This window comes from Camelina sativa, chromosome 10 (assembly GCF_030686135.1).
Source record: "Camelina sativa cultivar CO46 ecotype springtype chromosome 10, ASM3068613v1".
Lineage (NCBI taxonomy): Eukaryota > Viridiplantae > Streptophyta > Magnoliopsida > Brassicales > Brassicaceae > Camelina > Camelina sativa.
In genome coordinates this window covers 16,399,991-16,544,169 of record NC_141889.1, presented here as the reverse complement: position 1 = coordinate 16,544,169, position 144,179 = coordinate 16,399,991, and the positions used below count along the sequence as shown (strand labels likewise).

At 36.5% G+C, this 144,179-nt stretch overlaps 9 protein-coding genes, 3 long non-coding RNA genes, 1 other non-coding gene and 2 pseudogenes across 22 annotated transcripts; 8 read left to right on the top strand and 7 right to left on the bottom strand.

Annotated features, from left to right (window-relative positions):
• Positions 1-11,633: 11,633 nt before the first annotated feature.
• LOC147936245 (uncharacterized) lies at positions 11,634-15,341 on the top strand. Its single transcript, XM_087468647.1, has 6 exons — positions 11,634-11,692; positions 11,756-12,765; positions 12,839-13,132; positions 13,724-14,576; positions 15,098-15,221; positions 15,303-15,341. Exons 1-6 carry the CDS (start codon positions 11,634-11,636, stop codon positions 15,339-15,341), a joined length of 2,379 nt encoding a protein of 792 aa, XP_087324773.1.
• Positions 15,342-63,032: 47,691 nt separating this feature from the next.
• Positions 63,033-64,156, top strand: LOC147936244 (uncharacterized). The gene is made up of 2 exons (XM_087468646.1): positions 63,033-63,656; positions 63,743-64,156. Exons 1-2 carry the CDS (start codon positions 63,033-63,035, stop codon positions 64,154-64,156), a joined length of 1,038 nt encoding a protein of 345 aa, XP_087324772.1.
• A 1,140-nt stretch (positions 64,157-65,296) lies between these two features.
• LOC104719205 (fasciclin-like arabinogalactan protein 2) lies at positions 65,297-66,942 on the top strand. The gene has a single exon (XM_010437069.3). The coding sequence runs from the start codon at positions 65,566-65,568 to the stop codon at positions 66,826-66,828; it is 1,263 nt and encodes a 420-aa protein (XP_010435371.2). The 5' UTR covers positions 65,297-65,565; the 3' UTR covers positions 66,829-66,942.
• Positions 66,943-82,924: 15,982 nt separating this feature from the next.
• Positions 82,925-84,605, bottom strand: LOC104719203 (uncharacterized). 4 transcript variants are annotated; one of them, XR_756553.3, is made up of 6 exons: positions 84,337-84,605; positions 84,142-84,226; positions 83,854-83,980; positions 83,611-83,711; positions 83,344-83,468; positions 82,925-83,225 (listed from the first exon to the last, which is right to left on the bottom strand). It is a non-coding gene; the product is annotated as an uncharacterized LOC104719203 (long non-coding RNA). The 4 variants fall into 4 exon arrangements; XR_002033713.2 differs by having other exon boundaries at positions 82,925-83,222; XR_015568010.1 differs by lacking the exon at positions 84,142-84,226.
• A 9,043-nt stretch (positions 84,606-93,648) lies between these two features.
• LOC104719202 (nudix hydrolase 7) lies at positions 93,649-95,838 on the bottom strand. Its single transcript, XM_010437065.3, is given in 9 exon segments — positions 93,649-93,672; positions 93,674-93,788; positions 93,873-93,907; positions 94,009-94,059; positions 94,584-94,661; positions 94,767-94,907; positions 95,018-95,083; positions 95,245-95,421; positions 95,531-95,838. Coding segments are annotated over 8 exon segments (654 nt in total). The 5' UTR covers positions 95,389-95,421; positions 95,531-95,838.
• Positions 95,839-97,961: 2,123 nt separating this feature from the next.
• On the bottom strand, positions 97,962-100,077 carry LOC147936243 (uncharacterized). Of its 6 annotated transcripts, XR_015568280.1 has the most exons (5): positions 99,612-100,075; positions 99,310-99,408; positions 99,152-99,193; positions 98,850-99,001; positions 97,962-98,445 (listed from the first exon to the last, which is right to left on the bottom strand). It is a non-coding gene; the product is annotated as an uncharacterized LOC147936243 (long non-coding RNA). The 6 variants fall into 6 exon arrangements; XR_015568279.1 differs by lacking the exon at positions 99,152-99,193 and having other exon boundaries at positions 99,310-99,464; positions 99,612-100,069; XR_015568277.1 differs by having other exon boundaries at positions 98,850-99,193; positions 99,612-100,069.
• A 5,983-nt stretch (positions 100,078-106,060) lies between these two features.
• Positions 106,061-106,167, top strand: LOC147936242 (small nucleolar RNA R71). The gene has a single exon (XR_015569772.1). It is a non-coding gene; the product is annotated as a small nucleolar RNA R71 (small nucleolar RNA).
• A 3,669-nt stretch (positions 106,168-109,836) lies between these two features.
• LOC104719200 (uncharacterized) lies at positions 109,837-112,106 on the top strand. The gene is made up of 2 exons (XM_010437064.3): positions 109,837-110,376; positions 111,041-112,106. The coding sequence occupies exons 1-2, from the start codon at positions 110,009-110,011 to the stop codon at positions 111,867-111,869; spliced, it is 1,197 nt and encodes a 398-aa protein (XP_010435366.2). The 5' UTR covers positions 109,837-110,008; the 3' UTR covers positions 111,870-112,106.
• A 4,162-nt stretch (positions 112,107-116,268) lies between these two features.
• On the bottom strand, positions 116,269-118,941 carry LOC147936241 (uncharacterized; annotated as a pseudogene).
• Positions 118,942-118,981: 40 nt separating this feature from the next.
• LOC147936240 (uncharacterized) lies at positions 118,982-121,721 on the bottom strand (annotated as a pseudogene).
• Positions 121,722-125,638: 3,917 nt separating this feature from the next.
• LOC104719199 (uncharacterized) lies at positions 125,639-127,274 on the bottom strand. Its single transcript, XR_756547.3, has 4 exons — positions 126,797-127,274; positions 126,483-126,593; positions 126,104-126,172; positions 125,639-125,942 (listed from the first exon to the last, which is right to left on the bottom strand). It is a non-coding gene; the product is annotated as an uncharacterized LOC104719199 (long non-coding RNA).
• Positions 127,275-128,051: 777 nt separating this feature from the next.
• LOC147936239 (uncharacterized) lies at positions 128,052-129,155 on the top strand. Its single transcript, XM_087467918.1, has 2 exons — positions 128,052-128,330; positions 128,410-129,155. The coding sequence occupies exon 2, from the start codon at positions 128,428-128,430 to the stop codon at positions 129,058-129,060; it is 633 nt and encodes a 210-aa protein (XP_087324044.1). The 5' UTR covers positions 128,052-128,330; positions 128,410-128,427; the 3' UTR covers positions 129,061-129,155.
• Positions 129,156-129,416: 261 nt separating this feature from the next.
• On the top strand, positions 129,417-131,851 carry LOC104719198 (uncharacterized). Of its 2 annotated transcripts, none has more exons than XM_010437059.3 (2): positions 129,417-131,539; positions 131,699-131,851. In XM_010437059.3, the coding sequence occupies exon 1, from the start codon at positions 129,825-129,827 to the stop codon at positions 131,511-131,513; it is 1,689 nt and encodes a 562-aa protein (XP_010435361.2). In that variant the 5' UTR covers positions 129,417-129,824; the 3' UTR covers positions 131,514-131,539; positions 131,699-131,851. The 2 variants fall into 2 exon arrangements, with proteins under 2 accessions (XP_010435361.2, XP_010435362.2); XM_010437060.3 differs by having other exon boundaries at positions 131,696-131,851.
• Positions 131,852-132,517: 666 nt separating this feature from the next.
• On the bottom strand, positions 132,518-134,034 carry LOC104719196 (uncharacterized). Its single transcript, XM_010437058.3, has one exon. It carries the CDS (start codon positions 133,746-133,748, stop codon positions 132,891-132,893), a length of 858 nt encoding a protein of 285 aa, XP_010435360.1. The 5' UTR covers positions 133,749-134,034; the 3' UTR covers positions 132,518-132,890.
• A 1,554-nt stretch (positions 134,035-135,588) lies between these two features.
• LOC104720450 (uncharacterized protein At4g04775-like) lies at positions 135,589-136,105 on the top strand. Its single transcript, XM_010438355.1, has 2 exons — positions 135,589-135,762; positions 135,830-136,105. The coding sequence occupies exons 1-2, from the start codon at positions 135,589-135,591 to the stop codon at positions 136,103-136,105; spliced, it is 450 nt and encodes a 149-aa protein (XP_010436657.1).
• The last annotated feature ends 8,074 nt before the right edge of the window (positions 136,106-144,179 follow it).

The following is a 144,179-nucleotide window of genomic DNA, read 5'->3' as shown; positions in this document are numbered from 1 at the left end:
ACGCCATCATCACGGCATCACCCCAAAACCGTTTGGTGACATTGGTATGGAACATCATCGATCTTGCCACCTCTATGAGATGTTGATTTTTTCTTTCAGCTACACCATTTTGTTGGGGCATGTAGGGACAACTTGTTTGTTGGAGTATGCCATGCTTTGCTAAATGTTCTTTGAGTTTGTGACTTGTGTATTCTCCTCCATTATCTGATCTTAGTACCTTTATTTTAGCATTAAAGTGATTAGTCACATAATTCTGAAAGTTAACAAAGGCATCATAGACTCTATCTTTGAAAGGTAACAATGTAAGCCATGTGTACTTAGATTTTTCATCAATAAAAGTCACAAAATACTTGTTATTATCTCTAGATTGACAAGGAGAAGTCCACACATCAGAATGCACTAAATCATAGCAATGTTCATAGATAGTAGTAGATTTAGGAAAAATAGACTTGCAATGTTTTCCAAGAATACAAGACTCACAACTTGAATTATCAAAGGAAACATTAGGCAACATTAATTCAAATGCTCTAGAGTGAGGATGGCCTAGTCTAGCATGCCACACATCACTAGAATTACTACTAAGACTCGATATAAGCGAAAATAATGTAGGTGAATTTGATGAAGCATTCTCTAGGACATATAGATCTCCTCTAGCATCTCCTTTCCCAAGAATCTTGCCAGTCTCAATATCCTGAAAATGTACACTATTAGGTCCAAAAATAGTATAACAGTTTAAATCAGTAGTTGCTCTTTTAACCGATAAGAGATTAGAGGTAAAATTAGGCATAAAGAAAGCTTTTGAATTCTTATCAAACAGTTTCAAGTCTCCTATTCCTTTAACTGGTATGCAATCCCCATTAGCAATAATAACATTTCCTAGGGTAGGTTTTATGTTGTGTATGAGACTAGGATTACTTATCATATGGTGAGAAGCCCCTGAATCAACAACAAGACATTTACTAGGTTTTGAAGCAAAGAAAGAGGTACCGGATTCCTTTAGTGCGTTGATGGATCTGATAAGAGCCTACAAGTCAGATTTCCTCACAAGATCTCCATAGGAGGCTGCCATGGCCGTAGCTGCTGCGCCTCCTTGGTTCATAGGACCGGTACTGTGACCACTCGCCCCTTCTTGTGAGAGATTTGCCTTGAACTTCGCCGGCTTAAGATGAGGGTGAAGGATCCAACATTTGTCCTTCACATGACCCCTTTTCTTACAGTGGTCGCACACCACAACTTTCCTGTCCTCATGCTTGTAGACTCCTTTGTTGGCGGTGAGTAGCTCCTCCTTGCCGCTGAAGAGACCAAGCGAGCCTTGTTCTTTCTGAACTTGAGAGCACACATCTTCGAGTGTTGGGAGCTTATCACTTCTAAGTATGTGTTTAATGAGGTCGTTAAATGCCCGATTGAGAATTAGTAGGAGGCCAAAGACCTTATCTGCTCTTTTCTCTCATTCAGGATAGCCGGATTAATGGTGCTTGGTTGGAGCATCTCTAGTTCGGCCCATAAGGACCTAAACTTCCCAAAATGCTTCGTGAACTCCAAGTCTTCTTGGTGGAGACCGTTGATAGCCTTCTTGACTTCAAATACTCGAGTCAAGTTGGTAACGTTTCCATAAACGTTCGCAAGTGTCTCCCACAACTCCCTTGCCTTCTCACAATAGGAGTATGCTTCAAGGATAGGAGCGTCCAGCGAGTTTTGAAGAATGGCAAGCACGGTTTGATCTTCTTGGAACCACTTGACTTCCCTCTCAAGATCATCCTCCTTGTCTTCTTCCGTTTCTTCTTTACCGTCTTCCTTCATGGCCTTCTTGGGGAGCTGGTTTGTCTCAACATGGATCCATAGTCCCCGGCCACTAAGTGCGGTCTTTGTGGTTCGTTTCCACAATAAGTAGTTTGAGCCCTTGAGTACTACCGGAGTTACAATAGGCTTTGTGGTGTCCATAGCGAGGAGTATATAAGAGAGTGAGTGTAGAGAGTATATAAGGGAGTGAGTGTAGAGAGTGTAAGGAGTATCTAGAGATAGAGTAGAATAGACTTAAGAAGAGGAAGTTTAGAGTGTCATAGATCGAGAAACTTGCTCTGATACCATGTTAGACTTAAGCGGAAGTAAAGTGATTGACATGAAGAGAGAATCGACAAAGAGAATTGTATTACATAAGTGTTATTGTTACAATGTAGTCTAATGTCTTTAAATATCAAGGGAGACTAGGGTTTTCCCTTCTACACTCGACAACTAGGTGATAGGTGTTGGTTTAAGCGGAATTAGGTTTAGAATTGTAAGAGTGAAGAGAGTTTGATGGGTGAAGGACAAAGAGAATAATGAGAGAAAATGATATATTCATTAGTGTGTGTGTTACAACATGTGACTACAACTAAAATAGGGAGGCCAACTAGGGCGACCTCCTTTACGAAAATAGAAACAAGAGAAAGAGACATTAAGAGAGAGAGGGAAGCGTTCCCAAGCTTGATAGCGACATATCCTAAGTCAACTTGCCCACATGTGATCGGTTCTTCCTCCTTCCTCCTAACGGCTCGATTAGAAGCTTCTTGAACACATGATGGGCCTTGGTGGACCTCATTGCTTCCACTCTCCTTGTGACCTTAAGAGGCTCGGCCTTATTGCAAGGGTACACGGACTGTACGGACATCCGTGCCATACGGCCTAGCCCCAAAGGTTCATGGTCACTAAAGTTCCATGGTCAATACTCCCCCTCAAGCTTAGCCAAGTGAAACGGCTAAGCTTGGAACCCATGAAGGATCACCTCATTAAAAACCTCAACATAGAAAACCACATGGGACAAAACTATGCTAAGGAAAAGAGTGTGATCCCCATGGCTTAGAGGATTTTCTCATGGGTGTGTGGGATCTACTAGTCCAAGCTTGCTGTAGATGTATTCGCAAACTTGAGAACTAGTAGCCTTGGTGAAAATGTCAGCCAACTGATCTTTACTCGGAGTGTGGCATGGCAAGACTACGCCTTCTTCAATCTTTTCTCGCACTTTATGACAATCTACCTCAATGTGCTTAGTCCTCTCATGGAAGACCGGGTTGGTTGCTATATGTATTGCTGCCTTATTGTCACAGTGCATAGTGATTGGTTGATCCGCCTCCACTCCAAGATCCTTAAGGAGGCCTTTGAGCCATGTGAGCTCATTGGTCAGCTTCTTCATAGCCCTATATTCAGACTTAGCACTTGATTGAGATACAACTTTCTGTTTCTTCGACTTCCAGGTTACTAGGTTACCTCCAACAAATGTACAATACCCTGTCGTGGACCTCCTATCAATTGTATCACCCGCGTAGTCCGCATCACAGTAGCCTACAAGTTCCGTATTGTTGTTCTTTCCCATCCAAATGCCTCCCCCCGGGCTCCCCTTGAGATAGCATAGGATCCGCTCAAGCGTTTGCCAGTCAAAGTTAGTTGGAGTTGTCATGTGTTGGCTGACTTGATTCACCGCATAGCATATGTCCGGCCTCGTGATCGTAAGATAGATAAGTTTGCCCACCAGCCTACGGTAGCGTCCCACATCTTCGTATGGCTCGTGCGACTTGTTAACCGGAGCACCGGGTGTTAGCTTCTCCCCCTTTCGCTTGACCTGGTAACCCTCCTCAAGTGGCATGGACACCGGTTTGGCTCCCATCTTACCTGTCTCATGTAAAAGGTTAAGTGTATACTTCCTTTGAGAGAGAAACAATCCCTCCGGAGAGCGAGAGATTTCTATCCCAAGGAAGTATCGAAGTTCCCCCAAATCTTTAATATCAAAAGTAGAGTTAAGAAGGGTCTTAGTAGCAGAGATACCATCCTTATCATCACCGGTAATAATGATGTCGTCGACATATATGAGAACTACGACCCGACCATAGTTGGTGCGGAGGGTGAACAGCGTGTGGTCAGCCTCAGACCGGTGGAAGCCGTTAGTGCGCAGTGTAGAACTTAGCTTGTGGTACCACGCCCTTGGAGATTGTTTGAGGCCATAGATCGCCTTATGGAGCCGGAGAACTTTACCCGGGGCAACAATGTGTTCTAAACCTGGTGGAGGGTGCATGTACACTTCCTCGGTCAGCTCCCCCTGAAGAAAGGCGTTCTTGACGTCCATTTGACATACTTCCCACGAGAGATTAGTGGCCAAGGACAGGACGACCCGGACGGTGTGTAGTTTGGCAACCGGAGCAAATGTGTCCGTATAGTCAAGCCCATAGGTTTGGGTAAAACCGTGGGCCACCAAGCGGGCTTTGTAGCGCTCTACTTCTCTAGTGCTAAGATATTTAATAGTAAAAACCCACTTGGAGCTGACGACCTTTTTACCTTGAGGAAGATCGGCCTCGTCCCAAGTCAGGTTCCTGACCATCGCCTTTGTTTCATCTTCCACCGTATCAAGCCATTCTTTATATTGCTTAGCTTCCTCGTAGGTTTGCGGCACAAAGTGCTCATCAAGCTTACCAAGGAAAGCAGCATGATCCGAGGAAATAAGGTCAAGCGAACACACGGCCTGAATGGGGTGGGCGACAGCCTGATTGTTGTAGTATACCCTCTTATCCTTCCATGTGGACGGGTGAGACTTAATACGGTTGCTCCGTCTAGGTAGTGGCTGGGTAGTAGGCTGGTCTGACTGATCCGGAGGATCTATCCTATCCTCACCATTTGTAAAGTAGTCTTCTGTCAAGGTTGTTGGTCTGGTAGGGGCCACGTTGTTGGCGGTACTATGGGCTCAGGTTCCTGAACAGACGGTGGACTTCCAGCATGTTCGTCATCCGGTTGACTCGATGACACGGGTAATGGATCAACACTTGTGGTATCTTGTTTGTCAAGTGATGTTGGTTTGGTGATGCCCAAATGGTCAAGGAGAAACCGCAAGTTGGCTGCTCGGTCAGAATTGGACTGAGATAGGTCTTTCAAACCTTCCCAGTCCTTCTTGTCGTAATAACCTTGTTGTTCAAGGAACTTTACATCTCTTGAGACGAGAGTGCGGCCGGTGATTGGATCATAACACTTGTATCCTTTTTGACTTGTTGAATAGCCGATGAACATGCTTCTAGTGCTCTTAGCCTCAAGTTTATTCCTTTGTTCTCCAGGTACTAGGACAAAACAGACACACCCAAACACACGTAAGTGATCAAGAGATGGTTTAATTTTGTTCAGTACCTCATAAGGTGATATGTCAATTAAGACTTTTGTTGGTGTCCTATTGATCAAGTAACACGCCGTCATGACCGCATCTCCCCAAAACCTCTTGGTGACATTCGAATGAAACATCATCGAACGGGCCACCTCCATCAAATGTCGATTTTTCCTCTCCGCCACTCCATTTTGTTGAGGCGTGTAGGGACAACTGGTTTTTTGGAGGATTCCATACTTAGTTAGGTGCTCTTTAAGTTTGTGGCTTGTATATTCACCTCCATTATCAGATCTTAGTACCTTTATTTTAGCATTGAATTGATTAGTAACATAATTCTGAAAATTTACAAAGGCATCATAAACTCTATCTTTGGATGGTAACAAGGTGAGCCAAGTATATTTAGATTTTTCATCAATAAATGTCACAAAATAGTTGTTATTATCCCTAGATAGGCAAGGAGATGTCCACACATCAGAATGTACTAAATCAAAGCAATTTTCATAAATAGTACTTGATTTGGGAAAGATGGCCTTGCAATGTTTACCAAGAATACAAGACTCACAAGTAGAGTTATGAAAAGACACATTAGGCAACATTAGTTCAAATGCACGAGAGTGAGGGTGGCCTAATCTAGCATGCCAAACATCACTTAGACTATTATTAAGGTTTGAAATAAACGAAAACGATTTAGGGGGGCTTGCAGCTTTCTCTAGGACATAGAGATCTCCTCTAGCATCTCCTTCTCCCAGAACCTTTCAACTTTCAATATCCTGAAAATGTACACTGTTAGGTCCAAAAATAGCATAACAGTTCAAATCTGTAGTGGGTTTCTTCACCGATAAGAGGTTAGAGGTAAATAAGGGCATAAAGAAGGCTTTAGAACTTTTATCAAACAGTTTTAGTTCACCTGTTCCTTTAACCTGTACTCGGTCCCCATTAGCAATAATAACATTACCTAGAGCCGGTTTTATGTTGTGTATAAGACTAGGATTACTAATCATATGGTGAGAAGCACCCGAGTAAACAACAAGCGAGGTACTAGGTTTTGAAGCAAAGAAAGTGGTACCGGAGTCCTTTAGTGCGGCAATGGACTTGATGAGGGCCTCTAGATCCGACTTTCTCACCAAGTCTCCAAGAGAGGCTGCCATGGCCATGACTGCTGTATCTCCTTGGTTCGCTGCTCCGGTGCCTTGACTGCTTGATCCTCCTTGCGATAGGTTAGCCTTGAACTTAGCCGGCTTGAGGTGTGGGTAGAGAACCCAGCATTTGTCTTTCAGGTGGCCCCTCTTCTTGCAATGGTCGCATACCATCGTTTTCCGGTCTTCATGCTTGTACACTCCCTTGTTAGCCATAGCCAAGTCCTCCTTACCGCTAAACAAGCCTAGCGACCCTTGCTCCTTTTGAACTTGAGAGCATACATCCTCAAGTGTTGGGAGCTTGTCACCACGGAGGATGTGTTTGATAAGGTCGTTGAATGCCGGATTCAGAGTGAGAAGGAGACCAAAGACTTTGTCTTGTTCCTTTCTTTCATTGAGGATGGCCGGATCGATTGTGCTTGGCCGGAGCATTTCTAGTTCGGCCCAAAGGGACCTAAACTTGCTGAAGTGCTTTGTGAACTCCAAGTCTTCTTGGTGGAGGCTGTTGATGGCCTTCTTTACTTCAAACACTCGGGTCAAGTATTAGCGAGAGAGAACGAGAGTCTAATGAGAATAGAGAAAGAGATTGAAGGAAATAAAAGTATAAGGGAGAATCAGAGTAGGTCTAGATAGTTAAAGATCAAAGAACATGCTCTGATACCATGTTGGTTTAAGCGGAATTAGGTTTAGAATTGTAAGAGTGAAGAGAGTTTGATGGGTGAAGGACAAAGAGAATAATGAGAGAAAATGATATATTCATTAGTGTGTGTGTGTTACAACATGTGACTACAACTTAAATAGGGAGGCCAACTAGGGCGACCTCCTTTACGAAAATAGAAACAAGAGAAAGAGACATTAAGAGAGAGAGGGAAGTGTTCCCAAGCTTGATAGCGACATATCCTAAGTCAACTTGCCCACATGTGATCGGTTCTTCCTCCTTCCTCCTAACGGCTCGATTAGAAGCTTCTTGAACACATGATGGGCCTTGGTGGACCTCATTGCTTCCACTCTCCTTGTGACCTTAAGAGGCTCGGCCTTATTGCAAGGGTACACGGACTGTACGGACATCCGTACCGTACGGCCTAGCCCCAATGGTTCATGGTCACTAAAGTTCCATGGTCAATAATAGGGACATAGAGAGAGAGAATAAGCAGATCCCAATGGTGAAAGTGACTTGTCTTGGTCTCCTAACATGAAGCAACCCGTGACCTTATCCATAAACGGTTACAAGGAGACTTCGAGATCCTCTCTTGGGCTTCCACATATGGTAAGGCCTCATCTCTACTCAATACGTTGATGGTAGTCGGCCGTATTGGACACACGTACGGACGACTTTACGGACGGGCCTTATTGGACACACGTACGGACGAATGTACGGACGGCCGTATGGACATAGCTAGAACATGATCAATACTAGAAATATTAACAAAGCTGTTACTGCTTAGAATCAATATTTTCTCGGTTTTAGCCTGTTTCGGGACAAAATGGGTATGAGTGGTGTCTAAACACTCCAAATTCAACCCGAACTGTTACAATTAGTCAAATGCATTGGATTGTTACATTTTTTGACCCTAGAAAGAGTAACGTAGCTGTTTACTGCTTTGAATCAATGTTTTCTCTTGGTTTTAGCCTGTTTTCTTGGTTTAAGCGTGTTTTGGGATAAACCGGGTTTAAGTGTTGTCTAAACACTCCAAATTCATGCCGAACTCTTACAACTAGTAAAATGCATTGGATTTTCACACATTCTGACCCTAGAAACAGTAACAACTCTGTTTACTGCTTAGAATCAATTTTTTCTCGGTTTTAACCTGTTTTGGGACAAAATGGGTAAAAGTGGTGTCTAAACAATCCAAATTCAATCGAACTCTTATAATTAGTCAAATGCACTGGATAGTTACATATTTTGACCCTAGAGAGAGTAACATAGCGTTTTACTGCTTCGAATCAATGTTTACTCTCGGTTTTAGCCTGTTTTGTAAGTTTAAGCTTGTTTTGGGATAAAAGGGGTTTAAGTGTTGTCTAGACACTCCAAATTCATCCTGAACTCTTAAAATTACTCAAATGCATTAAATTATTACATATTTTGACCCTAGAAAGAGTAACATAGCTGTTTACTGCTTTATATCAATATTTTTTCTCCGTTTTAGCCTGTTTTCCCGGTTTAAGCTTGTTTTTGGATAAAATGGGTTTAAGTGTTATCTAAACACTCCAAATTCAACGCGAACTCTTACAATTAGTCAAATATAATTGTCACACATTCTGACCCCTGAAACTGTAACAAATCTGGTTACTGCTTTGAATCTATGTTTTCTCTCGGTTTTAGCCTATTTTCTCGGTTTAAGCCTTTTTGGGATAAAACGGGTTTAAGTGTGGTCTAAACACTCCAAATTCATTGTGAACTCTTACAATTAGTCAAATGCATTGGACTGTCACACATTCTGATCCTAGAAATAGTTTACTGCTCTGAACCAATGTTTTCTCGGTTTTAGATTGTTTTGGGACAAAATGGGTATAACTGGTGTCTAAACACTACAAATTCAACCCGAACTCTTATAATTAGTTAAATGCATTGGATTGTTACATATTATGACCCTAGAAAGAGTAACATAGCTGTTTACTGCTTCGAATCAATGTTTTCTGATGGTTTTAGCCTGTTTTGTCGGATTAAGCATGTTTTGGGATAAAACGGTTTAAGTGTTGTTTAAACACTCAAAATTCATCCTGAGCTCTTACAATTAGTCAAATGAATTGGATTGTTACATATTTTGACCCTTGAAAGAGTAATGTAGCTGTTTAATGCTTCGTATCAATGTTTTCTCTCGCTTGTAGCCTGTTTTCTCAGTTTAACCCTGTTTTGGGATAAAACGGGTTTAACTGTTGTCAAACACTCCAAATTCATCGCAAACTCCTATAATTAGTCAAATGCATTGGATTGTCACACATTCTAGTCCTAGAAACATTAACAAAGCTGTTACTGCGTAGCATCAGTGTTTTCTCGGTTTTAGCCTGTTTCGGGACAAAATGGGTATGAGTGGTGTCTAAACACTCCAAATTCAACCCGAACTGTTACAATTAGTCAAATGCATTGGATTGTTATATATTTTGACCCTATAAAGAGTAACATAGATGTTTACTGTTTCAAATCAATGTTTTCTCTCGGTTTTAGCCTGTTTTCTCGGTTTAAGCCTGTTTTGGGATAAGACGGGTTTAAGTGTTCTCTAAACACTCCAAATTCATTGCGAACTCTTACAATTAGTCAAATGCATTGGATTGCCACACATTCTGACACTATAAACAGTAACAATGCTGTTTACTGCTTTGAATAAATATTTTCTCGGTTTTAGCCTGTTTCGGAACAAAATGGGTAAAAGTGGTGTCTAAACACTCCAAATTCAACGCGAACTCTTATAATTAGTCAAATGCATTGGAATGTTACATATTTTGACCCAAGAAATAGTAACATAGCTGTTTACTGCTTTCAATCAATGTTTTCTCTTGGTTTTAGCCTGTTTTCTTGGTTTAAGCGTGTTTTGGGATAAAACGGGTTTAAGTGTTGTCTAAACACTCCAAATTCATCCCGAACTCTTACAACTAGTCAAATGCATTGGATTGTCACACATTCTGACCCTAGAAACAGTAAAAACTCTGTATACTGCTTAGAATCAATTTTTTCTCGGTTTTAGCTTGTTTCGGGACAAAATGGGTAAAAGTGGTGTCTAAACAATCCAAATTCAACCGAACTCTTATAATTAGTCAAATGCATTGGATAGTTACATATTTTGACCCTAGAAAGAGTAACATAGCTTTTTACTACTTCGAATCAATGTTTTCTCTCGGTTTTAGCCTGTTTTGTAAGTTTAAGCATGTTTTGGGATAAAAGGGGTTTAAGTGTTGTCTAAACAATCCAAATTCATCCTGAACTCTTACAATTAGTCAAATGCATTGGATTGTTACATATTTTGACCCTAGAAAGAGAAATATAGCTGTTTACTGCTTTATATCAATGTTTTTTCTCGGTTTTAGCCTGTTTTCTCGGTTTAAGCTTGTTTTTGGATAAAATAGGTTTAAGTGTTGTCTAAACACTCCAAATTCATCGCGAACTCTTACAATTAGTCAAATATGATTGTTACACATTCTCACCCCAGTAACAGTAACAAAGCTGGTTACTGCTTTGAATCTTCGTTTTCTCTCGGTTTTAGCCTGTTTTCTCGGTTTAAGCCTTTTTGGGATAAAACGGGTTTAAGTGTGGTCTAAACACTCCAAATTCATTGCGAACTCTTAAAAATAGTCAAATGCATTGTACTGTCACACATTCTGACCCTAGAAATAGTAACAGAGCTGTTTACTGCTTTGAACCAATGTTTTCTCGGTTTTAGATTGTTTTGGGACAAAATGGGTATAACTGGTGTCTAAACACTACAAATTCAACCTGAACTCTTATAATTAGTTAAATACATTGAATTGTTACATATTATGACCCTTTAAAGAGTAACATAGCTGTTTACTGCTTCGAATTAATGTTTTCTGACGGTTTTAGCCTGTTTTGTCGGTTTAAGCCTGTTTTGGGATAAAACGGGTTTAAGTGTTGTTTGAACTATCAAAATTCATCATGAGCTCTTACAATTAGTCAAAAGAATTAGATTGTTACATATTTTGACCCTAGAAAGAGTAATGTAGCTGTTTAATGCTGCGTATCAATGTTTTCTCTCGCTTTTAGCCTGTTTTCTCGGTTTAAGCCTGTTTTGGGATAAAACGGGTTTAACTGTTGTCAAATGCATTGGATTTTCACATATTCTGACCCTAGAAACTATGAAGTGGCACACCACCGTCCGTACGACCGTACGGCCGTCCGTACAATCAACCTAGTGGGCCGTCCGTACACTCGTGAGGCTTACCAAGCTCGGTCCATCAAGAAGAGCCTCCAACGGTCATATGCCTTCGAGATCCTTCCTCTTAGAGCCGTTGGACAAGTTGTGCAAGTGGGAAGTCAAAGGGAAGTCACATGTGTGATTAAGGAGATGTCACTATCACTATGTATATTTGTGCACAGCATCCTATGGAGAATATCCCCTTTGTATCTCTCTATATATGGATTGTAAGTATGATCTAAATAAAGTAAGAAAAGAGTTCTATCTCTCTTTCTCCAACACTCTCTCAATCGCTCACTCTCTTCCCATTCTATACGACTTCAAACACTTGGTTATACTCACAAATCTTTCTTCTTTAATTCTTACATGGTATCAGAGCAGATTGTTCCTGTTTCTTGACTCCATTTCCATCAAAATCTTCCGCATCAACTCTCTTTGTCCTTAAAAATCTTTGTTCTTAAAACTCTCTTTTCTTTTAACTGTTGGACAAACACTTAAACCAACAAGTTTACCATGGAAAACACCAAAACCATGATTGTTCTGGTTACTATCAAAGGAGAGAACTACTTACTGTGGGCAAGGACCACAAAGACAGCCCTATGTGGCCGAGGACTTTGGTCCCATGTTGAAACGAGCGAAGATCCAAGTGGTGAGACCACCAAAGACAACAAGGATCTTGTCGCGGATGAGAGAAACAAGTGGTTTCAAGAAGACCAAGGAGTTCTAGCCATTATTCAAAACTCTCTAGATGCTCCTATCCTTGAAGCTTACTCCTATTGCGAAACCGCAAAAGACCTGTGGGACACTCTCAAGAATGTCTTTGGGAATGTTACCAATGTGAACCGAATCTTTGAAATTAAGAGAGCCATCAGCAATCTCAACCAAGAAGACATGGAGTTCACCAAGCACTTTGGGAAGTTTAGGTCTCTTTGGGCTGAACTAGAGATGCTCCGGCCGGTGACGATAGATCCGGCCATCTTGAACGAAAGGCGTGAACAAGATAAGGTGTTTGGCCTACTCTTGACTCTTAATTCTTCCTACAACGACCTTATCAAGCATATCTTGCGATCCGACAAGCTCCCTAGCCTCGACGACGTATGTAACCAAATTCAAAAGGAACATGGTTCCATGGGGCTATTTGGAAGCAAGGGGGAGCTAGTGACCGCCAACAAGGCAGAGGTGGCCTCCGCAAACAGAAGCTTCTACAAGCATGATGACAAGAACACTCCATTTTGCGAGCATTGTAAGAAGGCTGGCCACTTCAAGAGTCGCTGTTGGAATCTCCACCCTCACCTCCGCATAAACCGTGGAGGAGCAAGACGAGATGGACCAAGAGCTCACCAAGCGCACATGATAGGAGAGGAAACTACCTCGACACCAAGTGGCCAAACCCTTGAGGGGAATGGAGCGGCATTAGCAGCGTCTTCGGAGCTGGTGAGGAAGTCGGACCTTGACGCTCTCATCAAAGCCCTCAAAGAGGCGTCCGGTAACTCTAATCTTGCCTCAAACACCTCTAAACCTCTTATTATTGACTCTGGAGCATCACATCACATGATTAGTGACTCTAGGTTGATTAGTGAAATTGAACCCGCAAATGGTAATGTAGTTATTGCTAATGGTGATAAAGTTCCAGTTAAAGGCATTGGTAACTTGAAACTGTTTAGCAAAAACTCTAAAGCCTTTTTCATGCCTACCTTCACTTCAAAATTTATTATCAGTCAAGAGAGCTACCAATGATCTAAATTTTTATGCTATATTCGGTCCTAATGATGTTCATTTTCAGGATATTGACACAAGTAAAGTCTTCGTCCAAGGAACATCGAAAGACGACCTCTATGTGCTTGAGGATTTGAACTTAGCTCCTTCTAGTTCCTCTTGTTTTAGTTCACTTATTGTTAAGGCTAATAGTGCTATTTGGCATGCTAGACTAGGACATCCTCACTCTAGGGCATTAGAACTTATGTTGTCTAATGTGTCTTATAAGAATGAAAATTGTGAGGCTTGTATCCTTGGTAAACATTGCAAATCTGTTTTTCCCAAGTCTATTACTATTTATGAGAATTGTTTTGATTTGGTTCATTCTGATGTTTGGACATCTCCTTGCTTATCTAGAGAAAATCAAAAGTATTTTGTTACCTTTATTGATGAAAAATCAAAGTATACTTGGTTGACTTTGCTTCCTTCTAAGGATAGAGTTCTTGAGGCTTTTACTAATTTTCAAAATTATGTTACTAACCACTATAATGCAAAGATTAAAATTTTGAGATCAGATAATGGTGGAGAGTACACAAGCCATGCCTTCAAACAATATCTAGCCAGACATGGAATCATTCACCAAACTAGTTGTCCATACACACCACAAAAAAATGGAGTGGCTGAGAGGAAGAACAGACATCTCATGGAGGTAGCAAGGTCTATGATGTTTCACACAAGGGTTCCAAAGCATTTTTGGGGAGATGTTGTACTCGCAGCATGTTATCTTATCAACCGCACACCAACAAAGATCCTTAACGACATATCCCCATTTGAGGTATTAAACAAGGAAAAACCTATGTTTGATCATTTAAGGGTGTTTGGTTGTGTCTGCTATGTGTTGCGACCAGGTGAACTAGGAGACAAGCTTGATACCAAGAGCGTTAAAGGCATGTTTATCGGCTATTCCACTACACAAAAAGGGTATAAGTGCTATGAGCCGGAGACGAGGAGTGTCCTAGTATCTCGTGATGTCAAGTTTGTGGAGTCACAAGGGTTCTATGACGAGAAAAACTGGGACAAGCTTCGCAATCTATCAACCTCACCATCCGACCGGACACAAAACCTACGCGTTATCCTTGAGCGACTAGGCATCGAAAATGATCGGGTCACCAACGAACCGGCCGGGTCAACATCACCCATACACCCTAAGCCATCTACTGAACCTGATCTTGATGCATCAGACCCACCAGCTAATGCATCTCCACCCGAAGAATCGCCTACGGACGACACTGCCGAGCCGCCTCTTATAGATGAAGTTCTGGCCGAGGAACCAGTCACACAAGGAAGTGATGACTCTAATGCTGGGACTATAGTCCCTCTTAGACGAAGCCAGCGCATCAATTTTCCTCCCAACAATTGGAAGAACACTCGCGTCTACTACAACAACATGGCCGTTGCACACCCTATTCAAGCCGTGTGTTCCCTTGCACATTTCCCTAAGGACCATCAAGCCTTCCTTGGCCATATTGATGAAAACTGGATTCCAAGGAACTATGATGAGGCTAAGAATCACAAGGTATGGCGAGAAGCGGTCGATGCTGAGAACACGGCCATGGTCCAAAACCACACATGGGACGAAGCCGATCTACCCAAGGTCAAGAAGGCTGTAATGTCACGATATATCTTCACTATCAAGTATAAGACCAATGGGGAGATCAAACGCTATAAAGCGCGTCTTGTAGCTTGGGGATTCACGCAAACGTATGGGGAGGATTATCTTGATACGTTTGCTCCGGTGGCTAAACTTCATACTGTTCGAGTGGTTCTCTCTCTCGCCACAAACCTCGATTGGGAACTTTGGCAAATGGATGTTAAGAACGCCTTCTTGCAAGGAGAGCTTGAAGATGAAGTGTATATGCGGCCACCACCGGGCTTAGAAGACACCATTGGTCCGGGAAAGGTCTTAAAACTCAACAATGCAATCTACGGTTTAAAACAGTCTCCAACGGCATGGTACCATAAGCTAAGCACCACTCTTCTTGACAAAGGATTTCGCAAATCTGAGGCTGACCACACCCTATTCACATTACCAAGCCCAAAGGTATAGTGGTCATTCTAGTGTATGTTGATGATATCATCATCACTGGAAATGACTCGGTAGGTATTCAAGATACTAAAACCTTCTTGAAATCGGTCTTTGATATTAAAGATCTTGGAGAATTGAAATATTTCCTTGGAATAGAAGTTTATAGATCGGATGAGGGATTATTTTTGTCTCAAAGGAAATATGCGCTTGACTTGTTGAGTGAGACAGGAAAATTAGGATCAAAAGCGGTGTCAACGCCTCTTGAAGAGAACTACAAGGCCGGAGGACAGGGGGAGCTCGATACAGCTCCATTTAAGGACGTGAGCCTCTACCGGCGCCTAGTAGGTAAGCTTATCTACTTAATCATCACACGGCCTGACATTTGTTTTGCTGTGAACCAGGCGAGCCAGCATATGAAGAATCCTATTGTTCATCACTGAAACATGGTGACCCGAATCCTCAAGTACATCAAACGCTCGCCGGGACAAGGCATTTGGATGGGGCGCAACAAGAACACCAAACTAGTAGGCTATTGCGACGCTGACTATGCCGGGTATCGTGAAGACCGACGCTCGACTACTGGCTACTGCACATTCCTTGGTGGTAACTTGGTCACGTGGAAAAGCAAGAAGCAAAAGGTCGTATCGCTTTCAAGTGCCGAATCCGAATATAGAGCTATGAGGAAACTTACAACGGAACTGATGTGGCTCAAGGCTCTCCTCAAGGATCTTGGAATTGAGTCAACAAAACCAATCACAATGCATTGTGATAATGAGGCCGCCATTCATATCGCAACCAATTCGGTGTTCCATGAGCGAACCAAGCATATTGAAGTGGATTTTCATAAAGTTCGAGAGCAAATCAAGCTTGGAGTGGTCCTACCGTGTCATACCGAAAGCAAGGAACAGCTTGCTGACATTCTCACCAAAGCAGTAAGTCCACAAGTGTGGGAATACATTCACTCGAAACTTGGTCTCATGGACCTAACTCGGCCATGAGTTCCTTGCTTGGCACCTACACTCTTTTTCCCTTATGTATAGTTTTTCCCAAGAGGTTTTTATACTAAGGTTTTTAATGAGGTGGGTGCCTATGGTGTCAAGATTGATCAATGTCTTAATTCAAGCTTGAGGGGGAGTATGAAGTGGCACACCATTGTCCGTATGACTGTACGGCCGTCCGTACAATCAACCTAGTAGGCCGTCTGTACACTCGTGAGGCTTACCAAGCTCGGTCCATTAAGAAGAGGCTCCAACGGTCATATGCCTTCGAGATCCTTCCTCTTAGAGCCGTTGGACAAGTTGTGCAAGTGGGAAGTCACATGTGTGATTAAGGAGATGTCACTATCACTATGTATATTTTTGCATAGCATCCTAGGGAGACTATCCCCTTTGTATCTCTCTATATATGGATTATAAGTATGATCTAAATAAAGTAAGAAAAGAGTTCTATCTCTCTTTCTCCAACACTCTCTCAATCGCTCACTCTCCTCACTCTCTTCCCATTCTATACGACTTCAAACACTTGGTTATACTCACAAATATTTCTTCTTTAATTCTTACAGAAACATTAACAAAGCTGTTACTGCTTAGAATCAATGTTTTCTCGGTTTTAGCCTGTTTCGGGACAAAATGGGTAAAAGTGGTGTCTAAACACTCCAAATTCAACCCGAACTCTTATAATTAGTCAAATACATTGGATTGTTACCTATTTTGACTCTAGAAAGAGTAACATAGCTGTTTACTGCTTCGAATCAATGTTTTCTCTCGGTTTTAGCCAGTTTTCTTGGTTTAAGCGTGTTTTGGGATAAAACGGGTTTAAGTGTTGTCTAAACACTCCAAATTCATGCCAAACTCTTACAACTAGTCAAATTCATTGGATTGTCACACATTCTGACCCTAGAAACGGTAACAACTCTGTTTACTGCTTAGAATCAATTTTTTCTCGGTTTTAGCCTGTTTCGGGACAAAATGGGTAAAGTGGTGTCTAAACAATCCAAATTCAACCGAACTCTTATAATTAGTCAAATGCATTGGATAGTTACATATTTTGACCCTAGAAAGAGTAACATAGCTTTTTAATGCTTCGAATCAATGTTTTCTCTCGGTTTTAACCTGTTTTGTAAGTTTAAGCTTGTTTTGGAATAAAAGGGGTTTAAGTGTTGTCTAGACACTCCAAATTCATATTGAACTCTTACAATTAGTCAAATGCATTGTATAGTTACATATTTTGACCCTAGAAAGATGAACATAGCTGTTTACTGCTTTATATCAATGTTTTCTCTCGGTTTTAGCCTGTTTTCTCGGTTTAAGCTTGTTTTTGGATAAAATGGGTTTAAGTGTTGTCTAAACACTCCAAATTCATCGCGAACTATTACAATTAGTCAACTATAATTGTCACACATTCTGACCCCAGAAACTGTAACAAATCTGGTTACTGCTTTGAATCAATGTTTTCTCTCGGTTTTAGCCTGTTTTCTCGGTTTAAGCCTTTTTGGGATAAAACGGGTTTAAGTGTGGTCTAAACAGTCCAAATTCATTGTGAACTCTTACAATTAGTAAAATGCATTGGACTGTCACACATTCTGACCCTAGAAATAGTAACAGAGCTGTTTACTGCTTTGAACCAATGTTTTCTCGGTTTTAGATTGTTTTGGGACAAAATGGGTATAATTGGTGTCTAAACACTACAAATTCAACCCGGACTCTTATAATTAGTTAAATGCATTGGATTGTTACATATTATGACCCTAGAAAGAGTAACATAGTTGTTTACTGCTTCGAGTCAATGTTTTGTCGGTTTTAGCCTGTTTCGGGACAAAATGAATTTGGAGTGTTGTCTAAACACTCCAAATTCAACCCGAACTGTTAGAATTAGTCAAATGAATTGGATTGTTATATATTTTGACCCTAGAAAGAGTAACATAGCTGTTTACTGTTTCAAATCAATGCTTTCTCTCGGTTTTAGCCTATTTTCTCGGTTTAAGCCTGTTTTGGGATAAGACGGGTTTAAGTGTTGTCTAAACACTCTAAATTTATTGTGAACTCTTACAATTAGTCAAATGCATTGGACTGTGACACATTCTGACCCCATAAACAGTAACAATGCTGTTTACTGCTTTGAATCAATATTTTCTCGGTTTTAGCCTGTTTCGGGACAAAATGGATAAAAGTGGTGTCTAAACACTCCAAATTCAACCCGAACTCTTATAATTAGTCAAATGCATTGGATTGTTACAAATTTCGACCCTAGAAAGAGTAACATAGCTGTTTACAGCTTCGAATCAATGTTTTCCCTCGGTTTTAGACTGTTTTCTTGGTTTAAGCCTGTTTTGGGATAAAACGGGTTTAAGTGTTGTCTAAACACTCCAAATTCATCCCGAACTCTTACAACTAGTCAAATACATTGGATTGTCACACATTCTGACCCTAGAAACAGTAACAACTCTGTTTACTGCTTAGAATCAATTTTTTCTTGGTTTTAGCCTGTTTCGGGACAAAATGGGTAAAAGTAGTGTCTAAACAATCCAAATTCAACCGAACTCTTATAATTAGTCAAATGCATTGTATAATTACATATTTTTGCCCTAGAAAGAGTAACATAGCTTTTTAATGCTTCGAATCAATGTTTTCTCTCGGTTTTAACCTGTTTTGTAAGTTTAAGCCTGTTTCGGGACAAAATAGGTAAAAGTGGTGTCTAAACAATCCAAATTCAACCGAACTCTTATAATTAGTCAAATGCATTGTATAGTTACATATTTTGACCCTAGAAAGATGAACATAGCTGTTTACTGCTTTATATCAATGTTTTCTCTCGGTTTTAGCCTGTTTTCTCGGTTTAAGCTTGTTTTTGGATAAAATGGGTTTAAGTGTTGTCTAAACACTCCAAATTCATCGCGAACTATTACAATTAGTCAAATATAATTGTCACACATTCTGACCCCAGAAACTGTAACAAATCTGGTTACTGCTTTGAATCAATGTTTTCTCTCGGTTTTAGCCTGTTTTCTCGGTTTAAGCCTTTTTGGGATAAAACGGGTTTAAGTGTGGTCTAAACACTCCAAATTCATTGTGAACTCTTACAATTAGTAAAATGCATTGGACTGTCACACATTCTGACCCTAGAAATAGTAACAGAGCTGTTTACTGCTTTGAACCAATGTTTTCTCGGTTTTAGATTGTTTTGGGACAAAATGGGTATAATTGGTGTCTAAACACTACAAATTCAACCCGAACTCCTATAATTAGTTAAATGCATTGGATTGTTACATATTATGACCCTAGAAAGAGTAACATAGCTGTTTACTGCTTCGATCAATGTTTTCTGACGGTTTTAGCCTGTTTTGTTGGTGTAAGCATGTTTTGGGATAAAACGGTTTAAGTGTTGTTTAAACACTCAAAATTCATCCTGAGCTCTTACAATTAGTCAAATGAATTGGATTGTTACATATTTTGACCCTAGAAAGAGTAATGTAGCTGTTTAATGCTGTGTATCAATGTTTTCTCTCGCTTTTAGCCTGTTTTCTCGGTTTAAGCCTGTTTTGGGATAAAACGGGTTTAACTGTTGTCAAACACTCCAAATTCATCGCAAACTCTTACAATTAGTCAAATGCATTGTATTGTCACACATTCTGACCCTAGAAACAGCAACAAAGCTGTTACTGCTTAGAATCATTGTTTTCTCGGTTTTAGCCTGTTTCGGAACAAAATGGGTATGAGTGTTGTCTAAACACTCCAAATTCAACCCGAACTGTTAGAATTAGTCAAATGCATTGGATTGTTACATATTTTGACCCTATAAAGAGTAACATAGATGTTTACTGTTTCAAATCAACGCTTTCTCTCGGTTTTAGCCTATTTTCTCGGTTTAAGCCTGTTTTGGGATAAGACGGGTTTAAGAGTTGTCTAAACACTCTTAATTTATTGTGAACTCTTAAAATTAGTCAAATTCATTGGACTGTGACACATTCTGACCCCATAAACAGTAACAATGCTGTTTACTGCTTTGAATCAATATTTTCTCGGTTTTAACCTGTTTCGGGACAAAATGGGTAAAAGTGGTGTCTAAACACTCCAAATTCAACCCGAACACTTATAATTAGTCAAATGCATTGGATTGTTACAAATTTTGACCCTAGAAAGAGTAACATAGCTGTTTACTGCTTGGAATCAATGTTTTCTCTCTGTTTTAGCCTGTTTTCTTGGTTTAAGCCTGTTTTGGATAAAACGGGTTTAACTGTTGTCTAAACACTCCAAATTCATCCCAAACTCTTACAACTAGTAAAATGCATTGGATTGTCACACATTCTGACCCTAGAAACAGTAACAACTCTGTTTACTGCTTAGAATCATTTTTTTCTCGGTTTTAGCCTGTTTTGGGACAAAATGGGTAAAAGTGGTGTCTAAACAATCCAAATTCAACCGAACTCGTATAATTAGTCAAATGCATTGCATAGTTACATATTTTGACCCTAGAAAGAGTAACATAGCTTTTTACTGCTTCGAATCAATGTTTTCTCTCGGTTTTAGACTGTTTTGTAAGTTTAAGCTTGTTTTGGGATAAAAGGGGTTTAAGTGTTGTCTAGACACTCCAAATTCATCCTCAACTCTTACAATTAGTCAAATGCGTTGGATTGTTACATATTTTGACCCTAGAAAGAGTAACATAACTGTTTACTGGTTTATATCAAGTTTTTTTCTCGGTTTTAGCCTGTTTTTTCGGTTTAAGATTGTTTTTGGATAAAATGGGTTTAAGTGTTGTCTCAACACTCCAAATTCATCGCGAACTCTTACAATTAGTGAAATATAATTGTCACACATTCTGACCCCAGAAACTGTAACAAATCTGGTTACTGCTTTGAATCAATGTTTTCTCTCGGTTTTAGCCTGTTTTCTCGGTTTAAGCGTTTTTGGGATAAAACGGGTTTAAGTGAGGTCTAAACACTCCAAATCCATTGCGAACTCTTACAATTAGTCAAGTTCATTGGACTGTCACACATTCTGACCCTAGAAATAGTAACAGAGCTGTTTACTGCTTTGAACCAATGTTTTCTCGGTTTTAGATTGTTTTGGGACAAAATGGGTATAATTGGTGTCTAAACACTCCAAATTCAACCCGAACTGTTAGAATTAGTCAAATGCATTGGATTGTTATATATTTTGACCCTATTAAGAGTAACATAGATGTTTACTGTTTCAAATCAATGCTTTCTCTCGGTTTTAGCCTATTTTCTCGGTTTAAGCCTGTTTTGGGATAAGACGGGTTTAAGTGTTGTCCAAACACTCTAAATTTATTGTGAACTCTTACAATTAGTCAAATGCATTGGACTGTGACACATTCTGACCCCATAAACAGTAACAATGTTGTTTACTGCTTTGAATCAATATTTTCTCGGTTTTAGCCTGTTTCGGGACAAAATGGGTAAAAGTGGTGTCTAAACACTCCAAATTCAATCCGAACTCTTATAATTAGTCAAATGCATTGGATTGTTACAAATTTCGACCCTAGAAAGAGTAACATAGCTGTTTACAGCTTCGAATCAATGTTTTCCCTCGGTTTAGCCTGTTTTCTTGGTTTAATCCTGTTTTGGGATAAAACGGGTTTAAGTGTTGTCTAAACACTTACAACTAGTCAAATACATTGGATTGTCACACATTCTGACCCTAGAAACAGTAACAACTCTGTTTACTGCTTAGAATCAACTTTTTCTTGGTTTTAGCCTGTTTCGGGACAAAATGGGTAAAAGTGGTGTCTAAACAATCCAAATTTAACCGAACTCTTATAATTAGTCAAATGCATTGTATAGTTACATATTTTGACCCTAGAAAGATGAAAATAGCTGTTTACTACTTTATATCAATGTTTTCTCTCGGTTTTAGCCTGTTTTCTCGGTTTAAGCTTGTTTTTGGATAAAATAGGTTTAAGTGTTGTCTAAACACTCCAAATTCATCGCGAACTCTTACAATTAGTGAAATATAATTGTCACACATTCTGACCCCAGAAACTGTAACAAATCTGGTTACTGCTTTGAATCAATGTTTTCTCTCGGTTTTAGCCTGTTTTCTCGGTTTAAGCCTTTTTGGGATAAAACGGGTTTAAGTGTGGTCTAAACACTCCAAATTCATTGCGAACTCTTACAATTAGTCAAATGCATTGGACTGTCACACATTCTGACCCTAGAAATATTAACAGAGCTGTTTACTGCTTTGAACCAATGTTTTCTCGGTTTTAGATTGTTTTGGGACAAAATGGGTATAATTGGTGTCTAAACACTACAAATTCAACCCGAACTCTTATAATTAGTTAAATGCATTGGATTGTTACATATTATGAACCTAGAAAGAGTAACATAGCTGTTTACAGCTTCGAATCAATGATTTCTGACGGTTTTAGCCTGTTTTGTCGGTTTAAGCCTGTTTTGGGAAAAAACGGGTTTAAGTGTTGGTTGAACACTCAAAATTCATTCTGAGCTCTTTCAATTAGTCAAATGCATTGAATTGTTACATATTTTGACCCTATAAAGAGTAATGTAGCTGTTTAATGCTTCGTATCAATGTTTTCTCTCGCTTTTAGCCTATTTTCTCGGTTTAAGCCTGTTTTGGAATAAAACGGGTTTAACTGTTGTCAAACACTCCAAATTCATCGCAAACTCTTAAAATTAGTCAAATGCATTGGATTGTCACACATTATAACCCTAGAAACAGTAACAACTCTGTTTACTGTTTAGAATCATTTTTTTCTCGGTTTTAGCCTGTTTTGAGACAAAATGGGTAAAAGTGGTGTCTAAACAATCCAAATTCAACCGAACTCTTATAATTAGTCAAATGCATTGGATAGTTACATATTTTGACCCTAGAAAGAGTAACATAGCTTTTTAATGCTTCAAATCAATGTTTTCTATCGGTTTTAGCCTGTTTTGTAAGTTTAAGCTTGTTTTGGGATAAAAGGGGTTTAAGTGTTGTCTAGACACTCCAAATTCATCATGAATTCTTACAATTAGTCAAATGCGTTGGATTGTTACATATTTTGACCTTAGAAAGAGTAACATAACTGTTTACTGCTTTATATCAATGTTTTTTCTCGGTTTTAGCCTGTTTTCTCGGTTTAAGCTTGTTTTTGGATAAAATGGGTTTAAGTGTTGTCTAAACACTCCAAATTCATCGCGAACTCTTACAATTAGTCAAATATGATTGTCACACATTCCGACCCCAGAAACTGTAACAAATCTGGTTACTGCTTTGAATCTATGTTTTCTCGGTTTTAGCCTGTTTTTTCGGTTTAAGCCTTTTTGGGATAAAACGGGTTTAAGTGTGGTCTAAACACTCCAAATTCATTGCGAACTCTTACAATTAGTCAAATGCATATGACTGTCACACATTGTGACCCTAAAAATAGTAACATAGCTGTTTACTCTTTGAACCAATGTTTTCTCGGTTTTAGATTGTTTTGGGACAAAATGGGTATAACTGGTGTCTAAACACTACAAATTCAACCCGAACTCTTATAATTAGTTAAATGCATTGGATTGTTACATATTATGAACCTAGGAAGATTAACATAGCTGTTTACAGCTTCGAATCAATGTTTTTTGACGGTTTTAGCCTGTTTTGTTGGTTTAAGCCTGTTTTGGGAAAAAACGGGTTTAAGTGTTGGTTGAACACTCAAAATTCGTTCTGAGCTCTTACAATTAGTCAAATGCATTGAATTGTTACATATTTTGACCCTAGAAAGAGTAATGTAGCTGTTTAATGCTTTGTATCAATGTTTTCTCTCGCTTTTAGCCTGTTTTCTCGGTTTAAGCCTGTTTTGGGATAAAACGGGTTTAACTGTTGTCAAACACTCCAAATTCATCGCAAACTCTTACAATTAGTCAAATGCATTGGATTGTCACACATTCTGACCCTAGAAACAGTAACAAAGTTTTTACTGCTTAGAATCAATGTTTTCTCGGTTTTAGCCTGTTTCGGGACAAAATGGGTATGAGTGGTGTCTAAACACTCCAAATTCAACCCGAACTGTTACAATTAGTCAAATGCATTGGATTGTTACATATTTTGACCCTATAAAGAGTAACATAGATGTTTACTGTTTCAAATCAATGTTTTCTCTCGCTTTTAGTGATGTTCATATATTTTACCCTGTTTTCCCTTAATATATTCACATCTTTTGCATCTTTTGCTATCCATTTTGACTATTATTGCATAGCTTTAGGAATCTTCTTGCATTTGAGTTTAGTTGCATTGCATTTACGTCTTTTCATGCATAAACAGGTGATTTTGGAGCTTAAGGAGCATGGAAGCAATGTTGAGGAGAAGTGAAGCAATCATGAGGAGAAAGCAAGAGAGTTAAGGCTGAAGAACCAAGGTCCGGAGTCCCACTCGACCGCCCACTCGACCAGACACTCGACCGTGTGCAGAGAGGGACTCGACCGAGTGGAAGGAGCATAAGAGGAGCCAACTCGACCGGTCACTCGACCGAGCACCGGGTCGAGTTGGCCGAGCCGCCTAGCTATTTTGTCTTTTAGCATTTTTAGGGCTTCTACTACTTTTTCTATTTAAAGGCCTTGTACCAGCAGCCACAAAGGAGTCCAGCTTTTTAGATAGTCAAAAGCGTAATTTTTACTCTCTTTGGGAATTATTCCTTTTGCACTTTTATTTTTAGATCTTGTACCTCCTTGAAGGAGAAAAACATAAGATTCTTGGATTTTGTTGGTTCCATAACTTTCAAGATATTAAGATTTCGTGTTTGATTCCTTCTTCAATATTGTAGATCTTTGCTTTATCTATCTAATCATGCAAGTTTCTTCATTTTCTGGGTTTATGACTTTGATGTTCATCATGTATGCTTGTGAGTAGTTGCTTAGGATCTTGAGGATGGGTTAGGCTGGGTTGTGTTTGAGGTTTGTTTGTGGTCAAGCTTGATTGTTGTAAATCTATTCTAGGCTAGATGTTCTTAATGCTGGTCCTATAACTGAGAGGGTAGGATCTGATCTCAAGCATCTTAGCATCATACCAATGTCTAAGGAGCATAGATAAGGCTAGATCTAGAGACTATCATTAGGCTTGCTAAGAGATTAGAAGTGTTGTTTGATTTTTGACATATTGCTTAATGCCTGCTTGTGTAGATTCTTTACTTTGTGAGAACAAGTCTAGAGATGCATGAGTTTGATTGTTTCTTGCCATGAGAGTGGATTAAACATGTCTTAGAAATATATGTCTAGAGCACTTGTTCGAGTACCCGATCGAGCAGCTTCTGAGGAGAAAATCAATCTAGTTACCTCCAAAGAAAAAGAAGTCCGGTTCATTCCTCCTTCTTACAAGCCTCCACTACCTTTCCCAAGAAGATTTAAGAAACAGATGGTTGAAAAATACAAGGCATTGTTTAACAAACAAGTTAGAGAGATTGAGCTTAGGATGCCTCTAATAGATGCCTTTGTGATGATCCCACCTTACCAAAAATTCTTGAAAGATGCTGTGATGTAAAGGATCAAAGAAGTTCAAGCAATGGTGATTCTCAACCATGAGTGTAGTGCCATAATCCAAAAGCAAGTGAACCCTCAAAAGCTAAGAGATCCTGGTTCCTTTACTCTACCTTGCTCTATAGGGCCCTTAACCTTCAATAGATGCCTTTGTGATTTGGGAGCCTCAGTAAGCCTAATGCCTCTATCAGTTGCTAAGCGCCTAGGGTTGACAAGGTATAAGCCATGCAGCATCTCCCTGATCTTAGCTGATAGATCAATAAGATTACCACATGGTGTTTTGAAAGATCTACCAGTTAGAGTTGGAGCAGTGGAAGTCCCAACAGACTTTGTAGTCTTGGAAATGGATGAAGAACCAAAAGATCCTTTGATCTTGGGGAGACCTTTCCTGGCTACAGCAGGAGCAATAATTGATGTGAGACCAGGGAAGATTGATCTCAACTTGGGAGAGGACCTCAGAATGACATTTGACATTGTAGAGGCTATGAAGAAACCAACAATTGGAGGACAAGTCTTTTGGGTTGAAGAGTTGGACAAATTATCAGGAGAATTGATGGAAGAGCTAGCAGAACAAGATCACCTTAGAACTGTTTTGACCAAAAGTGAAGAGGAAGGGTTCATCCATAAAGAAACCAAGGCCTATGAAGATATATTGGACTCCTGTGGAGAATCACACCATCTAGAGGTTTTGAGGGGTTACCAGCATTAAGAGAGGAAGTCTGGTCAGTTCAAACAGCAAATACAGATAGCTCGACCACCTACTCAAGCATACACTCGACCGAGTGCACTGCCGAGTCCTCCACAGACGACTGGTCTGAACTGAAAGCACCAAAAGTAGAGCTAAAACCTCTCCCATCTGGGCTAAGGTATGTTTTTTTAGGTGAGAACTCTACTTATCCTGTGATAGTAAATGCTAACTTGGGAAGGGAAGAGCTTGATTTGCTAGTTGTTGAGCTAAGGAAGTTTAGAAAAACTATTGGTTATACTTTGGATGACATTAAAGGAATTTCACCTAGTCTCTACATGTATAGGATCCACCTTGAAAATGAATCCTACTCTAGTATTGAACCTCAAAGAAGGCTTAACCCCAACCTAAAGGAAGTAGTCAAAAAAGAGATTCTAAAATTGCTTGGAGCTGGTGTGATCTATCTTATTTCTGATAGTACTTGGGTCTCACCAGTTCACTGTGTCCCTAAAAAAGGAGGAATCACTGTAGTAAAGAATGATCGTGATGAGTTAATTCCCACTAGAACCATAACAGGACATAGAATGTGCATTGATTATAGGAAGCTTAATTCTGCTACTAGGAAAGATCATTTTCCTCTTCCATTTATTGATCAAATGTTGGAAAGATTAGCCAATCATACCCATTACTGTTTTTTGGATGGATATTCTGGATTTTTCCAAATTCCTATTCATCCCAATGATCAAGAGAAGACAACATTCACATGTCCATATGGTACCTTTGCATATAGGAGGATGCCATTTGGATTATGTAATGCTCCAGCTACCTTTCAAAGGTGCATGATGTCAATCTTCTCTAATCTTATTGAGGATGTAGTTGAAGTTTTTATGGATGACTTCTCTGTCTATGGAGATTCCTTTTCTTCTTGTCTTACTAACCTATGCAGGGTTTTAAAGAGATGTGAGGAGACAAATCTAGTCTTGAATTGGGAAAAGTGTCACTTCATGGTTGAAGAAGGGATAGTTCTTGGTCATAAGATTTCAGAGAAGGGTATTGAAGTTGACAAAGCAAAAATTGAAGTCATGGTTCAACTTCAACCACCAAAAACAGTCAAGGACATAAGAAGCTTTCTTGGTCATGCTGGATTTTATAGAAGGTTCATCAAGGATTTCTCAAAGATAGCTAGGCTATTGACAAGGTTGCTTTGCAAGGAGACTGAGTTCAACTTTGATGAAGATTGCTTGAAGGCTTTCAAGGAGATCAAGGCTGCTTTGATATCAGCTCCAATAGTCCAAGCTCCAAACTGTGATCTTCCATTTGAGATTATGTGTGATGCTTCAGACTTTGCAGTAGGAGCAGTTCTGGGACAGAAGAAAGATAAGAAGCTGCATGTTATTCACTATGCAAGTAGGACCTTGGATGAAACTCAAGGAAGATATTCAACAACAGAGAAAGAGCTTCTAGCAGTGGTCTTTGCCTTTGAAAAATTCAGAAGTTACTTAGTAGGGTCCAAGGTAATTGTGTACACTGATCATGCTGCTTTGAGGCACATCTACTCAAAGAAGGACACAAAACCAAGGTTGTTGAGATGGATTTTGCTTCTCCAAGAGTTTGACATGGAAATAGTTGATAAGAAAGGGATAGAGAATGGAGTAGCTGATCATTTGTCCAGAATGAGGATAGAGGAGGAGATTCCAATCGATGATTCAATGCCTGAGGAGAAACTGATGCAAATTGGGACAACTCGGCCTCCAACTCGACCGCCTACTCGAACAAGCACTCGGCCGAGTATGTTTGGGCACTCGATCGAGCAGGATGAGATGGAGGAGTGGATGGCACTTGAAAGTGAAGATCTACCTTGGTATGCTGACATAGTCAATTACAAGGTGTGTGAAGAAATCCCAGCAGATATGGACCCTTATAAGAAGAAAAAGCTCCTCAAGGACATCAATGGATACTATTGGGATGAACCTTACTTACACAAAAAGGGATTAGATGGGTTGTTTAGGAGATGTATAGCAGAAAATGAAGTTGAAGGAGTGCTAGGGCATTGTCATGGTTCTACTTATGGAGGCCATTTTGCAACTTTCAAGACAGCCCAGAAAGTCCTACAAGCTGGTTTATGGTGGCCTACATTATTCAAGGACACTCCCAAGTTCATCACAAAGTGTGATGCTTGCCAAAGAATGGGGAATATCACAAGAAGGAATGAGATGCCCCAAAATCCAATTCTTGAAGTTGAGATATTTGATGTGTGGGGAATTGATTTCATGGGACCTTTTAATCCTCCTTCAAATGGGAATGTCTACATATTAGTGGCAGTGGACTATGTCTCCAAATGGGTAGAGGCTATTGCCAGCCCTACTAATGATCACAAAGTGGAATTCCAAGGGATGTGATTAGTGATGGAAGAACACACTTCATCAACAAGATCTTTGAAGGAATGCTAAGGAAGTATGGAGTTAAACACAAGGTGTCTACAGCCTACCACCCTAAAACAAGTGGGCAAGTTGAAGTGTCAAACAAACAAATCAAGGCCATTCTATCAAGAATAGTAAGAGCAACAAGAAAGGATTGGTCTAGTAAACTTGATGAAACACTTTGGGCCTATAGAACAGCTTTCAAGACACCTATAGGAAGAACCCCATTCCAACTAGTCTATGGCAAGTCTTGCCATCTCCCAGTTGAAGTTGAGTACAAAGCCTTATGGGCAATCAAACTTTTGAACTTGGATCTAGAGACAGCACAAGCTAAGAGAAGCCTTGAATTGCATGAGCTTGAGGAAATCAGATTGGAAGCCTATGAAAACTCCAAAATCTACAAGGAAAGAACTAAAGCCTTCCATGATAAGAAGATTCTCATCAAAGACCTACAGGCTGGAGACCAAGCTTTGCTTTACAATTCAAGACTCAAGTTATTCCCTGGGAAGTTGAAAAGTAGATGGGGAGGCCCTTTTGAGATAAAGGAGATCCTACCATTTGGAGCTGTCACACTTCTCAACAAGGATGGTAGTGAGTTCACAGTCAACGGTCAGAGAGTTAAGAAGTATTTGGGAGAAAAGGAAACACCTGAGAAGTGCACAATGCTTCTCCAGGATGCTCCTCAAGCCTAAAAAGGCATTAAAAGTCAAGCTTAGTGACTTTAAACAAGCTCACTAGGGCGGAAGTCCCTAAGGTATCCCTGTACATAATGATTAGGATTTTGTTATTTTGATATTTGTTTTGGTGTTTTCATGGTCAGGGAAGCAAGGGAGGTTAATTAGAAGAAGAAAAGGAGACTCACGGTCCAGCTCGACCCCCCACTCGAGCACGTACTCGACCGAGTCCCAGTCGGTTGGCATCGTCGAGCTGCCCCAATCACCTTCTCCAAGTCACCAACCAGACCCCAACTACACATTTGACATCATGAATGAGGATGTGTACAGCTTCTTTTCCAATCCTTGAGGTACCACTATCACCTTCACTTGTAAATATCATAGCATTTGATGTTGTGTTTTGTTTTTGGTCTTGAATCCTCTTACAAATTTCTTTCACACAGAGGACTGTGTGATTTAAGTTTGGGGGAGGGTTTGAGATAGCATTTGATGTTGTGTTTTGTTTTCTTATTTAAATTTTTAGCATCGTCATGTTAGTATTTGCATAGCATCTAAGGCATAGAAAACCCCTAAAAATTTGAAAAATTTTGCAAAAATCTTTATATAAAAAAAAGAGTGTTCATGTAGTTTGCATTGCATATTAATATCTTGTTTAGCATGTTTCATGTAGGACTGTTAGATATTTGCATTGGGGATCTATGATGAGTTTTGCCTTGTTAGCTTGCTAGATTTACCAATCTAGGATCAATGCCCAAGTTAATAGTACTTTGATGCTAGTATAGTGGTTAGAAGCATAAGATTGAACCAAGCCTTGAATTCCTGCATTGCATTTGGTCTAAATTGAAGCATGTTGTGATTTGATGTCATTTCCTACTTATAAGAACTTAATATTGACTGTTAAATATCAATGTGTGCGTTGCTTTAAACTCATGGATATCATATACATATTTGGATCATCTTTCTCCTTTTTACCACTCTTGTTGATCCAAGTAGCTGATTGAATCATTAAAATCAGTTTCCAATACCCTTAACCAACCCTTCTTTCAAGCCATGTTTATTCTTGAGTGTGTAAGGCCTATTTTGGGATTGAGTTTGGTAGAAAGTGTTAGGTTTGAACTGACAAGAATAATGCCTTGTGTAGTTCTAGTTTGCATTTTCCAAACTAGATAGGACTAGGTGATTTCATTGTTGGGTTTGGGATTTGGTTGTTTGAAAAAGAAAGAAAGGAAAAGAGGAAAAGAGAAAGAAAAGGTTAGAGTCTTTAGGAGGGGAATGTGTTTAAGTAAAATCAAAATCTAGTGAAAGGATGGGAAGTAAAAAAATTGTTGTTGAAGATGGTTCTAGTTAAAGAAAAGAAAAGAAAGAAAAGAAAAGTCCAGCAAAATGCTTATATGTCTTAAGAATAAGAAGAAAAGAGAACCATAGCAAATAAGTAAGAATCCCCCATCCCACTAGAAAGATCATATAAGAAACATCTCCTAAGAGTTTAAAACCAAAAGAGAAAAGGGTGAAAGAGAAGAGAAGAAGTTAAAGGGTAGCACTAGGATCAATTGGGTTTAGATTGATAGGATAAACACTTTGGTTGCCTTTGGGTAGACAAGGTTTTGTTCTTGTATGTGTCTACGTGTTCTTACCTTTAGCATTCTTCTAAAGCTCAATCCATTTTTATGAGAGAACCTTGATATTGATAAGCCCCACTCTAAAGAGAGACCATCATTGTCTCTAAACCTTTTACTACCAAGCCAAATGAGTTTAAGCATTGCATAGAATTGATTCATGTTCTTGATTAATGAATGTTAAAGGAAATGGTTGATTTGAATGCATGTGGACATCTAAGGCTCAAATCAGTAAAGGTTGTGATATGCTTGTCTAAAATCTTTAAGTACAGCTCATTCAACTTGCATCATAGTACTAGTAACTTGGACATTGATTCTAGATGGTCTATTTGCAAGCTTTAGGAGCTGAGATCCCACTTTCAAACCTCACCTACCTTCTTATGTTTTGTTCATTTGCTTGAGGGCAAGCAAAGACTAAGTTTGGGGGTGTTGATGTTCATATATTTTACCCTGTTTTCCCTTAATATATTCACATCTTTTGCATCTTTTGCTATCCATTTTGACCATTATTGCATAGCTTTAGGACTGTTCTTGCATTAGAGTTTAGTTGCATTGCATTTGCATCTTTTCATGCATAAACAAGTGATTTTGGAGCTTAAGGAGCATGGAAGCAATGCTGAGGAGAAGTGAAGCAATCATGAGGAGAAAGCAAGAGAGTTAAGGCTGAAGAACCAAGGTCCGGAGTCCCACTCGACCGCCCACTCGACCAGACACTCGACCGCGTGCAGAGAGGGGCTCGACCGAGTGGATGGAGCATAAGAGGAGCCAACTCGACCGGTCACTCGACCGAGCACCGGGTCGAGTTGGCCGAGCCGCCTAGCTATTTTGTCTTTTAGCATTTTTAGGGCTTCCATTACTTTTTCTACTTAAAGGCCTTGTACCAGCAGCCACAAAGGAGTCCAGCTTTTTGATAGTCAAAAACCTAGTTTTTACTCTTTTTGGGAATATTTCCTTTTGCACTTTTATTTTTAGATCTTGTACCTCCTTGAAGGAGAAAAACATAAGATTCTTGGATTTTGTTGGTTCCATAACTTTCAAGATATTAAGAATTCGTGTTTGATTCCTTCTTCAATATTGTAGATCTTTGCTTTATCTATCTAATCATGCAAGTTTCATCATTTTCTAGGTTTATGACTTTGATGTTCATCATGTATGCTTGTGAGTACTTGCTTAGGATCTTGAGGATGGGTTAGGCTGGGTTGTGTTTGAGGTTTGTTTGATTTGGTCAAGCTTGATAGTTGTAGATCTCTTCTAGGCTAGATGTTCTTAATGCCGGTCATATAACTGAGAGGGTAGGATCTGATCTCAAGCATCTTAGCATCATACCAATGTCTAAGGAGCATAGATAAGACTAGATCTAGAGACTATCATTAGGCTTGCTAAGAGATTAGAAGTGTTGTTTGATTTTTGACATATTGCTTAATGCCTGCTTGTGTAGATTCTTTACTTTGTGAGAACAAGTCTAGAGATGCATGAGTTTGATTCTTTCTTGCCATGAGAGTGGATTAAACATGTCTTAGAAATATATGTCTAGAGATTAGCTCAAGTTGTTTGAGATTTGTTGACCAAGTTAGATGACCTCAATCATTAGTCCAGCCCATGAATCCCTCCTCAAGACCTTCCTTGTTTATTGATTTCCTAGTTTAAATCTTGTTGTTTGATCGTTGTTTGATTTACTTTTGTATTGCTCTGTTTTTCTTGCATTGCTCTGTTTTCCGGATTTGTCCAGCTCGACCATGCACTCGATCTACACTCGATCGAGTGCTTGCTCGAGTTCATCCCCAAAACTTTCGTTTATGCTTTGTAGTTGTCCTGTCTTATCTCTTGTCTCATTCTAGTTGCATTTCTGTAGCATTTACTTAGTGTCCTGTTCATTACTTACCTTGCATTAGTTCATTACCATAGTTTCTATTTCTGTTCTAGCTTCATAACTGTTATAATCATTCTGTTTCATTTACATTTAGCACCTAGTTCTAGTAGCTTTTACATTCTGCATTTTACATTTCATCATAGGATTGTTAGTGACATACATCCTTAATATTTGGCTTGACTTAGACATATATGCACATCCTGATTGCTTGCAAACACTCAGATTGGATTGACACCTCTTATACTACAACTGCATAAGGGGAATTGAAACACCTTGCTTTCACCATTGTTCATCATCATATCATTCATTCACATTCCATCACACACACACAAGAAAGATACTAGTTTCATTTAGCCTGTTTTCTCGGTTTAAGCCTGTTTTGGGATAAGACAGGTTTAAGTGTTGTCTAAACACTCCAAATTCATTGCGAAATCTTACAATTAGTCAAATGCATTGGACTGTCACACATTCTGACCCCATAAACAGTAACAATGCTGTTTACTGCTTTGAATCAATATTTTCTCGGTTTTAGCCTGTTTCGGGACAAAATAGGTAAAAGTGGTGTCTAAACACTCCAAATTCAACCCGAACTGTTACAATTAGTCAAATGCATTGAATTGTTACATATTTTGACCTGATAAAGAGTAACATAGATGTTTACTGTTTCAAATCAATTTTTTCTCTCGGTTTAGCCTGTTTTCTCGGTTTAAGCCTCTTTTGGGATAAGACGGGTTTAAGTGTTGTCTTAACACTCCAAATTCATTGTGAACTCTTACAATTAGTCAAATGCATTGGCCTGTCACACATTCTGACCCCATAAACAGTAAGCAAGCGGTTTACTGCTTTGAAACAATATTTTCTCGGTATTAGCCTGTTTCGGAACAAAATGGGTAAAAGTGGTGTCTAAACACTCCAAATTCAACCCGAACTCTTATAATTAGTCAAATGCATTGGATTGTTACATATTTTGACCCTAGAAAGAGTAACATTTCTGTTTACTGCTTCGAATCAATGTTTTCTCTCGGTTTTAGCCTGTTTTCTTGGTTTAAGCTTGTTTTGGGATAAAACGGGTTTAAGTGTTGTCTAAACACTCCAAATTCATCCCAAACTCTTACAACTAGTAAAATGCATTGGATTGTCACACATTCTGACCATGTAAACAGTAATAACTCTGTTTACTGCGTAGAATCAATTTTTTTTCTCGGTTTTAGCCTGTTTAGGGACAAAATGGGTAAATGTGGTGTCCAAACAATCCAAATTCAACCCAAACTGTTACAATTAGTCAAATGCATTGGATAGTTACATATTTTGACCCTAGAAAGAGTAACATAGCTTTTTACTGCTTTGAATCAATGTTTTCTCTCGGTTTTAGCCTGTTTTCTAAGTTTAAGCTTGTTTTGGGATAAAAGGGGTTTAAGTGTTGTCTAGACACTCCAAATTCATCCTGAAATCTTACAATTAGTCAAAAGCATTGGATTGTTACATATTTTGACCCTAGAAAGAGTAACATAGCTGTTTACTGCTTTATATCAATGTTTTCTCTCGGTTTTAGCCTGTTTTCTCGGTTTAAGCTTGTTTTGGGATAAAATGGGTTTAAGTGTTGTCTAAACACTCCAAGTTCATCGCGAACTCTTACAATTAGTCAAATGTGATTGTTACACATTCTCACCCGAGAAACAGTAACAAAGCTGGTTACTGCTTTGAATCTACGTTTTCTCTCGGTTTTAGCCTGTTTTCTCGGTTTAAGCCTTTTTGGGATAAAACGGGTTTAAGTGTGGTCTAAACACTCGAAATTCATTGCGAACTCTTACAAATAGTCAAATGCATTGTACTGTCACACATTCTGAGCCTAGAAATAGTAACAGAACTGTTTACTGCTTTGAATCAATGTTTTCTCGGTTTTAGATTGTTTTGGGACATAATGAGTATAACTGGTGTCTAAACACTACAAATTCAACCCGAACTCTTATAATTAGTTAAATGCATTGGATTGTTACATATTATGACCCTACAAAGAGTAACATAGCTGTTTACTGCTTCAAATCAATGTTTTCGTTCGGTTGTAGCCTGTTTTCTCGGTTTAAGCCTGTTTTGGGATAAGACGGGTTTAAGTGTTGTCTAAACACTCAAAATTCATCCTGAGCTCTTACAATTAGTCAAATGCATTGGATTTTTACATATTTTGATTCTAGAAAGAGTAACATAGCTGTTTACTGCTTTATATCAATGTTTTCTCTCGGTTTTAGCCTGTTTTCTCAGTTTAAGCTTGTTTTGGGATAAAATAGGTTTAAGTGTTGTCTAAACACTCCAAATTCATCGCGAACTCTTACAATTAGTCAAATATGATTGTTACACATTTTCACCCCAGAAACAGTAACAAAGCTGGTTACTGCTTTGAATCTACGTTTTCTCTCGGTTTTAGCCTGTTTTCTCGGTTTAAGCCTTTTTGGGATAAAACGGGTTTAAGTGTGGTCTAAACACTCCAAATTCATTGCGAACTCTTAAAAATAGTCAAATGCATTGTACTGTCACACATTCTGACCCTAGAAATAGTAACAGAGCTGTTTACTGCTTTGAATCAATGTTTTCTCGGTTTTAGATTGTTTTGGGACAAAATGGGTATAACTAGTGTCTAAACACTACAAATTCAACCCGAACTCTTATAATTAGTTAAATGCATTGGATTGTTACATATTATGACCCTATAAAGAGTAACATAGCTGTTTACTGCTTCAAATCAATGTTTTCTGACGGTTTTAGCCTGTTTTGTCGGTTTAAGCCTGTTTTGGGATAAAACGGGTTTAAATGTTGTTTAAACACTCAAAATTCATCCTGAGCTCTTACAATTAGTCAAACGCATTGGATTGTTACATATTTCGACCCTAGAAAGAGTAATGTAGCTGTTTAATGCTTCGTATCAATGTTTTATCTCACTTTTAGCCTGTTTTCTCGGTTTAAGCCTGTTTTGGGATAAAACGGGTTTAACTCTTGTCAAACACTCCAAATTCATCGCAAACTCTTACAATTAGTCAAATGCATTGGATTTTCACACATTCTGACCCTAGAAACAGTAACAAAGCTGTTACTGCTTAGAATCAATATTTTCTCGGTTTTAGCCTGTTTCGGGACAAAATGTGTAAAAGTGGTATCTAAACACTCCAAATTCAACCCGAACTGTTACAATTAGTCAAATGCATTGAATTGTTACATACTTTGACCCGATAAAGAGTAACATAGATGTTTACTGTTTCAAATCAATTTTTTCTCTCGGTTTAGCCTGTTTTCTTGGTTTAAGCCTCTTTTGGGATAAGACGGGTTTAAGTGTTGTCTTAACACTCCAAATTCATTGTGAACTCTTACAATTAGTCAAATGCATTGGCCTGTCACACATTCTGACCCCATAAACACTAACAAAGCGGTTTACTGCTTTGAAACAATATTTTCTCGGTATTAGCCTCTTTCGGAACAAAATGGATAAAAGTGGTGTCTAAACACTCCAAATTCAACCTGAACTCTTATAATTAGTCAAATGCATTGGATTGTTACATATTTTGACCCTAGAAAGAGTAACATATCTTTTTACTGCTTCGAATCAATGTTTTCTCTTGGTTTTAGCCTGTTTTCTCGGTTTAAGCTTGTTTTGGGATAAAATGGGTTTAAGTGTTGTCTAAGCACTCCAAATTCATCGCGAACTCTTACAATTAGTCAAATGTGATTGTTACACATTCTCACCCCAGAAAAAGTAACAAAGCTGGTTACTGCTTTGCATCTACGTTTTCTCTCGGTTTTAGCCTGTTTTCTCGGTTTAAGCCTTTTTGAGATAAAACGGGTTTAAGTGTGGTCTAAACACTCCAAATTCATTGCGAACTCTTACAAATAGTCAAATGCATTGTATTGTCACACATTCTGACCCTAGAAATAGTAACAGAACTGTTTACTGCTTTGAATCAATGTTTTCTCGGTTTTAGATTGTTTTGGGACATAATGGGTATAACTAGTGTCTAAACACTACAAATTCAACCCGAACTCTTATAATTAGTTAAATGCATTGGATTGTTACATATTATGACCCTACAAAGAGTAACATAGCTGTTTACTGCTTCAAATCAATGTTTTCTGACGGTTTTAGCCTGTTTTGTCGGTTTAAGCCTGTTTTGGGATAAAACGGGTTTAAGTGTTGTTTAAACACTCAAAATTCATCCTGAGCTCTTACAATTAGTCAAATGCATTGGATTTTTACATATTTTGATTCTAGAAAGAGTAACATAGCTGTTTACTGCTCTATATCAATGTTTTCTCTCGGTTTTAGCCTGTTTTCTCAGTTTAAGCTTGTTTTGGATTAAATAGGTTTAAGTGTTATCTAAACACTCCAAATTCATCGCGAACTCTTACAATTAGTCAAATATGATTGTTACACATTCTCACCCCAGAAACAGTAACAAATCTGGTTACTGCTTTGAATCTACGTTTTCTCTCGTTTTAGCCTGTTTTCTCGGTTTAAGCCTTTTTGGGATAAAACGGGTTTAAGTGTGGTCTAAACACTCCAAATTCATTGCGAACTCTTAAAAATAGTCAACTGCATTTTACTGTCACACATTATGACCCTAGAAATAGTAACAGAGCTGTTTACTGCTTTGAATCAATGTTTTCTCGGTTTTAGATTGTTTTGGGACAAAATGGGTATAACTGGTGTCTAAACACTACAAATTCAACCCGAACTCTTATAATTAGTTAAATGCATTGGATTGTTACATATTATGACCCTATAAATAGTAACATAGCTTTTTACTGCTTCAAATCAATGTTTTCAGACGGTTTTAGCCTGTTTTGTCGGTTTAAGCCTGTTTTGGGATAAAACGGGTTTAAGTGTTGTTTAAACACTCAAAATTCATCCTAAGCTCTTACAATTAGTCAAACGCATTGGATTGTTACATATTTCGACCCTAGAAAGAGTAACGTAGCTGTTTAATGCTTCGTATCAATGTTTTATCTCACTTTTAGCCTGTTTTCTCGGTTTAAGCCTGATTTGGGATAAAACGGGTTTAACTGTTGTCAAACACTCCAAATTCATCGCAAACTCTTACAATTAGTCAAATGCATTGGATTTTCACACATTCTGACCCTGGAAACAGTAACAAAGCTGTTACTGCTTAGAATCAATACTTTCTCGGTTTTAGCCTGTTTCGGGACAAAATGGGTAAAAGTGGTGTCTAAACACTCCAAATTCAACCCGAACTGTTACAATTAGTCAAATGCATTGAATTGTTACATACTTTGACCCGATAAAGAGTAACATAGATGTTTACTGTTTCAAATCAATTTTTCTCTCGGTTTAGCCTGTTTTCTCGGTTTAAGCCTCTTTTAGGATAAGACGGGTTTAAGTGTTGTCTTAACACTCCAAATTCATTGTGAACTCTTACAATTAGTCAAATGCATTGGCCTGTCACACATTCTGACCCCATAAACAGTAACAAAGCGGTTTACTGCTTTGAAACAATATTTTCTCGGTATTAGCCTGTTTCGGAACAAAATGGATAAAGTGGTGTCTAAACACTCCAAATTCAACCCGAACTCTTATAATTAGTCAAATGCATTGGATTGTTACATATTTTGACCCTAGAAAGAGTAACATATCTGTTTACTGCTTCGAATCAATGTTTTCTCTCGGTTTTAGCCTGTTTTCTTGGTTTAAGCCTGTTTTGGGATAAAACGGGTTTAAGTGTTGTCTAAACACTCCAAATTCATCCCAAACTCTTACAACTAGTAAAATGCATTGGATTGTCACACATTATGACCATGGAAACAGTAATAACTCTGTTTACTGCGTAGAATCAATTTTTTCTCGGTTTTAGCCTGTTTCGGGACAAAATGGGTAAAAGTGGTGTCTAAACAATCCAAATTCAACCCGAACTGTTACAATTAGTCAAATGCATTGGATAGTTACAGATTTTGACCCTAGAAAGAGTAACATAGCTTTTTACTGCTTCGAATCAATGTTTTCTCTCGGTTTTAGCCTGTTTTCTAAGTTTAACCTTGTTTTGGGATAAAAGGGGTTTAAGTGTTGTCTAGATACTCTAAATTCATCCTGAAATCTTACAATTTGTCAAATGCATTGGATTGTTACATATTTTGACCCTAGAAAGAGTAACATAGCTGTTTACTGCTTTATATCAATGTTTTCTCTCGGTTTTAGCCTGTTTTCTCGGTTTAAGCTTGTTTTGGGATAAAATGGGTTTAAGTGTTGTCTAAACACTCCAAATTCATCGCGAACTCTTAAAATTAGTCAAATATGATTGTTACACATTCTCACCCAAGAAACAGTAACAAAGTGGTTACTGCTTTGAATCTACGTTTTCTCTCGGTTTTAGCCTGTTTTCTCGGTTTAAGCCTTTTTGGGATAAAACGGGTTTAAGTGTGGTCTAAACACTCCAAATTCATTGCGAACTCTTACAAATAGTCAAATGCATTGTACTGTCACACATTCTGACCCTAGAAATAGTAACAGAGCTGTTTACTGCTTTGAATCAATGTTTTCTCGGTTTTAGATTGTTTTGGGACATAATGGGTTTAACTGGTGTCTAAACACTACAAATTCAACCCGAACTCTTATAATTAGTTAAATGCAATGGATTTTTACATATTATGACCCTAGAAAGAGTAACATAGCGTATTACTGCTTCAAATCAATGTTTTCTGACGGTTTTAGCCTGTTTTGTCGGATTAAGCCTGTTTTGCGATAAAATGGGTTTAAGTGTGGTTTAAACACTCAAAATTCATCCTGAGGTCTTACAATTAGTCAAATGCATTGGATTGTTACATATTTTGACCCTAGAAAGAGTAATGTAGCTGTTTAATGCTTCGTATCAATGTTTTCTCTCGCTTTTAGCCTGTTTTCTCCGTTTAAGCCTGTTTTGGGATAAAACGGGTTTAACTGTTGTCAAACACTCCAAATTCATCGCAAACTCTTACAATTAGTCAAATGCATTGGATTGTCACACATTCTGACCCTGAAACAGTAACAAAGCTGTTACTGCTTCGAATCATTGTTTTCTCGGTTTTAGCCTGTTTCGGGACAAAATGGGTATGATTGGTGTCTAAACACTCCAAATTCAACCCGAACTGTTACAATTAGTCAAATGCATTGGATTGTTACATATTTTGACCCTATAAACAGTAACATATATGTTTACTGTTTCAAATCAATGTTTTCTCTCGGTTTTAGCCTGTTTTCTCAGTTTAAGCCTGTTTTGGGATAAGACGGTTTAAGTGTTGTCTAAACACTCCAAATTCATTGTGAACTCTTAAAATTAGTCAAATGCATTGGACTGTCACACATTCTGACCCCTTAAACAGTAACAATTCTGTGTACTGCTTTGAATCAATATTTTAAAGTTTTAGCCTGTTTCAGGACAAAATGGGTAAAAGTGGTGTCTAAACACTCCAAATTCAACCCGAACTCTTATAATTAGTAAAATGCATTGGATTGTTACATATTTTGACCCTAGAAAGAGTAACATAGCTGTTTACTGCTTTGAATCAATGTTTTCTCTCGGTTTTAGCCTGTTTTCTTGGTTTAACCTTGTTTTGGGATAAAACGGGTTTAAGTGTTGTCTAAACACTCCAAATTCATCCCGAACTCTTACAACTAGTCAAATGCATTGGATTGTCACACATTCTGACTCTAGAAACAGTAACAACTCTGTTTACTGCTTAGAATCAATTTTTTCTCCGTTTTAGCCTCTTTCGGGACAAAATGGGTAAAAGTGGTGTCTAAGCAATCCAAATTCAACCGAACTCTTATAATTAGTAAAATGCATTGGATAGTTACATATTTTGACCCTAGAAAGAGTAACATAGCTTTTTACTGCTTCGAATCAATGTTTCCTCTCGGTTTTAGCCTGTTTTGTCAGTTTAAGCTTGTTTTTGGATAAATTGGGTTTAAGTGTTGTCTAGACACTCCAAATTCATCCTGAAATCTTACAATTAGTCAAATGCATTGGATTGTTACATATTTTAACCCTAGAAAGAGTAACATACCTGTTTACTGCTTTATATCAATATTTTCTCTCGGATTTAGCCGGTTTTCTCGGTTTAAGCTTTTTTTGAGATAAAATGGGTTTATGTGTTGTCTAAACACTCCAAATTCATCGCGAACTCTTACAATTAGTCAAATGCATTGGATTGTCACACATTCTGACCCTAGAAACAGTAACAAAGCTGTTACTGCTTAGAATCAATGTTTTCTCGGTTTTAGCCTGTTTCGGGATAAAATGGGTAAGAGTGGTGTCTAAACACTCCAAATTCAACCCAAACTGTTACAATTAGTCAAATGCATTGAATTGTTACATATTTTGACCTTATAAAGAGTAACATAGATGTTTACTGTTTCAAATCAATGTTTTCTCTCGGTTTTACCTATTTTCTCGGTCTAAGCCTGTTTTGGGATAAGACGGGTTTAAGTGTTGTCTAAACACTCCAAATTCATTGCGAACTCTTACTATTAGTCAAATGCATTGGACTGTCACACATTCTGACCCCATAAACAGTAAAAATGCTGTTTACTGCTTTGAATCAATATTTTCTCGGTTTTAGCCTGTTTCGGGACAAAATGGGTAAAAGTGGTGTCTAAACACTCCAAATTCAACCCGAACTCTTATAATTAGTCAAATACATTGGATTGTTACATATTTTGACCGTAGAAAGAGTAACATAGCTGTTTACTGCTTTGAATCAATGTTTTCTCTCGGTTTTAGCCTGTTTTCTTGGTTTAAGCTTGTTTTGGGATAAAGCGGGTTTAAGTGTTATCTAAACACTCCAAATTCATCCTGAAATCTTAGAATTAGTCAAATGCATAGGATTATTACATACTTTGACCCTAGAAAGAGTAAGATAGCTGTTTACTGCTTCGAATCAATGTTTTCTCTCAATTTTAGCCTGTTTTCTCGGTTTAAGTCTGTTTTGGGGGTTAAAAGGGGTTTAAGTATGTTTTGGGGGTTAAAAGGGGTTTAAGTGTTGTCTAAACACTCCAAATTAACCTCGAACTCTTATAATTAGTCAAATGCATTGGATTGTTACATATTTTGACCCTAAAAAGAGTAACAAAGGTGTTTACTGCTTACAATCAATGTTTTCTCGGTTTTAGCTTGTTTCGGGACAAAATGGGTATAAGTGGTGTCTAAACACTCCAAATTCATCCCGAACTCTTACAATTAGTCAAATGCATTGGATTGTCACACATTCTTACCCTAGAGACTTGCGGAGAGGTTTAAAATAATTTATTTGGCCACCTATGTCACCAAAGTGCACTTATCTTTTTGGTCAAGCATCCTGAGAGAACTCCACAGTTAAGTGTGCTTATACTGGAGTAGTCCTAGGATGGGTGACCTTCCGGGAAGTGACTTTCAGAACTGTGCGAGTGAGGACAAAACACAGGGAAAGATCATGTGGTGATTTGTAGGGATGGTAACAAGTCTTTAAAGCCTCTCAGACGTAGCAAACTGATAACTCTCTAATTTACATGTTTTTAGCATCCCTTTTTGTCCATATTTTGCATTGTTCATACCTCTAACTTAGCATTTTTAGGTCATTTACTGTAGGAATTCACTTTTAGAGCATTTAGGGTGTTGCATTTCTGCATTTGCATATTTTGGATGAAAACAGGTGCTAAAGAGCCAAAAATGGGGAAAAACAAGGACAACTCGAGCATGTACCCGAAGGAGCCATCGAGCTGCAAGAACAAGTCCGAACCCCAACGCGATCGAGGAGGATCCAATAGCATGAAGAGCAACCCTAAGATCCACCCGAGGAGTAACCCGACTTCACCCTCGTGTACCCCATCGAGTAGATCATCGGGCAGGTCTGGGAAGCTAGGTCAAATGGGTTTCCATATAAACCCCCTCTTCCCCTAGATTGCAAAGGAGCACGCCGCAGACCCTCAAACCAGAGAGAGAGAGCTTCTGTGAGAGGACTGAGCGACTCAATATTTTTCTTCTTGTTTTGCATTTTTATTTTGTAGTTTTCTTAGATTTCTATCCTTTACTTTCTCTACTCTACTCTATCTTTTAATACAATGTCATTTTCATTCATTTTGATTGCTTTGTTATTCGCTTCTATGTCCGAGTAGTGTAGTAAAGTTTCTAGGGATGGGATAGATGATTTTGTGTTCTTGATCGGTTAGGATGCTTTAGTTGATTGTAAATGATTGATAGATTTCCTTCTAGATTGGTGCTCTTAATGCTGTCAACAGACCAAAAGGTTGAGATTAGATCTAGGGCGTTTACAAATGCTACAGGCCGAAAGAAGTAGATAAAATGCTTGATTTAGCCAATGCTAGAGGTTTACTTAACTCTGAGTAACAAAATTAGATGAGTTTAAGTCTACTGACAATAATGAATCGTTCGTAATGCCTGTTTGTTCATATTGCTAGTGCGACAGTGTGGTAATGTGTTCAAGGTTGATTGTTGCTAGTGCGAAAGTGTGGTGACTAGATCGTAGAGGTTCATTGTCTAGGAAATAATTGCTTGAGGCATGTAAGGCATCCGTACTGGTCTAGAACACTTAGGATTTGATTACCCCTATCCTTACAAACTTTCGTATTTTAATTATTTGCATTTCTTTCACTTACTTGACTACTTACCCAATCAGGTACACGATAAACTATATCGAGTAATACCTCGAGCTGTTCATAACTCACTTGCATACTCGATCACCCCACTCAATCTTGTATTCGATTGCTTGCATCAAGTGCTTAGGTCGTGTGGTTTACATGCTTAGGAATCGTTAGAACCAAAACCCTAATTGTTTGGCTGGACTTGCATTGTTCTGATCATATCCTTCCTGCTAGCAATACACAACCATTTGGATTGATAACCCTTTGTACTACAACTGCATAGGGGATTGATACCCTGGGTGAAAACCTGTCTATCACAAACGGACCGTCAGAAATGGATGGGCTCACGGGCCTAGTGAGAGGATGTGAGGCCCATTAAGGAAAGTGGGCCCATGGACTGAGATTGGACATGAGACCCACTGAAAGGTGGCGGTCGGGGCGTTACACCGAGAGACCTTAAATTTTAGGAAGACCATTCCTAGCTACTGTTGGAGCAATCATACACCACAAATCAAAGAGGACAATGTTTGCTAATATCAACAAGAAGAAGTCGTATCCAATTATCTCTAAGCCAAAGCTATGGTCAACTAGCTTATTAAATGAAGAACAGATGGATCCTAAAATCGACAAGCTGAAGCAAATCAACCAAGGAGTCTTTACAAGTACCAACAACCTGCCACCTAAGCCACCTAAACTGCCTAAATCACCCCAAATTTCCAAGATCAAGATCATAGTTCCTCCTGAGCTAAGTAGCGAAAGCAAGAAACAGATCCAAGAGATGATAAGGCATACTAAATAAGTTCTTCTTCATGCAAAGGTTTTTGAAACTTCCGCAAAAGGACAACTTGATATTCAAGCTGGAGCAGACTATCAAGATATCAAAGGAGCCGAAGGAGCAATGATTTCTGAAGCTGACTCTTCTCAACCCTAACTTGGCCGAAAAACATCGAGTCAACGATGTTAAACAAGCACGCTTCTTGGGAGGCAACCCATGTCTAGTAAGTTTCTTTATCTTTGGGATTTAATTTCTTTTATTTTTTAATATTTTTACATTTTAATTTCAGGGTCATAATAAAAAACACAAAAAAAAATAGAAAATAAAAAAGTCAAAAAAAAGAAAGAAGTAGAAGGTCTAAGGATTGGCAACACACTGTGACTATTGGCAAGCACCACCCTGAAACGAAGAATGTGACCGAAGAATGTCGAAGGCGACGAATCATCAACATCCTTGATTGACTGATGCCGAAAGTCCCCACCAGCCATTTCAATCGTAGCCACTGTCATGTCCTATGTACCGCGTACCATAAACGTACCAGCTTCTAATGTCTGTGACCATTCATCCGTGTACCGCGAGACAACTCCAAACCACCACCATACTCACCACCAACCATAACCGTTCTATAATTTAGGTATGGTTTTGTTATTTTTCTTTTATCATTATTACTGATGGTTTTAGGTTTTTGTTTCAAAACGATGCATTTAGAGATATATCAAACACAATTTGAATGAACATAGCCTAGTTCATATTTGATGTTAAGCAACCAAAGGAAGTATAAACGGTTAGTCACCACATCTTCATTTCCAAAGCCGAACTCTAGACAATTTTTGGGCAACATGAAAATGTTTAGAGTCGACAAACATCATTCCATCAAGGTGACATTGTTCTTAAACCCTACACTTTTCCTTATGATTTTTAATCCTCAACTCTTTCTTTTTTCCCACCGAGGACAGTGTGATTTAAGTCTAGGGGAAGGATGTTCCATCCTATACTAATGCTACTTTCTTTTTTATTGACTTGAAACCTTTTTCCACTTTTTACATCAATAATTTTGACATTTTGTTTGAGTCAAAGCTAGTAGGGGATTAGGATCTTATTCTAACGGCTTATTTGATTGGATTAACACTCTTATGACTCTTGATTATGCTTGACAACGGAACCAAAGTTTGGAAAGACTGTGAGCCGACTCAACAATCTCCAAAGTCTCTATTCGATGGATCTTCGGATGATCTAACGTTATCTCTAAAATTTATAGGACCTAGTCCGGACTTAATTATCAAGCTCTGGGAATTGGTATACATTGCACTTTTTCAAAAAGTATGTTCTCCTCTCTCTTCCCTTTGAAAATCTAAAAAGAAAAGAGAAAAAAGAATAGAAAAGAAAAAGAAAAAAGGGGAGAAAAAAAGAAAAAGGATATAGGTAGCAAAGAAGTGAGCCAAGGGATGTTGCGTAAACTTGTGCATACTTTGGATTTCATTGAAGCCTGTCCAGTATATAAAAAAAAAAGAGCAAGGGATCTATATAAAAAAAAATGATACCCTAGAAAATTAGAGAGAAATAGATTCCTTGGAAGAGAGAAAAGGGAAAGGAAAAGAATCATAGAAAGTCTTGGCTTGAAGAGAGTCAACAAGCCTTTTATCAATTTTCCCTTGGTAAGATTTCACTTTTTATTATTGCTTTAATTTATGTAAAGAGATGACAATGGCGATTCCGGAAACTCCGAAGAATTGTGGGATCAAGGAGAAATGATGATTCTCATGGGCGAAGAAGAGTGCAGGTACGATATCCCCAAAGATAAGTGAATTCCCCTGATTTTCAAAACCTCTTTTCCATGAATTACTTTGATTGTTTGCTTCAGGAAAAACAAAGTCTAAGTCTGGGGGAGTTGATAACATCATTATTTTACCCATATTAGCTATATTTTTCATATGTATTTGAGAAGAGTTTGATGAAATTTCAGGTATAAAAGATCTATTATTAAGTATTTCAGGTTTCAAGAAGGTTTTATAGTAAATTGGACCAAAATACAAGGAAAACATGTTTCAGGACAGATTCAGAGCTTTACAGTACAAGACACTTTTGAAGAAATTCCATTCTTGGTGTCTATGGAAAGCTGACAGAGTCATCTTTCTCCTCGAAGTAGAGTGAAGTCAATCCATTCAGTCACCCGCAAGATATGCCTAATTTACCGAGACGTGTTATAAACAACTTAAAGAGAACCATCCAGCCGATGGGCTTATATTGAAAGCCTGACCACCGACCATCACGACAGCCCAGTCCAAGACTCCACCATGGTTCAGAAGCCTATCTCGCCGCCCCTTGTACAGCACTCAAGAAGAAAAGACGTTTCTACCTTTACAAAACCCTAATCCTAGACAAAACCCTATAAATACTCTTCAAGACCTAGGATTTCAAGTGGTTCTCTTCATTGCCTCCAAAACCGCTCCTGCCATGCAGCCCTAGCCACGACCAGAGAAGCTCTCTTGCTCGCCGAATTCTTTGGAGATTGAAGATCCACCATCTCTCTTTCTACTCTTTCTTGTTCTTTCATACTTTCATTGCTTTTGGGATCAAGTTACTTTTGTGACAATTAGAGAAGTTTTCTTTGAACCACTTTTTGTTTATTGATTCGTTTTTGATGCTATACTTTATAATATCAATGTTTTTTCTTTGCATCATGAGCGAGTGTTTACTTTGATTGGTTTTATGGGGTGATTCAAAGGGAGTTCATGGTTTGCTTCAATTAGGTTGTTAAATCTTATTTTCGGTTTTATATTAGAGTGCTTTTGGCACATCTTTATCTTAATGCATGTGCTTGGATTGATCAACAAGTGCTGATCTAAAGAACGGGAGCGTTAACTACGTTATCCTACTTCTCTGAACTAGTGTTATACCGAAACCTCGAGTCGTAACCTGTGTTAAGTTGAGTTACGGAGTTTGGTGAATGTATCAAACTTGTTTTACTAGTTGGTCGACATGCGTGAGTTGAGTAATGGAGTATGACTTTAGACTTTCATTCTTTGAAAATAGCTTGTTATTTCATTATAGTTTCGTAGTTGATAACCTAGACGGAAATTAGTATTTACTTGTTAGATCTTGACACTTAATATTGCGTAGAACCATGAAAACCCTGAGATGACTCCCAAACTCATTTGTCTTAAAGTTTTAAACCGTTTTTATTTACGCTTTCTTTATTTGCAAAAGATATTAGGAAAACCAAACCCCCAATCTCTTATTTAGTCTTAGCCATATTTATTTCTCTTTCAATTGAATTAGTGTTAGCTATTACTCTCTGTGGGATCGATCCTAAAATACTACACTGATTTATTGTGCACTTTCAGCTGTCCTGTGGTCTTTTCAGGTAAAAGATTTGGAGTGAAAAATCACACACATCAATCTCCCCCACGAAATCAACCCAAGTCATCTCCCTCTGCCACTCTCCTGACAGCCACTGACCTTCACCACAAGTGAGCATCATCTGCCAGATAATGGACTCCTATGTCTAACTAGTCCTTATGATAAAACCTGAGACTGAAAGTTGCATTCCAGCCTCATTTTTCATGTATCCATCACAATAGGATCGGTACCTCCCTAAAACCGCTCGATACTGATCCTACTGAAAATGTGCTCCATCACCCGCAGTCATTGACTACTGCATTTATACCGCCACTAACTGCACCACCGGAATCTGTGCCAGCACATTTTCCAGCAACTGCTCCAATAGCTGCATCAACAAACCTGTTAGATCAACATTTCTACTAGAGGTTCTATCTATTAGAACTTCCGCACCCAGAATATTCTTTATATTTCACGTTATTTTTTTTTGTGTGGAGATTTGGAATACTTAATTTGTTCCACTTGTGTTAGACTGGATCGGATTTGTTTTATTTTGTAAAAAATGTGATGATTCTTCAAATGAGTGACTGATACGTTGGAATCACGTGTAGCTTTGGCGATAGTGTCGGTGGGACTCGTTATAGTATCCCAATTTTTTTATTTTGTTATCTTTATGTTATATAATAAAGTAGAATTATTTTCTAAAACTATTTTTCTGAGCCTGACACATAGCACATTTAAACATTGTTATCTTTTTTTTACTGAATTTATTATATCATTATATTTAAGATAATAAATATGAAATTGCATAATAGTTAAAAAAAAATTAAGATACAAATTTTTTGGTTATTTTTCACTATTTAATTTTTATAATAAATACCAAATTAGACATAATTTAAATATATAAAAATATTAAAAAAATTGCCTTACATACACATTTTCTTATATATTCTTTATTTATTTTTCATCATTTAAATTTAAAGTTAAAAAGATCAAACAATATGATAGATATTAAACAAACAATTAGAATTTTTTTTTAGTTTGATTGGCTTATTTTGTTTTTAATTTGGAGTTATATAACATCAATCATTTGGAATATCATTTAAAAACAAATATCTTTTTTTTAAGTTTAATTGGCTTATTTTATTTAATTTGGAGTTATAAAAAAACAACAATCTTTTTTTCATTTTTAAAATAAAAAATAATAATAAACTTATGTAAAACGTTTAATAAAGCAAATAATGATGTTTCTCTGAATTTTTTATGTAATTCCTAATTATTGAAATAAGAAATACTGATTATTAACAATAGTCTTAAATGTATGAAAGAAATTAATAACCATAATGAATACGTTTAATCCTAGGAATTAAAAATCATGTAGTAAACGTCATGTATATACAACTCAACTCAACTTTTGATTAAGCAACTAGATTTTAACCCGCGGTACACTGCGTGATTATTTTTTTATAAAATCATTAAATTTCAAATTGTAATTGTTAGTTAATTTTTTACGTTTTATTTTAAGTTTAAGATTAGAAAATTGTATTTTGATTGTTAATTCTACGATTTAATCTGCGGTTTATATACAACACAATAATTTATTTTTGTTATAAACTAATTTCACCAATCCAAGATAAAAATATTCGGAGGATGAGTCAGAATTCATTACAAAACTTATTAATATTCGTTTATATTATTAAGTTGTACCAGTTTTTTATAATAATCATGTATATAGAGGTGTCAAACAAGTCGGTCCACATTTTTTTTTCTTGGACCGCAGCAGGTCAACCCGTTAAGACCGCGATCGTTAAAGTTATGCCCAAGCATGTCCTCAACCTAAATTTTATATTAATTATTCTTAAAAAATTTAGTGGCAAAGAAAAAAAAATTTTAAATAACTTATAATATTGATATTTTGTAAATATCTTAATTGGTATAAATTAAATTTCCTCGCATTATCACATATTTCACGTATTATATATACATAACTATGAAAAAATATTATTTATATATAATATATTTATTTTAATCTTATATTTGTAGTTTTCGGGACAACCCGTCAACTGCAGACATACCTTGCTAAAATCCGTAATCCCAATAGACTTAATTGTAAGGATCATCTTTCAGCGGTACACCACAGGCCTATACTTTTTAGTATAAAATACTGATGGTCGTAGCGATGGATTATTGAAGTTTATTAAAGTTTATTAAATAATATAATTAAAAAATTTATAAAAATCAATTGCTATACAGAAATCTGACTGTTTAGGAATTTAAGATTTTTTTGTTTTATGTATTTTTTAGGGATTTTATTTGGTAATGTTACTTTTCCAAAAATTTTGTTATAGATTAAATATTTTATACTTAGAAGAGGAACTCTTTAGATTTTCTATATATGAAAGACAGAAAATCTGGAGGAATTTTTTAAAAAATTAAAAAATTTGAAGTAATTGAAGCTAATTGATTGAAATTAATATAGAGTTTCCTATATTAGAAAAACAAAAATTTTGTTTAGTTTTGCAGAAAATTTGGTTCAGAGGTGGAGATAATTTAGGAAAATTATACTGGATTGATAGGAGAATATTTAATTAACATATCTTTTTTGCATATTTCGATTTTTTGTTTTATTTTTTTAAAAAATATTTTAATGATAATAGCATTGGTTGTAAATATATTTGAACTCCAAGCCTTTTTCTGAAAAATGATGTGAAATAATAATATAGATTAAGGAGTGAGCAATTACTACTCTAAAGTATGAAGTTTTTTTTTTTTTTTTTTTGGTCAACAAAGAAAAATCAGCTCAACCGGATTAGCTCTAACGTATGAAGTTTTTTTTAAACTACTAATACTCCACATACTATATTTGCTATAAATAAAAATAGTTTTCCTGTTTCCCAACTCACAAATTTATACTATTTTTTCTGTAATAGAGTAATTTTTCTTTTTAGTTGGGAAAGATATGTTTTTTTTTTGTATTAGAATTCAGAAGTAAAGTTCTATGTTGGTTATGAGGTTTGATTACTAGCCAAGTCTTTTAAATATATAGCTAAATGACATATTGTTGTACGTAGAACGGATTGTGGGATTGACGTTAGGGGGTTGGGGTATCTATATTTCTGGGAGCGAACTTCATGCGAATATGAAGTGCATAGATACAAGTTATGACTTGGAATGAAATACAATTCTTTCTCGATGAAGTCGGTTGATTACGATAAAATTTTATTTCTTAGGGGTCTTTTTGATAAGAAATTTATCGATAATATTTTTTCAAAGAAAACATTATTTGATTATAATTATTGAAGATTTCATGATAGTATTAGATTTTCTTATTATTGTTTATTTACATATTTTAAAGAAGATATGTGATTTAGATGTCCTGAGAGAATCATTGTATTCAAAAACATTATTTCAATATGTTGTGCATTGTGAATATAATTTTTAGAACTTTCACACTACTTAAAAAATAACAATTTATCATGTTATCCGAAACTATGGATTGGTTACTAAGTTTTTTCACATTTAATTTCTCTTACGAATTTTTGTATCTCCATTAATATAAATTTTTGGTGATCTTTCAAAATATCTGGATTATTTTGTGAAACCAGTATATATGTTTTCTCATAATATTTTAATGACTAAATGCAGAAAACAAAATGAATCACAATTCAATGCATATCACTAATTAGAAGAGTTAGAGATGCATTAATAATGCTTAAACATGTATAGAAGGAAGTATTACCATTTTGTCTTAAAACTTACTATAAACCAATAAAACATTTCTTAGATTATTAATTTTTTTTTTAAACCCTCAATCATAGAAGGAAGTCTAATTAATTGTAGCGTATTTGAAGAAACTATTTTGTGATGAGAGTGTTTATTTGTTTACATAAAGGTGAGTGTTCACTTTCTTTTTGTAACATCCGCGAACCGGAATAGTGCATCGACCGATGCAAGGTTGGTTCTCGTGGACAAGTTTAAGTTAAACGTTGCATTTGGGGTTACGAAAACCCTGGAATTGCTTATAAATCAGAACTCGAGGGTTTGGCCGTTTCTAGATAAAAAGAAAGAGAGAAAGAGTTTTGTGAGTGTTTTTGAGAGTTCTTGGCGTTTGGGGCTGCTCATGTAGATATATGTAACTGGGATCGTTGTAGGAGGTTCCTAGGAGTGTAGATCTTCTTGTTTAAGGTATAAAATCTTCTTGGCAAAGGTGAGTGCATGAGCATGGTTTATCTAAGCTTGAAATTTTCTATGATCTGCTTTTATATGTTTATTTGGCTTGTTAGTACGATGTTGAGTCGGAAGAGGCTTCGGGAAGCTTTTTGTGGATTTTGTTTGTGTGTTTTGGTTGTTTAGGAACAGAGATCCGGCGAGAAGCTCTAAGGAAAAACGATGCTCAGCATGTGCATAGGTTGGTGCACTTTGTGTGTCAGTCGATGGAATGCGAGGACGGCACGATTTGACCTAGGAGCATTGGAATTAGGGATTTTGTGCAATGTCGAGCATGCGTCGGTCGATGCATGGTGATTTTCGGTTGATGTGTACCCAGTTGGTGTCAGTCGATGCATGGGTTGGTGTTGGTCGATGCGGTTGTTTGGTTTGTTGTTTGGTTATATATTGTTGTTTGATGATTAGAGTAATCTCAATTTGCTTGTGTGTATAGCCCAGTAGATGGGAGGATTGCCTCACTGAGTGTTTATAAAATACTCATGCATCTCATATGTGTTGTGGTGCATGTAAAGTCAAAGTGTGATCGTAGAATCAAGGCGATGAAGAGGAGGTTGTTCTAGTGTCTCGTTGATTGTGATCTAACTTTTGTTAGGGTGTTAGAGACGAGTTATTAGAGCATTGTTAGGTTGTTGGTTTCATGTTTTTATGACTCTGTCAGATTTAATTCTTGGTTATTGGTTCAATGGTATTATGTTGGTTATGTTCCGCTGTTGGTTGTTTGTGGTTAAGTGACTAGTGGGTATGAGACCACTAGTTTAATTTATTATTATTATTATTATTTTATTTATTTAAAAAAAACGGGTCAAGTCGTTTCACTTTTTTTGTTCGGAATTAATAATTGACAATATAACTTCTTTAATTGTGGTATTAATTTAATTAATTTTTTAACTTAATCCTTTTTTCAGAATAAAAACTTAAAATTAGAATTATTTTTATCTTCTTATATAAGTTTTAAAGTTATCTTTTTAAATTTCTTTAGTTTTGCTTAGAATTATCTTTCTAATTTAAAATTGTTAATATAAAACTTTAATACAACATATGGCAAAAATTGTAATTCAAACAAATGACATTTGTCACAGTTTTATGAGTTATTAATTTTGAAAATCAAACTTTATATAACAAAATAAAATATGAGAATTTGTTATAAATATCCTTTTTGAGATACCCTTTTTCAAAAATGCCTTTTTGATCATTTTCATTTTTACCCTCTTTTACACAATTACAATATGTTAAATTAATTCTTATAATTTTTTTTTTTTGGTTTGGGTTTACAATTTTTAAGAGTTAGGGTTTAGTATTTAGGGTTTAGGGTTTAGAATTAAATCATTTTATATATTTAAAAGGGGTATTTTTGAAAATAGACACCATAAAAGAGTATTTTTGAAAAATGGCGTAGAAAAAGGGGTATTTTTGAGAGAAATTTGTTTGAAATTTTACTGTGCATCATAAAATTGGCTAGCAAATATTGAGTAAATAAGTTTTTTTATATAAAATCTCACATGGTAAATAAGTGTCGGTAATAGTTTTGATGCACAGTAAAATCTCAAACAAATCTCTTTCTGGGTTTGATTGGTAATGTAGCCAAAACTGTACAGAAAATATGTAAGCTGAAACTTTTTATGGAATACTGCAAAACTGTAAAAATGAATTATACATAAAAACTGTGAAAAAGTTGAAAGTAAGAGTAAAGCTTTTAATAAAGTTTTTAGTTAAAATTCAAAGCTATACAATCGTAAATCTCTCTATATTTTATTTTGTTATATAAAAGTTTTTGACTTTTAAGATGGGTAAATAAGGGAAAAAGCGACTTTTACATACCCCCACAATGGCACTATGTTGAAATCATACATTTGACTATTGATTGTGCTTAAGCATACATTAAGTTTTAAATTTTTGAATTTCGTACCCTAACTTCGAAATCAATACTCCAAGTTTATATGTTGTGCCATAACATACAAAAACGTGTTTATAGACTAACTCTGTTAAGCTTCCGTTTAATAACTCTGACGTGGATTCCACGTGTGCGCAGTGCTTCAGACGACATCATTTTGGGAAAACTGAGAAACCAAATTTTTGGCCAAAAACGACGTCGTTTTTCATTTCTCAGTCAAATCTCTCTTCCTCTCCCCCCGATACTCTCTCTCTCGCGGCGGAGGAACCCCAATTTTTCCCAAAACGACGTCGTCTGAAGCACTACGCATACATGGAATCCACGTCAGAGTGATTAAACAGAAGATTAACAGAGTTAGTCGATATACACGTTTTTGTATGTTATGGCACAACATTTAAACTTGCGGTATTGATTTCGAAGTTGGAGTACGAAATTGAAAATTTTAAAAACTTAATGTATGCTTAAGCACACTCAATAGTCAAATGTATGATTTCAACATAGTATCGTTGTGGGGGTATGAAAAATCTGTTTTTCCGGTAAATAAGTGTCGGTCGAACCATGAGAAAAGTGGAGGGAAGCTTGAACATGTTCTTTTCTATGGGTTTGAATACTTATGAATGTATGAATGATGCAATCAGACAACTGACACAAGCTAAGACCCTAAGATGTATGATTAGGTGGAATGCAAGAGGTTTCAATTACTATTATGCAGTTGCGGTATAAGAGATGTCAATCCATAATGAGTATGATGCAAGCAGTCTAGATGTAAACACTTCTTTAAGTTAAGCCAAATATGAAATGGTTTTGATGTAACATTTGTTGACAGAAATGTAAATGCAGAACATAAATTACTAAGATAACAGACTAAATGCAAGATAATAACTGAAACTAAGATATGCAATGAAACAAGAGTGAAACTAAAAAAATGCAAAACATAAAGTAAGAACTTGGAAATGGACTCGAGCAAGAACTCGATCGTATGCTCGATTGAGTACAGGCTCGAGTGGAAAGTTACGAAGAACAGAGATCGAACTTAACAATCGAAAAGAGCAAAAGTAAGGTAGATCAAACGAAAAGCGGATAACTGTAATCAAATAAAAGAAATCAATAACACAGAAGGTCCTAGTGATGGATTCATGGGCTGGACTTGAGCTATACTAATCTAAACTGATCAACAAACCTCAATCAACAGTGAGTTATCTCTAGAAAATGATCCTCTAATACTTGTTAATCCATTCTCATGACAATAACAATCAAGATTAGATACTCCTAGATCTAGTTCTCACTAGTTCTTCATGATAATCTCCAGCATTAGTATTATCCAGAAGCTTAAACATTGGTATGATGCTAAGCAACCTAGGATATAATCTTACCCTCTCAGATATAAGAACAACATAGAGATGCCTAATCTGGAAGAGATATTTAAACAATCAATTTTGATCAGTCTAAACTACCATAACTCTCATCCAGCCTAATCCATCCCTAAGATCCTAACACACTACTAAGATGAACAACAAATGATGAACAAAATCATAAACCCATAAATCAATGAAACTTGCATGATTAGAAAGATAAGATGGAGATCTACAACTTTGTTCAAAGAAATTAACTTAGATTCTCAATACCCAAAAAGTTACATAAGCAACAAAGTATGAAAATCTAGAGAAAAAGCTTAAAAGTGGCTGATGATGTAAACTTAAAAGCTAAAATCCCAAAAAGGGTAAATACTAGGTTTTCTATTATTTTCTCTCTGTAAAGTGGCTTGTCAGCGGCCATAGAGTACAAGAGGTATATATAGAAAAGTAGGAAAGCCCTAAAATGGCTACAGGACAAAATAGAGAGGCGGCTCGGTTGACTCGACCATGTGCTCGGTCGAGTGCATGGTCGATTCAGGTCTTCTTATGCTCCTTTCAGTCGGTCGAGTCCCTCTCAGCACACGGTCGAGTGTCTAGTCGAGTGTGGTGGTCGAGTGGACTTCCGGACCTTAATTCTCCTCTGCTCTAGCTCCTTTGTATGCTTCAATTGATGGCTTCATCCTCCCTCATCACTTATCCATGCTCCATTGGGTCCTAAATCACCTGTTTATGCAAGAAACAATGCAATGCAATGCAAATCTACTCTAATGCATAAACAACCCTAAAAATACTCAATGATGACCTAACAAGCTAGTGAATCATGCAAAATGTGTAAAAATACCCTATGTCAGCATACCAGTGATGGCTTTAAAGGAAGAGGTTGTCATAGCATTCAAGGAAGAAGAGAGAGGACCTACTTTGGAACAGTATACCCGATATCCTCTCTACCAAGGCATGCTACTTGAGATATCAAGGAAGAGAGCTCAAAAGCAGGATGAAAAGGATCTTGAAGAGATTGAGGGAGTTATTATCCCAACTAAACTTGAAGATGCTGGTTCATTCAATCTGATTTGCTCCTTTAGCTATCTACACTTCAACAAGTGCTTGTGTGACTTGGGAGCATCTATCAGTGTGATGCCTTACTCAATAGCACATAAGCTTGGGCATACTGAACTCAAGTCTAGCAACCTCTACTTAAGTCTAGCTGATGGATCCAATAGAGATGTGGTTGGAAAATTGGAAAATTTTCCAGTCAAGTTGGACAAGGCTAGGATTCCTACAGATTTTGTGATAATAGATATGGATAAGGAGATGGAAGACCCTATTATCCTAGGAAGACCATTCCTAGCTACTGATGGAGCTGTAATTGATGTTAAGGAGGGATTGGTAACCTTGAACATAGCTGAATGTTTGATCATGAAATTTGATATCAACAACCCAACCAACTTGCCCTCTAGATATCAGACTTTTGTTCTTAATGACAAGAGAGATCATGAGATCCCAAGTGAAGTAGAAACTTCAAAGGCTAAGCTCTTTTCTCATGAGGAATCAGTTGAGAAGCTCAAGGGTTTAGTTCAGGAATTAACTGATCTAGTGAAGGATCTCCAAGTGCAACTCAACAAGAGGTCTTTCAAGAAAGCAAGACCAAGGCTCAAGATTAAGAAACAAGGTTCAAGTTTTAAGGAAGTAGTGATCAAGGAAAAACACCACAATGATCAAGAGGTACAAGGGAGGATTCCATCACCTCCTTGGTATCCAAACCAAGCCTGAAAAGGCATCAAAAGTCAATCTTAGAGACTATAAACAAGCTCACTAGGGAGGAAGTCCCTAAGGTATCATTGTGAATATGTTTAATTTTCCTTGTAGATTGGATTTCTTTTCTTTTATGTTTGTGTTGGGCAGGCCATGTAGATGGTTTTGGAATGAATTGGACTTGTGCAAGTAGACTCGCAAGCCCACTCGACCAGTCCACAAGAGATACTCGATCAAGTGGTATGCAAGCCCAAGCCCACTCGATTCTCACTTCTCTTGCACGATCGAGTGGAGGGAGAAAGCAGTTCAAAATTCAAATTCTGGTCAAGTACTCGACCCACGTGGTCGAGTGGTGGGGTCGAGTTTCAGAAAAAGAGAGTCAGAGATTCCCAATTCAAATTTGAATGCCAAAAAAGCTTCACCCTTGTCTCTTTGTCCCCTTAGCCTCTTTATATAAAGGTAGACTCGATTCTATGCTCCTCACACTCTCTCATTTGCTTAAAACAATCATAATATTGCTTAGAATCTCTCTCAAGTTCATCTTCTTGCTCAAGCTTAGTTCTTTCGGTTTTGGGGTTACTAACCTATTAAATTTAAGCTTTGAGTCTATCTCTTTCAGTTCTTTCTTTCAAAATGTCTTCAAGGTCTACAAGGTCATCTCAACAAGCTGCTGATCGCTCCTTGGAACGAAGAGATGCATAGCTTGCATCAAGAAAACAAGCTGGTGCAAGTACTCGACCACCTACTCGAGCAGCCAAACGATCGAGTGCCAGTTCGAGTAGGCGGTCGAGTGGAGTTGCGAACAAGAAACATCAGCCAGCTGAAGAGGACCCTGAGCAAACTGAAACTGAAGAGGAGATAGAGTTCACTCTTCATGAACACATGAGGAATAAAACAAGAGGGAAGAGGCCAGCAGTAGAACAACAAGAAGAGGTTGAAAGTGAAGAAGAAGAGGAGGAAGAAAAAGGGGAAGAAGAAGAAGAATCTTGTGGGTTGACTCCAAAACAGCTCTATGAAGCTTTCATGAGGTATCAACATAAGGAGACTATGGAGAAGCTGGGCATTGATGAAGATGTGGAGTTTCTCTTTGAGAAGTGCAATTTAAGCAAGTTCATGGGCTTGTGCATGGAAGGGTATAGAGAAGAGAGCTGTGAGTTCTTAGCCACCATCAAGATGCATTTCTATCCAAGGATGGATAAAGATTTGGGAGCTGGTTGTTGTGACTTCACCAAGAGAATAACTCTTTGCTGTTTGGGAAACCTCTACTCATCCTCCAAGTCCAAGAGCTCAAAGATAAGGAGTCCAGTCTTTGCTAGAAAGGAAACTGGAAATGTGAATGAGAGAGAGCTTAAGATGATTGATATAGCACTCAATGGCATCATCCTTCAAGCAAGAGATGGAACCATTGTCCTTGGGAGTAGTGTGGAGACTGATCTTGCCATGGTCCTCATTGACCAATTGATCTACTATAGAAGCTAGGTGAGCAAGCTATACAAGAGAGGCTCAGTTGGAGTTCTAACCATTGGAGGCATTATCATTCCAATGTTATTAGCTGCCAAGGTACCACTTAAGGGAGAGCAAGCCAAACCAAGATGGGTAGACACAAGCTACCTCACCTCCACTCTCATTCTAGCCAAGGAGATGCACTATGGAAAGCACCTCTTCAACTTTGACCATCCAACATTAGGGAAGACTCAGCTTGTTCTACCAAACAAGGCACTCATCACCATAAGTGAAGAGTTAAACATTGATATTTGGCCAGATGCTGAGTTTTTGTTTGATGGGACAGTCCAAAAAAGAGAAGATCAAGATGGAGATGTAGAGATGGCTGATGGGAAAGAGCAATTTTATTTTGAAGATTATGAGCCAAGTCCAAGAGATAGAAGAGGAGAGAGGGAGACTAGCAAGATGTTGACACTTCTACAAAAGTGGAACAAGTGGCATGGGAAGAACTTTGACAAGCTGAAGAAGAAGGTGGGAAAGATGACTAATTCCATCAAGGGTTTAAAGAAGGAGATTGCTGAATTGAAGAGTGGAAATTTTTCACCAGCACCATCTAGCCTTTTGAGGAGGAGTAGCTCAATTAGAGCAATATCTAGAGCTGAAAACCCGGTGGAGCCAGCTAGAGCTTCAATGCATGAGCAAATTCAGAGGAGGAGAGGTTCAAGTCGCCCAGAACAACAGTTTCTGAGGCACTCGACCGGTTTACTCGATCACCCACTCGGCCGAGCACCTCCAATGCACTCGACCGAGTACATGCCTAGACCTCCTTATGGTTTCCCAGCTCCAGCAGGTTATCCAAGCTATCCCTATGGCCAAGCTTACCCTCCCATCCCTCACCAATACTTCATGGATCCAGCCCTCTTGCGGCAATTTTACCAGCAACAAGGAAACCAATATATCCCACAACCAACAACTCGCAGGCCAACTTGACCACCCCACTCGACCGAGTACCAGTCGATGGCTATAGTCGAGTTGCCTCCTTCTCCACCTACAAATCCAAATCCAACATCTACTACACTTTTGACAGCATGAATGAGGATGTAGACAACTTCTTCCACAACCAATAAGGTACCAACATCACCATTTCATTATAAATACCATTTCATCTCTTGTTTAGTTTTATTTTTAATTACTCTTGAATCCTCTTACAAATTTTTCTTACACAAAGGACTGTGTAATTTAAGTTTGGGGGAGGGTTTGAGATAGCATTTGACATTGTTTTCTATTTTCTTATTTCAAATTTTTAGCACAATCATGTTAGTACTTGCATTTCATCTAAGGCATAGAAAAGACCAAAAAAAATTTGAAAATTTTTGAAATTTTTTCACAAAAATCTTTGAAAAAACAGAGTGTTCATGTAGTTTGTATTGTATATTAGGATCTTGTTAGGACTGTTTCAAATTGCATTAGGGATCAATGATAAGTTTAGCCTTGTTAACTTGCTTGAATTCACTAAACTAAGATCAATACTCAAGTTAATAGTACTTTGATGCTAGTTGAGTAGCTAGAAACATAAGATTGAACCAAGTCTAGAATTCCTATATTGCATTCTGTCTAAACTAAAGCATGTTGTGATATGAAACCATTTGCTATTTATAAGAACTTAATATTGACTTTTAAATATCAGTTTGTGCATTGCTTTAAACTCATGGATACTTTAGACATATTTGGATCATCTTTCCCATTTTTTACCACTCTTGTTGATCCAAGCAGCTGAATTCATTATTGAATCAGTTTCCCCTACCCTTAACCAACCCTTCTTTCAAGCCATGTTATACCTTGTGTGTGTGAGGCCTATTTTAGGATTGAGCTTGGTAGAAAGTGTTAGGTTTGAACTGACAAGAATAAAACCTTGTGTAGTTCTAGTTTGCATTTTTCAAACTAGATAGGACTAGGAGGTTTAAATTCTGGGTTGGGACTTGATATATTTAAAAACAGAAAAGAAAAGAGGGAAAAGATAAAGAAAAGGGTAAAGTCTTTAGGAGAGAAGTGTTTTATAGCAATTTTAAACTCTAAGTGAAAGAATGGGGTGCATTAAAAAGTTTTAAGTGAGGTTCTAGTCAAAGAAAAGAAAGAAAGAAATGAAGAGTCTAGTAAAAAGCTTTATGACTTGGGAAACAAGTAAGAGAAAGAGCCTTAGCATTTAAGAAAGAAACCCCCATTCCACTAGACAAATTAGCAAGAAACCTCTCCTAAGACTCAAAAACAAAAGAGAAAAAGAAAAAGGCAAAAGAGAAGAGATGAAGTTAAAGGGTAGAACTAGGACATTATGGGATTAGAATGATAGGAACAAACACCTTGGGTACCTTTGGGTAGACAAGGTTCTGTTCTTGTATGTGTCTAAGTGATCTTACCTTTAGCGTTCTTCTAAAGCTCAATCCACTTTTTGTGTGAGAAACCTTGTATTTGATAAGCCCCACTCAAAAGAGAGATCATTTTTGTCTCTAAACCCTTATTACCAAGCCAAATGAGTTTAAGCATTGCATAAGTTGATTCATGTTCTTGTTTAATGAATGTTAAAGGAAATGGTTGACTTGAATGCATGTGGAAGTATAAGGTTTGAATCAGTTAAGGTTGTGAAAGGCTTGTCTAAAATTTATAAGTACAGCTCATTCAACTTGCATCCTAGTACTAGTAACTTGGACATTGATTCAACTTGCATCCTAGTACTAGTACCTTAAGCTTTTTTTTTTAAAGGTGTTTTATCAAGAAACTGAAATGTTTATGCAAATGAGAGATTGTGTGGTGCTTATGCTCGAATTCATGCTCTTTTAAAGGAGTGGAGGGGACAAGGGAACAAGGTGGAGCGTTTTTACCATTTGAATTTAAAATTGGAATCTTTGACTCATCTTGGCACATGCTCGACCCCACCACTCGACCCCACTTGGTCGAGTGCCTTGCCAAAATTTGAATTTTGAAATTGGCTCTCCGTCCAGTCGATCGAGCTTAAATTGAGTGGGCTTGGGCTTGTAGTCACTCGATCGAGTACCTCCCGTAGGCTGGTCGAGTGGCCTCAAAAGTTCATTTTATTAAGTCCAATCATTCTCATACCTATCTATACTTCCCTAAACAAGGCATGCTCAACACAAACATGAAAGAAAATATCAAAACTACAAGGAACATAAAACTTATGTACAATGATACCTTAGGGACTTCCTCCCTAGTGAGCTTGTTTAAAGTCACTAAGCTTGACTTTTGATGCCTTTTCAAGCTTGAGGAGCATCTTGGAGAAACATTGTTGACTTGTCTTGTTTCTCCATTTCTCCCCAGTACTTCTTAACTCTTTGACCATTAACTGTGAACTCACTACCGTCCTTGTTAAGAAGTGTTACAGCTCCAAATGGTAAGACTTCTTTTACTTCAAAAGGCCCTCCCCATCTGCTCTTCAACTTTCCTGGGAACAGCTTTAGCCTTGAGTTGAGGATTAGAGCTTGATCCCCAGCCTTGAAATCCTTAATCAAAATCTTTTTGTCATGAAGGCTTTTGTTCTCTCCTTGTAGATTCTGGAGCTTTCATAAGCTTATATCCTTATCTCTTCAAGTTCATGAAAATCAAGACTCCTCTTGGCTTGGGCTGTCTCTAAGTCCATATTCAACAGTTTGATTGCCCATAGAGCCTTATATTCAACTTCAACAGGAAGATGGCAAGATTTTCCATAAACAAGCTGAAATGGGGTCCTTCCTATTAGAGTCTTGAAAGCTGTCCTATAGGCCCAAAGTGTTTCATCAATATTGCTAGACCAACCTTTTCTTGTTTCTCCCACTATTCTTGATAGTATTGCCTTGATTTGCTTGTTTGAGACCTCTACTTGCCCACTTGTTTGAGGATGATAAGCTGTGGTTACCTTGTGTTTAACTCCATATTTCTTCAACATTCCTTCAAACCTTGTTTATGAAATGTTTACATCCATCACTGATCACAGCTCTTGGAATCCCATATCTTGGAAAGATTATTGTTTTGAAAAGTTTAATAACAACCTTGTGATCATTGGTGGGGCTTGCAATAGTTTCTACCCATTTGGAGACATAGTCCACAGCTACCAATATATAGACATTGCCATTTGATGGTGGGTTGAAAGGACCCATGAAGTCAACTTCCAGAATTGGGTTTTGGGGCATCTCATTCCTTCTTGTAATATTCCCCATCCTTTGGCAAGCATCACAACTTATAATAAACTTGTGAGTGTCTTTGAACAGAGTTGGCCACCATCATCCTACGAGTATAAAGGTGGCAAATAAGTGCCCGCCAATTACACATCTGTTGTTTGCAGATGACAGCCTTTTTCTGTAAGGTTTATAGAGATTAATGTGGGGTTGTGTTGGATATTTTAAAGCAGAATGAGGCAGCCTCGGGACAACAAATAAATTTTGAGAAATCTTTAATTCAGTTTTGTCATAAGGTCGACGAGTCGGCTAAGGCGTAGATGTAGGGGGTACTAGGGATAACTAACCTAGGTGGTATGGGGTCGTATTTATGTCTCCCAGAGAGTTTGGGGGGTCCAAAACGCAGATTTTCTCTTTTATTAGGGATCGGTTGCAGAATCGGACAACTGGCTGGTCAGCGAAACTGCTGTCAAAAGGGGGGAAGGAGGTGATGATTAAGTCGGTTGTGACTGCAGTACCGATCTTTGTGATGACCTGTTTTCGGTTATCAAAAACAATAACATCCAAACTTACGAGTGTTGTGGCAAACTTTTGGTGGAGTTCTTATGGTCATTCGGGAGGTATGCACTGGATAGTTTGGGAGAAACTTTGTTGTAGCAACAAGTTGGGTGGCTTGGGTTTTAGGAGTGTTGATGATTTTAACACGGCTTTGTTGGCTAAACAGTTATGGCGGTTGATGGAATATCCGGGTAGGTCTTACCAAAATTCAAATCTTATGGAACCATTACGGTCATATTCTCCTTCTTATGGGTGGAGAAGCATTATCTCAGCTAGATATATGGTAAACAAAGGGATTATTAAAAGGGTCGGCTCTGGGGACTCCATTTCTATATGGCATGATCCCTGGATTCCAGCTCAATTTCCGAGACCAGCTTTAAGCAAAGGTCCTTTTAAGGACCCAGATCTTCGATTGACTCATTTGATCAATCGACAAACGAATACTTGGCGCCGGGATATGCTCCTTGAGCATTTTGATCCCGTGGACGCAGCTCTGATAGAGACTCTGCCTTTAAGTAGTTGCTCGAAGGCAGATTACTTAGGTTGGCATTTTAATAAATATGGAAAATATACGGTTAAATCAGGGTATGAGGTGGAGCAGTTAGAGATCCCGAAAACCTTTCAGGCTTATGGGGCTAGTCCAGAGATTACTCCTCTTCTTGCTAAGGTTTGGCAGGTTCCCTGTCCACCTAAATTACAGCACTTCATGTGGCAAATTTTGACGGGCTGTATTTTGGTATCGTTTAATTTGCGACGAGGAGGGGTGGATTGTGCTGTAAACTGTGTACGGTGTGGGGCAGCTGTGGAGACTATTAATCATGCTATTTTCATGTGCCCGTTGGCTCGCCAGGTTTGGGATTTAGCACATGTTCCGGTGGGGCCACAACTTTTCCCTACGGAGTCTGTTTATACTAATGTGGATCATTTTTGGGTTCTACAAATCCGGGTTCACATGTTGCAGCTTTCCCGTGGATAAAGTGGTATATCTAGAAAGCACGAAATGCTCGAGTTTTTGAGAATCAGGTCGAAAGACCAGATGAGGTTGTCCGAGTGGCGGTAGGTGAAGCGCAGACTTGGCAGCAGGCACATGGGGAGGCAGAGTCAGACGAGATTCCCTCCTCCCCTAGGGCTCTGCCTCCTCGGATTTGGGGATGTCTTGCTCCCCTTCCTTTGGTTGTTTCAGGACATCGATGTTTTGTAGATGGTTCCTGGAAAGCAACTGATGTTGTTGCAGGTACAGGATGGTTTTGCACTTCTTCACATGGGTCATCACCGATTTACGACGCAACCAATTACCAGTGTGGTCTATCTCCGTTACATGCAGAAGTTGAAGCTTTCATTTGGGCAATGCGATGTATGATTGGACATGATTTCCGGGATGTGGTATTCTTAACAGACTGCTGAGATTTGGTGAAGATGGTGTCTTCACCTCAAGATTGGCCAGCTTTCGCAACATACCTAAAAGATATCAAGATTGACAGGGAGGAGTTTTCTTCTTTTTCTTTGGTTCAGGTTTCTAGAAATACTAATGTAAAAAAAGATTCTGTAGCACGCCAAGCGTGCTCTCTTCCGCATCCTATGTTGTTTGTAAACAATTTATTCCCAAATTGGCTCATTTGAACTGATTTCCTTTTGTTAAAAAAAAAAAGAAAAAAAAAAAGTGTCCGTCGAACTATATAACTCGGGAACCCATGTTACTTTCAAATGTGACCCAGACTCAAACTCTGTAGAGCCCACTTATCTGCTGCTACGCTGGAAATATGCGAGACAATTTGTTCTTATTATTATTTTTGTATATCTCTTTTCCTTCTATTATTAATTTAGAATATATTTGATAAATTATTATTGTTTTTGTAAAATTACATAATTCTTTTTTTACAGATCAAATATTTATATTTAAAAATGTTTACAAGATATATTAACATTTCAAAATAACCATTTACGCAAATATTGAAAATTATTACAATTCGATGAAAGAATTGAGAATAACCATATTATCTTTAAACTTACACACTAACGGAGACAACTCATTATTTTTCTCTTTCAAACACTTTTTATTAGTTAATAGCTGAAACTCCAAAATATTCTTGGCATCACTTTAGTTAAAAGAAAAAGCTAAATTATTGCTTAAAATGATTATAAAATTTGTCGTCGATAGAACATCTCATATTTGCCATTGCAATGTTAATGAATATTAAAACTTGAAGTTCTTTTTTGTATATCCAAATTTAATTTTTTTAGATACTGTTAACATGATTAAAATTAAATATTTTAGATATTTTAATTTTCATAATTTAATTATTTTAGATATTTTTAATATGTTCAAAAAATTTTCAAAAATTTTTGCGAATCATGTTGTAGAACAGAGTAGAATTTTATTTGTTGATCTACTAAAATATACAAAATATTTGAATCTGATGTGAAATAAATTAAAGAAAGGTTTTACAGTATCAAACACAAAAAATATATATATATATTATGGCAGATTAAAATCTAATATTTTACTTGAGAAGTTCTCAAAAATAGCATCAAAATAAGTTTTTTTTCAAACTTAGCACAACATCTATAAAATTCCAAAAATAACACCAATTTATATTTCAAAATTAAATCCTAAATTCAAAATATTAAATCATACTTCTCAAAACTATACCCTAAATGTGAAGTTGAAAACCCTAACCTAAAAAAAAATCTAAAAATTAATTTCAAATATTTTAAAATATTAAATAGTACTATTTTTAGAAATTTATGAAATATGTGAACTTGTTTTACTACTATTTTAGGGTATTTGTCTATTTATAAGACCAGTCTCCAAAATGGTACCGCACACAAGTCTTCCTTCCTTCTATCACAGCCGCCTAATCCTCATCCCCAAAATGACTTCGTTCTGGGGAGTAGCCACCATACTGGTTCTCATTTTCCAGCTCCATCTCTTCTTCTCCCTCTCAAGTGCACATAACATAACCCGAATCTTGGCCAAAGACCCTGATTTTTCCACTTTCAACCACTACCTTTCAGCGACTCATCTCGCCGATGAGATCAACCGCCGGCAAACGATCACCGTTTTGGCCGTTGATAACTCAGCAATGTCCTCAATCCTCTCAAAAGGCTACTCTCTCTACACAATCCGCAACATTCTCTCTCTCCATGTCTTGGTCGATTACTATGGCGCCAAGAAACTACACCAGATCACCGACGGCTCCACCTCCACTGCCTCCATGTTTCAATCTACTGGATCCGCAACGGGAACTTCTGGATATGTCAACATCACGGATACAAAAGGCGGTAAAGTCGCTTTTGGTGTCCAAGACGACGATAGCAAGCTCACAGCTCACTACGTCAAATCCATCTTTGAAAAGGCTTATAACATCTCTGTTCTTCACATCAGCCAAGTCTTAACCTCGCCGGAAGCAGAAGCTCCCACCGCGAGTCCCAGCGACCTTATCCTCACTACAATCCTCGAGAAACAAGGATGCAAAGCTTTCTCCGACATTTTGAAATCAACCGGCGCCGACAAAACGTTCCAAGACACCGTAGACGGAGGGCTAACAGTTTTTTGCCCGTCCGACAGTGCGGTCAGTAAGTTCATGCCGAAATTCAAAACCCTTTCTCCGGCGAACAAGACGGTGTTAGTGTTGTACCACGGCATGCCGGTTTACCAGTCGTTACAGATGCTTAGATCAGGTAACGGCGCCGTTAACACGTTAGCCACAGAAGGTAACAACAAGTTTGATTTCACCGTTCAGAATGACGGCGAGGATGTGACGCTCGAGACGGATGTTGTGACGGCTAAGGTAATGGGGACGTTAAAGGATCAAGAGCCATTAATAATTTACAAGATTGATAAAGTGTTGTTGCCTAGAGAGATCTATAAAGCCGTTAAGACGGCGGCTCCAGCTCCTAAGTCCAGTAAGAAAAAGCCTAAGAACTCGGAGGCCGACGCCGACGGACCTAACGCTGATGCTCCGTCAGATGATGACAGTGAGGTGGCTGATGATAAAAATGGCGCTAGAACTACTCGAATGAGTATTGTCGTAACGGGAATTGTCGGGCTCTGTTTTGGAGTTTGGCTCATGTGATGTACACACAGTATTTTACCTCGGTTGGGAATTTCATTTTTTATTTTCTTTTTTTGTTGTTTTTTATTTGTCGGTTTAATTATTTTAAATATATTCTTTTTATTTTCACGTTAATCTTTTGTGTAGAGATTTGGAATACTTAATTTGTTCCACTTGTGCTTCACTGGATCGGATTTGTTTTGTTTTGTAAAACAGTGATGATTCTTCAAATGAGTGATTTATACGTTGGAATCACGTGTAGCGTTGGCGATAGTGTCGGTGGGAATCGTTATAGTGTGAGCTGTATGGGACATGTTACATCCTTTCTGGTGCCGTGAATCCCAAGATGATGCTCAATTATTACCACACTAGCTTGAAATATCTATTTTAACATTTTTTAAGTACAAATTTGTGCCATCATTTCTTAACTATCGGGTCAGTTTTAAATTAAAAATTACAACCCGATTTTACTAATCGAATTTTCATAAATTATAAATAAAAAATATTCCTAAAATATTTTCGATTCATTGCTACTTTCCTTAATAAATTTCGGAAATCATTTATACAACAATAGAATTTTTAGGAATATATTTAACACAGTATTCCATAAATAGCGCATATTAATCTTCCCAAATTTTCGTTCCACATATTTTTGGAAACTTATTAATATACGTACTGTATTCATTATATATAAAAATTGAAATATAAAGATTTACTAATTGAATTTAATACTGCAGAACTTGCGTTAAGATTATTAGTTCATATATATATATATATATTAGGAACTAATTCCATATCAACAAAGCTTTAAAAGCCAATTACAATCCAACCAAATATATTTTGCTTGCTCACAAATTTTTTATTAAATATATATCACAAGTTCACAACTAAACCTAATCGCTTTCATCTTTTATATATATATATATATATACGTATCTACTTCATTTCAAGGTAACTCATCATTTCCACGACATCGTGTGAATCGGTGATATATATCACTCTATTTCACTCACAATGCTTTAGTTTTTTTTTGTATTTTTGTTATGAAAGTGGACTTTGCAAAACCAAACGACTCTGAAAGTGGATTTTGCAAAACCAAACGACTCTTACGTTTCAAGGTTTCTGTGAATTTTTTTTGTATCACTTGATTTTGTTTAATTGGTTTTCTTTTCCGTGTTTGTTTTTTAGTGGTTTGTTGTTGTTCGTTTTTTTATTTCTTCCTTGGTTTAGTTTTCTTTAGAACCCAAAATAGATCACAATGCAAAAACTCAAACTGATAGTGTTCCCTCAGATTCTCTTTTGGAGATATTGTGTAGTCTGAGTTTATTAGACCAAAAACTAAAAAAACCAATCATTTGTCCACGGTTTAATATAATTATCTCAACAGACAATTATACTTGAGGTTGGTTTCAGTTTGCCGGTCTAAGATCAAGTTACCAACAACGAGGTTGTTGTTTGTCTTCTTTTACCTTTTTTTTTTTCTTTTAACCTGTGAAAAGAAACATTGTTGGACTGATTTTGGGCTTTAATAAAACATGAAATCAAAACCAATTCCACAAGAAAGGTCTTCGATTGAGTTTAGTTCTTTCATAATCAATCTTAAAATACTGTAAAAATCTAACATTATTATTAACAAAACTTCAAAGAACAAATATATATATATATATATGTATACATAACACTAATACATTTATATTCAAACTCAAAAAAACTAGAACTACCTATAATACAATCTTATCTAAATTCTAGTATTATTTATTATCTAATCGTTTATATGTTAAAAAGGAGCTATTGGTGTTTGTTAAACACACAATAATTCACAAAAGTTTCATTTATTTATTTATGTTAACCCAACGCTGTTAATCATGTATGAAACGTCATGTATATGCAACTCGACTCAACTTTTGATAAAGCAACTAGATTTTAACCGCTGGAATATAATTTCTATTATAATATATATTTTATGTTGTATCTATTTGTTAAATATTAAATTTTTTATAAATAAATGAATAATTAAATTTTCTATTTATTATGCGGCTAAATATTTATATTATTTTTTTACCTGTAATACACTTTATGGCCATTTGTTTGGTTTATTAAGTATTTGAGATTCTATTTTGATTTTTAATTATTATAACAAAAAATAAGAGATCTAAATACATATTCAGTAATTATAAGTCGTGATTAAGTCACATTTTTCCTAATGATTTAATTATTTTATACAATCTTAGTTAAATCAACTTGATTTTATGTCAAATATTCTAATATTAGTAGTGTTGATAAATAATTAAATGAGGGTGTAACCCTTGTTAACACAAATTTAATAATATTTTATTAATTTCAACATGTTCTCTTTATAACTCATCTACTATATAACCACATTATATAGTATTTTAGAATTTTTTAATTTTACATATTCATAATAATTAAAATTTGTATTAAGTTTATATATGTTAACTATAATATTAAAATAATTATCAATCGAAGTTTTTCTAACGTTAAGAATCAAAGCTCACAGATGTTGGAAAACAAAATGAGAATCAAATTGTTTTTTTCTTTGTTAACGAAGGATTCAGATATAGAATATGTTTACAAATTGTTAAATATATGATAGTTTCTATTTCCATATTGATTGTTGTTATTTTTTTTTGACGAACAATTGTTGTTATTTTTTTAATTGAAATAAAATGTAAAATATTTAGGAAACAAAATCTGGAGTAATGTTAGTTTTGGAAATTTTTAGTGGTTAATGTTGTAAATAACTTTTTAAATAAACAAAACTAAAAGGGCATAACACAAAATGTACTTCAAAAGTGTTAATATATATTAAGGAGTGAGCAATTATTACTGAAACATAGAAAATTTTTTAAAAACTCTAATACTCCACATAATATTTTGCTATAAGTAATAGTTTTCCTGTTCTCGAACTCACAAATTTATACTCTTTTTTAGGACTAAAAAATAATATTTTTTATTTTATTTTGCAAAGATGATATTTTTGGATAATTTACTCAAATTCAGATGTAAAGTTCTATGTTGGTTATGAAGTTTGGTTACTAGCCAAGTCTTTTAAATATATAGCTAAATGAGAAAATGTTATTTGATTTTAATTATTGAAGAGTCCATTATAGTATTAGATTTCTCACTACTGTTTATTTACATATTTTAAAGAAGATATGTGATTTAGATGTGTAACGCCTAGACCGCCACCTCTCAGTGGGCTCCATATGCAATCTCAGTCTTTGGGCTCACTTTCTTTAATGGGCCTCGCGTCCTCTCACTATGCCCGTGAGTCCATCAATATCCGACGGCCGGTTTGCTTCGTCCGTGAGGCTTTAAAGACTTGTTACCATCCCTACAAATCACCACATGATATTTCCTTGTGTTTTGTCCTCACTCGCATAGTTCCACCAGTCACTTCCCGGAAGGTCACACGTCCTGAGCCTACTCCAGCTCAAGCACGCTTAACTGTGGAGTTCTCTCAGGTCCCTTGACCGCAAAGATAAGTGCACTTTGGTGACATAAGTGGTCAAATCAATTCTTTTAAACCTCACTGCATGTCCCTGAAACCAAGGTGTCACAATTCACTCCCACTAACAGATCGTAGTGTCCTCGTTGCGCCCCAAGATCGTCATCCCCCGACGGTGTGAGCCCACTCAACTCCACACTCGTCTAGGTTCGGCTCTGATACCACTTGTAACGCCCCAACCGCCACCACTAAGTAGGCCTCATGTTCAATCCCAGTCCATGGCCCCACTTTCCTTAATGGGCCTCATGTCCTCTCACTAGGCCCGTGAGTCCATCAATTTCTGACGGCCGGTTCGCTACGTCCGGGAGGCTTTAAAGACTTGTTACTGTCCCTATAAATCACCACGTGATCTTTTCCTATATTTGTCCTCACTCGCATAGTTCCAGCAATCACTTCCTGGAAGGTCACCCATCCTGAGACTACTCCAGCTCAAGCACGCTTAACTGTGGAGTTCTCTCAGGAACCTTGACCGAAAAGATAAATGCACTTAGGTGACATACGCGGCCAAATCAATTCTTTTAAACCTCTCCGCAAGTTTCTGAAACCGGAGTGTCACAATTCAGCCTCACTAACAGATCGCAACGTCCTCGTTGCGCACCAAGACCGACACCCCTGATGGTGTGAGCCTACTCAACTCTACACTCATCTGGGTTCGGCTCTGATACCACTTGTAAAGCTTCAACTGCCACCTCTTAGTGGGCCCAATGTCCAATCCCAGTCCATGGGCCCACCTTCTTAAATGTGCCTCAGGTCCTCTCAATAGGCCCGTGAGCCCATCCATATCCGATGCCTGGTTTGCTACGTTCGGGAGGCTTTAAAGACTTGTTACCGTCCCTACAAATTACCACATGATCTTTCCATGTGTTTTGACCTCACTCGCACAGTTCCAACAGTCACTTCCCGAAAGGTCACCCATCATGATACTACTCCAGCTCCATCACACGTAACTGTGGAGTTCTCTCGAGACCCTTGACCAAAAAGATAAGTGCACTTTGCTTACATAGATGGGAAATCAATTCTTTTAAACCTATGACACCCCGGTTTCACAGACTTGCAAAGAGGTTTAAAGAATTGATTAGGCTACTATGTCACCAAAGTGCACATATCTTTTCGGTCAAGGGTTGTGATAAAACTTCAGAGTTATATGTGCTTAAGCTGGAGTAGTCTCAGGATGGGTGACCTTCCGAAAGTGACTGTCGAAACTGTGCGAGTGAGGACAAAACACAGGAAAATGCCATGTGGTGATTTGATACGCCCAAAATTCGAGGATTACTCAGCCGGAATAGAAATGATAGAAACTCGCGAAGGTGCAAGGTGCAACAAGGAAGATTTGATGGATTGCGGGGTCGCACAACAGTTGCGGAAGGCTGCTGATATTCCCAACTCCAATCTCTGTTAGATATGACACACTAGTCCAGCAGGAGGAGGTTGTTGCTTGGATATTACATACGAAGAAACAAATAAATGTTCTAGACAAAGAACAAAGAGATAGACTCTTAAAATGAAAAAGGAAAATTGATTGATGATTTCTCAAATGAGATTACATGTGTTTATAAAGATATAGAAAACTTGATCACAAAGCCAAGTATTATTCTTGAAACTAAAACAAAATAAAGATAGATAGTTGAATGAAGATTCAACTCTTGAAGTTTGTCTTCCCAAGTTGTCTTTCCCAAGGTGAGTTGAACTCCATTTTCGTCACTCCTCTTTGACCACAAAACAAAGTGATTATTTTGGGCTTTCTTGAACTTGAATTAGGCTCAAAGTGGGCTGGACTTGATAGGTATCATCCCCAATAGTTTTTCTCATGCTCTCTTTGGCCATAAGCTCTTGTATAAGCTCATTTAGTGCATTTTTTAGCTTCTTAGCTTTTGCTATAGTCATTGGTCCTTCAGGTACAAGCAATGGTTCCTCCGCTACAAGCTCCTCGGGTTCAAGCTGAGCTACAAGTTACTCAGGTTCAAGCTCATACTCCTTAGCTCCATCCATGATCACATCATCCCCTCCTCTTGAAAAGGATTTGACCTCAAATCTGGATCATCTGCCACAAATGGAGCCAATCAACAACATTAAAAATCGAACTCACTTTGTACTTACCTTGCAAGTCGAGTTTGTAAGCATTGTCATTGATTTTTGTCAAGACTTTGAACGGACCATCAACATGTGGCATTAACGTAGATTCTCTTTCAGCTGGGAAACGTTCCTTTATCAATTGTATCCACACTAGGTCTCCTACTTTAAACACCAGCCGACGTCTTCCTTTGTTTGCTTGCTTCTCATATTGCTTTGTCTTTGCTTCATTATTGAGTCGGGCTTTCTCATGAATCTACTTAATAAGTTCAGCTTTCTTTTTCCCATCCATACTAACTCTTTCACTCAAAGGCAAAGGGATTAGATCCAAAGGCGTTAGAGGATTGAAACCATAGACAATTTGGAAAAGAGAATACTTAGTAGCAGAATGAACTAAGTGATTATATGCAAACTCAACATGAAGCAAACATTCTTCCGAAGATTTGATGTTCTTTTTAAGGATAGCACGCAAAAGAGTAGACAAAATTCTATTCACTACCTCGGTTTGTCCGTCAGTTTGAGGATGACAAGTAGTTGAAAACAACAGCTTAGTTCCTAACTTAGACCACAAAATTTTCCAGAAATAGCTTAAGAACTTAGTATCTCTATCAGAAACAATAGTTCTAGGCATGCCATGCAATCAAACAATTTCTCTAAAGAACAATTCAGCAACGTTTGTAGCATCATCAGTTTTGTGATATGGGATGAAGTGTGCCATCTTAGAAAATCTATCAAGAACCACAAAGACATAATCTCTACCTTTTTTTGTTCTAGGTAATCCTAACACAAAATCCATTGACAGATCATTCCAAGGTTCAGTAGGAATGGGTAAAGGAGTATACAAACCGTGGGGTTGAAGTTTAGACTTAGCTTGCTTACAAGTGACACACCTCCCACATATTCTTTCCACATCCCTCATTAAGTTCGGCCAGTGGAAATGCTCATGAACCACTTTGTGGGTCTTCTTTACTCCAAAATGTCCCATCAATCCACTTCAATGTGCTTTCCTGACAAATAACTCCATCAAATAACATTGGGACACACAAAGACGGTTATCAAAGAATAGGAAACCAGACATTTGATAATATTTCCCATAAGCGACTTTAGAGCATTTTCTATAAATCTCTTTAAATTCCTGGTCAGTTGTATACAATTGCTTCATGAAGTCAAAACCAAGAAACTTAGTCTCAAGAGCTGAAAGAAGAACATACCTTCTAGACAAGGCATCAGCCACCACATTTTCCTTACCTTTTTTGTATTTTATGACGTAGAGAAAGGTCTCAATGAATTCAACCCAACGAGCGTGCCTTTTGTTCAACTTTTGCTGGCCTCTTAGGTGCTTCAAGGATTGGTGATTTGTGTGAATTACAAACTCATTTGGCCAAAGATAATGTTGCCATGTTTGGAGTGCCCTAACCAAAGCGTATAGCTCTTGGACATAAGTGGGGTAATTGAGTGTATTTCCTCCTAATTTCTCACTGAAGTAGGCAATGGGTTTCTTTTCCTGCATCAACACAGCACCAATACCCACTCCTGAGGTATCACATTCTATCTCAAAGGTTTTGGAGAAATCCGGAAGTGTAAGTAAAGGAGCTTAAGTTAACTTCCCTTTAAGTATCTGAAACACCTCCTCTTGAGCTTGTTCCCACATGAAACCAACATTCTTCTTGATTACCTCTGTGAGTGGAGCTGCTATTTTGCTGAAGTTCTGAACAAACCTCCGGTAGAACCTAGCTAGCCCATGAAAGCTCCTTACCTCTCCAACGGTTTTGGGGCTAGGCCAATCACGGATCGCCTTGATCTTTTCTTCATCCACCCTGATTCCATCAGCATCTACAATAAAACCTAAGAAAACCACGTGATCTGTTCCAAAAGAGCACTTCTTAAGATTTGCAAATAACCTTTCTTTCCTAAGGACAGATTTCAAATGCAACTTATGTTCCTCACGGTTCTTGCTATAGATAAGAATGTCATCAAAGTAGACAACAACAAAATGACCAATAAAAGATTGCAAGATATGATTCATCAAACGCATGAATGTACTAGGTGCATTAGTAAGGCCAAAAGGCATGACAAGCCACTCATACAATCCTAGCTTAGTTTTGAATGCGGTCTTCCATTCATCACTTTCTATCATGTGAATTTGGTGATAACCACTTTTTAAATCTATTTTAGAGAAAACAGAAGAACCATGCAATTCATCTAGCATGTCATCAAGCGTAGGATCAGATGCCTATACTTTACCGTAATGTTGTTGATGGCATGGCAGTCTACACACATGCGCCAAGAGCCATCCTTCTTAGGCACAAAAAGAACTAGTACAACACATGGGCTTAGGCTCTCCCTGATGTAACCTTTTTCAAGAAGTTCTCCTATCTGCTTTTGAAGTTCCTTTGTTTCCAACGGATTGGTTCGATAAGCCGGCCGGTTTGGAAGTGACGCACCTGGGACAAAATCAATTTGGTGTTATGTGCCTCTTATTGTTGGCAAACCGTTAGGGTTCTCTTCTGGAAAGATATTTGAGAATTCCTGCAAAACATCTATCAAATCACTCGGGAGCTTCGGTGCAAGGTCAGAAAATGCTACTAGTGTTTCTTTATACACAAGTAAAAGCAATGGTTGTTGGGAGTACAAAGATTTCCTTACTTGACTCTCTTTGACAAAGAAGTTGAAGTTCTTAGGAGATACCTTAGGTTTTGCTGGTTTAATTTCTTTGTCTCGGCTTTTCTTCAATTGGACATGGTCTTGATGGACCTCCAACGGAGTTAAAGGAACAAGAGTGATCTTCTTTCCTTTATGTTCAAAGGAATGCCGGTTGGTGTAGCTATCATGTATCGCCCTTTTGTCAAATTGCCTAGGTCGTCCTAGAAGAATATGGCTTGCGTCCATTGGAAGGACATTGCACATGATCTCGTCTTCATATCGGCCGATGGTAAGAGGAACTGTGACTTGCTCTCTGACGTACTGTTCGCCCATTTCATTCAACCATTCCAGTTTAGAAGGTCGCGGATGAGGTCTTGTCTCAAGTCCAAGCTTCCTAACAAGAGTATCACTAGCAACATTAGTACAACTTCCACTGTCAATGATCAAAGAACAAACTTTATCTTTAACTAAACATCTAGAGTGAAAGAGATTCTCCCTTTGTTCTCGGTCATTGGACTTAGGCTGAAAGCTCAATGATCTCCTAGTGACCAGAAGTGTCCCTGGAGTTGGATATTCAAACTGCTCTTCCTCTTCATCAAAGATTGGACCAAGATCTTCCTCTTTTTCTTTATCATCCTTAGACTTCACTTCACTGTTGTCTAGGAGGATCATTACCTTTTGATTCGGACATTTGTTGGCATAATGTCCCAAGTCCTTGACATTTGAAACACTGAATATCCCTTGCCTGATTGTTGGTCTCGACTGCCTTTCCTTTATCAAGACGAGTAGGAGCATTAGTCTTAAAAACTGAATTTGATGGGGTTTGAGACTTAACTTTATCTTGATAAATTGGTTTTGAAGTAAAGGATGGTTTAGAGAAACCCTTCCTCTTGGTTTGTTATTCGATTAGAATCGCCTTGTGCAACATTCCCTCTAAGCTTTCATATTCTTGAAGTTCCATTCTGTCTTGAATGTCCCGATTGAGGCCTACAAGGAATTTGGCCATGGTAGCTTCTAAGGTTTCATCTACGTCTGCCTTGATCATTAAGCTTTACAGATTTGGTTCCTTGAAGCAAACGTCTGAGTTTTTGGTGGATATCTCTGTGGTAATGAGCCGGCACAAACAGTTTCCTCATCAAGGTAGTGAGCTCATCCCATGAAGTTATTGGTCTTCCACCTGTTCTTCTCCTGTGGGTCATAACTTGATCATACCAGTTAATAGCATAGCCTACAAACTCAGTTGTTGCTAACCTAACTCCATTTTCCTTTCTAATTCTAGGTAAACATACGGATCGTTTTTACCTTTAAAGGTTGGAATTTTAAGTTTTAAACCACCTAAATTGTCATTTCTTGTACCAAAAGGATTAACATCACCATGATCAAGGTTTCTATGACTTCGTCTAGGTCGGTGATGGATCGATCATCTTCTTCATGAAAGTCTTCTTCTTCAATTTCCTCCTCGGGCCAGTAAGTCCTCCTTGAACGTTCTCTCCTGGCTGCGGGTCTAGAACGAGTTTGTTGGTTATTCTGAATCTCGTCGAGCCTTTGGTGTAGTTCTTCTAGACCTGTATTCATAAGGTTAGTAATAGTGTCATTTAATGCCCGGCGACAGAATTCCCTGGTCGATCGCGTTCTCCATCACTTTCCATGGTTTCCTGAAAACTTAACACCAAAAGTTAGCAGATAAAAAATCCTCACACGCAAAAGTGTTTCTCTCTATTTTTTTGGTAGGTCACTCAAGAGCTTTCTCTCTAAGTTCTAAGAGAACAAATCCAAGCAACCCAATGGAATTCCCAAGCAACAAGCGAAGAAGGAAGATAGAAAGACAAGAGGATTTTGTGAAATCTGTTTTAACCACTCCAAGGCTGGATTTCTCCTCAGACATCAGGATTTCTCTTCCACCACCTAACCAAATGCAAATCCGTTTTTTTATATCTATATTAGGATTTTTTTTTTTTCTTTTTTTTGTTTTTCTTGAAAATAGAGATGGCCTAGGTAAGGATATGACCCAGATTTAAGATAGAAATAAGAAGAAGTATTTAGAAATGGAAGATGAGAAGATGAACAGACAAATACCGGTTGAGTGGCTTTGATACCACTTGATACACCCAAAATTCGAGGATCACTCAGCTGGATTAAAAATGATAGAAACTCGCCAAGGTGCAAGATGCAACAAGGGAGATTTGATGGATTGAGGGGTTGCACAGCAGTTGCGAAAGACTGCTGATTTTCCCAACTCCAATCGCTTCTAGATATGACACATTAGTCCAGCAAGAGAAGGCTGTTGCTTGGATATTACACACCAAGAAACAAAGAAATGTTCTAGACAAAGAACAAAGAGATAAACTCTTAAAATGAAAAAGGAAAATTGATTGATGATTTCTCAAATGAGCTTACATGTGTTTATAAAGAGATAGAATTCTTGATCACAAAGCCAAGTATTATTCTTGAAACTAAAACACAATAAAGATAGATAGTTGAATGAAGATTCAACTCTTGAAGTTTGTCTTCCCAAGGTGTCCTTCCCAAGGTGAGTTGAACTCCATTTTCGTCACTCCTCTTTGACCACAAAACAAAGTGATTATTTTGGGTTTTCTTGAACTTGAATTAGGCTCAAAGTGGGCTGGACTTGATAGGTATCATCCCCAATAGTTTTTCTCATTCTCTCTAAGGCCATAAGCTCTTGAATAAGCCCATTTAGTGCATTTCTTAGCTTCTTAGTTTTTGCTCTAGTCATTGGTCCTTCAGGTACAAGCAATGGTTCCTCCACTATAAGCTCCTCAAGTTCAAGCTCAGCTACAAGTTCCTCAGGTTCAAGCTTAGCTACAAGCTCCTCCTCCTTAGCTCAATCCATGATCACATCATGATATGTAGGGATGGTAACAATTTTTTAAAGCCTCCCGGACGTAGCACACTAACTGTCGGATAAGGATGGGCTCACGGGCTAGTGAGAGGACGTGAGGCCCATTAATGAATGTGTGCCCATGGACTGGGATTGGACATGGCTCACTAAGAGGTGGTGGTTGAGGCATTACAAGTGGAATCAGAGTCGAACCCAGATGAGTGTGAAGTCGAGTAGGCTCACACCATGAGGGGTAACGATCTTGGTGCGCAACGAGAACGTTGCGATATGTTAGTAGGGGTGAATTCTGACACCCCAATTTCAGAGACTTGCGGAGAGGTTTAAAATAATTGATTTGACCACCTATGTCACCAAAGTGCACTTATCTTTTCGGTCAAGGGTCCCGAGAGAACTCCAGAGTTAAGCGTGCTTGAGCTGGAGTAGTCTTAAGATGGGTGACCTTCCGTGAAGTGACTGTCAGAACAGTGCGAGTGAAGACAAAACACAGGAAAAGATCATGTGGTGATTTGTAGGGACGGTAACAAGTCTTTAAAGCCTCCCGGACGTAGCAAACTGACCGTTGGATAAGGATGGGCTCACAGGCCTAGTGAGAGGATGTGAGGCCCATTAAAGAAAGTGGGCCCACATACTGGGATTGGACATGGGATCCACTGAGAGGTGGCGGTTGGGGCGTTACAAAACCTCTCCGCAAGTCTCTGAAACTGGAGTGTCACAAAATGTCTTGAGAGAATCATTGTATTCAAGAATCATTATTTCGATATGTTGCGCATTGTGAATACAAGTTTGAAAACTTTCACCGTAAAAAACACCACTACTTAAAAAATAGAGATTATTAGCATTTTAGTACATTTTCTAAACATAATTATAAATGTAGTACATATACTATTCATAATTGGAGAATTAGTCAGGGTCCCACTTGTGAGATAGAATATTTGTGAGATAAAATTGTAAGAGAGAAGAGAAATGAGATGGTGTGTGTGGGTGAGAGAGAGAAATAGGGAAAAAGATTTTTTTTTTTTTTTTTTTTGCTAGCACATCCTATCATTTCTATCTTTATTTATTTTTTATAGTTTGATATTTGTTTTGTTTGTTGATTTTATTTTGATAATGTTAAATATTTTTTACAAATTTTGTTTCCGTACACATTAATAAGTGTACGGATGTTTGTACATCTTATTAAGTGTACATATATATGCACACTTTATTAAATATACAGATGTCTCTGCATTATAGTAAGTATATACATTACATCTATATACTTAATAATGTGTAGAGACTTTTGTACACTTAATAAGGTGTGCAGATATATGTACATTTAATAAGGCGTACGGACATCCGTACACTTAATAATGTATACAGACACTTAATAATGTGTACAGACATCCGTAAACTTAATAAAGTGTACGGATACAAAAGATGTATATAATATATTTAAAATTTATTAAACAAAATGCATATCAAATTATAAAGAAAAAATATAGATATTTTTGTATTTGAAATTTTTTCTAAATAAAGATTATATTAACAACTATTTAAATAATTATCACAATTTTTCAATCTCACAAATGGGTCCTACATAGCTCTCCTATCTCACACACACTCACACACAAACATTCTCTTACCTATTTTGCCAATTATAAATAGTGTTTGTACTAAAACACTAATTAAGTTCCAAAATATACTATAATGCCAAGATAACCTAAAAAATAATACCTTATTATGTTACCCTAACCATGGACAAGTTACTAAGTTTTGTTACATTTAATTTAGCTTAACAATTTTTGTAACTCCATTAATTAAAATTTGGTGATCTTTCACAATTTCTGGATTTTTTTTTGTCAAACCATTATGTATGTTTTCTCATAATATTTTAATAACTAATTGCAGGAAACAAAGACCAAGAATTCTATGTCGCAATTATAAAAGTCTTTAAATAGTAAGTGTCTAGCAAAGCATTAGAAAATAATTAAATAGTTTTTTTTTGTTAAAATGTTTATGCACTATTTAAAATAATTTATAAGAATTTTTTGAAAATGAAAAATGTGGTTGCATCATTCTATGCAATTAACTTCTCACCATTTGATTAGATATTTTTTTGATTAAATAAATTTTAATTAGATAGAAAATTATGTTTTATTATAATGATTACAAATTAAGGAAAACAATATATATATATATATATATATGCGAATATTTTTAAAGCATCACTTAATTGTTATAACAGAAGGAGTAATTAAGTTTACATGTTTCAATATTAAAAATGTAAACACTAGGTAGTAACGGAACAAAACATTTTAATATAAATTTTAAATTCGTAAAATGATTAAGAATTATATTAACCCGGGTGTTATAGCACATGTGTGCTATTTTCATATAAATTAATAAAATTTAAACTTAGACGTAATTAGTTTGGAACAGGAAACATATCCCATCCCAAACCATCCCCTGGTGTCCCGTTTTATCTCGTTTCATCTTGTCTCGTTTCATCACGTCTCTCGTCTCATCCTGTATCCATCATAATTTTTTTGTCTTATGTTTTTTTCTCTTTTAAATAATTACTCGTTAGATAATATTCATTAAAAGAGATTGGTAAGAAATTTAGACGGCATACCAGAGTTCTTTTTAGTTAGTTGAAATTATCCAAAAAAAATATTTCCAAAAACTATATAATTGTTTTCGAAAATACCAAAATTTTCTAAGTTCTCGTTCCAAAGTGGTTAATTACATGTTGCATAGTCAATCTTTATCTAAATTAGTGAAAGCTTGATACTTGAATTTATCTACCTATATTTTTGTATTTCGTACTTTTATCTAAAATTTATGTCCCTTTAAAAAAATATTCAATATATTGTTTTTCATTATTCCACTTACCCGTTTCAGTTTATATATGTTATTTATTGTCTTACTACCATAAATAGACTGGATTTTTTCTCAAAATTTAATTATTATTTGTTAAAGTATATGTACTTAACTAGTAAATTAAATTACTAAAAAAACTGTGGTAAACCATATATTAAGTTAAATAATAAACCCTTTTAGATCCTAAATTTTTAATTGTATAATATTAGTATTTTCCATAAAAATTAGTTGGCCATTCTTTTACGGTGTTGTCAATATTTTAGTATATATGTAGAATACCACAAACAATACCAAAAATAAACATTATCATCATTTTCATTAGCTGAAAAATATACAATTTTTTTACAATCCATTCATACTAATCAAGCACAACTCATGTTTGTTGAAAATGTTGAAGTAATCTTGTTACGGGGTGTTAAATCTTGTCCAGTCCCATCCCATCCCATCTCGATCCATCCCGTTAGAAATTTTATGTCTCGTAACCCATAACCATTCTCTTTTTAAATAATTATCCATAAAATAATGTTATTATTGAGTTTTAGCTAAGAAATTTAGACATAATACATGTATTTTCATTTGAATGTTTAATTTATATAGTTAGTAGAAATTCTAATTCTCAAAAGATCTCAAAATATTTTCAAAATACCAGTCTCAAAGTAGTTCTTTAAATGTCATACACTCAACTTTTTTTTTAAATCGTTTAAGTACAATGTTTTCTATTATATGAATTACCCATTTCAGACATTTTTCCACTATTTCTCATAGCAATTACATAAATAGACTGGAATAATAATCATAATTTATTTACATGTTATGATATGAAATTATGTGTGTAAACATTAATATTTTTCTGATTATATTAAGAGTATATTTATACGAAAAAATTAATCTTATGATTAAAGATTTTCAATCCGTCTTTTGATTCGATTTAAATTGGAATTATTTAGTGTTTTTGGATCTTTTTATTCAATTTTGGTTGAAATTATTTAGTGTTTTTATGATATCCATAAAAACCAAACACACCCCGTGTTTGTTAAAAATGTTAAGTGATTTACTTATATATTTTCAAACTAATCAAAATATTTTTCTTAGTTTGCTTGGAGCTATTAAACCAGAATATCATATTTCACTTTGATTTTAGTTAGATTTTGGAACAGGAAACACGTCTTCTCCCATCTCTTCATGTCTCATCCTGTCCTTTTCCATCGCGTTTCGTATCCGCTAATATACTTACATAGGCTGAAATTTTGTCGTTTTTATGCAAATTAAACGATTTAAACATTTAATAGATTGACATGTGGGATAAGATTTTTACATACATTCTAATTTTCCCCATAATGTACATTTTAAAGTAGCTTAAGGTAAAACTGTTAGACATGTCAAATATGTCATGCGTTTTCGTGAGTAAATAGTATGTCTGCTTCATACCATTTACGCTTACATATGAATAAATCACTCTTTCTAATTTACAAAATATATTTAGAGCTAGAAAATAATACATAATTTTAAACATTACATAATACATAATAATACACATATTCTTTGAAAATAATTTAATTTTATAAGTACTGATATATACTACAAATGATTTAAATATTTTAAGACTTTATATTAGATAAATATATCTAATTATATTTTTGTGTTTTATTTTTTAAAACTCACATTCACGTACAACCTACAATTGAATACTATTTTTAATTAAAAAATTCGACATTGCATTAATTAAGAATGTAATACGTGCTAATTGTTCTTTTTAGTTTTCTATTTTTTTTTTAATATATTAACTAATTATAATATACTTGTTTTGTTAGTTTGTAATGAATTTATGTAACGAAAACTCTTGGTTTTCAAGTTAAAATGTTTATCATTTTTCTCAAAAATGTTAAAATTATTATTTTGGAGTTCTAATAATTGATTAAAAGAAAATCTTAAACGGTTTTACTACATTTCTTTGTTAAGTTATATCAAGTTCAACTGAATTAGATAAAATCCAAAACTAAATATTTTGAAATGAAAATTGGCCATGTTTATTAACCAATCTTGAATAGTATATGAGAGATTTTCGAATACCAACAAAGAGTTTACCTAACTTTGAAGTTAAGAAAAAAAAAACCGATTATCTTTTACACCATTCAATATCCGATTTATCAATATTGTGAAACAGATATATAATTTAGATTTGAAGAAATATACAAACAAACAAAAATATACGATTTAAAAAGAGTTACTAAGTAAACAATAATGAAGTACAAAAATATTCTCCACTTAAGTCATCCGCCGTCTCCATTAGAAAAGCAACGGGTTGGTTCCTTTGTGATACCAGTTGAGAATAGTGTCTTCACATTAAGTACAAAGACCTCACTACCTCACGGAACACTTTCCATCAGCTTTGCATCCTCATAGCAGAGACCGTATATGTACTTTGTACCTCAGTTCCATCTCTATATGACCCTACTACACAACGCATTCAGAAGCACAATATAGCTACTATCTAAGGTTAACTTTAAGACCAAACAACCTATTATTGCTTCAAACTTACAATAACTTTTAAAACAACCAAAAATAAACTCACTTGGCGTAGTGCATCATTTCAACTTTGCTGCTGGTTTTCCAAGACCATTGAAAAGATTTTTCTCCATTAACAACACAAACACCGCAAGTTCCGGTTGATGACGACTCATCTTCATGATGGTGAACCTGACAAAAAACCACATGTCATATTTACTGTTATTACGAAATTTTACTATAGCCAATAACTTTATACTATCCTCATAGAGAAACCAACCACCTGCTGTACATGGACACAAATAATATAAAAAACACCTGAGAATCAACTTACATTGACACCAGCTGTTGTACATCCTTCTTCATTGCCTCTTTGTATTTATCATTTCCAATGGATCCCATATAACTGGCTGTCCCAGTAATTTGAAGCATCCACTACAGCCACCAGCAAGTAAAAAGAGAACCTCGACTTAGCATATATAAGACGTTCAGTGGAGAAATGATATATCAACCAAAATTTAAAAAATTTAAATTACAATTTTTATTTTTGCTTAAGAAGAGAGAGAGAGACACGTACCTTCATACCACCAAGGATTCTAACAACAATGTCAACACCTCTCTTTTATTGTATTCTTGACCTGTTGTATAGCTATCACCTCCAAATCAACATATCCAAAACTGAGTTCTTAAAACGCATGCTTTTCCTATTCAAACGAATAGAGCATCAAATATAGTGAGAATGTGGGGAAATATCTTAAGTGATTATGATGATAACTATTGATTCGATTAATCTTTTCAAGACTAAAGAACTTAAAGAAATTCACATCCCTAACTGAATTTCATCATCAACAGATCCAAAACTCACAATTGATTCCAAACTTGATCAAAACCATTAGTAGAAGACCCGCTTTTCATGTGGGATAAAGTTTTTGACCTACCTCTTCCGGTTCCTAAACATCATAAATAAAACTTTCATATCTATAAGCTATCTTTTAAGTTAAACAAATGAATTTTACGAACAAAATTTTTACAAACACTAAGGCAATAAGATTACACTTACCACAGTATGAGGATCAGATCCATAAGCTATCTTTAAGTTCAGCCAAGCCAAAAGATAGATTCGTTTGGCTATCTGCAAAGCTTTTACCCAATAATCCAAATACAACTAATAACTGTTGTTGGTTGATGCTGCTTGGTCCGAATCCTTTTTTCATCTCTGCAGCTTCGTCGGCAAAAGAAAAAGAACTTTTTGCAAAAGGACTTGGAGACGGCGACAAAGAGCATAGAGAGAGAAACAATTTTTTCTAGGTTTTTTAAATGGATGGACACGATCAAATGAATCAATGGTCAGGATTAAATAAAAGGATCCAAAATAATATAAGTGGGTCAAAAAGGGATGCGCGTGTTTATCCGTTTAAAGATGGGAAAATTTCGGTTTTATCCTTTTTTAAATTGATTAAATTGTTCATACCTCCAACAGCATTACTTTACAAATAATAGTAGGATATGATAATTCATTAGTACATATTGAAGTATGAATAAGTCGTAATGAATGCATGACAACATTCTTTCTAATTTTTGTTTTGAGAAAGACAAGCCAAGTACACGTAGCTTCTAATAATCCAATTTATGGGCTGGAATTGATGATCTTTAAAAAAACATTTACCAATTAATGAATTCAAAGCAGCATTAGACACAACAGAACATACGAATTTACCAATTAATGAATTCAAAGCAGCATTAGACACAATAAAACATATGAACATCAATTTTTTTATCGCATTGATTGAGATGAAAACATATATATATATATACTATTAAACCAGGAGTACTCATGGACCATTTTTTTGATTATAACTTTGTTTTGATAGTTTTTAAATAAAATGGTTAGTAATCAATAATAATTAATGCATTAGTATATCATGAAATAAAAATTCTCTAACCATTCAAATTATGTCGGATCTCACGCGGGTCATTTAATACCCGATTAGTTGACACATTTAATTCTTCAAATATATTTCTTATCTATTAATCAACCTTAATCTTGCATAAATCTTAATCGGTTAGAATAATTAATTAAGGAAAACATCTACATCACAATTAAATAAGGAAAACATTTAAATACATAATAAATCAAATCTAAGTTTCTGATTTTTTAAAAATATTTTAGGAAAAAATGAAAAAAACAAGAAAAGGAAATTACAGTTAATATTTGTGCATATTTTTGTCACAGTTTTAGAAACAAATAAATAAATCTAGTTTCATACTGAAAAACAATTTAAAATAAAAATTAAATGAATTAAACAGGTATTTTAAAATAGTAAAGCATTCATTATAGCCTTACTATAAAGTTAATTAATATATACGATATGTGAAATTAAATAAAAATCAATTTAAATTTATTTTAATGGATATATAAAATATATTTAAAATCAAATTATTTGTAAGTACTCTCTAAAACACAAGATATGTAAGAAATATCATTAAAAAATCTTATGTAAGTAATATATTTTGTAATCATAAAAATTATATATATTTATGAAAATAAACTATTTCATGGATTACATTTGTTGCTTAAGAAAAATTATATATAAAAAAAAAAAAAGCAAAGAAATTTCAATACAGGACAGGATGGGATGATATGTATTTGCTATTCTAAAATATTTACGTGTAGGTTATATACGTGCAATAGTCTAAACTAAAACTAAATTAAAATATGTTATTTGGGTTTAACACTTTTAAGCATACCGCTACCGCTTAACACAAATTCCAAAATGATTATTGTATATTTGTTACTATACAAAAGATTAACGATGTCTAAACAACATACTTATCTAAATATGTTTTAATATTTACCATGTAAGTAAAGTAAATATACTACTCAACACTATTTAAAAGTTCGAAATTATAAAAAACACATAAACCAAAACATTTTATGCATTCGAAATATAAATAAATTAATTACAACATGTGTGATCCTGTACTGTAGCATGAGTATCATCTAATATATATATATATATATATATATATATATATGTGAAAATAAGATACAATTAATGAATTGATAGACTAAACAATGTGAGAATAATATCATAGCTTCCTACTAAAAATTGGTGATCGTCACAGTGACTTATTCGTTTTCACGAGTTATTGGAGAAACAACTTGAACCAACCTTCAAAACAAAATTTGCTACTCTTTCCAACTTGCATTTGCATAATGAATAACAACATTTCCAGTATTTCCACACATCCTAATGAGTCACTACAACCAAATTGATACAAATATAATGAAAATAATCGGAATCCATTGCCATGGGCTGATGTGATCAAGGATATAGCTAATGAAGAGCACCTTATAGCTGAGCTAGAACCCAATAAACTTGTACCTGAGCTTGAATTCTAGGAGTTTGTTGAGCTAGAACCTGAGATCTTTCCCTACGTCATAAAATACAAACAAGGTAAGGAAAATGTGGTGGTCGATGCCTTGTCTAGAAGGTATGTTTTTCTTTCATCTCTTGAGACTAAGTTGCTTGGTTTTGAGTTCATGAAGCAATTGTATACAACTAACCAGGATTTTAAAGAGATTTATAGAAAATGCTCTAAAGTCGCTTACGGGAAATATTATCAAATGTCTGGTTTCCTATTCTTTGATAACCGTATTTGTGTGCCCCAATGTTCTTTGAGGGAGTTATTTGTCAGGGAAGCACATGGAGGTGGACTGATGGGACGTTTTGGAGTAAAGACGACCCACAAAGTTGTTCATGAGCATTTCCACTGGCCGAGCTTAATGAGAGATTTGGAAAGAATATGTGGGAGTTGTGTCACTTGTAAGCAAGCTAAGTCTAAACTTCAACCCCACCATTTGTATACTCCTTTACCCATTCCTACTGAACCTTGGACTGACCTGTCAATGGATTTTGTGTTAGGATTACGTAGAACCAAGAAAAGTAGAGATTCTGTCTTTGTGGTTGTTGATATATTTTCTAAGATGGCACACTTCATCCCATTTCACAAAACTGATGATGCTACAAACATTGCTGAACTATTCTTTAGAGAATTTGTACGATTGCATGGCATGCCTAGAACGATTGTTTCTGATAGAGATACTAAGTTCTTAAGCTAATTCTGGAAAACTTTGTGGTCTAAGTTAGGAACTAAGCTATTGTTTTCATCTACTTGTCATCCTCAAACTGACAGACAAACGGAGGTAGTGAATAGAACTTTGTCTACTCTTAAGCGTGCTATCATTAAAAAGAATATCAAATCTTGGGAAGAATGTTTGCCTCATGTTGAGTTTGCATATAATCTTTCAATTCATTATGCTACTAAGTATTCTCCTTTCCAAATTGTTTATGGTTTCCTAAAGCCTTTGGATCTAATCCCTTTTCCTTTGAGTGAAAAAGTTTGTATGGATGGGAAAAAAAAAGCTAAACTTGTTAAGCAGATTCATGAGAAAACCCGACACAATATTAAAGCAAAGACAAAGCAATATGCGAAGCAAGCAAACGAAGGAAGACATCAGTTGGTGTTTAAAGTGGGAGATCTAGTGTGGATACACTTGAGAAAGGAATGTTTCCCAGCTGAAAGAGAGTCTAAGTTAATGCCACGGGTCGATGGTCCATTCAAAGTCTTGACAAAAATTAGTGACAATGCTTACAAACTCGACTTGCAAGGTAAGTACAAAGTGAGTTCGATTTTTAATGTTGCTGATTTGGCTCCATTTGTGGCAGATGATCCAAATTTGAAGTCAAATCCTTTTCAAGAGGAGGGGGATGATGTGATCATGGATGGAGTTAAGGAGGAGGAGCTTGCACCTAAGGAACTAGTAGATGTGCTTGACCCTTAGGAGCTTCTAGCAGAGGAACCATTGCTTGTACCTGAAGGACCAATGACTAGAGCAAAGGCTAAAAATCTAAGAAATGCACTAAATGAGCTTATTCAAGAGCTTATGGCCCAAGAGAGGATGAAAAAAACTATTGGGGATGATATCTATCAAGTCCAGCCCAGTTTGAGCCTAATTCAAGTCCAAGAAAGCCCAAAATAATCATTTTATTTTGTGGTCAAAGAGGAGTGATGAAAATGGAGTTCAACTCACCTTGGGAACCACACCTTGGGAAGGCAAACTTCAAGACTTGGGTCTTCATTCAACTATCTATCTTTATTGTGTTTTAGTTTCAAAAATAATACTTGGCTTTGTGATCAAGTTTTCTATCTCTTTATAAACACATGTAATCAATCTCATTTGAGAAATCATCAATCAATTTTCCTTTTCATTTTAAGAGTCTATCTCTTTTTTATTTGTCTAGAACATTTCTTTGTTTATTGGTGTGTAATATCCAAGCAACAACCTCCTTTTGCTGGATTAGTGTGTCATATCTAGCAGCGATTAAAGTTGGGAATATCAGCAGCCTTACGCAATTGTTGTGCAACCCCTCAATCCATCAAATCTCCCTTGTTGCATCTTGCACCTTGGCGAGTTTCTATCATTTCTAATCCGACTGAGTGATCCTCAAATTTTGGGTGTATCATCATCTTCCAGGTAAGAGACCCTTATGTCCACCTGATACTCCTCGGGACATCTGGGAGACTGGAAGTTGTGTTCTAGCTTCGACCTCAATACATTTGCCATAGTAGGGTCGGTACCACCTGAGAACTGCCCCGTACCGATCCTACCCACCTTCCCAGCATAATGACGTACTAATAATAAGCTCCAACACCCGCAGCCAAAGGCGGCACAACCAGAGCCTCCACTCAAAACCGCTCCAACAACTAAGCAAACATGCTCTCAAGCTCAACATCTCTATCAGAGGATCCACCAGCTGTGACCTATGCACCTGGAAGGCAAGCACCACTCGCTACTCTAGCACCGACACTGCCTACACCGGCTCCAACGATGTTCACGGCCCCATCGGTGCCCACAGCCACATTGGTACCACTACCTACTACACTCACTGACCCCTCCTAAAATGCATGCAACTTGGACGCCCTCAACCGTCACACTCTAGTCCACGATGTCACTAGCAACTGGTCCTCTACCCTTACCATGACCACATACCTTTCCACGACCATCAACAGGACCACATCTATCCATCTTCACTACCATGAACAGAAGGCTAAGCAAGCAATTCAAACCTCACACAAAAACACAACTTACCGTGAAATCTCATTAAAGGCTCAAAGAGGATGATACTAGGACTCCCTACTCATTCAAATTGACTAACTACTCATAATAAATTTAAACACCCTACCACGAATCAAGATCATGCATCAAACAACATGGAGATTAATTCAACCAATCAAATCCCCTAAATTGTTTAACCGGACCATTAATCCACCGTAGAACCATAAGGGCTCTGATACCAAACTGAAACAACCCGATCCTTTTTTTAATAATATATAACTAAGCATGCACAGCGAAATACATATGGCATAACCATCTCAAATAAATAATCAACAAAGATCATCCCTAACCATTTTATCATCATCTAGCATACTTCTATACAAGATTCAAACCTAATAAATATAACCAAGACCAACAACACATAATACCTACACCGCAAACAACAATTAATATGAGTAAGTATTATCACAAATACTTAGTGATACAATCCTCCCATCTACTAGGAATTAATGCCATACACAAGACAACTACATAAAAACAGCCAAGAAAAAACAATTGGAACCAAAATTGCATCCATAGACACCTAGTGTTAGTCGACACCACCACCAAACTAAACAACTTTTGCAACGCGATATTTTTCTGCTATGTCAGATGGTGTCGATCAACACCCACTTGGTGTTGGTCAACACAACAACTCTGCAACTCCTTCGTTGGCGAACTCCACCATCAATCAACCCTAAAACTCGACCACATCATCTCCCACGCCGACACAACCCATAACAGCCACACATTGCCACACAAACACCACAAAGTAAACAAAACATAGAGGAATCAAGCATATAAACATCAAATCAATCACACAAACCCTAATTGCTTAGATAAGTCATGGTCATGCACTCACCTTGATTTAGAAAGAGATTTAGGACAAACAAGACAAGGAACAACGCCACAACAACCTACCTGACACCAATAACCACAAATTTTCCTTCTCTTCTCTTTGACAACACCCAAAACAGATCCTTCTGCTTCTCTTAACCCTTCTCAAGGCTCCCTTTACTCTCAGGATCTAACTTAAAATCTCTCTCTCTCTCTCTCTCTCTCTCTCTCTCTCTCTCTCTCTCTCTCTTTCTCTTTCTCTCCTAGAAGCAACATACACAACTAGGGACAGGAAAAAAGGCTGTTCGTGCCTATAAAATTGAAACTTAGTGTTTCCAAACCCAAACCAAGCTAAACCAAACGATTTCAAAATGAACCAAACACCAACCAATTTAGTGGTGTCGACTGAAACCCTCCTTGGTATCGATCGACACCCACCCTATATTTGGGTTCGGGATGTTACATTAATAAACTTTAAATCGTAGTATATTTTCTATATTATTAAACCCACACAACGCGTGGGACTCATCCTAGTTCTTAATATCTAAAAGTTAACAACACAACTGTGACATATGCCCTTTATATTGGAATATTTACTCAGGGAAGACGAGACTCTGAAAGAAACAGGGAGTTTCCTAAGTATGTCTTCGACCTCGTGAGATTGCAACACATGGAGCAATCGAGACCATGCGCATCTAACCAAAGATTTCGAGTTATTTACTACTTCCTTTTGTATATTATTTTCTTCATTGATTTGTTTTCTCAGTTCATTCAAGTTTTTTAGAATCAAGAGAGAGAAAAAAGAGTCAAACAGTTGTAGCATTAGAAAGATCGAGTTGAGCTAAGTATTTTAGTGGATTCTCGAGATTACTCCGGGGAGACGTAGGATCCTATCTTGGGATATGAACTCGTAAAATTGCTAAGTAGTTTTGGTTTCTTACAAGCAATACAAATAACTGAGTGTGAGAGAGAGTGTGCGATCATCGTAGATCTAGGAATCTTGAAGGATCGAGAAGCCACAAGTTGTAACAGATCCAGATTCTTGGTGTTTGTTCTAGATCGGGTAAGAGAATGATGAATATGAAGCTCAAGGTCTTGGTGTTCGACAAACATGGTGACTTCTCTCTTTTGAACACACGGATGTCTATGTGACACTATGATTTCAGAGACTTTCACAGAGGTTTAAAATAATCGATTTGTCCACCTATGTCACCAAAGTGCACATATATTTTCGATCAAGGGTCCTGAGAGAAATCTTGAGTTAAGTGTACGACTAAGAGAGTTGACGATCGTGGCGTTATAAGTGGTATAAGAGCCGAACCCAGAAGAATGTGAAGTCGAGTGGGCTCACACCGTCGGGGCTGATGGTCTTGGTGCGCAATGAGGACGTTGTGATCTGTTAGTGGGGGTGAATTGTGACATCCTGGTTTCAGAGACTTGCGGAGAGGTTTCAAAGAATTGATTTGGCCATCTATGTCACCAAAGTGCAATTATATTTTCGGTCAAGGGTTTAGAGAGAACTCCATGGTTTGTGTACAAGGGTAAAACGAAAATGTTGAGAATATTTGATAACAAGACTATTTGCTAGATTATTTAAAAACTATATCTCACTTTCATCTCAAACAAACAAACTGTAAAATTCTTAGTTCTGGAAAAGTGATATTTTAACATGTTTTTCTACATGCTGGCGATGCAATTTGAGGTTGGAGATTCATACATTTTCTACAGAGAAGATAGCAACATGCATGTGGTAAGTTTATACTCTGCTTACTTTTGACATCTACCCAATATGTATTTTTCTACGATTTTTTTTGCTTTTGCTTACTTGCTTTTTAACAGTTTGAAATAAAAATATTCTTTATTATTTCATGGCATATAATATAAAAAGACTATTGACTCATATATTTACTTACAGTTTCTTTCCTACCTTGGCAGGATTCCAACATAAATAAAATGCCTCCTTAGTGAATTGTATGCATACATTGGACCAGAATTATTGTAAACACAATGAAGGGGGCCCTCTCCGGTCGCAAGCGAGGGGTCCTGTGAAACCAAGAGGCATATTTGAAAAAGAAAATAGGTTTTGCTGCTTGAATTCAAGAGAGAAAGGAAGAGTGCGTGTCGCTCCCACGAGGACAATCAAAACATTTTTTCAAATCTTTTCATGATTTTTATGGTTACATTATTAAATTTTTCTTTGCAAATCCTTGCAAATTCACATCCACATTTTCCTTCAAAATTTTTGATTAGAATTTGCTTATGACATTTTATTTAGTTTCTGTAAAAATCTAATCAAAGTTTTGTACGAGTTTACTTACATATACATGACGATAAATTTGACTTTATATGGAAACATAAAGCAACTAAAATTTATAATGTGGGTCCCTAGTTAAAACCAATGCCTTATTTTGGCTTATTTTGCTACACACTAAACACAATCTTGTACAAGCAATTGAGGAATGAGTTTCAATTCCAAAATTGGGTTTTAGAAAAAAACAAGGTATGGGCTTTAATCTCCCAACATATCTATAAATCATTTTAAATTGTTTAAAAACCTTGAACGCTTCTTGTTCTTGGATTCAGACTATGCAGTGCACTAAACACAAAATACCGGTTAAGAGAAAATAATTTTAAAGAATAAATCAAGCTGTAGTATGATAATACTTTTATTTATATATAAAAAAGCCTTGGAGAATCAAACCAGTCAAAAGAAAATATATTAGAATTCAAATACATAACGCAATGAAGTAGAATCGGAATAGTATATAACAAAGTTTCCTGTATTGCACACACTGGACACATTTATGTCCACAGGGTTGCTCAAGGGGTGACTCTCATTATAAATAATAATAAATATGAGGAAAAGTAGGAAAGAGAAAGAGAAAGTTACTTAGTTAAGCAATTTAAGAAACGTTGCTCTTTGAGTTCCCGATCATCTATTGGTTCATTTATTAAAAAATAATAAAAAGAAATCATTTAATTAAAATCTATTTTTTATCTGCTTTTTGAGCATCGTTTGGGCGTGACTACGGTGGAATTGATAGACGCCGAGTTCCAACATTATAGGATGAAAAAAAAAAATCAACGAGAAGCGGAGGGTTGGTAACGCATTGCATTAAGGCGATTGGCATGATCAGTATTGCAGTAGATAAAACTCTCCTTACCAGATGATGTGGTAGTTGGCAAAATGGAGAATCCCGAGTATTCTTCCTCACACTTCTTTTGGCAGATGTTAGCCATGAACTTGAACATCTCGTTCTTCTTGTTCCACTGTTGGTCTACATACTCTTGGATCGACATCCACTGTAATACGATATACCAGTTCAGGTGAAATTGGAAATTAGGTGACAGTTACTTTAACATTTTCTTGGGTAATCAACACTGAAAGTTAGAAAGGTTTTACCTTAGCTTCCAAGATCTCAGATTTTTGTTCAGTAATATCGTAGGAGCGCGGACTTAAAACACACAGAAAAAACATATCCGTTTTCTTTTTCAAGATTGCTTTATGGCTTTGCCTACGGGTAAAAGGTAAATCAATCATGAATCTATACGGACGGTAAGCCTGACCAAATGTTTCCAAAGCAATGAAAATAATTTACCTGAAAGCCAATACTTCGACAAAATCTGCAACAATCTGAAGTGAAAAGCCAATAAAAGAACACAGAGATAGATGAGAATGTCAAGTAAAAGATCCTTCTAATTGAAATGCTTTATATCTGAAAGCCAGAGACTTACACCAGTTTCTTCTGCCACTTCCCTAGCTACTCCAGTCCAAATATCCTCACCCTATGGAATTTAAATGTTTTAGTTAGAAGCAGAAAAATAAACAATCAGAACTACATTTCCACCTATTCTCTTAGTAGTCCAAACTTGATGTCATCAATAATCTTTCCAGGCACCAATGTTTGACATTACATCATTGTCTTACCACAAAACGAATACCAGGCTGACTAGCTAAGTTGTGAAAAGAATGTTCATGTCATAAGAGCTTATCTTAGTTAATGTAAACACTATATGTAAAAATTGCTTTCTTATCAAACTCAGCGACTACTCTCAACTAAATGCCCTACCTAGCCTTAGAAAATACTATACCCTAACCAACATGTTGACACCCTTTATCAGTCAAACCTTCATTAACAGTTCAATTGTTTTAATTCGCAAGGCAAATAGAGTATGGGATGCTAGGAGCTTAGTTCACCAAGATTGAGAGAAACTAGTTTTTAGGAATAACTTTTTATGTCATTCACCAGGATTGTTAATATTTAGTGGGACAATCAAGATCACAAAAAAAAAAATAAAAAAATAATCACCTCATTGATAACTCCGGTAGGCAGCTTCCACACATTTTTATCTTTGAAAAACCCACTTCTTTCCTGGACAACGAGGACCTGTTCATCAAAGTGGTTCATCTCAATTTAGTAAAAGTGAAGTTTCAATAAACAAACACAATTGAAAAAACGAAGATATACAGTATTATTATTAGCAGCGAATACCTCTCTAGTATTTTTGTTGATAACCAAAGCACCAGCACCTACAACATGAGAAGCATTGGCTGGGATCGTATCAGGGGTGTTAGAGATCCAAGATACAAGCATCAAGTACTCAGGCTCAGCATGATGATATCTAAATCCTTCCTGAAGAATCACCATACACAACAGATTTAACCTCATCAATATAACAATCTTTACTAAAGTCAAACCCAACTAATAATAATAATATTCCAATCAACAGATAAACAACTTACACTAACTGCAGCCTCCACAAGATTAGCCAATCCAAGAGGCAAGTTTATCCAAATTCCCTTCTTCCCCTGCAAAAATCATAAACTCTTCACTAAGTCGTTCTTTAAACAAAGATAATTTGAGCTCATATCTCAAAAGCATTTCATTTCATCAACACAATCATTCCAAAAGAGAACCCTAGAGAAGAAACATTACAAAACTTGAGAATCTGAGATATATTTGTATATACCTCATCTCTCCAAAGCGAAAGCGAAGCCCTAAGACTTTCAGTAAAAACCTCAGGATCCATAGGTTCCACCATGGTTACAGTAACACCATCGTAATTGTCAGTCTCACCTTTAAGTAAAGGGATCTGCTGAGATCTATTAGCCATCACAATCTCTCTTCTCTTCTGATACAAAGACAGCTACTAACCGAGAGAGAGAAAAAAAAAAAAAAAAAAAACCGTATCTGAAAATTTTGGATTCAAGATTCCAGAAAACCCAAAAAGTGCAATATTCAATACATGTGTGTACCTTGGAGAGAATTGAATTGAAGTGATGATTCTTTGTAAGAGTCGATCTCAAGACGACATTTTATATACACGGAGATGACAGGACCTGCGAACAACAATTTCGTGGAACATCTCGGCCATATGAGCATTCTTTAATCATATATATATATATATATATATATAAAGTGAAAAAGCTGATATTTTGTTAATAGGGAACGACGACTGTTTTGCTGCTTTGGGTTTATTTGACTTATCTCATCGTTCTCTGGACTCTGGAGGGAGTGGAAACCTCGTCGAACTAACTACTACTTGGAAATTTTCAGAAGAAACATCAGTCTTTTAAAATTGGAAGTTATAACTACCGATGTAATTTACTAATTTCTGATGTGTTTTTAAAATATACTAGAGGTAAAATATCCACGCAACCCGGTGAGATATTTTTTTTATTTAAATTTAAATAAATATTATTTATAACATAAGATTATTATTTATGTTTTTACTGTATATTTAATTTTTTTATAGATACTACACTATATAAAATTTGACATTTTGTGTAAAATAGAAATCTTACGTTATTTAATTATGGATTGTAAAAAGTTTCACAAATCTTCTATTATTAAACTAATGATTTAAAGATGTACCTCAAAATCTCATGGTTTTAAACTTTTAGATGAGATTTGAAAGAATTTTACAACAAATCATATTAATTTCCCTAAAATCAACAAAAAATCATATAAAAAGTTTAATACAACTCCTAAGAGTCTAAACAATTTAGTAGGAAAATATTACATATACTATGACCCAGACTCCCGTGACGTCGCGAGAGAGATATTTCAAAAAAAATATTCAAATTAAAAATTGAGAATTATATTTTATATATTTATTTGAAAGTAAAAGAATAGTTGAAGAGTATGTACTACTAATAGAATAATTTAAAAAGGTGAAAACAAAAAGTAGGGTTAAAACAACATAAATATTAAACATAAAGTTTTAGCAATAATAAAAAAGTGTTAGTAAAATACAACCATCAAAAACATCATATAGTTAAAATTATGTATGTTGATAAATATATTAGAGAGTAAAGAATGACGTTAAAAATTGAATTTTAAATTATTTCGATTCATCTTATTATGAAAAACTTTGTGTTAAATAGAATTTTAGAAAATTTTCAAAATGAAAAAATATAATTTTTAAAAAAGAATTATACCTTTAAATTGAAAATAGAGTTTGAAATTTTCACAAAATAAGAACAAATATATAGTCTTTAAAAATATTTTTCAGAAAAATCATATATTTAGATTTTGTGAATATTTGAATAGACACAACTGTTTGTAACAGACACAACTTTATATTCAACAAACACACATTTCTCAAAAGACGCAACTTTAGAAGTTTCTGTCAAAAAAATAAATTAATAAAATATTTTATGAAAAGGGATAACAAAAAGATGCAATTACTATTCACATTTATTCATATTGCTATTATTATATAGTAATATGTACTTAATTTTAGATTAAAAATATTACGAAAAAGTGATCTTAAATGAGAACATCTAACAAATAGTTGTAATGATTAAATGTAAATTTCTAATAAATTAATTATAAATATAAAATATATTTAATCTTTAGTGAAAATGTATCAAGTAAAATTATAGTAAAAATACAAAATCTCTAAAAATTAAATAAATAAAAAATATGAAAAATGCATATTTAACGTAGAGTTAAGATTAATGGACGCAATTCTAAATTTTATACTTAAAATTGCATTAAATTTCGATGTTGCTATAATTATTTTCTAAAATCTTTTGTTAGATTATAGAATAATATTGGATACTAATATATATTAATATTCAAATTATTTTCATTCAACATAAAACAGAAAATATGTTTTAACAAACAATGATTTATTAGTTATTGAAGAAGAGACAAACATATAGAGAGTTCAGAAGACATATATATATATATATATATATAATACTGAATAGACACAACTATTAAAACAAAAATAATGATGAAAAAATATGAATAAAATATGGTGAAAAGACACAACACTACAATGAAGAGACACAACTGTAAAAATTATTCTAAAAAAAGTATTGTAATTTTTTAAGGAAAAAACACAACAAAAAGTCACCGTTGTTGGCATTTATTCAGATTATTATTATTATATAGATTTATGTTTGTATGTATGTATACTTTTCTCGTTGTTACAGTATCTATTCCTTATTCCTTATGTATGTACAAAGATTATAGCTTTTACATAAGTCATACATTCTGTTCGATTAAAATACATTTATATCAAGTTTGCAAATGTCATGTTTATATCATAGTTCATCTATCTACAAACTCCAAAACTAAAATTCTTTAATTTGAGGTTGGCTAAAAATAAAATAAAATAAAACATTCTTTAGTCATATTGTAAGGTGAGTTTTATCAATGGATAAATGAGGAACATTGGAAAAAAAATGAGTAACATAGAAAAAAGATGAGTAACATAGAATTCATCAAAAACACAGTTCGTAAAATTGATTATTTCTCTCATAAATAAGAAACATAAAGCTTAAGTTTAAACATCATGGCTCTCAATTTATAAAACGAATTAATAAGAAAAGATGAGCCCAATTAGGACAAGGACTGTGATGTGATAAGAGCCCCACGTTCCTAACTACCTAGACCACCTCCCTCGAGGTTTCTGTTGGTACTGAAATCGGTCAACCGATGTCAAGAGCAGGAAGGCAGTTAGGTGCAATAAGGCCCAAGACCCACTTAGGGAAAGCAGTCCAGAAAAAGATGGCCGAACTAATTGTTTGAAATGAGATGATCTCGGAGCTCGCCAAAGATTCTAATCAAAGGGTATAACACATGGGATCGAGGTCAACCAGTAACTAGTGAGAATTGCGGAGTTAATGGAGTAATACTCACACCACACTTAGAGCATCTATAATGGTAAATATGTTAGCAAATATGTAACCAATATTTGAACTATAAAAAGTACAAATTCATCTGTTAAAAACTTTTGTAAGACTTAGTAAAATTTCATAATTTATCATTCCAATGGTAAATATCTAACCAAGTTTCTAAGCCAATTTTTTTAAAAAAATCAGTAAACTTGTTTTACAAGCAACAATCAAACAAACCAAAACCATTTTCCATTTAACTCTCGAACATTCTCTCATTGCACAACAATCACAAACCAAAACCAATTTCAATAATTTAAACCATTGTATAATTCAAAACATTGGCACAAAGATTCAGATCATATCAAGCTATTTGCAGAGGAAACCTGTAAAACAGAAGAAAAAGAAAAAAAAAGAGAGGCAAATCGTAAAAGGAAGAGCTTACAATGTTGCCATTCCTTTTCGCTTCTGTCATCTTCTCGTCCCACTTCTCGATTCTACTTACGGGATAGACCTTCCCTTTTATAAAGTCGGACCCTTTTTGGCTCTAAGCTTGAGTTTGTTCCTGCTACTGCAACAGCATATACATGACCACACCTGTTTAAGAACATGAGAGTTTCGATCACCAGTTTTCATCTGAAACTGCACAAGGCTTATCAACATTAAACGGTTTTTCATATAAATGTACTAATTGGTTTTGACATGATCTCCTTGAAACTCGTCAATTTATGGGGGTAAAGGTCTTACCTTTCTACAACAATGACAACATATTCATTCAAGAAACTGAAACTGAAGCAAACATAGAAAATTAAACCGATTACATTTATCACACAAATAGGTTTGATGTCAAATCAGTCTTAGTCTAAGTAGTTGCAACTGGACAAAGTGTTATGATAATGACTTACCTTACTGTTGTCTCTATCACATCCATTTGAAGATTTACTTTGCTCTTCATCTATGGATGCGCAAAGAAGACAAACTCTTCATCCGTTATAAATACCAATCTGATCCACAGATTGAAAACATAGTGATAAAACAATGGGACAACGTTCTTCTTTGGCTTCCAAAACAGAGAAATTGAAATCACATCTCTCTCAATACACAATTCAAACAACCCAAAATCCAATCAATTTCATTATCTTAGATTCCTGATTACTTAGGAGGAATTACAAAAGAAGTGTGAAGAATGAAGAATCAAAAAACATACCGCGGTTTCGCTTTCGGATTCCATCGTCACTTCCTTGCTTCGACCAAAGATCATTACCAAACTCGATTGCAGATGATCATGACCCAGCTCTTCACCCAGCTCCTTGGATATGGTTTCTTCTTGATTCTCCTTTCAAATCACATGATCGATCTTTATTCTTTGTTTGTGTCTATCAGTCGAATATAACGAGAGAGAAGGAAGAGGAAAAAATAATTAACGCGCAAGAAAAAAAATTCCTTCTTTCACTTATTCCAATCACACACAGACATGTGTGCTAACATATTCATTCCAAAAAATCTTAGCTAAGATATATTTCTTAGCTTAATTGATACATATTTACCTTAACATACTTGCTAACAAACACAGTTGGAGATGGTCTTAATCCTGAAAATCTAATATAATGTAGCAAAAAATAAAGACATTGTAGAGGGGGATAGAAAAAAACGAGTGAGTAAATAATTAATAATATAAAAAAGCTTTTCAGGTTGAGAAAGTTTATATATTCATTTTGGAGCTTGTCACGGTCAATAGCGCCTCCTCTCATTGTCCTCAAGTTCATTGGGTAGTGTGGATCATGACAAGGACAATTTGGGGAAACGCTATTCCATAACTCTCGAAATTCCGACCGTTTCATCCAATTGCTTTATCCCATCTTTCGTCATGACCAGAGATCTCCAAGGGCATGTTAGTTAGGAATATATCCACAAACTTTTGCAGCATCTGTGAGGAAAGTTGGACAATCAGCATGTGGCTAGTATCGCTCTTGCTAATATATTCCCAACACGGTAACCGAGTTATCTGTCGCCCACAATGCGTATGTAGATCGGGTAGATGTCCTTTTGTCATGACAACTCACTCTAAAGTGTGCGTCAGATTTTGGTGGGTACGTTCCACTATTTACTCCACAGCAAGTACCTCTTCAAACAACATGAAATTTGACGGGGTTGCTAGTGGGCGAGGTTGAAACCTTACTTCCTAATCCCCAATCAAATATTGTTTTGCCAGTCGGCGAGAATTCCGCTCCAATGAGGGCAGACAAAGCTGCTCTCTCTACCATGGCTATCCAACTCCAGACCCAGTAGGTGACAACACTTTCCTGGATAGTGTAGCTCTTAGGGTGCCTTCTAGTGTCGAGATCCACCTTATGCAAAGCGAGATCCGGGCTATGATATGCTTTCGAAGGTACATAGCGCAACCACTTCGGCGCCAGATTTTTTTCAGGTGATCGAGGAGTTAAAGCATACCCCTTTCTCTGCTCGGATAGATAGTTTTTGAATAAAATATGTGCGGAATATCAAGTTGACGGGCTATGAAGGTAAGGGAGACCCGAAGGCACACTTTTAAACATTCTTGCTCACGACGAGTAGGGTTGACCTAGAGTCCCACGAGGAGGACGCTGGGTACTACAAGTTGTTTGCTGATACCCTTTCAGGGCCAACTTTTTTGTGGTTTGCTTCATTGACAGATGATTATATTGCCAATTTTACTGAACTGTTCACTTTTTCGTTAACCAGTATTCGAGTCTCATTAAAGCGGTCATCACGGACGCACAACTATGGAACCTAAAGCAGTCACCAGGAGAATCACTTCGCTCCTACATCACAAAGTTCAAGGAAATTATATTCTCGATCGCGAGTCTAACATATTGCAGCGCCCTATTTGCATTAAAAATGGACTATGCCACGAGTCTCACTTCCGTGAGGAAATAACAGTAAATTGGTTTGCTACCATCCAAGATATGCTCCACTGCGCCTCCAATTGGATAATGGCAAAAGAGAAAGGTCTGGCCTTTCCAAGAATTTCAAGACTACTTCGAAGCCACACTTCGAGGTGGCTCCCAAAAAATCACCTTCCATAAGGCCTAAGTCCGGATCCGGAGCATTCGTAGTAGAACAAAAGCAACCAAAGATTTCTCCAAAAAACTCCCCGTCTAAACCTCCTTTCTCACCTCGGGGAAAGAATGGAGCTTTTCTGAATAATAAATGGGTTTGGGATGACAACGCCTATTGCAAAGTCCATAAATAAAGAAAATGGGCATTCGACCCGAGGTTACAAGAAGTTGATGCATCTTCTACCCAAAAAATTTACATCGAATAGGATGTCGGACATGTCCATCGATGAGCTCAACCAAGGACAGACCCCAGTGCGATTTGTTCCCGAAGGCGAAGAGGACACTCTGCCCCAAAAAGGCGAAACGTTTCACTGGACTAGGTGGACCTAAGAAAAGGATAGACGTCATCATGGGGGGGTCGCATTTGTTCTAGCCTAAAAGAAAAACAATCTCTAACGAAGCACTCCCCGATATCAACTTCTCTCAGCGAGAAACGGAGAACTTTGATGTTCTGCATGATGACGCACTGGTCATCTTGCTGGACGTAGCACCCCACGAGGTGTGTCATATCCTCATTGATATAGGCAGTTCGGTGGATTTAATTATCTTGGAAACTCTCTCTAGGATGGGCATGGGAAAATAACACATTATAGGCCCTCCTTTGCCTCTGGTATAGTTTACTAGCAAAACATCAATGTCTTTAGAGAATTTTACTTTGCCAGTATAAACACAAGGAGTGGCCAAGGTGGTGGATTTCACGGTCTTTGACCGACCTGTGGTGTATAACACAATAATGGGAACTCCCATGTTATAGCAGTTGAAGACAGTCCCATCTACATACTACCAATGCATAAAATTCGCAACCCCAGAGGGAGTCCTCGAGATCTTGAGAAGTCAAAGAGTTGCTCGAAGTTGTTAATAGGCCGATCATAAGTTACGATCCAATAACAATGACAAATCAAGGTCGCAAGAATCCGGTCTGCAAGCAACTTGGAGGCAACCTCACCGAGGCTATAGTTATGTATTATAAGTACCTAGACGAAGAAATCAAGATTGGAGCAGGTCTGGGGAAAGAGTTTTGATCTGAACTTCTTTCTTTTCTATAGGAGAATGTCACTACTTTCGCGTGGTCATTTAATGAGATTGGCAAGAATCAGCCTTGATATCATCTCACACGAGTTCAACGTTGACCCAACCTTTAGGTCGGTGAAGCAGAAAAGAAGGAAGTGCGGCTCTGATCAGGAGGACATGGCTAACAAGGAAGTAGATCGATTAATTAAAGCGCGCCAGATTCACGACGTCAAATATCCGGAGTGGTCGGCCAACACGGTGGTCGTCAAAAAGAAGAATGGGAAGTTGCGATTTTGCGTCAAATTTATTGATATAAATAAAGTATTCCCAAAGGATAGCTTCCCATTACCACATATGAATCGACTAGTGGAGTCTACTTTGGATCACGAACTCTTGATATTCATGGATGCTTTCTCATATTATAATCAGATTTTAATGAATCCGGGTAATCAGGAGAAGGCGGCGTTTATCACAAGTCGTGGGACGTATTGCTACAAGGTTATGTCGTTTGGTCTGAAGAATGTCGGAGCCACATACCAATGCTTGGTTAACAAGATGTTTAAAAAGTTGCTCGTAAAAACCATGGAAGTCTATATAGATGATATGCTTGTAAAATCTATAGAATCTAGTCCGCACATTGCAGACTTGAAGGAATGATTCGACATTCTCAATCAGCTTGGGATGTGAATCCAACCAAATGCACATTTACGGTGCAGTCCGGGGCATTCCTGGGTACATCTTCTCCAAGCGCGAGATCAAAGCTAACCCGAGGCAAATCAACACTTTCTTATTTATGTCTTCTCCCACTACATCGACGAAAGTGCAGTGCCTTAACAGGCAAATCAACGGATGAGTGATTAGCTTTTCACCAACTTCTGAAGAGGGCGGGAAAGCACTTCGCCTAGGAGGAGAAGTGCGAAGAGGTGTTTGGTTTGTTGAAGGCTTACCTCTCAGAACCGCCAGTTTTAGGTAAGCCAAAAATTCGGGGCCTTTGTTCGTGAAGAGAGGGAGGGAGCAAGTGCCCATCCTATAAATTAGTAAATCCTTCACAGGGGCAGAATCCAGGTATTCGATGATGGAGAACCTCACACTTTCGGTTATCACCTCTGTCAGAAAACTATGACCTTAATTTTAGTCCCATTCAATTATCATTCTCACAAGACAGCTACTTCCCATAATTTTTCATAGCTCGAGCTAATCAGGGAGATTGACGAAATGGTATGTTGAGTTAAGAGAGTATGATATTGAGTTCCAAACTCTTACTTTTGCAAAGGCTCAAGTCTTCGCTGATTTCCTTATCAAATTGCCGCTTACAAACTTGGTGGCCAATGAACTAGAAACCCCTTGGACTCTCCATGTTGACGTAGCTTCCTCCAAGCTTGGATCCGGTGTAGGATTCTGGCTCCGGTCCTTTATAGGCGAGATAATCGAGCAATCGTTTTGTCTTGAGGTTGATGCTTCAAACAAAACAGTGAAATATGAATCATTATTGGCTTGGCTCTTACTAGCTGTTAGAATAGGACCAGCAACTCCACACTTTCTGCAATTTGCAGTTAGTTGCTAATTAACTTCAGAGGAGTATGAAACCAAGGATGGACGTATGAAGGATTACCTAGTGACAACTTGAGAGTTAACAGCCAAGTTTGAGGTCATCGAACTCTCAAAAATCCCCGCGCGGCAAAAATTCAGCTACGGATGTGTTGGCTTCATTGCCATCCAGTTCAGATCTCACTATAACACACGTAATCTCAGAGAGAAAACGTCTTAACTCAAGCTATAAAGAAACAGCAGTAGGCCCAGGAGTTTACTCACAGATGCTTATCCACGGTGATATTGGAGCCTGTTTTGGAAGCTCCAGAAGTCACAGAGCCCCCAGCTGGGACTACGGGTCCTGATCTAGCATGCTCTCTGGTGCCAGAACCTTCATCCAACAACCTTAGAGGGTCCACCAAACTTGGCTTCAGTCTCCTAGGGACGTCATCCCCAGTACCAAGTGTCATGCCCACTGACACTGGGGAGCAGATGACTGGTGCCACCCTATTCGGGCCTACTTGGAGAAAAGCAAGATTCCAGTAGATAAGTGGCAAGCAACAAAACTCAAAGCTGTTAGTGCGCGCTACTACGTGCATGACGGGATGCTCCTTCATCGTAGCATTGTTGTTCTGTACCTAACTTGTGTAGTTTCGAAGAACCTGCAACTTTAGTGCAAACCATTCATAATGGCCCAAATGGGAATCATTCCGAGGGACGCACACTGGCGTTCAAAGTTAAGAGGAAGGGGTGTTTTTGGCCTACCATGGTTGGTTACTGCAAGGAATATTCACGAACTTGTGAGAAGTGTTAGAAACATGCTCCATCAATTAACCAACCAACGGAGTTGTTGTCCTTGGTTTAGCACCCTTATCCCTTCATGAGATGGTCGTGGATTTTATTAGTTCTCACCGATTTTTTCTCTAAGTCGATGGAAATTGCTGCCTATGTCACTATAACTCATGCACAAGTAAAGCAGTTTGTATGGAAGGATATAATATGTTGACATGGTGTACCTTACAAACTTTTTACTAATGAGGGTTCGCAGTTAATCTCTCGGCAGTTCAAAATTATTTATACGGAGTCAAAAATACGACCAAACAGACTTGGCCCATTCGAAACTCACTCGAAATCACAGTTGGATCGACCTGAGAAACACCACTATGTTGCAGGCCCTGTAAGGTTCTCTCTGATCCAGCCCAATAAAATTTAAGGTATTGGGCCTACAAATCGCATAGTGTTGGGCCCAGCTCTTGAACCCATTGAATTCCTAGAAACATCAAGTTCAGTAAGAGGAAGAACAAACAGATCGAGCACGAAGGAAGTGGCTCCCAATTCCATCGCGACATTCTGGTACACACCCTTGCATCGGAGGTGGTGGTCGTCGGCGACCTTGACGTTAAATGGGCTCGTCGAAGAGGACTTCAAATTGAGTTTGCTCGCTGCTCGCGCATTGATAAAATTATGTTTGGAACCGCTGTCGATGAAACCACCATTTGTTTTTAGTTGATTTTTGCTTGAACCTGCATTGTCTTCAATGAATTCCACCCCGTCAGAGCTTGAAGGGTAGACCTGATCTTAAGGACTGGCAACATTGGGGTATTAGTAGGAGGAATTTAGGTTGGGTTTATACTGGTTGTAGCCCATATTGTATCATCCTTGATTGTCGATATAGTTGACATGCTCAATCTGAACAGTCATCCCATCTTGTTGCTGAAACTGTTATTCTTCATAGACGAAGTTGATGTTGTGTTGTTGGCTGAGGAGTATCTTATCCAGCTTGTCGTTAAGGGGTTTCATATCCCGTTTGTACTTATCCTCATTATCGCCTGACGATCTGATCGTCTTATTATAATCCTCATTGTAGTGACCATGAGAATGAACCAAATTCTCAACAAGCGCCCAACCTTCATCAACATCCTTGTTGAGAAAGTTGATATTGCTAGCTGTGTCCAACAGCATTATGATCTTTGGGACGACGCCTCTGTAGAGAGTGCTGAGTAAGGACGCATTGTTGAATCCATGATGCGGGCTCCGACTGACATATCCCTCAAAACGTTTCCAGGCTTCGCTGAATGTTTCATTATTCTTCTAAACAAAGCTGGAGATGTCGTTCCTCAGCCTTGCAGTTCTGTAGTTAGAGAAGAATTTGGCTAGGAAGGCTTTTTTACAGTCCTCACATGTGGTGATAGAATCCTTAGGCAAGAATTTTTCACATAGGTGTGCCTTATCACAAAGAGAGAATGAAATTAATCGCAACTTAAAGCCATCTTCACATACTCCATTGATTTTTGTGAGGCTGCAGAGCCTATAAAACTCATCTAGATGATCCAATGGGTCCTCCATTGGTAATCTATGAAATTTATTGCTCTAGATCATCTGGATGAGACTACTCTTAATCTTAAAATTGTTGTTCTGAACAGCGGAAGGCACAATGCCATGCCTCTGAGTGTGAGTAGATGGAGCATCTCCAGCTCCAATGTTGATCTTCTCTTAAGGGACAGCTAGACCATTTTGCTGATTTATTTCCATCTTTTCTGGTGGCTCAACTGGCTGTTGAACTTGTTGTTGTCTCAGTAACCTGTTGGAGATTATGGTTGCCTTTTGAATGTGTTTGCTTGCACGAGTGAGTATTTTGAGCAGGTATTCGATGGTCAACTCGATCCAGGTGATCACGTGACTGATCAGGTGGTGCCTGATGCAAAACAAACTAGCAGAAGAAGCAAAAAAGGCAGTATTTTGTAGTAAAAAGAAAAAAAATTGATCTAGCAAGTTTTGAAATCCTAAACATAGCAAAATAAAATAACCAAATGGCAATGGTGCCAACTTGATAGTAGGTTTTTTACACCAGGGTATCAATTCCCTATGAATTTATAGTACAAAAGTGTTATCAATCCAAACCGTTGTTATAGTAGAAGATATGATGCAATCAAAGCAATGCAAGTCAAACCAAGCAATGACGGGGGTATTATCTAACAACCTAAAATAAACATAAATAAAAAGAATTAAATAAAGAACTAAACGACCATGGTACACAGTGCAAGCAATCATGTATCAGAGCAGGGGATCAGGTAACAAGAAAATTAGAACAAGTCAAGAACAACTCGAGGTTCCACAATGCTGGTGATCGAGTACTAGGATGGGTTGGTAGTGGAGTTAATATTAAAACTATAAACAATAAAAATACGAAAGGTCCTAAGGATGGGGTAATCTGTTCATAAGTATTCCTAATCAACCTATAATGTTTTATAAACCTCAAGCAAGCTATTCTCTAGAAAATTAATTTCTAATCCTAGCTAATCCACTCTCTTGGTAGAAACAATCAACCCTAATCACTCCCTTACCCAACTCTCATTGGAGTAATATGACTAGACATGCATTAAAATCTAATTCTTTATTGTCAATAAACTCCTTACACATCTAATATCTTAGGGTAAGTGAATAAATCTCTGGCATTAGTTGATTCAGGCATTTCATCGAACACCTCTCGGTGCATAAATGCCTAAAATCTAATCCCAACCTCTTGGTTCGAAATTAGCATTAAGATCACTAATCTAGAAGGGAAATTTCATATAAACAATCAATCTAAAACATCCTAATTGATTAAGAACACTTACTAACCTATCCAATCCCTAGAAACTTTGGTTCACTACTCAGATCTCATTGCAATCGACATAAGCAGAGAAACGAACAAGAATTTCATAATAAAAATATTGAAAAACGAAAGCAAATGATGTATTAAAAAGAAGTAGAATGTAATACAGAATATAAGTAAAAGAATTGTAAAGTAGAAAAATAAGAAATCATAACAAAACTTGTAAGAATGTAAAATCGGCTTTCAATCTCTCGGTGGCTCTCGCTCTCTATGTCGGGGTTGTGGCTGTTAAAATAAGAAGAGGTTCATAAATGGAAACCACTTGAACTAGCCGCAAAAGCTGTCATCCAAAGCATGTACCCAAAGCTAGGGTCGAGCACCTCTTCGGGTTAGGGTTTGGGTGGTTCTTCTTGTGCTTATCTCCACTGGTTTGGGTTAAGGCTTCATATAGTTCTTATGCACGATCAGACCTTTGGGTTATTGATAACTCTCTAATTTACATGTTTCAGACACCCATTTTTGTCCATATTTTGCATTATATACCCTAACCTTAGCATTTTTAGGTCATTTACTGTAGGAATTTGAATTTAGGCTATTTAGGGTGCTGCATTGTTGCATTTGTGCAGTTTGAATGAAAACAGGTGCTTAAGAGCCTAAAATGGGGGAAAACAAGGTCAAACCCGAGCTTGTACCCGAAGGAGCAATTGTGCAAGAAGAGCAGTCCGAACCTCAACCAGATCAAAAAGGATCTAGGAGCAGGAAGACCAATCCAAGCACATACCCGAGGAGCTACTCGACTTGAACCTCGTGCACCACATCGAGCAAACCCTCGGGCAGGACTGAGTGGCTAGGGTAAAAGGGTTTCCATATATAAACCTCCTCTTCTTCCTCTCACCCTAGCGCGCCGCAGACACTCACAACAGAGAGCGAGAGCTTCTGAAAGAGATCTTGAGCGACTCAAACATTTTTTCTACTTTGTTTGGATTTGTTTTTATTTCTTTTTGCATTTTTGATTCTTTACTCTTCTACTTTTACTCTATTTTCAATACAATGCAATTTTTGTTTATCTGTGTTTTTGCGTTTCTTTCCATGAGATCTGAGTAGTGAAATAAAGTTTATGGGGATGGGATAGGCAAATAGGTATTCTTGATCGATTAGGATGTTGTAGCTTGAATGTTTATTGTATATAATTTTCCTTCTAGATTGATGTTCTTAATGCTATTTTCAGACCGAGAGGTTGAGACTAGATCTAGGGTGTTTTGCCATCAAGAGATGTTGTTGAAATGCTTGAATCAATCAATGCTAGAGATTTACTCACTTAGCCTAAGTGATTAGATGTGTAAGGAGTTTATTGACAATAATGAATCGGTTTCTCCAACGAGAGTTGGGTAAGGGAGTGACCAAGGTTGATTGTTTCTATCACGAAAGTGTTTAGCAAGATTTAAGAGATTCACTGTCTAGGTTGATTGTTTCTATAAACTAAATGATGATTTATTTTTATTTAATTGTATTAAGTTGATTTGTTGTTTCCCTAAATATCTCACAATATAAAAGCTAATCAAATAAGTTTACATATATATACAATTTCGTATTTAATCTATTGATTATTTTGGAAGCAACAAAATCACAATTGATAAGTATTAAATATTTCTCATTATTATTAATATTTGTAATAATTATAGGGATTAAGTATGGTAGTAGTTAATATTTGATATTACTGAAGCCATTAAATACTATGATACCAGTTTTCTTATTTATAGGGATTATACCTCTGTTTGGTTGTGTGTTTAACAATTCTTGAATCAAATAATATACAGGATCCGAAAATTATTAATCTGGAGAACAAACAGATCCGCAAAATTTTTTTCTTCTATTTTTGGGTCAGACAGGATCCGCGTCCCGACCCGGTTAGTTTTAAGTGATTAACCCAAGGGTATAATGGTCATTTAGATAAATCAAAACTATAGGTTAATTTAATTAAATTAAGTGATTTTGTAATCATTTTTAATGAAAAACCTACCAAAACAAAGTCATGGTTCAATTTGAATCTAGTGATTACTTCAATTTTAATAGAATAATTTTCATTCTCTTTTATTTTTTACATAAATATTATCTCAAAAGATATAAATACCTTTGCACCACTCATTAGTGTAAAAATAGTTACCTAATATTGTGTAAAATGTCCTGATTGGAATTGTGATTTGTCAAACTAACTAACCTCGAGAAATATTGGCTCTTTCAACTAATACCATAATTTTCAGCATAATTAATTATTAATTTGATGATTAGAGTAGATAAGTCGTTTCGTCTTTGACTAAGAGAAATCCAAACTTGGGGGCACACACAAGAGAAGAGAGAGAGAGAGAGATAATGGTGGTGGAAGAGAACCAGAATCAGATGATGGATTCCATCGCCGGCGAATCAGCGATGACGGCAACTGTCTTAGTAGACGAAGCAGAGGAGGAAACAACCACCACCAACACATGTAAAAACACAAAGGAATCACTGATTCTACATCTCTCCAAGAAGCTTCTCCACAGAGATCTCGATTTCCGAATTGAAGCCGCTAGGGAAATCCGGAAGATGCTTAGAAAGTCTCCGGTTAAGTCTTCGGCTAGGTCAAAGCTTGCCGACGCCGGAGTTATCCCGCCGCTTGTTCCCATGCTCATCTCCTCCAACATTGATGCTCGCCACGCTTCTCTCCTCGCTCTCCTTAACCTTGCCGTTAGAAATGAACGGTAATCTCTCTAGTAGTATATAATTTTAATGCTCAATCTGAGGCCTCCTTATTAAGTTGTTGGTTTTTACTTTAGAAAACTTCACCAATCTCTTCTTAGAGAGAGCTTGCAGATTAGACTTTGGTTCTAGGGTTTGCAGTTTCTGAATGAGTCTAAGGCAACTTATTAGTTACCAACTACTGCAGCTATGGCTCATTGACTGATTTGAGTTAATCTAGTAAAGTTGTTGACAAAAAACAAAAACAAAAAGGGAATGCTCTGAGAGTATCTATACATACCTTTGTGACTTTAGATTTGTAGAAACCACAGCGATATTTGAGTTTAAGTCAGCACACATCCAAATTCTCACTTCAATACTGACTTTTCACATTTGGAAGTTGGAACTTATTGGCAATGGTAGTCCATTTCTGAATCGTGACAGATATCAGTGTGTAGTTGTGATGTGGTTAATCTTCTTATGTTCTGATCTTCTAAATCTATCTTTACCTGGAATTTTTCTGCTATTTAGATTTTACGATAGCAAATCGAGGATGTCATTTACCTACTTGACCCAGCAATTATTTTCTTCTGAACCACCCTTGTGTGGTTATGAAATTTACATTTTATGTTCTTATGGTGGTCGTTACGTAATTATGACTTATATTTGGTTGTGAATTCTAATCAGGAATAAGATTGAGATTGTGAAAGCCGGCGCTGTTCCTCCTCTCATACAGATATTGAAGCTCCACAATGCTAGTTTACGTGAATTAGCCACTGCAGCAATTCTAACACTGTCAGCTGCGCCAGCCAATCAGGCGACGATTATAACTTCTGGAGTTCCACCACTTCTGGTTCAGATGCTTAGCTCTGGAACTGTTCAGGGGAAAGTAGATGCAGTCACAGCCCTTCATAATCTATCAGCTTGCAAAGAGTACTCTGCTTCAATTCTAGATGCTAAAGCCGTGTCCCCGCTCATCCACCTCCTCAAAGAATGCAAAAAACATTCCAAGTTTGCTGAAAAAGCTACAGCCTTGGTTGAGATGATCCTTTCTAACTCTGAGGATGGGCGGAATGCCATCACCTGCTGTGAAGCTGGTATTCTGACTTTAGTAGAGACTGTAGAGGATGGTTCTCCACTCAGCATAGAACACGCGGTTGGAGCGTTGCTTTCTCTATGCCGCAGTGACCGAGATAAGTACCGAAAACTCATACTAAAAGAAGGTGCAATCCCAGGTCTCCTTAGTTCAACAGTCGAAGGAACATTGAAGTCCCGAGATAGAGCCAGAGTTCTCTTGGACCTGCTGAGAGAGACCCCTCGTGAGAAAGAAATGGCTCCATTAATACTAGAGAAAATTGTCTATGGCATTGCAGTACATGTTGATGGGGCAGAAAAAGCTGCTGAAACGGCTAAGAAACTGTTGCAGGACATGGTTCATAGAAGCATGGAGCTGAGCATAAAAAGCATCCAGCACAAGTCGCAGTCAGCAACTATTCCTGATATCTCGAATAGCTAACTATCATAGTGGTAATATTTATTGATATAAGCAAGAAGTTTGCATTAAGAGAAAGATTTGTAGGGTTTCGGGTTCTGATCTGGAAAAATTCAAGAATCAGAGCCGTGTTTAGGTCTAGTCTTACCTCTCCGGAGCTGGAAGAAAAACCATTTGGTAAGTTTTAGAGGCTGAATTTTTCTTTCCCTTTTGTATATACTCTTGGCCCTGGGTCATGTTTATATCAGAACCCTTCCTTCATCATGCGTTTACATCTTTTTCACATTGATTCGGTATTTCTTCGTATTATAAAGTTTGGTTTTCTTGGTCTTTATTTGCAAATCATATTAAAGGAAAATTAGTTACATACAAACGTATTACGGAATATTGGAACAAAAAAAAGTTTTTTCTTCTTATTTGTCCATTTCTTTACCTTCTCGAAATATTTATAATTATTAAAAGGGATTTTAGTAATAAAACCCCTCAACTAGATAAATCTTATATCTATATTAACATTTTTGAAACATTCCTCAATTTCAAATCTTTTAATGTTTATCACCCTTCTGTCTGGTTTCTACAGGGTCGTTAAAACTTAAAACTAAACAGAACATATTCCATAAATTAAAAAAAAACTAAAACTTGAAAGGGGTTTATTACTACAATTCCCAATTAAAAACTTATTATACCCTTCATTATTTGCAGTGCAAGCTGGACAACAAAGCAAAGATACCACCACGCTTATTGGACTATTAAAAGCGCAAAATACAAAATATTCAAAACAAATTTGGGTCATGGCGTATGGGCCTATATACAACTCCATCGGTTTTTATATCTATATTAACATTTTCCAACTACTCTTGAAATTTAACTTATTTAAAAACTTATTTACAAATTTATTTACAAAATTAATTTCTACATATTTGTACAAAAAAACAATAATTTAAATATAGAAAAACATAATCGATTACACTAATAGTATACCTAATTTATCTCTACGAATAACTAAAGAATAGAAAAAATCAATTAAGTTCCTAAGCTATCTCTCCCAATAACTAAAATATTCCTAAACTCAATTCTTCCTAAAATATCTTTAGGAAATCAGTTTATGTTTTTCTTTTTTAACTTAAAAGATTTAATGTTTTAATGAAAAAATAATAATAATTAAAATTGTAATAACTAAATATTTCTACAATATCTCTACAAAATCCTAAGATAAAGCAAATAGAAATTAACTAAAACACACATAACTATTTAATTAGATATTCTTTATGTAAATATTAAATATTTTAAATTCTTTCATGATAATCTTGTTGCTTGATCACCAATATTTACTCGATTTGATATCACATCTAACACTATAAATAACCAATGAACTTAAATCTACCAAATAACCTCATTCTGACTTTTTTATTAGTTTTTTTTTCAATTCATCTATGCTAGAAAATAATAGATTTCTTCACACTTTGCATCACTAATATATATTTCGTATTTTTTGTTTTTTACAGCTTAATTGTAATCATGGCAATAAGAGTGGGATCGGTGCATCAAAAGTTATGTGTTTTTTTTACCATGGTAAAATTGGGTTTTAGATCTAAACTTTATTAAAATTTTGCTAATCTCCACCTGTTTTTTAATTATGCTACAGATTTCTTAACCAGCTAAACCAAAAAAACTATCATATTAGTCATGAACATCATGGTGATAATAAAGTTTTGAGTACTTTTATTTCATGAACACCTTTATATATATATACTAGATTAGGACCCGCGGTACACCGCGGGACAAATTATTTATAACTAAAATATTTAAATTATAAGTTGTATTTATAAGTTTAAACCATATGATATTGAAGTATAATTTATTTTTTACATAATATTTATTAATCAATTTAATTAGATATGTCTATTCTCGGATACCAATAGTGTTAACAAAATAATGAAATGATGTTTTACTCGTTTAACACCAAATTAATGATATTTTCAATTTATATAAATATTAACAAAACCAGTCCCGCTATATAAATCCGTCCCGAGATATTTTAACTCGCACTATATAATCTTAATTTTTAATATTTATTGTTTTGTATTGTAAATATTAGATTGAGTTGATATGTCATTTATTAAGGTGGTAACCATTTACATTTTATAAGATTAGCGTTTCTTATAAAGTTTAAATATTTATAATACTTAAAACTCTTAAAACGATTGAGTATTTCTCATATTTGCAGTTTCGTAAGAGTTTAAATATATTATTAATATTTTAAAGGTCTTCTAACTTTTTTTAAAAGTTGAAATATTTATAATATTTAAACTTTATAAAGTTTAAATATTTATAATATTTGAAACTTCATAAAAGTTTAACTATTATTAATATTTTTAACATTTTATAAAGTTTAACTTTCTAAAAAAATAATATTTATAATATTTATACTTTTTATAAAATCTATCTTAACATTTTTGAATTACATTTTTGTGTCATCCTCTCTTATCTTTGTATTCAAACAAGTCCCAACTAAATTCTCTACAATTCTTACAACCAAACACAATTATTTCCTTATTTGATAATATGAATTTCCTAAAATCTATCTACTTAATTTAAATCAACATGTTAGATTAAAATGTAATTCTCCTTTCACTTTTATTTAATCTTATATTTTATTATTTTAATTACTATTTAATACAAAAAGTTAATAAAATTTTAGATTTTTTTCAGCATATAATGTGATTTGAATTTTTATAAACGGATATATATTTTAAAAATTGTCTTACTATATTTGTAACCAAACAAGTAAATCCACATATAGAGCTCGGAATATATTTTTGGAGTACAATAGGGTGCCATCACTTTTTGCCAACTTCGGGTCGGGTTTTTAACTAATAAACAATTCAATTACCCGGATCCTCCTTAAGATTGCCAAATATTTTGGGCCCGTTTTAATCAATAGCGTACTTATTTACATCCAATTAATGCCAATTATTGCCAATTAATGCCTATAGTATTTTAAGAAATATCTAATTTGCATGTCGAATTTCTAGGGCCGAGTTTGACAAAAAAAATTGATAACACAAATTATGTAATCACATCTTCTTAATCACATCTATAAAATATAGCAACTAATTCAAGATGAATACATCTTAGGAAATATCTAATTTCGGTTTAATAAACGATTACATATTTGGTAAGATCTTATTAGTTTTAGATGTACACTATTAATCCAATAATATCAATTGAGAATCATAATAAGAATATGTCATATCATTCATTCTTAAATCATAACTAATCAAATCGTAAAATTTATATTCTCAACTTGCGAATCAAGAGTTTCTACAAAACCCTACCTACAACCGTTAAAAGTATATATATAGTACAAGCACCTCTAAACCATTAGAGTATCATATCAACAAAATAATAGACCTGTGGTGTACCACGAGGTAAAACCTAGTATAAATATTTATAATATTTAACTTTCTAAAAGTTTTAAATATTTATAATATTTAACTTTTAAAAAATCTTTAAAATAAAGAACCGGAATAAACCAAATAAAAGTCTTTTAAGTTTGAATGTCTGATAAGTCAAGCTTTCTACTCGTTTGTATTATGAATCATTTTGGTCTCTTTTATAGTATGACTCTGAACTATTGCCCAATTTTTTAGGCGATGTGGGATATTATACCCGTATTTTTTATTCATCTATTGAGTAATATATGTCCGTTTTTTTAAGTTTGTATTACATCATATGCAGGAAAAAATTACAATTTTTATTAACTAAATATATTATAGAATAATTCAAAATAATTTAAATATAAATTCAAATAAAAATGAAAGGGAATTATATATTTATGTTTGAATGAAGTACAAAGATTTCCTTATTTTTTAAAATCTTACTTATAATTAACTTTGGAATTTTTGGTAACTAATATTAAAGACAATGCATTAAATGCAAGAACTTTCCAAAAAATATTTTTGAGCAAAAACTGCTGCAAAAATACTAGTATAGATATATCAAAACTTTTCTTATTTTCTAATAACTGATTTTTCTAATATTCACTACAAGAATTTTGAGTTTTAATAGCATCGGAATAACGCTATCTAGCAATACTATAGCGTTTTTACAAACGCTATATATGCGCCCGTCATTATAGGTCAGACACTTTATATAGCGTTTTTTATTCTGCTATCGTATTCGCGGCTTTAATAGCGTTTGTGCGTCTGCAATTAAATATTCTATAACAGCGTTTTTAATGTGCTGTTTTAAATATTACTATAGCATTTATATAAATGTAATTGTTTTTATTTATTTTTTATTATTTTTTTTGGTAAATATTTTGATTTGATTAAATTTTGAGTTTGATTAAATTTTTTATTTTTAAAATATCCAGTAAGATTGAGAGTCACAAATCCACAAACATTCTAAAGATACAAATTCATAGTACTACATAAAAATTAAATGTGTCAGCCTCAAATGAATATAATATTGTCGCCACAGTGGTTCCTAATGCATCACCTATGAATTCAACTTCAGAATTTGCTCTCCATACTCTAGCACCTTCAACCTTTGAAACCTCTACCCATACCTTGCTAGCATTGGGACCTAAAGGGACGAAATGAACCTTCTCTGCTGGATCAGTTGAAGTTACACGACCGGTTGCAACTCTCTGCCTAGAGTTATCAATATCCAACAGAATACACTTCTGTTTAGCACATTTGCTGCTACTACCAGTGCTGGGACTAGTACTCTATAACCAAAAATTATAACACATCATCAGAACAACAATTGCAATCAAAATTTCAACCAATCAACAACAATTGCAATCAAACTTACCTGACTTGATTTCCCGGTTGATTCATCTGTTGGAAGTGTTTCGATTAGGTTTATCTTATCAATAGGCCATGCTATGGTCTCTTTTAGTGCATCACCGATGATTGAGAATTCAGGCATTGGTCTCCATAAATAAGCATCAGGGTTTACCACTAGCTGGACCTTAAAACCTTAGCATTTGGTCCCAATGCAATATCATTCACCAAATGTTTAGGATCAGTTGATATCACCATTTCCATTCCAATAATCAAAGATGTGAACTTTTCCTAGTGATGCATTCGTTTACTAACAAGTCGCAAAAATATACAATCAAATTAGTAATATAATTCACATTATTCTAGAGAGAATCACAACAATCGTAATTTACCTCTTCACTAGCAGTGTTAGGAGGTTGGGATAGGGGATCGTCCAATATTATCTTGTCAGTGGGCCATGCAATTTTACCTCCTACAGCTTGACTAAGTGAGACAATGGTTGGAGTAGGTCTCCAGATATATATATGCTTTTGGGATTGATGCAGACTTCACAATTACAGCTGCTGCATTAAGACCCAATGGAATGCGACCAATCTTATATGTAGGTTCATTGTAACAGTATTTTCCTTCACCAACAACCACATCATTAGTCAGACACCAATCCAGTAGCTGGCAACTAATTCCTCCTTTGGTAGCATCGCTCAAGTCAGACTGTGAAACCCGATTATGACTCTACAAGGAAATGATAACCAAAACATGCATATAAGTTGGTATCTAAATCAAAATTACACGTTACAATTTCACATCATGGAACCAATTTAAAATAATTACCTTTTTACTAGCTAAGTTACTAACCACATTCTCCAAATCTGCAATCTTGGTAAGTAATTCTGCTTGAGTAGCTTCAAGCTTTTGGACATGGGAGTCTCTAGTCTGTAAGAATGCCATCTTGGTAACAGTAGCGCCTCTGCCCATGCCCCAAGTACCTGACTCACAGCATCGTCTCTAACATTATATGTGTTTGTGGAGTCCATTTCACTATCAATTGTCTTCATCTTTTCCTGAATTCAAAATTGATACACAACATATAGAAACTACTTTCAAATAACTTTAAGAACAAATATTATGATTTTAGGTGATTCTTACAATAGTTTCTACAAATTCTTCCCTCACAGGTCTTCCATTAGAATGTGTATGTCCTGCTATCCACACATTACTTCTATTAACTTTCCTAGGATCATAACTCTTTTTTTTTTCTACAAGTTGATGTAAATTTTATCAAAAATACCTCAATTAGTCATACAACCAACCAATTCAATATAGAAGCACACATACCATCTCATGAGCTAAGCGAGACATTCCTTTACGGCTAGTGGTGTGAGGAATTTGACCCTTCCTCGTACGTCTGAATTTTTCACTTTTTTCCTATTGACACAAAGATATGGCCATAAGTAATATACACAAAAAGAAGTTAAATAATCAATGGTAAGTTTTAAAATAACCTTAGAAGTTGTGTTATTCCTGCTATCCACCCAACTATTCCAAGCTGATGCACATTGGATGTTGCTAGGCTTTAGTTCCTGTAATTTAACCTTGATTTTAGTAGCTCGAACTTTTCTAGAAAGCATAGATTTAGATGCCCTCCACAAACCATCCATTTTCCTTAAGAGTGCTTCTTTTTGCCAATATTCTTTCAAATTGAACCTCACCTGTCAGACATTGCCAACTTAAAACATTAACTACATTTACAGGTTATTAAGATATAACTTAGTCAAGCTTACCTGAATTTCTTCCCACATTACGTCTTTTGTCCTTTCATCGAGATGTCTCCAGTCATCTAGCAGTATTGGCACATGCTCTCTCACAAGAGGACCAAGGAAAGAGGAGAGTGTCACTGGTCCACTGCCAACATGCTCACCCATAGCATTAAATTCCACATCCACCTTATTGTCATCATGCTTTGCCACTTTGCGCATTCTCGTTGGACCTCTTGACTTCCTCTTTTTGTTATCTGATTGTTGTGTTTGTGTTTCAGAGGCGTTGGATTCTTTTACACGGGGTGAGTCTTCTTTTGCTTCACTCTCATCTCTTTCTCCAACATTTGGATCCTCTACGTTCTTATCTCCTTCAGTTATATTTTGCATTATCTCAACACTCTGATCTGGTTCAGCTGCACTATTATCTCCTTCAGTTACATGAGCCTTCTTGTTTTTCTTCTTCCTCAAGGATAATAAAGGACTCACTTCAACTCATGTTTGGCGCTTACTGCGACAAACTAATTTAGCAGCTACAGGTTTCATCATCTTTGGTTACCTGAAACACAATCAAGTTTTTAATTAAATCTTATACTAGAACACCTTCACAATCATCCCTAACAAAAAAACTGTCATCATCAGTCTCATGATCTCCTAAATCTTCAATTGGCTGGACTGATGTTTGTTCAGGAACTAACTCCTCTACTATGTCCATCATGTTGTATCCTCTTGGTGGTGCCTGCATAACAACAAACCAAGGTGAGTTCTCATCATCTTTGGAGTAAACAACTTGTTTAGCTTGCGATGCTAGAATGAAAGTATCATTTAAGAATGATTTTTGATTCATCTGGAGATTGACAAGTGTGAACATGTCTTCCTCTTTCACTTCATTCCCGTTGTTAACCCTACACCTAAATAGTGGAACCTGGAAAATGTGGTAGTCCATCAATATGATCTCCTTTATCACTCTATAGAATGCTACTATGTCTACCATTTGTCTCATATCTTTAGCACTAGCTCTACACATAGAGAATGCTTCATAAGTTACTCCACTATTCTGAGTCTTCCTCTTGACATCATCTGTTTGAAAGCAATGGTCGTTTACTACAAAACCCTTGTAAGTTTGAGAGATATGTCTTGGTCCAAAAGCTAGCCATCTCAGCCTACTAGAATGGTCGCTCGAGTTACTTGGTATCTAACAGTTAACAAAAAAATTATTTGTTTTTAACACAACGATAATCAAATTTATAACTAATAAATGATGTATGACATTCTTCAATCCACTATGGGAACCTTTCGTTATGATATTTCCACAATAGAGTTGAATTTTTTGCGCATCTTACATCTGTAGCTTGCAGTTCTTCCAAATGCAACCTGTTTTCCATGTAGTTAGACTCAGATTTCGTAAAAGTCCAAGTTTGTAAATTTAAAACTCAATCAAATTTACCATTACTCAATATATGGTTCCATGACTGTTGTATTCATGAGAATATACCGATGAGCTATGTCTCGCTCTTTATCTGTGAGAATCTTTTATGTGGCTTTCTGCAGTGGTCGACCTTCAAGGACATGTTCATCTACCTAAACATCTTCATTGCGAGCAAGTGTTTCTTCAACTGGAACAGACTTCTGAAGGAACTCTAAACAAAACGCAAGGCATTCACCAGCCAAGTAGACCTCAACTATACAAGCTTCTGGCCTTTCAAAATTCTTCACAAATACCTTTAGTGTCTTCATGTATCTACATGTACATAAGAAAACTCATTATAATGTATATAGTTACAAGTTCGTTAACATCTAAAATATTTAGAACATAAAAAGTACCTCTCAAAAGGGTACATCCATGTGAAGTGTACAGGGCCACCCAATCATGCTTCTCTTGCTAGGTGTATTGGCAGGTGAAACATAATGTCAAACAGTGAAGGTGGAAAGTATCTCTCCAACTGACACATTGTTTCCACGAACTTTGATTCTAGTGTAATTAGCTTCTCTGGATCAATTACACGTTGGCACAACCTATTGAAGTAATTGCATACTCGATTCACTGCTATATAAGGTCCTTTAGGCAGTAAACCTCTCAATACCACCGGAAACAGGTTCTGCATTATGACATGATGGTCATGTGACTTCAGACCACCAATGCTTGGGGGATCTACTGACACACAATTGGAGATGTTGGCACAATATCCATCAGGACCTCTGAATTTGGATAACTTTCTGCACAATTTACGTTTCTCTTCCTTAGAAAGCCAATACGCAGCTAGAGGTAAGTAGGTTCTCTTCCCACATATCTCCTTATGTAAGTTGCTTCTAATACCAATGTCTTCTAAATCTTTCTTTGCTTTCAACCCATCCTTGGATTTTCCACTATGCATCAGAATAGCTAATAGTGCATAAAACACATTCTTTTCCACGTGCATGACATCAATATTATGCCTCACAGGCAGATACTGCAACAATTATTCAACAAGTGAAAATCATAAACACACTATAGTAGTTAAAATTAAGAACCAAATTCAAATTTCATTATAATATCTACTAACCTTCCAATAAGGTAAGTAAAAAAAGATTGATCTTTTTTTCCACCGCCATTGATCATTGCCTTCTTCATATTCATCAGCTGAACTCACATCATCATCATCTGCTTCAACTCTTTTTCTTTTGCCTTTCTTATCTAAAGATCTACCAAATTCATTCCTAAAATCTTTAAGGCTCTCAAGTATTTCTGATCCACTCTGAATTCTATTTGCAGTACCAACCTCCACCGTGTTGTCAAACCACCCTTTCCTACGTCTATAAGGATGCCCAGGTCTCAAACGCTTCTTGTTACCCATATATACATGTTTTCGACTGAACTTTAACCACCTATGAGGTGTATCCTTCCCACAGACAATACACGCTTGCTTCCCTTTCACCTTACATCCAGCTAATGTTCCGAATGTTGGATAGTCAGTAATACTCCACAACAATATAGCTCTTAGAGTAAAACTCTCCAACTTAAACTAGTCATAAACCTCCACACCATCATTCCATAAGTCTTTTAGGTCATCTATCAGCGGTTGTAGATATACATCAATATTGTTCCTTGGTGCGGTTGGTCCAGGTATCAACATTGACAACATGATGTTCTCTTGTTATATACACTCGGTTGGAGCCATATTGTAATTGACTAAGAACATCGGCCATGTGCTGTACTTGGTGTTTTGGATAGCGAACGGATTCATCCCATCAGTAGAAATTCCTAGTCTAAGGTTTCTAGCATCCCCAGAAAACTCTGGCCATTTATCGTTTACCTGGATCCAAGTCAAGGAGTCCACTTGATGCCGCATTGTACCAACTTCACTAGCATTAGTGAAGTGCCAACGCAAATTCTCAGCCAACCGTTTCGATCTAAACATCCTCCTACACTACAAAAAAATATCCACATTGATAGCACATGACAATAGCTCATTTTCCGTAACTGCTATGAAAGATAACTTTTTTTTTCGATTACTCTATAATAGCACTTAAACAACACTATAATAAAAAAAATCATGAAGCGGGAAGTTAAAATCACTTGTTTTAAAACATTAAACATAAGGAAAAAAATTAAAAGCTCTCCTTCTTCGTCAAGGGTTTTGTCTGCAAAACCACTGTTGTCTGCAAAACTATTGTTGTCTGCAAAACCAATGTTGTCTGCAAAACCAATGTTGTCTACGAAACCACCGTCGTCAATGGCATCAGTTGTTGGAGCTTCAGTAAAGCCTAATCTAGTGTCTCTCCCTACCCAAATTGGTTTCTCCCTGAGATTAGTGCCCAATCTCTTGCCCCTCTCGCAATAGATCTGAATTTAGAGGATGCTGCTTTGGTTTCTCTGGAGGACCCAGAATCTGGCAAGCTTAGATCTCCTTGGGCTGTTGGGCTGTAAAGGACTCCGCGAATCCAAAGCGTCACCAACCACTTGCTTGTACCACCATCACAAATGCGGGAGGAAACTTGGTGGAAGGTACTCTCTCTCTCTCTCTCTCTCTCTCTCTCTCTCTCTCTCTCTGACTTGAGACTCTGTTTATCACAGAACCAACTCACCACCAAGTATATGATTTTTCTGTGAAATTGGAAGAGAGACCATTCTTAGGAGCTCATCTTCGTTTTCTTCAACGAGATTCCTACATCATTCTACTTCTCAATTAATGTTTTATGATGATGAGAAGGAGGAGCTTGAAGCTTAAAAGGGGGCTTTTGAAACTTGAGTTTGAGAAGGTACTCCAAAGAATCTTTTGTTCTTCTTTGAGGATAAACCAAATCTAAGGGATTAACCATAGTTGTTTGTGTTTGTTAAATCCAGTTTAGATATGATACTCCTCACATCTGAGTTTTAGTTGGGTAAAAGTAAGAAAATGTTTGGATGCAAACTAAATTGAAAATAGTAAAATGGAAAACAAGTTAATTCTACGAATACAATTTATCATTCTTAAATTTTGGTGTGCTTATTTGATAAAATATGACATATGTGTTTTGTGCTTATTTCTTTAGGACTGTATGGTGTAGTAGTGTTTTTTTCATTGATGTTAAGAGAAGGGATCCATACCTCAGAACCTTTTGTGCAACAGTGTGTTGATAAACAACAATACATTATGGTTTAATTATGCTAAGTCGATAACAAATGTTCTTACTCTTAACGATTGTACTGACAATTTCTTGTTTTCAGAGACTTGTTCTTCTCCTATTTTGTCTTTTAGATTTTTTGGTATAGTCCATTTCCTCTTTTAAGAAACTGAGCCAACCAGTTGACCTTACTAAGCATCTGGGATTGTTCCTACTCTTCAGTGAGTTCTCTTTTGTGTCTCTTGTCTATATTTCTCGTTTTTATGTCTCTTACCAAGCTAGAACTTGAGTATGGTCATAGAGGTTTCAGTAGTGCAGTTTGTTGGTTCAGCAAATGCGCAAATAAAAACCATTGTTCCCATCGAACAAATTGTGTATAGAGGTATTGTAGATTGTTTCTCAAGGATAGACAGAGAATCTGGATTATGAGGCCTATATCGTGGTGTAGGTATATACAAACTGTAACTTTGGATTTGCTAAATCTCTTCTTTCACTAAGGCTCATAAAATTTAATATTTCTTTGTCTCTTTGGTTGCTTGTGATCTTACCTTATGCTGGTTTGAAGTTGTACGTCGAAAGAGATGAAATGCCATGTCCCTATAAAACATAAGAAAGACATTTCCCTGAAACTTGTATGTGGGTCTGTTGCTGGATTGCTTGGTCAGACCTTGACATACCCTCTTGTAGGTTGGAAGCAGTTCGTCTTTGTAGTGTTAGATTTATTTTGTTCATGTTAAGTTTGTCTCTGTTCTTTGTAATGCTAGTTTTATTTTGTTTAAGACTTGTGGCACTTATGTAAAACTTATTTTTGGTTAATGTAATATTAAGGTTATGTATGTTGATTATTTTATGAAATATAAAAATATAAATCTAATTAAATATATTGTGAAAAATATTATGACATATAAAATAACATTAATTTTGTGTTACAATCTAGTGCTATAATATGCTATAGTAGAAAATCCTAACATAGCGTGTAAAATGACTTATAACACTATTTTAAGAAATTAGAATAACGTGATAACAAAGCATTTCGATACTGCTATGGTAGAAGACTCTACCACAACATACGTATCCGGCGCTATCGTATGTGTGGTATCTAAGATAACAGTGGCCTAGCATAACGTCTGTGAAAAATCTATAAATAACGTATTATAGCGTTTCTCTACTGCTATCAATGTAGATATTTGTTGTAGTGCTAAATCTATCTTTTATTAGGAATCCCTTTCCTCTCCTCACCGGTGAGGTTATCTGTTTCCCATCTTGATTCATTACATCTTGGACAGCTTGTTAACTCTGCATATTGATTCCGATAAAGTTTACAATCATTTATGCAGGCGTGAATGGAACGATGTCTTCTGAACTGAAAACCTAATGAATCAAGCATTGATTGACCTTATTCGCTACTAGTAGTGGACATGTGGGCTTCAATTTATATTTGTGTGATCATGTTCTGTAACAAAAAATGGAGGATTTTGAGATACAAAATTGATCGAAGAATCTGAATCTGGATTCAATTCGAAATGGAACGTAAGTATATCTCCATTGAAACCCAGTTTTTGGTTTTTAGACCGAAGATATGCAATGAGAATATGAGAGTAAAGAACAAAGAGAAAAGAACGACCAATTTTTTCCTGTTTTTTTTTTTTGTTAATAACAAATCTTACAAAATAACACCTCTAGAGGTGTGATTCCTTCATGTCAATTTTTCAAGTACAAACGTGTTCAAAGTCTTCCAAAATCAGTGTTTTGGATTTTTTTTTTTAAAACCTCCTACGTTTTGAATAACAGTTGATTTGATATGATTTTCATAAATTATTGATTGAATAACAAAAGATTGTAAATGATTTTGAATGATTTAATACAAATATTATACTGAATAACAATGGATTTGGTAAGTGATTTAAAATTCACAAGTTGAATAACAAAAGTGTTTTCAAAAAACCAAAAATCTTCTAAAATCCAGGTTTCAACACTGGGTATTGAATTAAGATTTTAAAAGAATTTGGGGAATTTAATCAATTTTGGATTTCGAGAGATTTATGTGAGTTTTTAGGATATTTGATGGAATTGTTAGAATGTTTTTCAATAGAAAATAAAATAAGTTTGTGATTTGGTGAGATTTCTATGGGATATTGTAGGATATTTTCTAAGAAAAAAAAGGAAAATTGGATTTGGTGAAGTCCACCTTTGTCGCTTCGGGACTTCGATCGCGAGAGAAAGAGAAAAAGAGACGAAAACACATGAAATTCTCTCGCAAATAATATTTTTTCCCTTTTCTATTTTTATCTTCGTCCAATAGAACCGTGACACGTAGCGTCTCTTAAACAAAGTTTGAGTATACTATATAAGAGTCTCCCTTACATTTTTTTCTTTTGTTCTGATTTATTTTTTTGCAACAAAAAGCTAAAATCTCTTCAATGAACCTCTCGTTGGAGAAGGTCTAAGACCAACTCCACTCAAGAACTTGAATCAAGTTTCTCTTAATTAAACTAATCATATTATTAATATTAAACTAATCAAATCAACCCATTAACAACTTTAAACAAAATCACTCTTCCACTAGAAAACCCCTATCATGGTTGCTTAAACATTAAAATAATTTTTATAAATAATTTTTTATTAATTATCACATTTTAATAAATTATGAAATAATCCAAAATAAGAAAAAGTTATTTTAATTACTTATATTACATGAAAAAGAAAACATAAATATTATACATAATTCAGAAATATGAAACATATTTTACTAATGTGTTAGATCTCAAGAACTGAAGCATCTCAAAAACTTACTAATGTTTCAACAATCAAAAGTTAAGACCATATATTTTATGGAGTTGTTAAACCAACAGTGTGGGATTGACACTTGATGCCTTAACCTCATTAACAACATGATGACCACTACGGGCATCTGTCGAACGCTGTTGTGGCTCAATACGTTCTAGTCTAGCGTTAATGTCCTTCACCTGATGAAAAAACAGAGAAAGAGTTGTAGCAAAGAGCGCCCTAAGACAGAAATCATATTATTCTTTATCAAAGTAGACTAAGTTATGATGCAGATGAAAACTACTAATATGCATTATGCATTCTCGTTCTGCATATGGATGAATCTTAATATGAGATTTACCCTATATGATGGAAGATGGTGGCGCTGAAGCTCTTCTCGGAATTGAGACCCACCTTGCATGTACATCTCCTGAGAAAAACAGAATTACAATATTAACATCAAACACGAAATAGAGCATCTAAATCCTGAATTCTCTAAAACAAAAATAGACAGATCTTCACAGAGGAAGTGAAATTCTCTACTCAAACTGAACTCAAAATTGAAAGAGTTCACTAGTAACTATCTCAGTCACAAATAATACGAACCCGCTCTTTTAACTACAATCGTCGGAGACGAAACCTAATAGAAAAAGAAAAAAAGAACTCAACCTTAGTAGACACTTCTAAGCAAACACAAACCAACTCAAATTCCTTAAAGTTTAGTAAAATCTATCACTCACCTCCATAAGAGTGGTCAACAAGCGCCTAGCAGCATCCCTAACGGATTGCTTACTATCACCAAGGCGCTCGACAACAGCAGGAACAAGCGCATTCAAATGGAGAGTAGGAACCTTCATGGGCAATAGGATAAATCAGAACCACAAAAATTACACCTTTAAGATTCTAAACATATATACATCACCTAAATCACTATCTGTTCAAATCTTATCTGATTCTAACAGCAAACAATCGATCAGAATTGTAAACCCAGACTCACACTCACACTAGATTCAAATTCTCGTAACAAACCCTAATCAAAGATGAGATGACGAACCTTCTGTGTGTGCGATCCGCCAGCCGGTTGACCTCACCGTCCCCTTAATCCCATCACAGGAACCTTCCGCCCTCGTTATCACCGTCAGAGATAGAAGGCCTATCGAGGGGAATCTCGATTGGAACCCGAAACCTCGACAGATCTCTCTCATATAACAATCTTTGGTGTTTAAGCCGGAAAATCCAACGATTCAAGGTGAATCGCGTGATTTTCACGGCGAAACGGCGATGGCCGATGGCTTTGCCGTTTGTGTAGGAAGAGATAGAAGAGAGAGAACGTCGCGAAGAGAAAGAAGAAAATAGAAAAAAAAAAGGTTTTTTCTTTTTTGTATTTTACCTCCTGACCAATCATAACCAGCCACGTAGCGGTTCTCATCCGATTCTCTGGATCCCTATTGTGCAAACGATTCTCTTCTTTTTTCATTTCTTTTTGGGTTTTATCTTTATTTTTGGCCAGAGAACTCCACAGAATTTCCGGTGGACTTGCTCTTAGGGGACAGAGGAGTAATTTATAAAATAACGTGAGATCTAAGACCATCTCCAATGTATTACTCTATTTTTGTTCTAAAATAGAGTAACTCTAAAATAGAATAGGGTATCTTTTTAATGTATCACTCTATTTTTTACTCTAAAAAGTAATATTCTAAAATATATTCTATTTCTATATTATTTTTAATAACTTTTATTTATAAAACTTACAATTAGACTCTTTTTTTATGCTCAACTACCTAATTAAACGAAACCTATTTATTGTCTTGTCGTGTTTGGATTCCCTATTTCTTTTCTCTTTGACATTTTCTACCTGTAGTTTTTCAATCTTTTATTAAAAGACTCAAACATTTATCTATATTTCACATTAATTCCACTTTTACCTAGAGAATCAACCAAACTAGCATGCATGCATTGGTTAGTGAAAGTCTACTATACAACAGTTGTCTACGATATAGTCATTCAACAAATACAGTCACATGAAAGTCAACCCCAGATTTTTTTTTTCACTCACATAGGCCATATGATCTATAATAATCGTGTAAGACCAAATAAATGCTAATACGTATTAACATGCATTGGTTGGATAAACGTGTGAACAGTAAATATAATTAGTTAAGAAAATCACATTAAATAGCACAACCGTAAACTTGAGACATAATTTAAATGTCATTGTTGTATCTATAAATAGCAACACATATAACTACGTTTATATCCACACCCTTTAATCATTTTATAATATTCACACTTGATTATTAAAAATGTCTCGTTCTTATGGATATTCTCAAGAGGAAGATAAATTTTTACGTCAAGTTTACATGGATATTTCTCAAGATCCTATCAAAGGTGTTTATCAATCATCTGATCATTTTTGGGCTCGTGTGATGGAAGCTTATGAAAAAGGAAAAAATCAAATTGGAGTGAACGTACAAAAAAATCAATTCAATGTCGTATTCAAGCTATAGAAAAAGCAACAAAAAAATTTGCATACATGTTTCAGACAATGTGAAAACCGACGTCCAAATGGTGCTTCAAATGATGATATTGTAAGTATATATGAATATATAATTTTTATATTATTTACATTTCTTTAACTAAATAAATTTTATTTTTAATGGTGTGTAGTTTAATCAAGCTAAAGCAATGTTAAGTGAAGATCCAAGCTGCAAAGGAGGTTGGAAATTTGAGCATGTATGGAGTATTATTAAGAACTTTGAAAAGTTTGAAGATGGTGTCACCCCTGCTAAACGCATATCAATCCCATGTGATTTCGAGTATACATCTTTAGAGTCAGAAAATCCTACCATTGATTCTCCTACGCAAACATTTCCAGGTTTGTCTTCAATTTCTCTTAATACTAATGAGGAGGAAATTCTTGGTGGATCTCCCTCTCCAAGACCAAATGGGGTAAAGAAATCTAAAATGAAAAGAAAACTTGTTGATCAAACAACATCGGTTATCAACACCTTAGAAGAAGGAAATAAACAATTTTTGGAGCAATTAAAGAAGACAAGCGCACAAAGAGAACATCATTTGGAGATTCAAAAAAAAAATTATGCTTTGAATGAGTTGAAAGAGGAAAACAAAATTTTATTTTGCGATTTGAATTCTTTTCAGAATCCAAATGTTCGTGAGTATTTTGAGATTGAACAAGCAAGGATTTTACAAAAACGACGTGGTCAACAACAAGATCAGAAAGCTCCTCCTCCATCTATTCCATTTGAACAATATTTTAATGATCTTGGTAGACCAGGAAGCAATTTACCAAAATATTAACTTGCTAGTTTTTTTTATTGTTTTACTTTTATCCTATGTTTCTTATTTTTAATTTGGTACTTGTTTGTTTAGTTGATTTTATAAAACTATGTATGTTAAGTGTGTTTCATTCTCGTTGTATTAAAATTTTATTGAAAAAATAAGTTACATTAAGTAGATGTGCATTTGTTAGCAATATTCAATATGCCAATAAAATTAATCAATTAGTATATATAATATTAAAAAAGTGAAGTTGTTTGTCAACATATACAATTGAAGTTCGTCAACATATTAAAAAGTATGATACGATCCAAATTTGTTGATGTTAGTAAATTGTACATATTGTTGTTCGTAAATAACGTACGGAGTTATTAAATAAAAAGAAATTTATATTTGAGGGGCTAAAATATAAATAAAAATTCATATTTGAGGGGCTGAATATAGAGCAATCTCAATTTTTCTCTATTTTAGAATAAGATATAAAATGAGGTTAGAGAAGATTTTACTCTATAATAAAGTTTTTGCTCTAAAATAGAGATGCCCTAAAGTGACTTCTTTTTGCCATGGTCGATGACGACGCAAGTAGAGTCGCTCCACATCCACACATGTAAGCATGTCGTTTTAACACATTACAAAGAAACTGCAAAAAACTCTTCGATTCCTCCGCTTCACAAAGACCCAAAACTCTTGCATCTTGGTACTTGTCTCTCTGAGAATGACATTCATCGTACTCGTGTAGAGATCTTGAGAAAAGACAAAGAAGAAAAAAAAAAAAAAAAAAAAAGATGTTAGGAAGATCCAGAACCGGAGGGGGAAGCTTCCGACCAGAGAATATTGGGCAAAGCGCAGTGAACTTAATCGGAAGCATAGGCTTCTCTTTGTTGGTCACTGGAGTCGTGGTTTTCACCATTAACGCTGCTAGATACGAACCAGAAGACCCGCTTTTTCACCCATCTGACAAAATCACAACTTTCCTCACATCTAATTCAAACGCTACTCTTCAATCCGATGACACTGTTGTTAAAACCGGCGAAGATTTCATGGCGGCGAACCAAACCGCGTTCGCTGGATTCATCAACATAGCTGATGTCGAGACTTCTGAGAATGATTCCGATGCGAATCAGCTGGATTGTGATATCAGCATCCCAATTGATTGCAAAGATCCTGAAGTTTTCCACTTGATGATGAAGGCTACTATAGACAAGTTCAAAGACATTCACTTTTATAAGTTTGGTAAACCTGCAGCTGTGGAAGGTGCTAGCTCTTGTGATATGGCTTGGCGTTATAGGCCTAAGGATGGCAAAACGGCTGCGTTTTATAAGGATTACCGTAGGTTTGTGATTGAAAAGTCTGAGAATTGTAGTGTTAGTGTGATGGGGATTGGTGAGTATCATTCAGGTGTGAATGCTAGGAAGAGGAAGAGGAGTTTGAAACCCGGGTTTGAGAAAACGATTGGTGGTAAGGTTGATGATTTCTCATTGCCTGTGGTTGGTGAAGGAGTTAATGATTCACTTCCTGTGGTTGAGTCTGAGACTGCGTTTATACAAGGTCGTTACTTGGTTTACGTTGGTGGTGGAGATAGGTGTAAGAGTATGAACCATTTCTTGTGGAGTTTCTTGTGTGCTTTAGGGGAAGCACAGTATTTGAATAGGACATTAGTGATGGATTTGACTCTCTGTCTGTCTTCGGGTTATACCTTGTCTGGTCAGAACGAGGAAGGGAAGGACTTCAGGTTTTACTTTGATTTTGAGCATCTGAAAGAGGCTGCTTCTGTGTTAGACCAAGTGCAGTTTTGGACAGATTGGGGGAAATGGTATAAGAAGAACGGATTAAACCTTCATCTCGTTGAAGACTTGAGGGTCACACCGATGAAGCTTGTTGATGTAAAGGACGCATTGGTCATGAGGAAGTTCGGGGCTGTAGAACCAGATAACTATTGGTACAGAGTTTGTGAAGGGGAGACAGAAACTGTTGTGCAAAGGCCATGGCATCTATTGTGGAAATCTAAACGACTGATGGAGATCGTCTCCGCGATTGCTTCCAGGTTAAACTGGGATTATGATTCTATTCACATTGAGCGAGGGGACAAGGCAAGAAACAAGGAGGTTTGGCCTAATCTTGAAAGGGATACTTCATCAAGCTCCATCTTGTCTACCCTTCAGGACAAAATTGAACAAGGAAGGAATCTTTATATTGCAACAAATGAACCAGAGGTATCTTTCTTTAACCCTTTGAAAGATAAGTATAAACCCCATTTTCTGGATGAGTTTAAGGATCTTTGGGACGAGAGCAGCGAATGGTATTCAGAGACAACGAAGCTTAATGGAGGAAACCCAGTCGAGTTTGACGGTTACATGAGAGCTTCTGTTGATACAGAAGTGTTCTTGAGAGGGAAGAAGCAGATTGAAACATTCAATGATCTTACCAATGACTGTAGAGACGGAATCGGCACTTGCAACATAGCAGCAAGCTGATCTCTCTCTCTCTCTCTCTCTCTCTGGTAAGCAGTATCAAAACTTGTTATCAGATATGGTTGTTTGTTTGTAGGTTGATAGATAGCGTGAAAACCATCTTCTTCCACTTGTTTCCGCTTTGGTAATTGTAGAAAAGTTTTGTATGTTCCGTAACTAATGTAACGTTTCTTCTTAACTACTAGTAGGTACCTCTCTACATCTTCGTTGTTTCTTTGAGATGTCACTAGCATAGACTTCGGTGTCTTAAACTGAGTTACTTTTTGTAAGTTGCTGAGTTGTTGAATTTTTCTTCTCGCTAGATTCGGAACAAAATTGTATATAAGATTGTAATTTTCTCATATCCTAATTGTGGTTTTGAATAGATACTAACCTATTTCATACTAGGCTCTTAACCAAGAAAACTTGGAACCCATCTAAATGTTAGGTTATGAGTGTACCCATGTGACTTTATTGGACATTAGTAGTTGGTCCCATTCCTAACCAACAATACCGTTCCCTATAGACACTGATATATTTGGCAGTTGGTTGTTTGGGCCTTGCCTGTTTTGTTCCTCTCCAGCTAGAGGTCACATGTTTTTTTTTCCAAACAAACCCCATTTCATTAAGCTAGTGACAAGAGCTCACCTCTAGGATGAGTCTTTACAACCGTCAACACACTTACATGGGAAGATATCAAAGCAAATATGAATAGGTTCCTAGCAAACCACATCATCCCAACATGACAATAAGGATACAAACATAAAGTACGACAACATAAACTAATACTAAGAAGATAGAAGGACATACAAGCCACATAGATAGGGTCAAGCATACAAGCTAGACGTCACATGTTTGAGGGATCAACAGAGCTTTTCTTTGATGTAGAGAGATAAGTGTACCTGAAATGTTGTGCGGCTAGAGCAGGCAAAGTCTTCATTACATTTATGGTAATGTTTGCTTATCGGATTTATTTTATAATTTCTCAGCGAGTCAGCGTACATCGTACTGTGTTGGGCATCATTCAAGTAGTAATAGACTGCAATTTCTCAGATAAAACATGTCAACAATCTTGAGATTGACAAGAACTTGTGTTTACACCAGAGGATTCTAAATTCAAGCAAGCAATCATACAATAATTCCATCTTCATGAGATCGTCTGCTGAGTTGGCTAAGAATCAAAAGGTCTTGGTCAGTGTTACACACACACACACGCACATTGCACTAATGAATAGTGGGAGAAACAGCCTGTCTTTGAAAACGAACCCTTTTTCACGTCTTGGTAAATTTGAACTAGTCAAATTATCAAGAGTGGGTCACACGCTAAGATTGATGTTGAATGTGAACTTACAGTCAGGCAACAAAAAGAATGCAAGCTTTGGTTTGAAAACATTTTTAGACTTACTCCAATTTCCAAGCATAAAGGAAGAGACAAAACTCAGACGAAGAAGAAGAAGAAGAACTACTATCCTTGGTTCCTCCATCGCTCGCGTCACTCTCACCGTTCTCTGGTTTAAAGATGAACAAGCCGTGACCTGTACCGGGCGTGCTGAAGAACCAATCGTACACATCCCAAAACACTTGAACAGGTTCTTTATCCACCAAAACCGTTTGATTCCCCCTAAATTTCCACTGCAGATTTCTCACTTGAACCAAAATGATACCATCTACGCTAATCCACATCTCAGGATCCTTCTCCCCGGTCGAGCTCTCCACTACGATCTCATGCTCTTTCTTCCTATCATTGAACTTCGCCCTAGTCGAAAAGCTCTTCTTACCAAACACATTCTCTTTCTTGTAGAACAAGGCAGCGTCAACCAAGGCAGGTCTTGATTTAGTTCTCTTAAAAGCTTTCTTCTTGTGATCACCCAACAATAAAACAACCTCCTCCTCCGATACAAGAGCCACGTAAAAATCCGAGCTCGGCTCAGGCCCGCCGTTGAATTTAGCAGACCTAAAATCCCAATACACATCTACTTGGTTTCCTTCAACCTCAAACGATTTGTATCCTTTCTTGTTCCAAAAGTGCCATGGCTTAAGATCAACCTTGCAACAGTAATTCATATCCCCTTGTACGCTAGTGACCATCACGGTTAAGGAATGGTTCATAAGATTTTTAGACCATAGAACCCTAACGTTTCTCCAGAATCCAACCATGTGTGCTTGGTAGATGCACGTCACGCTGCTCTGTGCCGTCTTGTACGTAACTGGATCCTCTGTTAACTTTTCTGCCTTGGAAGATTCTGATCTCAAAGACATGATTCTCCCAAGCCTGTTGAAACAGAGATCTCAAAAACAGAGTAATTTGATAGAAAAAAAAAAATCTCTATGAGTCAAAAAAACATCTGAAGATTAATATTTGAAAGATAGAAAAAATAGATTTAAGGATGAATGATTGAAGAAGGAGAGAAGAAACATCAGTGACGCGCAAAGATCTTCAAGGAAGAGAACATCACATTATCAAACACGAATAATAATTTTTATTCCAGTTGTTCTTCCATTTTATTTTATTTTTATTGTGTTAAAAAACTTATAAAACAAATTTTTAAAAATGTCCAGTTGGTTTTGCCCCCAGTTGTCGTTTACTCAAAAAAAAAAAAAGGGAAAATACAACAATATCCGTAGTGTTATAATAAGATTATTTTGTTTTGTTCTTTTTTTTTTCTTATTGCTAAGAGCTGTGGAGTTAAATAATTTTACTATAGATGAACATATATATTTGTTTTGGTTCATTAAATTGCACATGGAGTTATGGACAGCAAACGTTTGAACAATCTCAAATTTTGCAGAGAATTATTAGGTCAAGTTTGTATGAATATAAAAGTTTTTTCAATGGAAACATAAAAATATGTTAATCAAATCATTGCCTTTCGATATATTTGCCTTTAGTTGATATCTGTTGTCAACTAATTTTTCATTATTGTTTTTGTGTAACTCTTGTATGTGAAATCTACACCATATATATGATTTGTCGTCAATTATATTATCACGAGAGATATATTTGATTGAAATCTTATTATGATCATATTCAACTCAAAAGAGTATATAGATGAAAATTTCCCATAAGCAATAAATTCAAGAGGCATATCTAAGATCTAGTGTAAAAGACTTCCACTGAAAATATGCCTCTTGATAGAAACATATAAAATAACTTGCTTCTGAATTTTTGACCAGCATTATTTCTATTTGTACGTTAGTGTATATTGATTAATAATATGCTAAAACCCATTATAAATGGATCACCAACATTATGCTACAATCTATTGATATACCAAAATTCAGTAATTTGATTTAGCATCACTATTGAGAGGAGTTTTCATTTTGTTTTTCCAGTTAAACTATAAATTCATGTAATACCCAAAAGATACTAGTTTTGAATTTTAATTATAAGCAGAAGCAGTGAGATATTATTTATAGTTGGTTTACATGTTTTAATTTGTTAGTTCTTAGTACTTACTGGTTCACATGTTTATATAAAACAAAGTTTATTTAGTTGTTGGCAGATAGGAGCGATCATGTGTGAATCACACCACATGGAACTGATCGTCCACGACTCCACGTGTTATATCTTATCTACTTATGATTTTGTCCCCAAAAGGCTAAAAATTCATGAGTGCCTGCTTGGTAATTAACATTGATAGGTCCAAGGACACGTTTGTGATTCTACTAAACTTATACTTATTTAATATATTTCTATGGTAAGATTGAGAATAATATAATTTAATATTTGTTTCCATCGATTATCCAGAGAAACGAGCCATTTCTTCCGGTAACTATTATATCTCGTTGAATCGAGTCTTGAACTTTAAACAAGAGCCATATATCTCTATCCACTATGACTGACTCTTATTTTCTCCCAGATCGAAAGTTTAACACTTACATTACCTTGAATTAAAATTGGGTTAGTTTAGCTTGGGAACCGTAGACCAAATCATATAAATCCGAAATTAAACCAATAAAGACCCGATTCCTTACCCAGTTATGACCCATGAACCCACAAATCCCAAAGTTTCAAAAATCACGAACCCTACAAACGATTTAGCATTTTTTTTCTTCTTTCTTATTTTTTGGATTCCCATTACCGAATTCGAGCTTCAGAATGAGCAAATTATCAACAAAGTCGACTGAATCATCCAGTTCTCGTGCCAGAGGAAGAGTGTTTGGTGTGCCTAAGAGATGTTGGTGCGGAGAAGCTGTTGTAGCTTTGATCTCAAAATCTGATCCGAATTCTTGCCGCAGATACTACCGTTGTAGTTTTGCTGCAACAAATAAGGTAAAATTTATGCTTTTATCTTCTTGTTTATGATTTTGGTTGGTTCTAATAATTAGGATATTGGCAGCTTCGGAATGATGAACATGTGTTCAAGTGGGTCGATGAAGTTTTGCTGAATGAAGTAGATGCATTGACTACGAAGAATGCTGCACATGAGCAACAACTGAAAAAGCTTAGGACAGAGAGGTTGGTGATTGATAATGTGGTTTATGAGAAGATGGAGAAGGTCTTGGAAAAGGTTGATGATGGTTTAGATGAAGCCAAATCATGGAATAAAAAGATGATGAGTGTTATATTGATAGTCTGTGTGGTCATGATTGCACTAAGCAAAGTAGTTGGTTGAAGATGGTGTATGGTCATGTTTGTTTGTTTGTGATTTAATACAATGTGTACTTGAAACCTTTTGTGTCAAACATGAACTTCTTTGTTCTGTTATAAACGAAGGGAGTAGAGGAAATAGATGAAATTTAATGTCATAAACGATTATCATTCAAAGCAAAATAGATTATACAAAAGAGTTACGAAAGACAAGAGTTTATGTGGTCGAAAAATATAACATAGGCAACCACAAAATTCACCTTTTGAGCCAAAAGACTCTAACCGACCTAGGGGAAGAAAATAGTTCATGTGGTCAAAAATAAAATCTAGGCAACCACAAAATTAGCACCCTAGTTATAAGTAGCTACTTGATCAAGCTTGAGTGAGTGAACCTTGATTTGGTTCAAGTTGACTAGGCTGTCGAGAAGGCTGAAAAAAACATGGCATGAGAGTTAGTAAGTAACCAAAAGAAAAGTTAGAAACTGAAACCATCAAAAAAATACATCACACCTGAGCAAATTCAGACTTATGGAACCTAGAGTTATGGTTAGCTTCCCCACAAATGCCACAATGCATGATTATTTTTTCCTGTTTTGGTTGCTTCTTAGTAGGTGACTCATTGACACCTTTCTTCCTTTTCTTGTCAGCCTTGGTCTGTTTTTCCTCAGGTTGTTCTGCATACACTTTATTCCCATTAATACAAGGCCAAAACTTTGCACTTCTTTGTGGAGTTAGGCCTTCTTCATAGTTTCTCCTCCATATTTATGTTCGAAACCATTGGCACACGAAGTTTTCAGCCGTTAGCTTCTTATCAATGATAAGACCATATGCATGCTCACATGAGATGCCACATATTTGCCACTTCTGACACATACAAGTCATCTTCTTTAGACAGACTCGATGAGTGTCTCCACTTACTTTCCACATACTTTGACTTCAAAGGTGCCATTTAGGCTGGTGGATACCTTAGCTGTACATGCTGCTTTGTGCTCATCCTATAGAAACTTAACAACATAGGGAGTACAGATCCCTGCAACAGTTGTGGAAAACATGAGACTCTATAAACACAACAATAATACATAAGGATAAGGGGATAAGATGAACTTTACCTGTGTGAGAATTAGATATGGCAGATCTCTTTGGAATTCACACCATGGCCAGTCGTCGTATTGTCTCTAACATTGCAACAAAAGGCTTCTCTCTTGCCTTGTTGATGGAGCTGTTAAAAGACTCTGTCGAGTTATTGTCGACATCTTCGCTGTAATTACCAACCTTGTTGAATGCCCTACACCAACTCTTCGGATTTATCCTCATTACATCACTGTAAACGCGTGAATCATAAGCAAATATCCTCTCCAAATGTCACCTATACTCTGACTAATTGTAAGACCATGCAAAATCCCATAGTATTGGCTTCAGTCGAGCTTTATTTCCATGCGCCTTTTTCAAGTTACCGTAGATGTGTTGAACACACATCTGATGCTCTATCTTTGGTAACTCCAGAGAAAAAGCCTTGATTTATCCCTGATACATAACAACAAGACACAAATTAAATAAGTGAAGCCAAAACAAATTAAAGAAGTGAAGTAAAACAACAAATAAACTTGCCTTTTGCCTATCGGACATCATGATGAATCCATCACCATCATTTAAACCAAGGTCTTCCTTCAACAACTTTGCTAACCATACCCAATTGTCAGTGTTCTCAACTTTCACAACCCCCCATGCTATTGGATATATACCATTGTTTGCATCCCTGCCTAAGGCTACCAATAGTTGACCCTTAACCTTATTCTTCAAAAAGCAACCATCAATTCCTATGATCGGCTTACAAGTCGCCATCCATGTTCTTCTAATGTTGTCAAAACAAACATAGAACATGTTGAACATGTCTTTCCATCATCATTCATAATACATTCTACCTCAACATGTGAATTGGGGTTAGATTCCATAATCTCAGCTGCATAATCTCTTAATCTATGGAACTGCTCATCATACTCCCTCTCAATCCACTTCAGTGCTGTCTTCCTAGCAGCTTGACATTGAAGTCTAGTGATACTAATCTTCCAATCTGCCTTAGCAATTTCTTCAATCTTCCTTGGCATGAAGAACTCGGGTTCAATCTTATCATTAGACAGAATCTTATCATTAGACAGAATCAACGCATAAACCCTCCACTCACATTTAGATCCATCCTCATCATTAACACCAACACATTCATACCCTATTTTAGCTTTATCATACATGTACTGCTTCAGATTTCTCCCAGTTTTGAGTACATAATCGAGAACCGCCTCATTGAAAGCAACTCCGTTGAAAAACGCCTGCTTATAGAACAACTCTCCATTACCATGCCTCATATTCGTACGAGCTCTTACTGGACCGTCTTCATCGTCGTCTTCACTCTCTCGGTACACATCGTGGTGGATTGGAGGTTCGTCGACAAAAGTCGAGACCAACTGTTTGATGTGAATTTGGTCTCTCTCTTCTCCTTCTTCGTCAAAATCAGGCGTCGGGCCGTCGGGATCTCTCTCGATCAACGCCATCAACTCTCTCTTCTCCAAAGGAACTCGAACTCACACTCACCTTTTTAGGGTTCTTCGAAATTTGGGGTTTTTTTCAATTTAGGGTTCTTTCGATGTTTGGGGATTTTGGGTTTGAAGGAATGTTTAGTCGGGTCAAATGGAAGTTAAATCGAAAACAATCGGGTCAAATTGGTTAAATGCATAAATTCGGGTCAAATTAGGTAATCTGGTTTAATTTGGTTTATGCTTTTCGTTAGATGGTTAAGGAAATAGTAAATCATGACAAACCCATGATTAGGTGTAAGTACATCTCGAACTTTTAATTCAGGGTGATATAAGTGTTAAACTTTCGAGTTTGGGGGAAATAGGAGTCGGTCATAGTGGACAGGGATACATAGCTCGTGTGCAAAGTCCGGGCTCGATCCAACGAGATATGATAGTTATTGGGGGGGGGGGGGGGAAATAGCTCGTTTTTCCTCGATTAGTCTTTTATTTTAGGCAAATAATCAATTATTCTATTTTTATTTTAGTTTTTATTGGTCAGCACAAATTAATGTTGAATCGTTTAGTTACTGAACAGCTGAATAGATGAAATAAGTGGTTGGAATAGAGATTCAAAGAAGTAATTAGAAGGTTAAACCTTTTTCTTTTCTCTAAAAAAATATTTGTTTATTTCTATTATTTTCTTTAAAATTTTTTAAAAAACTAAAAATAAAAATTTTAAAATATTTTACTACTTAAGCGTATATTATCAATCATTAATATTATCTAACTGTTTGTTTTTAACTCAACTGCCTTTTTCATTTTTTATGATCGTCTTCTCTTTAACTGTTTTTTCTACAACTGATAAAAAAAATTAACCACCTTATTTAGGTGATGTTACAATCCGACCCTTTATTTTTATCTGCCTTGACATAAATTTACAAAACAAATATATAAACACTTAATATTTGCCAAACTTTAAATCAAATACAAGAACCCAATTTATAATCAGTTCAGATTTAAAAATACTCATACATGCAAATCTCTATCTACTTATTTAAACAATTTTGATAGAACTTCAACCATCTTTGATGTGGCATAGTACGAAATGAAAAACTTATGTTGGTTTACAAAATCATAATATAATATTTTCAAAATTATTTAACATATTCGATTTATTGATGCAGAAATCTTAGGAAACAATAAAAATTATTTAATTCGCTAAAACATATTTTTTTTATACACAATATCTTATTATATAAAGTTCGATTCTCAAAGTTCGTAACTCACCAGATCGTGACATGTGTTAGTTTTAATGATCAGAGATCAAAGTTAAAAACTCACCAGATCGTGACATGTATCAATTTTAACGATTAAATATCCAAGTTAATAAATCATCAGATCATGACACTTGTCAATTTTAACGATCAGAAATCACAAATTTCAAGCTTGGTAAAACGATGCACAAGATAATTATAATCTTATTATATTAAAAAAAACATGATTGTAAATACACCCCTCTATATAAGTAAAGAAATGATGACATATTTTTCATCAAACAAAATAATTTTTACTAGCTTTGTTTTTCTTGGTAAAATTTTCTTCTTTGTTTTTATTAACCTTTTGTTTGACATATCATTGTGCTTGAAAAAATCTCGAAGGCAATTTGTTTGTTGTCTAATCGAAGAAGCAATATAAAAATATTTTTATATTTTACCAAGTGTTTTTGTCGTCGTTTCTTTATATTTTGTTTTGTTTCTCAATTTCATAATGCATACTACGCAATCTTTGACTTTGAAGTGTTAACAAAGTTTCTTATGCATAATAACTAAGGTTTTTGGGATTAAGAAATATCTCATGATATTATTATTATTTGTATAAATTTTCTGGACAGGTAGCATAAAAAAAAAGATGAATACTGAAACGACATGACCGGTTTTTTTTATTTAAAAATAAGTAATAGTAATAATAGTGAATATAATAATAACTAAACTACAACTAGTGGTCTCATACTCACAAGTCATCTAACCACAATCACAACCAACAGCGAAAAATAACAAAATACCAATATCCAATAAATATTCAATAATAAACCAAAGTTATAACATAAACAATATCCAAATACCAAACAACAGGAAACATAGAACCAGCAACCTACCAATGTTTCTAATGACCCAACTCTAGCAACCTAGCAATGTCAGACAACAATCAATCCAGTCCCTAGAATATCCTCCTCTTCATTGCCTTGATTCGACGATCACACTTTGCCTTTACCAGGACTCTGCATTGACCGACACCAAACATGCATCGACCGACACCAGTTGGGATTGCGTCGACTGACACATGATATGCATCGACCGATGTAAGGTTCATTTGCATCGACTGATACTCCCATTGCATCGATCAACGCATGCTCGACATAGCACAAAGACCCTAAAGTTATATGCACTGTGCTCGCACTTGCATCGACCGACGCGCAAATTGCATCGACCGACGCGCAAAGTGCATCGACCGATGCACATGCCGAGCATCGTTTTCCCTAAAGCCTCTCGTCGGATCTTTGTTCCTACAAGCCACAAACTCGATCCCAAGCCACAAGAAAGCCTCACACAAACCTAGACAACGTTCTAACAAGCTACACCCAAGAACACAAACCTAGACAACGTTTCCAATCTCCAGAAATCCTCAAGACACCCAAGAACACTTTTCTCTCTTTCGTTTCTCTCAAAAACAGCTAAACTCGTTGAATGAGACAAAACACAACTTACCTAACGTTTAACTTAAACTCGTCCGCACCAAACCGGCTATGCATCGACCGATGCACATAATGCATCAACCGATGCAATCCCTAAACCGGGATTTTGGTTCGCGGATGTTACAAATCTCCCCCACCAACTTAGATTCGTCCTCGAATCTTGAACAACTATTAGTCAAGGACTCCCGTGCAACCGTCTCCACGGCCCGCACTCCTCCGACCGATCTACAAAAGGTTACCTATAGGCGTTAGATTCACGTTCCATGCATTATTTGCTCTCGACTTTTAGACTTTCCTTTACTCACAGGCCTAAACCTTGAGTTTTTATTGGCTCCTCATCAGGCTGAAGCATGCATGCCCTAATATTGGCTCCTCATCAGGCCGAAGCCTGCATGCCATAATACTGGCTCCTCATCGGGCCTAAGCCCGCATGTCATAATATAGGGAAGTCCAACAATCGTCTCTCGGGTTGCCACCCCACAGCGCCCCCCCCCCCGAATCGTCATCCGAAGTGGATATACCAAACCTACTCTCAAGCCATAAAGTCTTAGAATATGGCGGTACTAGGAGAACCAAAATCCCCCAAGAGTCGTGAGCAAACAATTCTGAACACGTATAAGTCCTATCCCTAACCAAGTTTCCTCCCTGTGGCTCGCGTAGAACAACACAATGCCCTACCAACCACATATCCCCTCACTGGAATACCTCATGACCACACAAGGATCATCTCAATGCCACAAGGGCCGCCTCAAAGGCTAAACAAATGTCCTAAACAGGACCGCCACAAAGGCCAAACAAATGCCCTAAACAGGACAGCCACCAAAACCAAACAAATGTCCTAAACAGGACCACCACAAAGGCCAAACAAATGTCCTAAACAGGACCGCCACCAAGGCCACTCGTCCCGAAGGACCGTCACAAACACCACTCGTCCTGAAGGACCGTCACAAAGACCACTCGTCCCGAAGGACCGCCTAAACAGGCAACTCTGGCTAAACAGCTCATCACAAAGGACACACTCTAGCTAAACAGCCCGCCACAAAGTCCACACTCTGGCTAAACAGCCCGCCACAAAGTCCACACTCAGGCTAAACAGCCCGCCACAAAGGCCACACATGGTTAAAAAGTCCGCCACAAAGGCCACACAATAGATAAATAGCCCGCCACAGAGGCCACACAAGCAACTCCAAGGCTCACAACCACTAAAAATGGGCAAATTCTAACTTAGATAAAACTTTCCCTTTTTAGACTTTCGACTTCTGGAAACTTCCCACTTTTAGTAACTTATATTTCAGTAAAATTTCCCTCAAACCACCGCCTCACGGAAAATTTGTACCTCGAGCACCACCTCATCTTATTACTTAGTCGCACAACCAACCACCCCTAAGCGACCAAGTAAGACAAGAGAGATGGGCTGGCATACTCCATTCCCGCTCCAACCACAGACTACATCTAGGACTAGGCTAGACAAGTTCAAGTCGCGACCTGCTTCTCGAACCACTTCTTGAACCTTGCCTTCATCCTCGCCTCTTGATCCCAAGTCTACTCCTCAACACTATCACAGTCCCAAATGACTCACATCAAAGGAACCTTCTTCTGAAGTTCCTTGAACCTCATATCGAGCACCCTCACAGGTCTCGCCTCCAAAGTCATGTTAGGCTGAAGATCCTCAGGAATCTTAGTCAACAACTGATCATCCTCACATAGACACTTTTGAAAGATACACACATGGAAAACCTTGTGAAAACCACGCATCACCTCAGGTAACTCCAGTCTATATGCCACTAGTCCGACCCGCTCTATCACTCTGAACAGACCCATAAACCTCGGACTCAACTTAGTCTAAGTTAATTACCTGTTCGGACCCCGTAACATGGCCATCTTGAGGTACACTCTATCTCCAACCTGAAACTCAAGATCTCTCCTCCTCCAATCGGCATAACTCCTTTGCCGATCCTGAGCTTCCTTCATGTTCAACTTTAGAACCCAAATCTTCTCCAAGGTCTCATGAACAAAATCTGTCCCGTACATGCTCCTCTCCCCCACCTGAATCCAGGATAACAGTGTACGACACGACCTCCCCTACAAAGCCTCATAAGGAGCCATGCCAATACTCGCCTGGTAACTGTTGTTGTAAGAAAACTCTACCAAGCTCAGGTGATCTGCTTAATGGCCACCCCAATCCAGCGCACACATCCTCAGCAAATCCTCCAATTTCTGGATCGTCTTCTTTGACTGTCCATCGGTCTGGGGATGATAAGCTGTACTCATATGCACCTTAGTGCCCATCTCTGCCTGAAATACCCTCCAAAACACCAAGTGAACTTGGAAACCCTATCAGACACAATGCTTGCTGGCACCCCAAGCAATCTGACTATCTTCTTCACATAATTCTTAGCCAAGACCGCTGCTCCATCGGTCTTCTTAATGGTCAGAAAATGTGCTGACTTAGTCAACCGGTCCACAATGACCCAAATAGCATCAAACGTCCTAGACACTGGTAAACCTACCACAAAGTCCATAGTAATCATATCCCACTTCCACTCTGAAATGGGAAGACTCTTCAGCAATCCACTTGGTACCTGATGCTCAGCCTTCACAAGCTGACACACATCACACCTCGCGACCTAGCTAGTCACATCCTTCTTCATCCCGACCCAATGATAGTACCTCTTGAGGTCACGGTACATCTTAGTAGCTCCAAGATGAATAGAGAACATGCTTGCATGAGCCTCTCTCAGAATCTCCTGCCTCAACTCCTCATCCTTAGGCACACAAATCCGCCCATGTACCAAAATAGTACTATTAGCGGAGACCTGATACTCTGAATCAACAAC

Bases quoted from the DNA above. Each gene is read 5' to 3' on its own strand.
- LOC147936244 (XM_087468646.1), top strand. From the start codon at position 63,033: ATGGTAAACAAAGGGATTATTAAAAGGGTCGGCTCTGGGGACTCCATT. The intron at 63,657-63,742 runs GTTTATACTAAT...TGGTATATCTAG, and splicing joins AACTTTTCCCTACGGAGTCT to AAAGCACGAAATGCTCGAGT.
- LOC104719198 (XM_010437059.3), top strand. From the start codon at position 129,825: ATGTTAGGAAGATCCAGAACCGGAGGGGGAAGCTTCCGACCAGAGAAT.
- LOC104720450 (XM_010438355.1), top strand. From the start codon at position 135,589: ATGAGCAAATTATCAACAAAGTCGACTGAATCATCCAGTTCTCGTGCC. The intron at 135,763-135,829 runs GTAAAATTTATG...GGATATTGGCAG, and splicing joins GTTTTGCTGCAACAAATAAG to CTTCGGAATGATGAACATGT.
- LOC104719205 (XM_010437069.3), top strand. From the start codon at position 65,566: ATGGTACCGCACACAAGTCTTCCTTCCTTCTATCACAGCCGCCTAATC.
- LOC104719196 (XM_010437058.3), bottom strand. From the start codon at position 133,748: ATGTCTTTGAGATCAGAATCTTCCAAGGCAGAAAAGTTAACAGAGGAT.
- LOC104719200 (XM_010437064.3), top strand. From the start codon at position 110,009: ATGGTGGTGGAAGAGAACCAGAATCAGATGATGGATTCCATCGCCGGC. The intron at 110,377-111,040 runs GTAATCTCTCTA...AATTCTAATCAG, and splicing joins CTTGCCGTTAGAAATGAACG to GAATAAGATTGAGATTGTGA.
- LOC147936239 (XM_087467918.1), top strand. From the start codon at position 128,428: ATGTTAAGTGAAGATCCAAGCTGCAAAGGAGGTTGGAAATTTGAGCAT.
- LOC147936245 (XM_087468647.1), top strand. From the start codon at position 11,634: ATGGAAAACACCAAAACCATGATTGTTCTGGTTACTATCAAAGGAGAG. The intron at 12,766-12,838 runs GTAACTTGAAAC...ATTTATTATCAG, and splicing joins AGTTCCAGTTAAAGGCATTG to TCAAGAGAGCTACCAATGAT. The intron at 15,222-15,302 runs GTGAGCCTCTAC...GCTGTGAACCAG, and splicing joins ATACAGCTCCATTTAAGGAC to GCGAGCCAGCATATGAAGAA.